This window comes from Notamacropus eugenii, chromosome 5 (assembly GCF_028372415.1).
Source record: "Notamacropus eugenii isolate mMacEug1 chromosome 5, mMacEug1.pri_v2, whole genome shotgun sequence".
In the NCBI taxonomy this organism is placed as follows: domain Eukaryota; kingdom Metazoa; phylum Chordata; class Mammalia; order Diprotodontia; family Macropodidae; genus Notamacropus; species Notamacropus eugenii.
Window position 1 is genome coordinate 433,797,893 of NC_092876.1, and position 118,011 is coordinate 433,915,903.

The 118,011-nt window shown below is 39.5% G+C and overlaps 3 protein-coding genes across 4 annotated transcripts; 2 read left to right on the top strand and 1 right to left on the bottom strand.

Moving 5' to 3' along the window:
- The first annotated feature begins 4,240 nt into the window (after nt 1–4,240).
- Nucleotides 4,241–65,637, top strand: MED14 (mediator complex subunit 14). Its single transcript, XM_072615150.1, has 31 exons — nt 4,241–4,458; nt 9,872–9,898; nt 13,482–13,587; nt 17,196–17,369; nt 18,149–18,278; nt 20,587–20,715; nt 22,121–22,228; nt 23,053–23,185; nt 24,063–24,213; nt 26,312–26,423; nt 27,850–27,975; nt 29,255–29,333; nt 31,478–31,637; nt 32,988–33,179; nt 33,539–33,673; nt 36,861–36,937; nt 44,428–44,588; nt 44,678–44,824; nt 44,915–45,006; nt 46,708–46,860; nt 47,189–47,458; nt 48,959–49,105; nt 53,574–53,685; nt 54,239–54,370; nt 55,765–55,947; nt 57,170–57,405; nt 58,243–58,422; nt 58,513–58,620; nt 61,618–61,743; nt 62,582–62,774; nt 65,132–65,637. The coding sequence occupies exons 1-31, from the start codon at nt 4,256–4,258 to the stop codon at nt 65,203–65,205; spliced, it is 4,356 nt and encodes a 1,451-aa protein (XP_072471251.1). The 5' UTR covers nt 4,241–4,255; the 3' UTR covers nt 65,206–65,637.
- A 6,241-nt stretch (nt 65,638–71,878) lies between these two features.
- On the top strand, nt 71,879–93,434 carry C5HXorf38 (chromosome 5 CXorf38 homolog). 2 transcript variants are annotated; one of them, XM_072615152.1, is made up of 7 exons: nt 71,879–72,149; nt 73,705–73,839; nt 81,627–81,746; nt 85,776–85,925; nt 86,228–86,407; nt 92,323–92,488; nt 92,996–93,434. In XM_072615152.1, the coding sequence occupies exons 1-6, from the start codon at nt 71,880–71,882 to the stop codon at nt 92,461–92,463; spliced, it is 996 nt and encodes a 331-aa protein (XP_072471253.1). In that variant the 5' UTR covers nt 71,879; the 3' UTR covers nt 92,464–92,488; nt 92,996–93,434. The 2 variants fall into 2 exon arrangements, with proteins under 2 accessions (XP_072471253.1, XP_072471252.1); XM_072615151.1 differs by lacking the exon at nt 71,879–72,149 and adding an exon at nt 72,338–72,414.
- A 6,925-nt stretch (nt 93,435–100,359) lies between these two features.
- Nucleotides 100,360–101,301, bottom strand: MPC1L (mitochondrial pyruvate carrier 1 like). The gene has a single exon (XM_072615153.1). It carries the CDS (start codon nt 101,037–101,039, stop codon nt 100,638–100,640), a length of 402 nt encoding a protein of 133 aa, XP_072471254.1. The 5' UTR covers nt 101,040–101,301; the 3' UTR covers nt 100,360–100,637.
- Nucleotides 101,302–118,011: the final 16,710 nt, after the last annotated feature.

Here is a 118,011-nt window from a genome sequence, read left to right on the forward strand (position 1 = left end):
TTAATTTATGTTTATTCCCCCGTAAATGAACAGGTAGTTTCCAATGAACTGCTACCAGCGTTTAGACCAAATGAGAGCCTTTTATGCCCTGTTTCCAATTCGAATTTCCTGCCTTGCTCTTCATTGGCTAGATGCAGTCTCCTGAACCTCCCACTTCATGTTCTCCTCCTTGATAGGTTCCCCTTCAAACAGCTCGTTGAGCCTATGTACAAGCTTCTGATCTTTTACCTGATCAGAAGCCTGGTTCTGCTAGGTCACAACTCTGATAAAAACTAGCCATCTCTGGCTGACATTCGGCTATCACTCAAAACTGGGAGGTGTTTTAATCCTGAGGAAACAGAATGCCTCCTTTTGTTTTCTTTAGAGAAACAAAGAGTTGTAAGAGTTAATTTTGTGGTATGCTTGAAACGTGGAGAGTTGAAACGTAAATGTGAAATAAGAAGAGCCCGGAGAACAATTTATACAATGACTCAACTTATAAAGAGAAACAACATAGGAAAACATAAGAACTCTGATAAATTCAATTATCAGCCATGGCTTTGTAGATTTGACATGAAATATGCTTCCCATGTCTCGACAGAGAGGGGATGGAATGGAAATGAAGGATGAGGCATACATTTTCAGAGCTGGCCAATATGTGGATTTGTTTTGCTCGACCTTAATTATTGATTTTCTCTCAGGGCTGTTGTGAGGATCAAAGAGATAGTAATTGCAAAGCACCTAGCATCGTGTTTTACACACAGTAAGTGTTATATGAATGTTTTTGTTATTATCATTATTGTTACAAGAGAAGATTTTTATTGGAGGGTGGGGAAGAATGAGGGAATGATAATATTGATGCAAAAATGTCAATAAAGCATTTTTTAAAGTGTACAGAATAGAACAGAAGGGAACAAAGGGAAACAGACAAGTAGGACATCTCTGGAACTAACATGCTGAATGTATTATATCCTTTTTTTTAAAGCCAAGTAGAAGCAATGGAAATTCACAGCTTAACGTACAATCTGCTCAGCCATTCTCCAATTAATGGCCCTCCTTTCAGTTCTGTGATACAACAAAAGCTGCAGCTGTAAATATTTTTGTACATATGGGTCCTTTCCCTCTTTTAATCTTTTGAGGTATAAGCCTAATAATGGTATAATTGGGTCAAAGGGTATAGGAAGTTTAATGATTTCTTGGGCCTAGTTCCAATTCCAAGTCCAGAGCAGCTGTACCAATTTATAGCCCTACCAACAATACATCTTGTACTTGTTCTACCACATCCCTTATGGCAGCTAGGTGGTGTAGTGGATAAAGCACCTGTGCAGGAGTCAGGAGGACCTGATTTCAAATCTCACCTCAGACACGACACTCCCTAGCTGTGTGACCTTAACCCCAAGTCACTTAATCCCAATCCTGAGCGATCTCCAGTCATCCTGATGAATATCTGGTCACTGGATTCACATGGCTCTGCAGGAGAAGTGAGGCTGGTGACCTGCACAGCCCTCCTTCCCTCAAAACAAAGTCAAGTGCAATTCATATCATTATTTCTTTGATGGCATGGTCTTCTTTGGCAACGAAGGATGAACACACACACCACATCCCTTCCAAAATTGTCATTGTCCTTTTTTTGTCATCTTTGCCAATTTGACGGGTATGAAGTGGAAACTCAGAGTTGTTTCTGCTTATTTTTAATGATTTGGAGCAGTTTTCCATATGGTTGTTGATAAATTGCTTTTCCTCTTTGGAGAATTGCCTGTTTAGATCCTTTACCTACTGGAAAAATTGTTATTTTTAAAAATATAATTAAATTAGTTCCCTAATATATCTTGGATATTAAATTTTGCCTGAGCAATCCCAATGAACTATTTCCCTTTTTATTTTTAACTACATTGATTTTGTTTATGCAAAGGCTTTTTAACGTTATGTAGTCAAAATTATTTTGCCTTCCACGATCCTCTCAATCTCTGATTTAGTCAAGAGTTTTTTCCTTATCCATATCAGTGAAAGGTATCTTCTTTCTTGCTCTTCCAATGTATTTGTGCCTTTTATGTCTGGACCACATATCCACTTGGGATTTATTATAGGACACGGTAGGAACTGTAGGTCTCAGACTAATTTCTGCCAAACAGCTTTCCAGCAATTTTCATTCAATAGTGAGTCTTTTTCCCAGTTTTTGCATCTATAGAACAGTTTGCGTCTACATCTTGTGTACCTAATCTGTCCAACTGATTTTCTATTGTTTTTAGGCACTACTAATCTCTTGTAACGATTACAATTTTGTAAGTATAAATTGGGATCAACCTCCACTTTCCTTACCGACCTTGTGTCCTTCCAGTTGAATTTTGGTCATTTTTTTTGATATTTCTATAAAGTAACTACTTGACAGTTTGATCTGCATGGCACTGAATAACTCCATTAACTTGGCGACTATCTATCTTCTTCCACTCTGATGCCAAACCCTCAGAATCTATCGTTCTAAGATCCTTCCTTTATACAAATTTCTTGGAGCATGAATAAATCTCACATAATGCCTTTGATGAATTCAAGGAAGTGTTAGCGACCCTATTCACACTGATTCTGCTTGATGAGTTCAACCAAGAAGTGTTCTTACCTAACAAAGGTAATTACTTAAAAGCAATACTTAACTTCCTTATTATAGTAATTACCCAGAAGTGGTACTTAAAAGAAGTGGGTAGAAGTGCCACCCTTTCTCTGAAATGCATTTGGCTGCATTTTTAACCTCCCCTTACAGACAGTAAGTCTCCCATCCACACAAAACCTTATCCACATGTGTTTGGCATTTTACCAGTTTCTATGTGTTCCTGAGGATATCTTTTGGATCTACAACCCGCTTCCCTCTGTATTGGCTGTATTGGTAATCCTCCTCATTTCCTTCAGATCCAGCTGAAACAGCCCCTTCTCCCTTTAGTGCCAGCACCTTGGGCAGGTACCTTGTTGGTGCCCAGCGGCTTCCATGCCATCTCCCCACCTGAGAGCTCCTTGGAGAAGGGGCTGCCCTTTTCCTTTGTACCCAGGGTCTAGGAGGGTGCCTGGCACTGGGCAGCAGACTGGCAAGCGCTGGTTCAGTGATTGTGACCGGGAGTGGACCCTTCTCCTTGCCCTCAGTGGTTATTAACCATTCGTGTCCAGGGAAGCCTAGAAATCCCTTCTCAGAAGAACGTTGTAAACACATTAAAATAAACACAGGATGGCAAAGGAAATCCATTACAAGGACATCACATCAAAAATTTAATTTTTCCCGATTCCAGGTAAAAACCAACTTTAACAGTTTTAAATGACAAGCTCCAGAATGCCCCCTCCCCCCCGAGAAGGCACGCAGTTTATCCAAATATTTTCCCCAAATTCAGGAACCCTCTGGGCGGACCGGGGAGGTCTGCAGGCTCCTGGGCATCGTGTAACAGGCCATCTCAGAAATCAGGGATCTGAAATAAAACTCTCAGTCATTTTGGGGACCAAGTCCGGGATCCCTCGGAAGGTGCGCACGGAGCCGGGTGAAGGACGCCCGCTCCGGGGCCAGCCTCCAGCCTCCAGGCCTTTATCCAGCCACAGTAAGGACGTTCCTGGAGACGGCGGATGGAGGAAAGGCAGGGATGCTGACGACCCAGCCCTGCGGGTGACAGCCCGAGCCGGGGCCCGGGAGCGGAGGAGAGGGGCCCCGCCGCGGCCTCCGGCAGCCCTCGGCCCCTTCCGCCTCGGCTGGTCGGGAAGACCAAGAGGGGGAGGGGAAGGGAGGGCGGCTCCAACCCCGCCCCCTCCGCCCGCCCGGCACCCCTCCCCCCCGCGCCCGGGCCCCGCCCCCCGCGCCCAGAGAATTCGGGCCGCGGCGAAAGCGAGCGCAGGTTGCTGTCGGAAGTCCCCCACGAGTTCCCCTTCCGCTCTACAAACCACTTCCGGTTGGGTCCGCCAACATGGAGGCCGAGGCCTCTCGGGCGAGTGGCTTCTGAGCGGCGGCGGTGCCACTTGTTTTCCCCCGATTTTTTTCTCCCCCACCCCGTCCCCCTTCCGGCTCCCGGGCTCTGAATGGGGTCGGGGCTGCCCGCCGTCCGCCCCGGTTCCCGCTCCGTGGCGGGGCAGCGTTAGGGAGCAGCGGGGTGGCGACAGGCCGAGCCGAGGCGGCGGCGGCTGCGCCAGCCCCGGGCTCCGAGCGGCGGCGGCGGCGGCGGCGGGCGGGGGAGGGAGGCGGGTCTGCCGGGCCGCGTTCTACGGCGCCGCTGCGCGCGAGCCTCCCCCGCGCCTGCCCGCGCGAGCCGCCATGGCCCCCGTGCAGCTGGAGAGCCACCAGCTGGTCCCGCCCGGCGGCGGCGGAGGCCCCGCGTCCGCGCCCGCGCCTCCCCCTCCGGGGGCCGCGGTGGCTGCGGCGGCGGCGGCGGCGGCCAGCCCGGGCTACCGGCTCAGCACCCTCATCGAGTTCCTGCTGCACCGGGCCTACGCCGAGCTGATGGTGCTGACGGACCTGTGAGTACCCCCGCCCCCGGGCCCTGACCGCAGTCCCCCGGGGCTCCGACCGCCGGGATGCTCAGGCTGGGGGCCCGGGCTTGTCCCCGCGCGCCGGACCCCATTGCCGCGGGGCTTGCTCCCGCTCCCCGGGCGGTCCGTCCTTCCAGGCTGAGCCTGTCACCTTCTGCCTGTACATCAGGGCAGCAGGGTGGAGGAGGACTCTTTCTGACCTCTTAAGTTCAGGACATCAGCGTGTCGGTCTGCTTGGTGCGGCCGTGTCTGGTTACTGAACTTGGTGGGCTTAGAGCTGGAAGGGACCGGGGGGCAGAGACGTTAAGTGACTGGCCCAGGGTCACTCGCCCGGTCAGCGCCTGAGCCTGGACTTGAACCGTCCAAGTCCGAATCTTTATCCTAGCGCTGTGTGCCCTCTCGCATAAGTGAGAGATCTGGGAACTACAATGGAAGAATTTGGGGGGAGGATTTTTTTCTTAAAGCTTTGGAAAAGAGTCTTGGAGTTTTCGTGGCTTTAGTGGAAGTGAAAAGTTTTTATTTCAGTGAAATTTTGTAAAGTAGAGAGCTTCATGCCGCCCAACTAGTTATAAAGTAATTTGTGCTGTAATTCTGGGGATTTTGGAATCCTAGCACATATTTTAGACTTTTTTCTCTGCAGTCATATTCATCCTCTTAGGTGGATTTTTAAAGCTCTCTTTGGAGAAGGTAGAGCCCTATTTTTACATCTCTGGTTTTCTGTCTAGAGATTTGTGCATTATTCTGTTGGGAATGAGTAGTTTTGGAATTTTGTGACGTGTAGGATTTCTTGAAAGAAGGTTTTGAAATTCCTAAGCAGCGTAGTTCTGGAGGAGGAGGCCAGAGGAGAATGACCAGGTCTCTGTTACAAATGTTCCTTCTCAGATGCCTTAGAGGATAAGGTGGTTACGTTCTTGCTTCTGTTTGATACATTAAAGCCCTAGGCAGAATTATGCATATTTCAGCCTTCCCTTTAGCCAGCCCTTATTCTCCTTTTGCCCTGTAATACTTATGTAAAAATTGACTGGTGGATGATACTTTATTTCAATCTTTCCTTCTGTTACCTTTACCACTGCTTACATTTTAAGTGTTCTTGTGTCAAGTTGCACAGCGCACAGAAGGTTCTGGGGTCAGGGAGGTCTGAGTTACCTTTGACTCTTAGTGACTCTGAGAAGATCATATTACTTCCCAAACCTCAGGAAACTCCTTCCAATCTGTAGAGGGCTGAACAATCGTTAGTTCTCTAAATAAAAGGAACTTCTGCAGCTGTGAAATTATGGGTCTGGACCAAAAAAAGTATCTCAAATTGTGGAATGAAAAGTTTTCCCTCACAGAAAGAACTTTGAGGTATCTCAGCCAAAGTTATCTATTCATAAGGCCATTCTGAATCCCAGACTAATGGAAAGCTTTGGGTTGGAAGGGATTGTTCATAGTCTCCACCTGAGGAAGCGGGCCGTGACTGAATTGATCTATCTACTGACAAAAAAATGGGGCACTTGGTTGCTTTCAGTCCTTTGTCCTGTGGTAAAAAGCGCATTGAATTTGGAGTCCAAAGATGTGTTTGAATTCCTGGTTTGTTTACTATTTGTATGATCTTTGGCAAGTCATTTAACTTCTTTGGGCTTCCATATTTTCTTCTATAAAATGACTTGAGATGATCTTGAGTCCCATTGGGCTGTTCATACATTTGAGTCCTGAAACTGCTTGAATCACAGATTTTTACCTTCTGACCTCCTTTCTCTCCACATCTTTTTGCCAAAGCCCTTCTGAACTCCCTACTATCTCCAAATATTCTTGTCAATTCCCTATTCATAATTGCATCTAAATGCTTCAACAGATCTCTAATATAAGTATATACTTTTTCTACTAACATAGATCAGATTTGCTCCTCACCACAGTAGATGGCTCTGTAAATTGTCATGACTGAAAGACATCCCCCAGTGGCCAATCTAATGATGATAAAGTTGTCCAAATTTAATTAGGTTAGTCCTTGAACAGAACTTCTCTCACTTGGCTTTCCTGGAAGACTTTTCAGCCTGATAGGACCAGACAGAACTCATGCTCTGCATAGTTTTTTAAGGACCTAGAGTTAGCACCATAGCACAGTGAAACTTATTGGAGTAGCCTTTGTTGGAAGAATAATCATAATGTATGTTTCTACAGTATTTGTGTGCTATCATGTAAGTGATCTCATTTGATTTTTAAAACATCCTGTGATTCAGACCTGTCAAATATTATCTGTTTTTAACAGATATGATAATTGAGCCTTAAAAAAGTTAAGTTAGTTATGTAAAATCATATGGATAGTCAATAGTAAGGTGAGAACTAGAATCCGGGTCTTTTAATTTAGATACAGAGAGTCTGAATTAGAAAGTTCCTTAGAGATCATCTAATCCAATTTTTGCCTAAACAAATCTCCACAATATTCCTGAGAAGTGGTCAAGCAGTTTGCACTTGATGACCTCCAGTGATAGGAAACCTACTACCTCCCAAGGTTCTAATTATTAGGACATTTTTAAAAAAATTCTGCTAAAATCTACTGTTGCAATATCTACCTATTACTGTGTAGTTCTTCTGGAGAAAGCAAAATGTCTAATCTTTTTCCAAATGATAATTCATGCACTTTGACAACTATCATGTCACTTACTCTTATCCTGATTAAGCCTCCCTGTTATTTTAAACTCTTGGTCCTCTTATGTGGTCTCCAATTCCCTCACTGTTCCACACTGTTAATATCCTTCCTAAAATGTAACACCTAGAACTGATTAAAGCACTCCATATGTGGTCTGACCAAGGCCGAATATAGGATGCACATCACCTCCTCAGTGAGAACAGTAAGCCTGTCTTAATGTAGCCTAAGGTTGTGTTAGTTCTTTGGGCTCCAATGACACCATGTTTACTCACGTTGAGATCTTTTTAATTTTAGGCCTTTTCCTTTCATAGTTTTTCCATATTTCTGTCCTCATCAAAATTTGATTTCCTTTAGAAGATACTGCATCTTTGACCACTCTTTCTAGTACCAGCTGCTGTTCCCTCACATGTTCCCTCACACACTGGTTCAGAAGTAGTTTAATTTGCTTATTCCTCATGACCACTTCCAAACCCCTCTCTCTGCCCCCATCTTTCAACAGCCTCTCCTTTTTGAGGTGTTCATTTCATCTTTCATCACCTGATCCAAATCTGTCTCAAAGTCTCTACTGGAGGTTTATTTTCCCTCCTTTCTCAAGTAGTTCAGTACTTGGATCCTTGTCTTCTTCATACTAACTCCTATCCTCACACTCAGAACTAAAATGTTGATGTTTTTTAGAATAAACCATGTGACATCATGCTCAACCAACCCACAGTTTAAGAAATGCTGAAGGGGAAAAAGTTTAAGAAGCCCTGCAGTTTAGATTTTTACCTTGGCTCCCATTTCACCAACTTCCTCAAGTACTATAGTCTACATTTTCACTATACCTCACCTTCCTGTCCTTTACCCACTCCATAAGTCTTCTTCCTCTATTAGCTTAAATTATTAAATTTACTTCTCTGATCATTCCATTTCACTCTTCTTAAAACCTAATTCTTGTTCTCAACATGACGTTTAGCCCCTCATCCCCTTTTTTCTTCCAGTCACTAACTCTGGCCTCACATTTTTCCCTTCACGGTTTAGTTAACCAGTTTAACTGTATACTTTGCCCTACCTTGAATTCCTTTCCCTTTTGCCCTGTCTCCACTCATGTATTGTCCAAACCCCAATCCTCTCTTGTGCTGTTGGATGCCAGAGTCATAAAACTGTCTATTACATTCCCACCTAAACCCTTGATAATAGTCTTTTTATTCTTTCATGACTATTCTGTAGTTGCTTTTCCAAATCTTCTCTCTTCTTAAGCCCCTCACATCATCCCTTTTTCTCTCTCAGAAAGGGACCTCATGTTCTACTTTACTGAGAAAATCAAGGCCATCTCTCTCACCCTTTCTGAAAAGTCATTTTTGAAAATGACTTTAGCTTTTACCTGCTTCCAGTTCTTGCTTGTGTTTCATGATACTTTTTTTTTTTAAAAAAGGATGACTTAAGAGTGTCTCAATCATAGCTGTCAATTCTTTCAGTACTGGGATGTAGTTCAGCCCAATCTAGTGATTCTTTGAAGATAGCTAGTTGGTCTCTTATTATCTCAATCCCAGTCTACTTGTCCCATACTGCCTCTCACTTCACCTTAAGACTCCATTTCCTGGAACCTAGAACTCATTTTTTTTCAGTGGGTGTACCTGTTGACTATATCACCATCCTCTAGGTCTTTTCCATCTCATTCTTGCAATATGATTAGCATTCAGTAATTATGGGACAGGCCATTCCACAGCCATGAAAGCATAGAAATTCTATTTCTCTTGGCCTTTGGGCACCTAGGATTCCTTGGAATGTGTGCATGGTGCAGAGGGGAGTAAGAAGAGTTAGTGGACAGTAAAATTGAGACACAGTATTCTGAATCTTTCAGATGAATGGCCAGGTATGTAAGGAAGTACCAGTCTTAGGCATGGACCCTTGCAGAGAGGGGAAAGTACAGAGTGAAAGGCACCTACTGTTGGAGCATCAAATACGGGATTTAGGGGATTGCCTATGTAGTTATCAGATAGGGTTAAGTTATGCCTGGTTGAGGGTGAGGAGTGGGGGTGGGGTGGGCAGTGACTCTTTTGCTGATTGTAGATACTAGAGAGCTACTAAGAAAAGAAAAGCTTAACAAGTTTGGTTTCATGTGTAAATAGTTCTCATTACAGTCATTTCTCATCTGCTTTCATGCCTCATCACTATGGAATACAATAAGTTTTGCAACTGCGTATTGATTAACTTGTCTGCATACAATTTTATTATAGGAATAAAGTATATTCATAAGCCTTTAGCCTTTTCTGCATTGAGTTTAGTATGTTTACAATATGAATCTGTTCAAAAGTTTAAGAATATTAGTGGCAACGTTACTAAAACCTTTTTCCAGTGAGTGTATTTATAGTTCCCTTGAAATTGGTTCTTGTTCCTGTGGGGGCCTATGGTTCCTGAACCTGTGACCCCTTCAGTGTTAAAAGAAATGTCATACTTTGCAGAACTCGTATCACAATGCCTGGCACATAATAGGTGTATTTAATAAATGCTTGTTGATTGATTACTAGCATAAAAAGTACTTTATGAAATACTTCAAGTAGAGAAAATTTTCATCTTGGTTCATACTTGTAAAAATACTTTTATTGCCATGCATTTTTATGTCTTTGAAAATAAAATCAGGTTATTAGCTAAATTGGATTTTGCCATGTATAATGACAGGTATTATACTAATGTTTTCTAAAACTTTCAATAATATGTAATGCTTCGTTTAAAATAGTGAAATGTTTTGATTCAAATGTGATATTTATGTAATTATTTTTGTTTCCTTAGGCTGCCAAGGAAGTCGGATGTGGAAAGGTGAGTTTTAAAGATATCCTTATTTCTATCTCAGCCTAAATATACCTAGGAATTTGTAAGAATATGTTATGCGAAGGCAAAACCTTAAGAAATGAAATTTTGCTAGCTCCTAGCATACTTGGTATTAGCTGGTTATCATAAATTGTTGTAGATATATTCTTTTGTTAATAGTGAGATTTTAATTGTTACAGATTATGTCTGTGTTCCTTTTACCTTGTGGTTGGTGCCCAGCAGGAAAAATAATTTCCTTGTTTCTGTTGGACATCTGAGCACTGGCTTTAATTACAAATGTTTACCTGGATTTGACTCCCCCAATGAACTAGACTTGGCATAGAGTCAGGAAAATCTAGAACATGTATGGGAGTTGTGAATCGTCCAGTTGTATTAGAGTATGTAAAGGGGATTGGCATGAGAGAATGGTAGAAAGGGAAGGTGGTGCTATATTATGAAAGGCCTTGAATGCCAAGCAAAGGAGTTTTAACTTAGGTCAGACAAAAGAGAGCCCTACCAAACGATTTTCAGTAGTCCTTTTATATAGTCTGTCAGTGGTATGAAGAATGGATGAAAATTGATTAAGGAAGCTATTGAAGTCGTTCACATGGGTAATGTATAATAAAAGTCCCCCATCTTCAGCAGGACTGAGGAAGTATAAGTAGAAATGAGAAGAGTAATAAAAATATTTTACAAGTACTATCAAGATTTAGTAACTAAAATATTTCTTTTACACTAAAGGAAAACTTTTAGACATTGGCTGGCACCTCCTGTAGAGACCTTTGTAAAAGTTTTATGAATTGATAGGAAATTCAAGATTAGTTAACTATATTGAGTGAATCTGGATTGATCAACTGTGTTAAATAAATTAATTCATTTCCAAATGCCTTGAAGAAACATTAGTGAACAAAGTCAGCAAGTAAATGTAGTTAAGGAAATAATGCGTGATACCTGGAAACCTCTTGAATGGTGTGATCATAAACGTAGTTCAGATTATTCATTCAGCTGTGCCCATTCCCATTTCACAAGAACAGGATATGCACTTAAATAAACAAACATTCTTTTTGTAGGGTTGGGTTTACTTTAGCCACTCATCTTCAGGACATCCCTAAATGACCTTTAGAAGAAAACTTTACATATTATTAAATATGACTTTTTTTTAAGACCCCTTCTTTTTGTAATCTGTTTATGTAGAACTTTACTTTTAAATGTTTATAAGCCCTATTGCAAAAACAGATAAATTATGGGGGTCAGGAACCAACCTTTTTTTTAATATACTTTCCTTCACCCTTGAATCCTCACCCCTTGACCTTATTAAAGGGGTCATGAGACAGAACTTGGTTTCTGTGCTTCTTCATTTATCTGCCTCCGGAATTTACAATACATAGTATAATACATAACTGTTTAATATATACAGTCTACTATGTCTGGCAAGTTGATATGTTGGATGTCATGATATAATCCGCTTATTGATCCAATCCGATAAATCTATGTTAAGCACTGACTACCAGTCAGGCACTGTGCTAAGCATTGGAAGTACAATTTATAAGAAGAAAGACAGTCCAAAAGAGTTTGATGACATCTAATTATGGGTAAAGAGTTGCATGGCAGTTTTAAGGTCTCTTTGGTTTATCCGTTGTTGGGTTATTTCCCTAGCAGTATCACCTTAAAGGGGGAACATGAGTACAGGATTACCTGGCTTCATGTTTTTGAAAGACTTTATAGAAAAGCTCAGGTTTTCATATATTGAAAAGATCCTTTTCATTCTCTTCTCCTGAAAAGGTGGCTAGTCTCTTCAAGGCCAACCACCTCTACAGGTATCCTCAATCCTATTCCTCTCATCTTGTCCAGTAGATTTTCCTCATATTCATTTCATAATCCTTTTCCTCCTGCCTCCAAACATACCCAAGATTTCTTCTTCCTTAAAAAACACTCAGTAGACCATCTTATCCTTTTAAATTGTCTTTTGTTCACTCTCAGCCAAACTCCTAGAAGATGCTGTACTTTACTTCCTCCTCTCACTCACTTCTCAGCCCTTTGCCATCTGACTGCTGACCTCATCACTCAAAACTGCTCTCTCCAAAGTTAACAGTTTACTTGTTAAATCTATTGGCTTCATCTCAGTCTTCATCCACGTTCTTAACCTCTCAGTACTGTACTACATTTTTGAGGACTAAGTTCTCCTTTCTGAATTGTTATGACAGTGTTTTCTCTTTGTTGGTCCTCTTTGTGGTCTGACTGCTCTTCTCTTTGGGAGCATGATCATTCATATCTTACTCTTTGCTATAGGGGTACTCCAAAGCTCTTGCCTGGGTGCTCCTCTCTCTATACTCAGTCTTATCACGTCCCATGAGTTCATTTATCATTTCTAGCCATATGACTCTCAAATCTATATATACTACCCTAGTTGCTTTCTTAAATTACCATATTCTTTCATTTCCACCTGCATATATCTGTAGCAAACTTCCCCTTCTCTGCTCACACAGCTGCCACCTTAGTTCAGACCTTTATCACCTCTTACCTGGACTGTTGCAATAATTTTCTAATTGCTCTTCCCAAGACCCTCCTCTGCTTCAAACTCTCTTCCACATAACTGCCAGTGATTGATTTTCTCAGTGCTTCACCCCCATCCCATGCACTGAACTCCAGTGGTTCCCTGTCAGCTCTAGAATCAGCTAGAAACTTGTGTTTGATGTTCTTAGCTCTTCACATTCTAACTCCAACTTGCCAGTCCTCTTATATGTTACTCCTCTTCATGCACTCTATGGTTATTTGTCATATGTGTCACCCTTGTTCGTGACTTTTGCATGGGCTTAAGGTCTCTTCAAGATTCAACTCCAATGTTACTTTCTACATGAGACCTCTCCTTAATCCCTCCATTGCTCATAATTCACCGTTTTTGTTGATTTGGGCCTGTCTGTACGTGCTTTGTGTATACATATGTGTACATATTTGTCTTTCTCTTTAAATTTCTTAAGGTTAGAGTATGTTTTTATCTTTATATATTTATGGCCTAGTACATATAGACATTTAATAAATGTTTGATTGGTTGAACCTTTCACTTTAAATTACTTTTTTGGAAAAGTTATTATATAATTATTCTGCATTTTTAGAGATGGACTCTTGTTTAGCTAAACTGAACTATATTAACAGCTGATTTCACATGTCATTCTATAGAAATTTTTAAAAATTTTCAGCAAAAACTATAACCTGTATAAAAACAAGTGTGAAATTATTCAATTCTTTTATGTTTTTCGATTTATTATTTTATCATTTGTAATTTTATTATTATTTAGATTTATAATTTTATTATTTTGATTTATTATCATTTATTTATTTTATTATATTAATATTTATTATTAGTAGTAGAAATTGATCTTATTGAGGTGATTGCGCTTATAGAAATATTGAAATAATAAATAATAGATTATAGATTTAGACTGAAATGATTATTTATAATCTTTTTGCAAAAGAAATTTTTTTGTCATGGTTTTAAATGAGGATGGTGAGATTTTCACATTTAGACCAAACAAACTGTAAAATATCCCTTCTGATACTTTTGATTTACTTTAGAATTATGCTTTTTTTATAGGAAAATAGAAATCGTGCAGTTTGCTAGCCGGACACGTCAACTCTTTGTTCGATTGTTAGCTTTAGTAAAATGGGCTAATAATGCTGGCAAGGTGGAAAAATGTGCGGTAAGTCTTTCAGAATTTGGTACAAAATTAATTTATAGTGTGTTTAAACTAGTTGTTTTCTAATTTAAGCTTACCTTTTCATCTTCTGATTAATTGCAAGAGGCTGCATAATTATTTGAATAATCTTTTCTGTATTATAGCATTTCATGCATTCCAGTGGAATTTTTACAGTTGTTTATGTGTATTGCCTCAGTAATAACCACGTCTCATTTCTACACCAGGAGTGAGCAGAATGCATATGTTGGCTTTTTGGACTGAAGTATGAGCCTATATTTAGAGACTATTAGGAGCAGTAATATCCAAGGGATGGGAAGTTCTAAAAAAAAGTGATTTCTGACCTTACAGTTGCTAACAATTCTGATAGAGAATTCTATCTAGAGATAGAAAGATGAAGTGTAAGGAGAAGAGAGATGGAAAAATAGATAAAAGGATAAAATATAAGAGGATGTTGGGAACCCCTGAGAAAAGGATTGAGGGCTTAATTCTAGAGTGAACTGAGGCTTAGGGGGAAATTGCTTTATAAAAAAAATCTGAGCAAAACAAGTTATGAAAACTAGAATAAAAAAGGAGAAATCCCTCTACTTGAGGGGGTAAAAGGTAGAGATATTCAGATCATTTGTTTATTTTCTGTTTTCAAGAGTAATAGTCTTCAAAGTGAAAAGATAGAATTCATATTATGAAAAGACAGTTAAAGGCCAGAGATGGTGAAGACATAATAAGACAGCATCTGGTTACTTTAAATGAATTGAAATTTCTTGTCCAGATAAAAATTCAAGACTACCAAAAGAGTGTCATTCTTTCCCCCTGGGAAATGTGGTCCTGGAGCCCTTTTCAGTAATTGAGAAATTATGGAGAATTAATGAGTTGCCAGAAGCCCAGTGCCAGATGGGTAAAATTCTAGAAGGGACTATTAAGCGTATTTATGAGTACTTACAAAAGAAGATAGTGCCAGTCAAGCAGCTCTCTTAAAAACAGGTAATGCTAAACTGTTTGGGGGAAATCAAGGGGATACCTCAGGCATAGCATATCTTGAGATAAGAAAAGTCTTTATCAAAAGTGTCTTAACTTATCCTTGTAAATAGGTTGGAGAAATACAGAATAGCTAGTACAGTTAGGCCTGTTTGCAGCTGGTTGAAAATAAAAAGTATCGAGTAATTAATGGTGTCTGTCTGGAGAGAATCCTGCATTGTAGTATCATAGAACCGAACAAGTCAACATTTTTATCATTTACTTAAAAGAAGCATAGAAAGTGTGCAGACTCTATTTGTGAAGGCCACAAAGCAGGGAAAGTAACTGATCTGATGGATGAACAAATCACGATTCAAAATGTAAATTGGAACTGGAATCAGAACTATGAAAATTAACAAGGATAAATGCAAATTTTTATATTTAGGCTTTTAAAACATCATTTACAGTAAATGCAGGGAATACCTGACTTAATCATTCTTATGAGGAGAAAGGAACCTGAGGAGGGTTTCCTTTGACATGTCACCACTCCCTCCCCCAATAAACTCCAGTAGCTCCCTGTGGCTTCTGGAAGCAAATAGAAAATATTGGCATTAGAAAATAAGGGCTTCAGAGCCCTTTATACCCTAGCTCCCTCCTACCTTTCCAGTCGTCCTACACTTTACTCCCCTCCAGGTACTCTGATCCAGTGACTCTGGCTGTCTCCTGTTTTGGAACTCTCTTTCGCTCTTCTCTAACTACTCACCTCCCTGGCTTACTTTAAGTCCCAACTAAAATCCCATCTTCTACAAGAAGCTTTCCCTAACCCCTCTTAATTCCAGTGCTTTCACTCCTTTAATTATACCCTGTTTATCCTGTGTATAGATTGGCTTTGTATATATTTGTATGCTTGTTGTCTTCCCCATTAAATTGGAAGCTTTGTGAGATCAGGGACTGTCTTTTGACCCTTTTTGTATCCCTAGCACTTAGCACCGCTTACCACATAATAGGTGCTTAATAAATAACCTTGCCCTGTAGTGTTTGTGCAGTGTTTTACTGAGCTAAAAGTAAAGGCAGGAGACATAGTAGTGGTCTGTCTGCTTGTCAGACAGTGATGGACTAGAAGTCTCACAGTAAAGGTTCTTGTTCTGACTTTGTCAGCTACTAGTTTTGTGGTCATGGGCAAATCACTTACCCTCTGTGAACATTAGTTTTTTTTCCAGACTTAAGGAGAGGGATAATAATACTTGCTTAATTTTAGATTTTTTTGTAAGGTTCAAATAAGGTTACATATGAAAATCTTTTTCAAATAGTAAAACACTAAGGGAATTGCAGTTATGGCAACTATAATTCCAGAAAGTATTTCAAGAAGGAACTTAAATGTACATCCACAAGTCAGGGAAGCTAGGTGAAGAGAATGGAACCACTGTCTTCAAGGAAAGTTTGAAGTAATTAGAGAAGAGAGACACTTTTCTTCACAGATCTGTAGTTTCATGCTGAAGGAGTGGGAAGATTCCAAAGGATCAATGGATAGAGATTGCCAATAAGGAAGATTTTGGCTCAGCATAAGACTGGTCTTAATAGTGAACATAAACTTTCTTATGAAGTCACAAGCTCCTCATCATTAAGCTTAAGTAGAGGCCGGATGACTTTTGTCAGGAAAGTTGAGGAATTTGTTGATTCATAGGCTCAAAGTTGGAAGTGACCTTACATGCCATTTGACTCAACCTCTCATCCCATGTAGTCATCCCCAAGATTTTGTTCTTAAACTCTCTTTATCCTTTCCTTGGTGATCTCATTCATTCCAGTGGCTACAGTCATCACTTCTGTGGCTGTTACTCTCTTAACTCATTCCTTGCCATTTCTCCTAACCTCAGTCTGATATCCCTTAAGTTCTCTTGTAACTCTGAAGTACATGAGTTTGGTCCAGATCTACATTTTTAATCAGTTGGGCACTCCCTGCATGGAAATTCCCACCACCAGTGCTGCAACTTAACTTCTTAGGGAGCTGCTGAGGCACTAAAATTTGTGTCAGAAATAAGACTGGAGTCCGTGTCATCTTAACTTTTATGCCCTGCCTTCTTTCCTCTAGCAATAGCAAGGCAGTAGGGAGCAGTGACCGAAAAGTGACATCTGAGTCAGTAAGACATGGGCTCAAGTCCCATCTCTTCTCCTGTACTGACTGAGATTGTGGGCAAGTCATTTAACTTCTCAGTGCCCTAGACCACTCTAAGACCATAGGCTGGAGAGAAGATAGCTCTCTCGATGGCCAGAGGAAGGTTCTTACTAGGAGCTTACGACACTAATATAATAATAATAAAAATCATAGGTGAAGTTAAAATAGTGTGTATTCGCACGTATTTTCACCACCTCAGTATGCGACAGTAAAAGGTACTTAGATTTTATTTAGCATTCTTAACATACTCATTTTTTATTATACTTGGAGTTAAGGAAGGGAAACCAAATGGGAAAGATTTTAAAAGAGTAAAGTAGTATTAAATGACATTTCTGTCAACTATTTTTCCTTTTTGTTTGTCTTTGTTTTGCTTTATTATAAATATTTTTAATGTTAAGTTTTCATTTATTTTACCTTTAACTTAAGAATGAGTAAATGAAGACCAAATAGCTTTTAAGAAGCATAACATTTATACTTTCCTTTAAAGATGATATCAAGTTTTTTAGATCAACAAGCCATCCTGTTTGTTGACACTGCTGATCGTCTGGCATCGTTGGCTAGAGATGCGTTGGTCCATGCACGTCTGCCCAGTTTTGCTATCCCTTATGCCATTGATGTATTGACCACTGGGTCTTATCCACGTCTACCAACATGCATTAGGGTAAGGGTTTTTTAGTATATTTTTCAAAATATTTTTTCTGTAGTACTTGTTTTGTGGTGTTATTGTATTTTGTCAGTACAAATACATTTTTATGTTAAATTAATTGGAACTAAAATATTATAAATACTTTAAAAATCAGTTATTTGGGGTTGGAGCCTTTTGGGGAGGAGGTGAGGAAATCAAGCATTGGATTGCAAAATAAATATTTAAAATGAAAATGCCATAAGCTAATTACATCCATGATTCTTTAATGGAATTATCACTTGAAGGTATCATGTTAAAGTATAACTAGAGCATTTACTTTGAAGTCGTTCCAAGAATAGAATAAGAAAATTTGTTCAGGTAAAATCATACATAGCTTTTCTTCATTTAGAGCACTTCGTTGAGGTTCTAAATGATAAGAAGGAGTGTCTCATGTTGTCTTACAGAGCCAGCCAAGAAAACCTGGGTTCAGGTCCCTCTTCTTGACTCATATTGGCTGTGTGACCCTGGGCAAATCCTTTAACCATTCCAGTACTATATAGGCAACTCCCTAAGAGTCTTAAATTATAGAGAAGGTACTGATCTACATTTTAATGAGTTTCCTCATCTGGAAGTTCCTGACCTTAATGAAAACACCAGTCTAGTTTCTATCTTTATCCCTAATGTTAACCCAGAATTGAATGTTGATTCTTGTAAAAAATCAAATTAAGAAAACAGTTGGGTTTTCTCAGGTGCATGTAAAAGATTACTCCCACTTTGCGTGTTTCTAAATAGGACTTTTGAATATATCTTCTTAGGATAAAATCATTCCGCCTGACCCTATTACCAAAAGTGAGAAACAGACCACTCTTCATCAGCTGAACCAGATTCTTAGACATCGACTAGTAACTACAGACCTCCCTCCTCAGCTGGCAAACCTTACAGTGGGTATGGATCTGGTTGTATCTCGTAAAGAGAAGTTTTGTTGAAATGATTTTTTTTCTCCCCAACTTGAGTTTGAAGTATTTAAAATACTAACATACATTTCATGTACTTATGTACAGTCTGTAAAATTAAAACCAGAGTAGTTATCTGTTCTAGCCTGGAGCAGCCACTTAAGACTTCTCACTTTGAAAGCAGAGAATTATGGAGGGGTGGGAGAAGAATAAGAGATTGAAGAGACACAGTACAGGAGAAAAGGGGGAAGGAGAACATGAGAGATTCAGATGGAAAAAAATAATATATTTTTTTCATCAGCAAGCAAATACATATTTAGTATGTCAAATTAGGATCTATGGAGAATCCCAAAGAAGTAGAACATTGCTAGGCCATCACATAACTCAAGCATTCAAGTGCCTCAGATGTTTCAGGCCTGTGCTAGATACTGGGGATATAATGGGAGAATTGTAGCAGCCCCTGGCCTTAAGTTGGAGGAGTTGACACACACACATGCAGCTAAACATAGAGAAAGCAAGTACACAGTGACCTAGGAGGGGAATGCACTCAGAGCTGGAGTTGAGTGGAGTTAGGGTACAGTGTAGGATTCACCAAGAAACTGTATCTTCAAGAAAACCAGTGGATCCAAGAGGTGGAGGTGAGTAGGAAGAACATTTCTGTCATGGAGGAGATTGTGTGGGATGGCTCAGGTCCATATATAAATCAGTTACTCAGAGGCCTCTGAAAGTGATGATAGAAAAGAGATTTATTCAATTCTCGAGAAGCAGGGCTAACCTGTAGGAGTAGGAAAGCCGAAGACAAAGAAAAGGGCAGTGATTTATATAGACCCTAACGCAAGTCCCTCCTCCCCCCACTGACCATTATCCTCATTAGCTGAGAATATGATCTTACATTCTAGACATGAAATCTAACCAATCCTTTTTGAAATGAAGACATCGAGGAATTATGTGAGTTTTGTCCAGTCATTGAGATCCTAATACACTACACAGTTTTATATCCTTATATGGAACTATTCTATTCTAAAAATATTGTAACCTTGAGCCTTTAGGCCTTACCTCACCCCTGGGAGAAGAATTACAATCTGAGAAGTCTTCACTAAACCTATCCCACTCAAGATACAGGTGCAAAAAGGAGAATATATGTGTGAGGAACACTCAGAAAGCCAGTATGACCCAACTGTAGAGTGCATGGAGGAGAGTAATGGGGAAAAGACTAGGAAAGGTAGGATAGGGGCCAGGGTGAAAAGAAATTTACATGCCAAATAGAGGAGTTTTATATTGGATCCCAGAGGAAATAGTCACTGGAATGTGTCAGGTAAGCTGTGATATGGTCAGATTCGTGCACTATGCAGTGCAACAGAAATGAGAGCAAGATAGAGTGCTTGCCCATTGACCTTTGCGGTCGATTTGGAAAGATGAGACAAAAAAACGTAGATCAATTAGCATATCCCTATTTATGTTTTGTTATCTCATATTCCCCTTGAGGGCAGAAACTGGTTTTGTGTTTTTGCCTTTGTGGCCTTAGCAGTTAGCACGTACCTGGCACATAGTAGGACCTTGTTAGTAGCTAGTTGCTTGCTTGTTTAATGAGGCTCTAATAAATGAATACTGCAAAATTGTAAGTTATGGACGCGATCAGGATGCCTGCCATTTTTCTCTTTTTTGCTTTAGCTTCCTGACCTTTGATAAACCCTTTAATCAGTTTTTGCATAGACAAAAGTGACGTTCCTTTGTACTGGTTTTGAGGTTTCAATTTTTGATCTTCTGATTGGTATTTGGAATTACTGTCAAGTCACAGAAATGAACGATATAAAAATGATTGAATGCACAAATTCTTACTAAAGCTAGGTTTAAATTTGGTGTGGAAACATAAATAGGTTAAGCGGGTGGAAAACATATAACTACTAGAATCAAAGTTCAGGCAGGAAATTTCCTACTTTGTTTCTTTGTCTTCTGTACTATCAGTAGAACAGATTCGTTGAGTAGAAGATGTGCACTCAACTTCAGAGTCACTGATTTCCTGGTTAGTATTGTTAATACTACTAGAACATCTAGTTTTATTTCTTCACTTTTACCTAAGAGCAGGAGCAGCACCTGACCACTCCTCACAAACACACATGTACTTGAATGAAAAACTAGCCCAAAGAGGTGGCATTAGGATGATGCTGGATTCTGTTCAAACTGTTCTCAACTGTATTTTAATTCTTCTCTTAAATAGAAAAAAAAGTCTAGTGAGCAGCAAGCTAAGGACAATTCTTTTTTCTTTTACTCTTTTTTAAACTGTGACAAAAACTATTCAGCAAATGGTCGAGTAAAGTTTCGAGTGGAAGGAGAGTTTGAAGCCACCTTGACAGTAATGGGAGATGATCCCGATGTCCCTTGGCGTCTTCTCAAATTGGAGATTCTGGTTGAGGATAAAGAGACTGGAGGTAAAATCAGAAAAGTTGTTGTTTTGTTAAAGTATTTTGTCATTTTTGTATCCATGGGAGAAATGTCTTTTCTCTCTGAGTTCATGTAGTAGGAAACTGCTTCACAGTATATTTGCCACAATATGGAAATTGTAGAGGTAAACACCTCTATAGGTTTTGTTCTTATGCTTGACCATAAATTTAGGCTTCAGAGAAAACTTGAATCATTAGGATTTTAGCCAGGCTTCATTTAAGCAAAAGTATTTCAGTGACAGAGAAATAAATCTTCAACATATTGCAATCTTGTCCATTCCTCCTAAGCTATAAGAGTTAAAAGGTAAATTCATAATAGCATATTTCTCCCAATATCATAAAATTTGAACAGATTTAGACAGTCATAATCCATACGTCCCGTAAGGAAACAAACTTTGTCAAATAAACTCTAAGCAAACTAAGTCAAATGTTCACAAATAGTGCTGATTGAGGGGGAAGATTTTTATGTCGACAAGGAGTTAGGGACCGTTGAGAGTCTTCCTCTGGTTCTTTATCTAAGGAATATTTAAGGCTTTAAGTAAATTTTTACATCCCATGGGTCATGTTTTGGTCAATTTAGTAACCTCTCAGATAAGAGAAATGGCACTGACCTTCCCTTAACGTTGTTCCCTGAGTCGGGCTTTGGTCAGATGAGGTTGATAAATCAAGAATCAGAAATTGTCATTACACCTGAAACATGTACTTACTTGTGTTTTTGGACTTATAATTCTCACATCTGCAGATCAGTAACAACAGTAGAGCTGATTGGGTCACTGAGATTGTGACTTACCCCTGAGCGCATCTCATTGCGTTACTTTTCATAGAAGTACGGTCTACGGATCGATAAAAATTCCTTAGTTATTTCCTGTTTAAACATTTTTGAAGAGTGTCACAAATGGCTCGTAATGATTGAAATCAAGTGAGATGTATTTCTCTTTCTGGTCTTTCTTGAATTAGTGTATATTTCCATTGATGGTTGTATTGCATTTCTATTCATTTTATTTGATTTCATATAGCATTTATTTCTATGTCTAGAGATTTTTATCACATAGGGTAGAGATGGGGACTATAGTTCTGTGACTTTATTGGTATAAGGAGCTCTTAGTTGATGAAACTCCCTCTATTAATTCATGTCATTTACTGCGCATAATTCAACTTAAGAGTTCCTTCGAGTCTTAGAGTTGCTGAGAGCAGTGAGGGTTTAAGTGCCTTGCCCAGTGTAGCTTGGCCTGTGCATCAAAGTCAAAGCTTGGACCCAGATCTTCCCAAATCATCTTCTAAGGCCAGCTTTCTAGCCTTTCTTTTTATCATGTACTTGTAAAAAAATGTTTTCATATTTCCATGATGTGTAAAATTGTGATTAATTTGTTTTTCTTGTTTCTTCCTAATATAGATGGTCGAGCTTTGGTCCATAGTATGCAGATCAGCTTTATTCATCAGTTGGTCCAGTCTAGGCTCTTTGCTGATGAGAAGCCTCTTCAGGACATGTACAATTGCTTACGTATCTTTTTCAAAATAGAGGCTGGTAGTTCTCCATTACAGCTTTCCCATTCCCTTCTCCTTTTTGTTCTTAATTTTTAATCATGGTAGACCATTTACTGTTTGGGGTTTTTTTTAAATGCTCAAACATACTGAAATCACACTATTAAACTAAGATTATACTGGCCTGGCAAATGTAAAAAACAAACAAACCTGTTAATGGAGAATAATGAAAAGTGATATTACTGGATCTGGCAATAATGCATAAATTTCTATACATTTTTATAGCATAAAAATGGAAAATTTAAAGTTTTTGTGGTGACTTATTGCTCTTTAAAATAAATTCTTATTTAAAGTTGTATTGAAATTAGTTTCTCAAATTTGTCAAACTGTTGGGAAGATGATGTCAATTTTTTCCTGACAAGATGGAGAATAAAGTTGCCAGTTTAGTAGGCCAGACAAGTGTGAAAGAGTGGCTCTTTCTCAGAGATCTAGCTCTCAAGGGAATGCATTTTCTGATAATGTGTTTTATAACTTTTATTGGTGAGAGTAATGAAGTTATTTTTCCTTTGTATACCTGATTTTTTTAGACTTGGTGGGGTGGACTATTACTAGGTATTTATTTATTTTTTAGTTACAGGGTCAAAAGTAGTCCCCAAGAGCTTCTCTAATTTTATAATCTAAGTCAATGAGATGACGTGGTTCAGGCAATATAAATTTGTTTTCTAGCCAACTTTTCTATCAGGTTTGTTTTAAAAATGAAGTTCACCTCTACTTGATTGAAACAAGTAGCGAATGATTTTTGAACAAGAGAATGTTGCTTATGTTCTTAACTTTGTTTATCAGATTCTTTCTGCTTATCCCTTCAACTAGAAGTATTACATTCACAAACTCTAATGCTAGTTCGAGAACGTTGGGGTGATCTTGTTCAAGTGGAGAAGTATCATGCTGGAAAGTGCCTCTCTCTCACAGTTTGGAAGTAAGCAAAACTGTTTCCAGTTTCCTTTTGCAGTTACTTAGATCATATTTTTCTGCTTCTCATTTCTATTAGATATTTATGCAAAGTATGGTTCTCACGATTAAGTGACATTTGGATCCCTCCCAGCTCAGGATCCCGTGACCAGGATCCCGTGACCAGGATCCCACTGCAGTAGAAATGTTTCTGCTTGGTCACGTTTGGCTTGTTCATGTTTCTCAAAAAGCTGAGAAACAAAACAATTCTCTTCTGATTCAAACTGGACTCTTAAAAGAAGGGGTCCATCCTATTTCAACTTGTTAATTATATGACAAGTTTTCTGTCAAATAATTTTGTTAATCTGCTGAACTTTCTTATCTTTAAATATGTGTCCCAAAAAACTTAGTGTAGTTTTAAGGTTTAATGGCTTAATAGCTTTTACTTCTTTTTAATTTGCTTAAAACTGTACTAAGAGTTTTGGGACACCCTGTATGCCTTTTACAAACGCACAATTAAGATGGGTTGTTGTACATGTACAGTTGAAATGTTGACATACTCTAAAACTGCTGTCTCTCACAGTAGGGTATATGCTGGCAGAGCTTTCCCTTTTTTAGGATTTTGAAAGAGGCATCCATTAGACTGCCACTAGCCTTGCATCGCTGGTTGTAACATATGACTGATATTACCCTTTTATTGCCAAGGAAGGGAAATTACAAAAGGATGAGATAACACAGTTTCTTTTTTATGTACTTTATATTATATCTTCATGCTATCCAGAAAAGTCAAGCAAATAGAAATGTAACACGAAATCTAGCTTCCATAAATGCATTGTAATATTGAAGCTTTGTTTCTCAAATCGAACATTAAATTAACATACTTAACACTTCAGTTTTCTGTTAAGCCAACAGGTTCTTGGGAGAAAAACAGGAATTGCCTCTGTCCACAAGGTCACAATCAAAATTGATGAGAATGATGTCTCCAAACCTTTACAGATTTTTCATGATCCTCCTCTGCCAGCTTCTGACTCCAAATTAGTAGAAAGAGCCATGAAGGTAAGTGTCTGTCTGTAACATATATTTGTCAGTCAGTATCATTTAACTTATTTTTAGCATGTTAGCCATTATCAGAAACACTTCAACATACCTTTCATAAAGCCATTTAGGAAACTTGCTTCCTACTTATTATGTGGGAGATTGGGAATCCAAAGATGAGAAGTGGCAGTTTTAGATCTCAGGGAATTTGCAGCCTTGAAGGGATGAAACATGTGTAATAGCGATGCCAGGTAGAAATTGTCATTTTATTTTTTTCTTGTTGAAAAATTAATCATTTCAAATTCATTAAAATATCATTTTAAGTTACAAAGATTTTCTTTTCTATTTAACAAGAAAGAAGGCCAAGGACGTGAGTGACTTACCCAGAGTTCCTCAGAGAGGAGGGAGGAACCTTAACCATACCCTAAGAAAAAGCAAAAATTAGGGATAAGGGCAGTGAGGAGGAGGAGGAGGGAGAGAGAAAGGGAAGGAGGAGGATAGAGCGAGTGGATGGTGTAATAGAAGACAGTTCTATTCAACAATAGAGCAGAGGCCTAGGGGTGGTTCACAGGCCTGAGCCCTGCTAGCAGAGGGTCATGCTGCTGGATATATGCACTACCTCCCCCTCAGGAATACTTGCAGGAGGGAAGCAGGTGGGCAGGCACTAGTCCCTGAACAGAGATGGGTTTCCCTGGAACAGATGGATTTCACAGTAAGTTCAAAATCATTCAGGATTGTAAGAATCTTTGACCTTGGCCAGAGCCAAAGCTGCTCCTTTGGGGGGCTGCGAGCTACAGCCATGATGCTCTTGGGGAACTCAAGCAGGCTGTCCACCAGGCCTGGACACTGACCACAAAGTTGCCAGCATGCTGGTGATTAAATTTACACCATCATCCCAGGACTCTTCTTCCATGGTGGCATCTGCAGCCTTCCAAGCTGGCAACATTGACAGCTAGGGGCAAGAGGAAGGCATGGTCAGGACACAGTGTTGTGAAGCTGGGGTGCTAGAAGTGGTGGGAAGGGCCAAGGGGGCAGGTTGGAGAGCAAAGGACTGGAGGTAAATTCCTGCTCTTACAGCTCCTGAGGACCTGAAATTGCCATTTTTAAAAAGGTTTTATGGTTTAAAAAGATATGAGTTGTCACAGTATAATGCATAGCTAGTCTTGGAATTAGAAAGATTTGGGTTCAAATCCCACCTGTGACACATACTTGACTGTGTGGTCGTGTACAAGTCACTGAATCTCAGACCGCTCTTGAATATAAGGTGCTGGACAGTCACTGCTCTACATTGGTAGGGGCAATTTCCTCATGGGGAGTTCCTTACAAAGATGAAATCACAGGTCTGGAGCAAACATGGTTTAAAAGGCACTCTACAGAAACGATTTTGTGGTATCAGGACAAGCGTCCAGGAGGTGTATAGGGTTCAAGTGTTCAATACTTGACGTATCTGGAATTTTGTCTTTGTGGCTACTTACTGATATAATTAAGATAAGACATGGAAAATAGTTGTAGCCAGTATCTGGGCCCCCCCAGTCTTGTGTTTTGGCTAAACTGGTTGTGACACTTTTCACAGGGAAGGGACTTACTTCCCTGTATTAACCTGCAAGAACTCACAGCTGTTTCAAGCCATAGTGAGGCAGAGGATGCAAATTCTAGTACAAGTTCAGTGTAAAGACTAGTGTCTCCATTTTATAAATGAGAAAACTAAGGTTTGAATAAGTTGTGACTTGTTACTGTTATACAGGAGAGTGGAGCTGGAATTGGAAAACCTCTTCATGGTGATATTTTGCAGGCTGTGCAAGTTTATCCGTTTTATTCTATAGGTGATCACGTTATAAAGTTTTATGTGTAATTCATAAACCAAACCTAATTTGCAAGTTCAGTTAGCTTTTCATATAAGGTACATTTACATTCTTAAAAATTTGACTGATTTGCTTCTTTAAAAAATTCTCAAGTAACTGTAGTATTATCTATCAAATGTGTTTCAAGATGGTTATGAGACTTTAAAAATAAAGATGTGAATTGTTAATCAACTTCAATATTTTAAAATTCTCTTAAGTTGGGCTGAAATCCTTTTGTTACAGAACTCTAGAAGGGTGTATTTTTTTTCTTTCTGCAGATTGATCACTTATCAATAGAAAAACTCTTAATTGATAGTGTACATGCAAGATCTCATCAGAAACTCCAGGAGCTGAAGTCCATTCTTAAAGGTTTCAATGCCAGTGAAAATTGTATGTCCTTTATATGAACATTTACTCATTCTTTTGAAATAAATCCTTACTTTATGAAAGCATTGCATTAAAATGTGACGTCACTTAACTGTTTGTATACAGTAGTTTATTTTCAAGGGTTTGGCTTTCTTCACGTTAGAAATTTTGTTTTGTGTATGTTGGTATCATTTTTATTTATTCAGATGTATTCATAGGCAAAGGGAGCTCCTGGATAAGGAAAGTCCCTGGAGCAGGGCAGGTTGGTACCTTCTTTGCAACATCTAATCTTAGAGAGTTGCTTAGAGCACTCAGAGGTTAAATGACTTAGCTGGGGTCACCCTGCCCAGCTAGACCAGTGCGGGGTACTAGGTCCTGAACTCTGCTTTAGTCTTTTACAACACAGACCTGTTTAAAGATCATTAAACTCTTTGAGTTTTGAGTATAGGGACCATGCCCTGATAATCATTGGGTGCCCCCTTAAGCACAGTGTCTGGCATACATTTACCCAATTGCCTGTCATCATATAGTTGATTAATTAGAACTTCATCTCTTGAGACTAGTACACTTTCCACTGTACCATAGTTCTAGAGGACTTCGATCACTAGAATTGTCATTTTATGATATTTTTTTGCCTATAGTGTCTTGGTCTGATGGGCACTTGATTTGCATCTACTTTCTGCTAATACCTCAGGATTTCTGCTATGTCTGATTGGGAGTTAAGGGAAAAGTTAACTGGGCCTTTTAGAAACACTTTAGATGAGGTCGGGTAAATCGTCAGCTCTGGGATACATGCGTAGCTATTGTGTACATTCCAGCCTCATCTGTGATTTTAAAATGAAGTGTACGTTTAAATTTGAGTGTTTTTAAAATGAAAGTGTTTGTTTTTAATTGTACACTTTGAATATGTATCTGTATTCAGTAACTTCTGATAATTTAGTTTTTAAATTATCTGAATATATAGGCACTGCTTAGTTGAGAATGGTATTATAAAACTTTAGTCCATAAATTTAGGTGTTTAAGATTTTCCTAAATATCTCTTCTCCAGTCATGCCTTTGTAATTGGAAGGTGGAGATTGGAATGGAGAGAAATGATCTTAAGGAGAGAAATCTTTTCAAAATTAATGATATAGTAACCATTGAGTGAAGTAGTAAGTAGGGCCCAGAAGGCTCACTATTGAGAGGTATTATGAGTATTCATTTCCTACAAAAGATGTTTTTTTCTCTTCAGTATTTTATTTTTTGCTGCAGATTTTGACACTAGTACATATAATTGCTTCTTGAAAACTGCATTCTTCCTATTTATAAAGTAGTAGTATCCCAGATTTAAGAAGTCTGCCTACTTTATCCTGGGTGTGCACCATAGACATCTAGTTGATTTATTTTATTATTTTTGAGTCGAATTTTAATTAAAAATATGAAGTTGTAAATTTTAACCTTTTCTGTTTAGCATTCATAGAGACTGCACTTCCAACTCTTGTCGTTCCCATCTTGGAGCCCTGTAGCCGCTCGGAATGTCTACATATTTTTGTAGACTTGCATTCTGGAATGTTCCAACTGATGCTTTATGGACTTGGTAGGTTAATAAAATATTACAGCCACTCACTAAGTAGTTGTTTAATTCCCTCACTCAAAACAAAGTCAAGTGTAAGTCATATCATTATTTCTCTGATGGCGTGGTCTTCTTCAGCAACGAAGGACAAGCACACATTAAACATGGAAAAGATATGTATGTTTTCCCAGATGTTTGGTATTGAGGGAAGTGCTATCCATGAAAGGATATGATATATGAGAGAAAGAACCACCCTATCTAAATTTTATAGGAGCTCTTGCTTCAGATAATACCAGCATGTTTGTAGTATTTCAGGTTTATTGAAATGTTTCAGAAGTTTGCATTTTGTTTTAATGTTTATGCTTCAAAGTAAGAAGCTAATTGTTTACCTAACAGGTCCTGCCTACAAGCTGCTGATGATTTTTAAAGAGGGAAATTGTGCCGAAATTATAGAAGCTTTATTATATAACTAAACCAAGCTCTGTGATGTTTTAATAAGAAAATATCTGTGATTAAAGCAGTTTAATATTTTTAGGAACTGAAATGTTGCAGCAACAAAAAAAAATTAACGAATTTGCTACTTGCTTTTTTTCCCCTTCTGTATAAAATAAGTTTTAGCACTATGGTCTTTAACCTTAAGGTCCTTTTAACATATAACAGATCAAATTATATCCTCCAAACGGAGCAAGTTTATTGAATTAAAAACTTGTTATAACAGTTCACCCGTAACGTACCTTGCCTTCTGACACTAGTGTTAAAAAAGTTACATTGCATGGATTTTCATAATTTATAGATGTTAATAATCTTGGAGCCCCAATTTGAATGATGCACATATGTTGTTACCAAAATTTTTGAAAATCTTGTTATATTGCTGACTTTCAAAATATCATATGTGACAGTTAATATATTTAATGCACTAGCATTTCCTTGAAAAGATTTCCCCTCAAACTAATTTTAACTTTGTGTATAGTTTTACTGAGAGTTAAGCCATCTCCACCATTGTTTACGTTCATTACTATGCCTGTTGCTGCTCCAGGAGAAGCCTGGGGACAGAGAACTTTGCTGACCCTTAATCAGCGTGGATAGAATTTTACTTTTGATATTGGCACAAATTAGGCAAACATTTTCTGTGATATGTAGTCATTTAAACTCTGTAGTTGTTCGTTGATATTTATTTATTTGCGATTCAAAAATAAGTCTTTTTAAAAACTATTTTACCTTTTTTTTACTCCATTCTTTTGAAAGGTTTATGTATAAGAATTTTGTTCATTTAAGCAATTAATGAAAAGCTTCATCCTTTTAGACCAGGCAACTCTGGATGACATAGAGAAATCTGTGAATGATGATATGAAAAGAATCATTCCTTGGATTCAGCAGCTCAAGTAAGTTTATTTTTTTAAGACAAATGTGAACTAGCTTTAACTTGGTGTGTTGCTTTTTCACATCTTTTCCCTTCATTCAGTTTAATGTAATTGCTTGAAAATATGCTTTTTAATATATGTTGATGTTGACTAGTATTTGAGCATTTTAATTGTATTCCAGAAAGGTTTTGTTTTTTTTTTTTTAAAATGAGGCTGTATGTGAATATATGCATATATATATATATTTTTAACATATTGTTGACCTGATTTAGTAATTGGTAACAAGGTTTTTACTTTGTAGGAGAAAAATTTAGCTGAAATCTCATAGTTTTCTCATTATTGAAAAAAATATTTTCTTGGAATTTTGATGAGTTCTGTTTTGACCAAAAAATCAAGTAGCAGAGCCTATTCTTCTACACATAACTGCTTGTGAATTCATACCGTCAGTGGGATATTGGAACATTTGGTGAATTTAGAAGACAGGCTATGATAATCCATCACATTGAGCAGTTGCTAGGCAGAAACCTGCTACATAAATGATCATTTGTGAGATGTTTATTCAGAACAAAACCTCACTTCATGGAAAAGTCATCTTTTTTGGTCAAAATGTCATTTAAGTTAATCTTGATACAAATATTCTGAAATCACACTATATCCCTCTTTACTTCAAAGTGGAATTTGAGTTAAGGCATCTTCATCTTGAAATCTTTTTTAAAAAGGAGTTCAGTTATAAGTTAAATATGAATAGAATTGTAATGAAAGGGAATTTTGTGGTATTGACCCTGAGAACTGTGGAAAGACCTCGTTGTACTTTTTTTTTTAACTTTCCACTTTTCCTCACGCCCCACAGTTTGACTTTGTAGATGTTGTAGTATTTGCTCTAACTCAAGAAAATTTTTATAAACAAAATTGTTATTTTTGTTGCCGTTGGGTAGAAGTCATTAATTATTTATGGGGGGAAGTTATTACTCTTATTTTTGTCCACTGGCTTCATATTAATCCCTACACGTTTTGATTAGCTACTTTTCTTTTTAAATAATGAATAAGTAAAATCGCAGCACATTTAAAACATTTCTGGAAAGCACCTACTTTGCGATTTCATTTGTATTAAACACAGCCAAGAGGCAGGAAGTTTTTAGATTTTTCTTGTTTTTAAGAGAAGGAGGGGTTAAAAACCTATGACCAGCCAGAGCAGATCTCCCAAAACCCATGAATCAACTCATGCTTTTTACTTACTGGAGAGGCCCTTACTGCTTATTATCTGATTTCTGCGACAGTAACAGATGATAGAGGCAAATTACAGAAGAATGTATCAGGGTGGCAAGGAGTGAAATCAGTGAGCCAAATTCAAAAAAGCATTATCAGTTTGAGGTAATTTTATTTATAAGGGGCAAACAACCATTTAGGACATTACTGTTTTAAAATGAATATAATAATTGGTGCTCATAATGAGCAAGTCACTATTTTCTTTTTTAAGGAGGTAGTTTATAATCTGTTTTTAAAGATTTCCTATTCAAAATAGTGAAAATCAGGAATGTTATCCTAAGGGATAAATTTCAGTTACTTGGAAAACCATTTATATCGAATCACTTCTTGACAATGTCAAGAATTATATATGGGTTCCTTTATATATACACGTACAAACATATCCTTTGTAATACATGATTGAATTAGAAAGATGCTATGGACCCCTTTGGCAGTCTGGTGAAGCCTGTGGAACACTCCTCAGAGTAATACTTTTAAGTGCATTAAATAAAATACATAGGATTACAAAGGAAACCAACTATGTTGAAATGTAGTTATCAATATTTTTAAAAGTTCACAAACCCCAGGTTAAGAATTCCTTTCTTAAGAGATTAGTCTGTTTTGGTGTTCTCAGCTGAAAAAAATTCTGTGAACTTCTCTTACTGATCATTTCTGTCTCATTACTCTGAAGTCCATTTCTCTTATTTAAAGCTAGTCTAGATCACAATTGAGTAGGGAAGTTTGAGAGTTTTTTCCTCTATTTATATATCCCTTTAGTGGTTCTGTGAAATTTACATTAATTTACTTGATTGGTTACTATTGTAATGGGACTGAATTTGTAGTCTTAATCAGTCATACCAGGTTAACCAGAATAGTCCGTCTTTCCAATAATAACTTGTTTTGGTTTTTTTTAAATTAAGATTTTGGCTTGGACAGCAACGTTGCAAGCAGTCTATAAAACATCTTCCTATAATGTGCAGTGAAACTTTGCAACTTTCTAATTATTCGACTCATCCTGTTGGAAACCTTTCAAAGAATAAACTGTTTATCAAACTCACTCGTCTCCCACAGTATTACATTGTAAGTAACTAAATGGAACTTCTCTGATAAATCTTTTTAGGGCTCATTAAGTCTGTCATTTCCCTGGCTTCATTATTACTTTGGTGTGAATATTACTTTCCTGCAAAGGAAGCACCATTGTCCCTTAAAAGGTTATTTTCTTTAGTTACCAAGACTGAGAAAATTCACTTGATGGCCATTCCTGTTTAATACAGCAGTTTAAGTATGGTATACCATGATTAATTGGAGGTTTACAATTCTCTTCTGTTCTTTTTTCCTGCTTTTTGGTTAATATACTTCTAAACCATTTTTTTAAAATTTCAGGTAGCATAATTTTTAAAAAATTTTTAAGGAGTATATTAGACTTCAAATAAGATGATTCTGATTTCAGCAGTATTCCTAAGGCTTTTGCATCTTGTTTATCCAGGCACATGCCAAATGGAATGAAAGGATGGTTTTCTTTTTCTTTTTGAGTATTGGACTTGGTTTGTGATGATATATTTATTTATAAACAACACAGTACTATATTACCAGAACACTAGTATTATTCTCCAGATTTATCCCCTAAATTAGACACATTTATTAGAAAGAATCATAAAATCATAGATTTAGAGCTATAAGGGATCATCTAGTCCTACCTCTCCCTTTACAGATAAGGAGACTGAGGCCCAGAGAACTTAGGTGGCTTATCCAGGGGCATACAACTAGTATCGAAAGCAGAATTTGAAAATAGTTCTTTGTGACTCAATATAAAGTGAAAAAAGAGTATGGAAACATGACTTAGAAAAATGAGACGGTAGGCAGGCTATTGTTTTTCCAATGTGTCAATACTCTGAATTCTTTTATTGAGCTAAAATTGGTCAGATACATAGGTATTCTGGCTATCACCAGAATAGTTTCTGCGATGCACAGAGCCTTCAGTGGAATTAATTTTGCAACCACTAAGGTGACCCTTTTTTAAATTTTTCTCACAGTAAGAATTTGAAGTTAGTGGTGCTGGTGTGATATAGTGTTTTATCTGACTATCAGTCAATGTGTCAGCATCTTGAAGAGTTTTGCATTTAGTATATACTAGTGTTTGCTTCTAACTTTAGTAAATTTTATGTCTATTTTTGCTTTTCTCACTCCATCTGCTGGGTGTCAATTCTGCCAGATTTAGTGGCATGCGTTTTTGTATATCAAAAAGAAATATTCATTTTGAAATGACTGAGTAGTCCTTATGTAGAATCCTGCATTTGATTTTTATTTTATAGCACCACTTGAAATTGCATTTGAAATTAGGAAAAATAAAGAAAATACCTCATTCCATAAATTGTTTTAATTGTTAATGTTTAATTTTCTGGGTCTGAGATTTTATTTATTAATGTTTAGGTGGTAGAGATGTTTGAAGTTCCTAGCAGCCCCACAGAGCTGGAGTACAAGTATCATTTTCTGTCTGTGAGCTCAACAGAAGATGAGAGTCCAGCCACAGCCTTGTTACTACAGCAATTCAAAACTAATATTGAAGAGCGGCTGCTGGACCCAAAAGCCGGGAAACAAGTAAAAGCAGGTGTCAAGCGCAAGGTAAGAGAATTCGGCCTTGTCAGCAACCTGTCATTTTAGATGTTTTGTGGCACTAACCAACCCTAACTTTTGAAAGAATTACCTGGAATTTATGAGGGATAGGCAGAAATTTGATTTATATTACAATGGAACATTTTCTTAAATACTTGGATTTTAGATTATTAGTATTAGATTATTATTACTCATTGAGAAACCAGAAGCCAGCTTGATAGAAAAAGTATTGTCATGTGTGTCATTCTAAATATTTTGTAACAAATGTCTTTTAAAACTCAACTGTGATATAGTAACTTAGAAAATTGCCTTAAAGCAGTTGTTTCAAAAGAACTTTTATTTGCTTGTATTCTTTACTTCAATTTTAGTTGTCTGACGACCCAAATCCTGCAGAGCCCAAGAAACCCAAACAATCAGGAGAAATGTGTGCCTTCAATAAAGTTCTGGCTCACTTTGTAGCTGTGTGTGACACAAATATGCCATTTATAGGACTTCGTATGGAGGTAAGGCTTCTAAGTTTGGTTTGTCATCTTTTCCCCTTCCCTGCTTTAGGGTAAGCCTTTTAAGGCTAAATGTTTTCCTCTAAGGAAACTGAAATGTTTGTAAATCCTTTTTTTGATTCCCTTTATTATGAAATTATAATAAGTTTTGGAGTTGTGTGTGATTTTTGTGACAAAATCAGAAGCAAACGTTTGGCCTCATGTCTTTTGTTTATCACCTTGACATGGCTTGTATGTGTGAACACACTCTTAATAGGAGAAGACTGGCATTCTTGATAGCTGAAGACCAATCTGAATTTTAGTGATCACAGATTTAATCATGCCCTCTTGAACAGGTTACTTCTTCTTGACTGTGGGAAGTGGCAGGACTCAGATTTTCTTGTCGCGATTGAAATCAGCATGGTGTGGAGGACAGAGAGGTGGGCTTGAAGCTAGGAAGACTTGGATTCTAATTCTGCCTTTTACTCCTAGTAGTTGTGTAACCTGGGCAAATCGTTTAACTGCTCTGTGCCTTAGTTTCCTTATCTGTAAAATGAAGGGGCTAGACTTGATAACCTCTAAGGCCCTTTTCAGCTCTAAATCTATGATCCTAGGATTACTTAGCCTTTTCAGGGCACTAGGAATGCTGGCCTTCTATCTGGGAGGAAAAGCCTAAACAAATGTCAGGTACACGTAAGATAAAATAATTTGACTAGAACTTTGTAAAAATATGAAACTCTTAAGTGATAGGCCAGAAACTGTAGCTTGTCCTATCCAAGGTGAGCCAGGAGACTGGAAGGGGAAGACATCAGCACAGAGTACATGGTCCTAATGCATGTTGAAGCCTGGAGAGTAAATTTCAGAAGTGGTGTGCAGTGACCCATTTTTTGCAGCCTCTTTTTCCTTCACCACCCCCACCCTGACTCCTACACTTTGTGAATTGGGAACCTCCCTCTGCAAACTAGAGGAAGGCAGGCCCTTTGTTGGAAGAAAACACTGAAAGCTTCAAGATGCAGAACAAGTCATTGATGCTGTTACAGATGGTGGGGGTGACCAGAGATCACTGGAGCTTTCGGAGCATTTGTAGGCTAAAAAGTGGAGAAGAGGATGAAGAGGTTGAAAGGGTGACTACGTGTAGTTGCCCCATTTCTTTTCTCCCTTCTGTCTCAACAGAAGCTGTGGCCTAGGACTTGGAACTATGTTCCATTCAAGCTGCTGGAAAGAATACAGCTACATCATTAGCTGACCTGGATGTGTGCTTCTACCTCTTTTCATGCAGTTAGTTGAGTTAGCAGTGCGAATTGATACATGTGATATAATTATTCTGTAATTGTATATATATGCCATAAGGTGTGTGTGTTGTGTGTGTATAGGTATAGATATATGATGGATGGATGGATGGATGGATGGATGGATGGATGGATGGATGGATGAATGATTTAAGGTAATTTTCCTTGACTTGCAAGGAATTCCCTATAGGGGACCTAACAAAGTAGGTGAAGTTTCTCAGTTAGGCTTTCCTCGTATCTTGGCACCTTCTTTCCCAGCACCCAGTTCCCTCATTTTGTCAAAGCTGCCTGCTTTTCTCTATTAAATTCCTATGCCTGTAGTGTAAAGTGTGTAACTGGGTGCTAAGGTAGAAGCAGCTAGAGTCTCACATTGGATAGACTGCCAGTCTTAGAGTCAGGGATATGTATCTTTCTTAGTTTGTCTGGCCTTAGACACTTAGTAGCTGTGTGACCCTGGGCAAGTCACTTTAACCCTGTTTGCCCCAGTTTTCTCATATGTAAAAGGAGCTGAAGAAAGAAATGGCAAACCACTCCAGTATCTTTGCCAGGAAAACTCCAGATTGGGTCATGAATAGTCAGACACCACTGAAATGACTAAAAACCAAGGTAGAAGTATTAGGGTTGTTTAATTGAAGTAACTCATCATGATGGCTTAACCATTGGGGTAGGAGGTATTTACATTTTAGAGGAGCTTATTAATGAAATTTGAGTTGATACTTTTATACTGCAAAAGATTTGGATTTCATTTTTCTCCTTTACCCCTCAGATAAATAATCTTTATATTTTGGAAAAATAGAAGCATTTTTGGATTTGGATAGAAACGTCTCTTGATCTCATATGCAGTACTCCAACCTACAGAAATGTCTGTGAGCAGCTTAATAATTGCCTCCACTGGATTACACTAGTACACCTGTTAGTTCCAGGGTCACTGCAGACAGTAATCCATAGTTTTAGGCATGAAACTATATATTTTAAATGCTCTAGATATATTTATCCTTTTTTGCAACTATATCTGTATTCAGTTGGTAAGATATCTGATTACATAAAGACAGTTGAGAATCTGTCTCATCTCTATTTAACCAGATCACACAGGAAATATGTTTCATTTAGTAGAAATTTGTGTATTATGAAGAAGCTACAAACTAGCTGTTTGGGGTTAGAAATGAGATGAGATTAAAGTAATAATAGAACCTTCTTGTAGAATTTTGTATGCCTCATCTCCCAAAAGTCTTAATGCTACTTTCAGATTTAATCATTAAGAATAGTTTTAATAACTTAAAACTGCCCTTGGACTTTTGGGATACTCTCTTTATACACACACACACTCGCACACACAAACACACCACACAGATGTACACACACATATGCACATGTGCACATGCTTAGTAGAGTTACTTTACAAACCTCACAGAGTCAGCAGTTTCACCTTAGATAGATTTTTTTTGCCAAACAAATTTTGTATTGCCAAAGACAGCTACTGAACATGATCTACAACTTTATTTGTCAGACTTGGCACTGAATGACTTTTAGCTTTTTTTTTTTTTTTAAGTAAATTTCTTCCTTAGAGAGATTAAAATTTGACTCTCATCTTTGAGAATATGCAAAAGAATGTGTTACATTCTCTGAAATAGCTTCATACTTTTTTGAGGAGTAGTTACATGATTGGAACAGATATACCCATAGAACTGCTTGGAGGAGGGGATGACATGAATGAATGAGAAAAAACAGAACTTAGACATCTGCTCACTTAGGTGTGTAAATTCTTCTATGTATGGTTATTTTATAGTTAATATCTCCTAATGTGCGTGCAATTTCTTATTTTAAAAGTGTTACTAAAAAGTAATATCACCATGGCAAAGAAATAAGACTTAGGGGAATTTGTAAAAGGTTTTGTGTAACTTGACTGAATTTTTCTCTTTTAGTTATGTAATATGGAGATTCCACATCAAGGAGTACAAGTAGAAGGAGATGGTTTCAGCCATGCTATTCGTTTATTAAAGTAAGAATGTTTTAATGAATTTCATTTTCTGTAACAAGTGCAGTTACACTTCCCTAAAGAGTTGCTTAAAAAAAACCCTAAGGAAATGGAGTTCTTTTTCTGTGTAAGAGGCATACTTATAAATAGCTTGTTTTAAATTTGTTTTATGTATTGATTTCATTATTTACTGTCTGTCAATTACTTCACAAAATCATTGAATTAGGAATTAGCTGGGTGGGTGAATGGGACCAGTGGTGGTGGTAAAGGGTTGATTCTTAACCTAAAGAATTTTGAGGTCTTGTTGCTACCTTAGAAAAAATTTTCCTCAATACTTTTGTGTCCTGGGAATTGCTGCTGTTACACTAAATGCGTTCATATAGCGCAGGATATTGTATAGTTACATTATCAGTCCCACTGCTGACCCTGGCAAATCCTTTAACCTCTCAAGGTTCTAGGCTACTTCTCTTAAATTGCAGAGAATGTGCTGACTTGCATTGATAGAGGAAGTCCCTCACAGGGGAGTTCTCTGCCAATTAAATTGCTGGTCCAGTCCCTGTCCCCTCCTGATATATTAGGAAATGAGGCTAATTATTCAGTATACAGTATTCATTGTATAGTACATTGTATAGTATTTTTCTAGTTGTTGCTTTACAGCATATATCACCACAGTGCTGAAACTATTGAATTTATTATAATTTGACACGATTCTCTGTGAGTTCTTATTCTTGTATATAATTATGAAGAACTTTTGTTCCCATTGTCTTGTGTTGCTGTAACTTTCAAGCCGGTTCTCTAGTTTGAAATGTGCAGGATCGAGTTTTTTCTACTGTGGCCAGCACAGATATGGACATTGTCTCAGATACTCTAGGTTCCCACTTCCCTAGGCTCCTTACGGGATCTTTACCTTAACTACATGTGAGATGGTCACACCCTTTATCTCGCTATTTCATGATTTTTTATCCAGCTATCAATGAAGAAGCATCCTCAGAAGCTGTCCATACTTTATTTGCTTCCTCTATTCTTACTTCTCAACCCATTGTAATCTGATTTATGACCTCATCAGTCATTTGAAAATTTTCTTTCTAAAGTTACTGGTGCTTTTTTAAAAGACCAGATTTGATGATCTCTTCCAGTCTGCATCATTCTTGAGCTCTCTCTGGCATGGGACACTTTGATCACCCTCTCCTATATACTTTTTCCTCTGTGGGTTTTGAGGCAGTGCTTTCTTTTGGTTCTCCCATCTCTGATGGCTCTTTCCCAGCTTTTATTGCTTGGTCACATGTACTAGCCCTTAACTACTGTGGGCATGTCCTGATATTCTGTCCTCTTCTCTTTTTAAATTCTTTCTCAGTGATATCATCACCCATGGATGGAGTTATCAGTTAGCATCTTTATGCTAATGACTCCCAGATCTATATATCCTTGCCCAGCCTTTCCTCTAAGCTCCAGTCCTCTGTTTACCTATTGGACATTTTTGAAATTCACTATATCTAAAACAGACATCATTACCTTACCCACTCTTTTTCCAAGCACCCCAGTATCCTTCCAGTTCCCCTGGTTCTCAAGCTTAAAGTCATTCTTGACTCTTCCCTCTTCCCCTGTTTGCAAAATGTTGTCTTTTATATTCCCACCACTACCAATCCCCATAGCATCTGTCCCCTTCACCCACTCTCAGAGCTACCACCCTAGTTCGTTTCCTCATAGCTACTTGCCTGGACTATTCTAATAGCTTCTTAGTTGTGACCCCTGCCTCAAATCTCTCCCTTCACAGGTCCTTTCTTGCACATTTGCCAAATTGATATACCTAAAGCTTAAGTCTAACCATGTTGTTTCCCTTGCTTAATTAATATTTTAGTGGCTCCTTGTTACCTTTTGGACCAGATGTAGTTGGATCTTTATTTGACAGACAATAAACAACCATTGAAGGACTTTTTTTTAAAGTTTTTTATTTTAATTTTTTAAAATCAGAAAGTCTGTTACAAAATTAATATGATCCACCTACTACCACCTATATTGACCAAGTAATTTTACAAAAGGAAAGAAAAAGAAAGTCCTAAGTACATGTATAGTTCAGCAAAACAAATTCACATATTAGCCATGTCCTCATATGTCTTGTCTTGGTATGTCTTGTTCTGTAATTTCAGGGGAGGGAAACCTGCGGCCTTGAGGCCACATGTGGCCTTCTAGGTCCTAGGGTACAGCCTTTTGACTGTGTCCAAGTTTTATAGAACAAATCCTTTTATTGAGAGGATTTGTTATGTGAAGTTTGGATTCACTCAAAGGGCTGCACTTGAGGACACATGGCCTTGAGGCCACAGGTTCTCCACCCCTAGTTTAAGTTCATCCTCCCTCTGTTAAGAGGCAAGTATTGTGTTTAATCTTCACTCTTTTAGACTCAGTTTAGCATTGCATTGATCAGAGTTCTTGAGTCTTTCAAGGTTGTTTTCCTCTATAATGTTACCAGTGTTTAAATTTTTCTATTCACTTTACTGCATCAGTGCATGACGATCGTCCCAGTTTCCTCTGGAGCTGTCCATTTCATTTTTTCTTAGGGCAGAAAAAGCATTCCGTTACACTCATACCACAATTTCTTTAGTCATTCCCCAATAGAAGGATACCTGATACTCCTTAGTTTCCAATTTTTGGTTACCTTGAAAAGAGCTCCTATGGATATATTGTACATATTGATGGTTTTACTCTTTCTTTTGGAATATTGGCCTGGTAGTGATATAACTAGATCAAAGGGTGTGCTCAGTTTGGTGACTTTTTAGACATAGTAGTTCCAAATGGCTTTCCAAAATGGCGGGATCCTATTCACGGTTCCACCAACAAGGTACTAGTAGAACTGTTTTCCTGCAGGTCTTCTGACTGTTATCATTTTCCATCATCTTTGCTAGTCTGATAGGAGAGGAGAAACCTCAGCTGTTTTCATTTTCATTACTATAGTTATTAATGATTTAGAGCATCTTTTATTCACAAAACTGTTGATAGCTTTGATTTATCCTTTTGAAAACTACCTCTTCACATCCTTTGATCATTTTTGTAGTTAGGTAATAAAGTGCATAGAGCACTGAACCCAGAGTCAAGAAGACCTGAGTTTAAATTGAGTCTCAGATGCTGATTAGCTATGTGAGCCCTGAGGCAAGCCCCAATTTTCTCATCTGTAAGATCAGAATATTTAATAGCACCTATACCTCAGGGCTATTGTGAAAATAAAACAAGATAGTATTTGTAAATCAAATATGTAAATGCTAGCTATTATTGTTACTTGTCAGATGGGGAATGGCTCTTAGTCTTTTAAGTTTGAATCAGTTTCTTATATATCTTCAATATGAAACCTTTATCAGAGAAACTTGCTCTATGGATTTTTTTTCTCCCACTTGTCTCTCTTCTGACTTTTACATTAAATTTGTTTGTGTGATCCTTTTCTATCACTTAGTTTCTATCACAAACTCTTCCCCTTCCATAGATCCAAAAATAATTACCTTACTCCTCTAATTTGTTTGTGGTGTTGCGTTTTAGGTTTAAGTCATATCTATCTGTAGTTTATATAGGATTATGGTTTTAGATGTTAGTCTGATTTCTGCAGACAACTGTGCATTTTTCCCCGCAGTTTTTGTCAGATATTCACTACTTCCTGTAATAACTCCAGTCTTGGGGTTTATCAAACGATGCTACTGTGTTTAATGATTTCTGCTTTGTAATATAGTACTGAAAGAATCCCTTCACGCTTTTTTTCATTATTCCTCTTGAGATTCCAGACCTTTTGTTTTTTCATATGAATTGTTATTTTTTCTAGGTCTCTAAAAATAGCCTTTTGGGAGTTTGAAACAGCAGTGAATAAATTAATTTCAGAGGGATTGTCATCTTTTATTAGACTGATTTATCTTACCCTTGAGTATTATTTCTCTAATTTTTACTTCTATGCTCATTTCTGCAAAGAATATTTTATAGTTAGATTCATACAGTCCCTGGGTGTGTCCCAGCAGATAGACTTCCATGGATTTTGTGCCTTCTGTTAGTTATTTTTAACGGAATTTCTCTTTTCATCTCTTCCTGCTGCGTTTTGATTATTATATATAGAAATCCTTACTTATTTTATATCTTGCAACTTTGCTGAAACTTATTTTATTTAATATTTTAGTTTTCTCTCCAGGATTCTTTAAGTACACCGTCATATAATCTTTAAAAAAGTAGTAATTTTACTTCCTCTTTGCTTATGCTTATTTCTTCCATTCTTTTTAGTAATGATATAATAACTAGCATTTCTGTAGTACTTTAAATTTTGCTAAAGACTTTACAGATATCTCATTTCATCCTCACCACAACCCTAGGAGGTAGGTGCAGTTATCCCCATTTTACAAATGAAGAAACTAAGGCAAAAAGCTTAAAAGATTTGCCCAAGGTCACACAGCTGGTAAGTGTCTGAGGCAGAATCTGGGCTTAGTTCTTTCAGAATCTAGCTCTAATGCTCTGTCCACTCTGCCACCTAAATGTCTTTTTTTTTAAGCTACCCTTTTCTTGTCGTATTGTTCTAGCTGGCATTTGTAGCACTATTAAATAACAGTGATGATAATGGGCATCTGAAGGTTTTTGACCAGAATGAAGATGCAGTGTTATTTTTGCATGCTGAATATTAATCTAATAGTGGTATGAGGGTTTGAGGAAGACAAAATTAGAAGCAGGAAGTCCTATTAGGAGCTATTGCATTGTGTAGTTTCTGTGAAGAGAAATAAGGACCTACACTAGGGTGGTGGCTGTAGAAACTGAAATGAAGAAAACACCATTGACAGGATCAGTGGAATCTGGTAACTGTTGATACTATGAAAGGAAAGGGAGAGGGGGGAAAAGCAAAAGTTCGTTCCAAAAGGCAAAATCTTAGCACCACCATAAGTAATGAAGTCAGGGAGGAGGAGGTCTAGAGGCAAAGATGCTGTAAGTTTCATTTTGTAGTCCTTTTCTTTGTAAAAATCACAGGATCACAAGATGTTAGAGTTGAAATGGACCTCAAAGGCCATCTAGTCCAAATTCTTGTGCCTGACCAAGAACTCTCTCTGTAGCATCTCTATGGGCCATCGGGCCTCTGCTTAATGGAGCAGAGTAAGAATCCTAGTTCCTCATAGTAACCCACATTTAGGAAGTATTTGTGTGGCACTCTTATTTTTCACAATTTTTATTTTCATTTAAAATTTTGTTCTAAAATATGGAAACATTAGAAACATCTGTTGTTCAGGTGCTACTTTCCCATAGAAAAGGAAGTATAAATAGAGAATGCCTGGAAACAATTGTTTTAATGTGATGTGTGCATAATTTTCAATTACATATTTAGTAGCTGTTAACAAACTGGTGTTAAGCCTTCAAAATTATTGCTACTGGCTTAGTTTCTGAAAGAAATGGCTGTTTACAGATTTTAGCTAATATATTGTTTAGGAGACTTGAAAAGACTTAGGAACCAGTGCAGTGAAGTGAGCAGAACCAGGAGAACCATTTATACAATAACAATACTGTAGAGACAAACAACTTCGAAAGAATTAAGAACTTTAATCAGCCCAGTGGTCAGCCATGATTCCAGAGGACCCGTGATGAAGTATGTTAGCCATCTCTGACGCAGAGGTGAAAGAAAGGGGTGCCTATTGAGATGTATTTTTTTTGACATGGCCAATTTGGCCATGTTTTTATTTGACTATGCATGTTACAAAGATGGGGGGGCATTGTGTTTTTTTCAGTGAGGAGAATGAAAGGGAAAGAGAATAGATTTGTTAACTAAAAAAATTGAAGGGGAAAAAAAGAAGAAAACCTTGGATGCAAGGGGAGGATGAATCTGGGAGTAGAGACTTAAGACGGAGCACAGTTGAGGCAAGAGGGGATGAGGATCTCCGCCATGGAAGAGTTGTGTGAATGGAGAAAAAAGATGGTACATTAAGAAAAATAAGTAGAAACAGAGTTATGTGGAGTGAGTGCACGTGAGGATGACACCCATGCCTGGGTAAGTGGGAGGATGCTGGTACCCTCGACAATTAGAGGAAAGTAGGGGAAAGACAGTGAATTCTGTTGGGGATATGTTGTGTTTGAAATGTCTTACAAGATGTTTTGACATGCCAAAAAGGAGGTTTGTGATATGAGACCAGCTTAGAAGATAGATTAGGATTAATATATAGATCTGGGAATCACATGGATAAAGATGATAATTCAACTCATGGGAGCTAATGAACCAAGCAAGATAGTCTAGAGGGAGAAGAGAAGAGGGCCCAAAGCAGACTCTCTAGGAACTTTTGTGGTTAATGGAGTTAATCTATATGAAGATATATCAAAAGAGACTGAGAAGGAGTACTCATCCAGTCTGGAAGAAAACCAGGAGAGAACACGGTCAGGAAAATCTCTAGAAAAGGGAGTATTCAGGAGTAGAGGGTTCAAGACACCAGGTTAATAGAATCCGTTTGTTTTATGTTGCAATAGAAGTCACTCGAGTGAGGCAGTGGAGAGAGCACTGGGCCTGGAGTCAGGAAGATGCACCTTTGTGGACTCAGATCTGGGCTCAGATAATTAGTAGCTGTGTGACCCTAGGCAGTCACTTTATTTACCCTGTTTGTCTCAGTTTCCTCATCAGTAAAATGAGCTGGAGAAGGAAATGGCAAGCCATTCCAGTATATTTGCCCAGAGAAGCCCAACAGGTTATGGAGAATCAGATATGACTTAACAACAGGAAACACTAACCCCCACGAGGGACCTTAGAAGTCAACTTGTTCAGGGGTTTTTAACTTTTTTGTGTCATGGACTCCTCAGAATAATGTTTTTAAATGCATAAAGTAATAACACATAGGATTACAAAGGGAACCAGTATTGAAATATAGTTATCAAAATAGAGAAAGAAGAAAAAGTTTACAAAACTCACATTAAGAACCCGTCATTTGATTGTTCTTCCACCCAGTCCTGCCCCTTACTTTTCACATGAGGACACTGAGACTCAGAGAGGTGAAAGGAGTTGTCCGTTAGCAGTAGATAACGAGCAGAGCCATGCTTTGAATCCAAATTCAGTGGGCTTTCCACTTGCCTGTTCTTCCCTGTGCTCTGATTTTTATAATGACAATGTATAATCACAGCTTATTTCCATAGCTAATTAAATGCATGCCTTTATAGTTTTGTTATCCTTAGCATTCATTACTCTGAGCATTTTTTTAGTTGAGCTTATTGGAAAGTATTTCTTGATGAGTTACTATTTCCATGGGAATGAGCCATATACCATATTAAATTACTGACTAGGACTAATGTCTCTTGTAAAATTTAGGGTCATAATCAAGGATTTCCTAATGCTGAAACCATTCAGCATTAAATGATGATTAAATCATTAAATGATGCTCCTGTGTATTGGCAACTTTTTTTTTTTTGGCAATAAGTAGCTTTTAATGCTCTTACAATTGAAGCTGCTTTTTAACCTACTAAAATGTATACATTTTGCTTTTGTGTGTATATGATGTACATGTACACTTCATATGTTATTTTTTCATCATCAGAATACCTCCATGTAAAGGCACAAATGAAGAAACCCAGAAGGCTCTAGATCGAGCTCTTCTCGATTGCACTTTCCGATTGCAAGGTAGAAACAACCGTACATGGGTGGCAGAATTAGTGTTTGCAAATTGTCCACTTAGTAGCACTTCTACCAGAGAACAAGGTGAGTTCCATATATTTTGTGTGAATTTTGATAAATTTGTAAACTTTGATTTGCCGATTATCAACCATTTTTTACTCTTAATATCTCAGGACCAACAAGGCATGTTTACTTGACATATGAAAATTTGTTGTCTGAACCTGTTGGTGGCCGAAAGGTTGTTGAGATGTTCCTTAATGACTGGAATAGTATTGCACGGTTATATGAATGTGTGTTAGAGTTTGCACGGTCTCTACCAGGTAAGTAAGATTTTTCTATTTTTTTTAGCTTATTTTTATTTTTGTGTATGTTGTAACCTTACTTCCTTTTCTCTCTTATCTGTCCACTAGACATACCCGCGCATCTAAATATTTTCTCAGAAGTCCGTGTCTATAATTATCGCAAGCTTATCTTATGCTATGGAACCACCAAGGGAAGCTCAGTGAGTGATCAAGTCCTTGTTATCATAGCTGTGGGTTTTTGCATGCATTCAGAAAGTAGAAAATCTAAAGTTTCTTTCTTATAGTAGGAGAATTACAAATATAAGAAAGACACCTGAGGCTTACCTACCTATGGGCAAGTGACTTAACCTCTTTGGAACTTAATTTCCTCTTCTGTAAGATGAGTGGGTTGGACTAGATGGCCCTTTGACACCTCATCTCTAGACCTATGATCCTATGACCTTTTTTGACTTAAAGAGTCATTTACTTATAAAGGATATACACTTTGATTTAACAAAATAAAATTTCGCAAAGTATAAAATTCTGTATTTCAAGTACTTTCTTTACCTAAATAGTGCCAAAAATAGGTTTCTCCTTAGCTTTCCAATTTAGAATACTTCATCAATAAAATAGGTGACTGAATACTCTTGAGGAAGATTTCATTATGTTTCCTTAAGTTTGTATGGATCCTCTCAGCAAATAATTGTAGTGGTAGTAGTAGTAGTAATAATAATAGCTAATGCCTAGATGATGCTTTAAGGTTTGCAGAACAATTAAAAAAAGGTCTTATTTGCCTATCCTGACTCTGGGAGTTAAGTACTGTCATTATCCCTATTTTTAAAGTAACTAAAGCCTAGAAACACTGAATGACTTTGCCAAGGTCACACAACTATTACATTTAGGAAGAGGATTTGAATCAAGGTCTATACAGACTCTAGGTCCAGCATTCTTTCTGTACTACATTGCTTTTCATTTCTGCTTTTCACTGGGAAAAATTAAATTCATTGAGCAGAGAAAATAGTTTTATGTTGTTAATTATGCACTCATATGCACGCATACATCCATTTCCAGTAGGTATCTATAATTTTTTTCTTCTTTTCTGTTTACCTTTTGACTTATTGCAGTTTTTAGTTTTATGAACATCAATTCAGAAGTGGGCAAGACAAATAGTTTTATAGTAACTATTATAGAGGAGGTTTGAGTATTTTATGGTTATAAATAGCCTATAAATGTCCCAAATAGTGGTATTTCTTTTGTTTTTAAAGTTCTGACACTAAGCAGATTTGATGAAATCTTGCAGAATTGGTGAAAATACTATTTTAACTAAGAGGGCACTTTTTTTTGTCACTTAAAATTTCTTTTTTTCCATACGTAAACTTAAGGCTATACATATTTTTGCATTAAAATTCAGTGTCCCCACTTCATGATAGTCTCTCTAAGCATGAGAGAATGGGTTTTGAGATATTCAAGGAAATCTAATATCAACCACATGGGCATGTCTTATGGCAGTAATCAATAAATTTCCTTGGTTTTAAGTGCTCTCTGGCCCTTTAGAATAAGGCTGAAAAGATTGTTTCAGTTCAGAAGGGAAACTGGTCAAGCTCAGATACTGTTTTAGACGTAACATTGGATAGAAAATTTGTCTTTGGTGCCTTCTGTCCTCAGTAATTTTTCCTCTGCAAAATTTGGCTGTCTCAGAAGTTGGTTTATTAATACTTCACCAGCTGTCCTGACTTACGAAGCCCTCTCATCTTAAGTGTCTTAGTATTTTACTGAGAACTTATTCAGCATGTGAAAGCTGTGACTCCTACATATAGATCTTAGGTTTTCTACCTTTCTCCTTGTCTTTGCTATGGCTTTTCTTTAGCCTAATCTAACTGAACAGCTCTTAGGTTCTGAAATTTGTGTTCTTTGTTATTTAGATTAGCATTCAGTGGAACTCTTCACATCAGAAATTTAATATTTCATTGGGAACCGTTGGTCCAAATTCAGGTTGCAGTAACTGTCACAATACTATCCTCCATCAGCTCCAGGAGATGTTCAACAAAACCCCAAATGTGGTCCAGTTATTACAGGTAACCAGTTTAACTTCCTGGGATTGAACAAAAGTCAGGGTTGTATGCAAAATTGTTCATAAATTCAGGAGGAATACATTTGACCGTTGGGGATTATTTGCGAACTTTTTTATTTTAAAACAGCACCAGGTGCTTGATTTGTTTGATGTCTCATCATGAGTTTTAGATACTGTCAAAGGGGAGTTTTGATGGATAGTATCAGAAGGGCCTTAGAAATACAACTTCCATCTTCTAGAATGAAATCTGAAGGTAGCAAATGCCATACACTGCATGCCAGTGTATGTGTTGATGATCATTTAGCTTTTCTCAATTTGCTTTTTTCTTATAGGTACTTTTTGATACTCAAGCTCCATTAAATGCCATCAATAAGCTCCCAACTGTGCCAATGTTAGGCCTGACACAACGGACTAATACTGCCTACCAGTGCTTCTCGATTCTGCCTCAGTCATCCACTCACATCAGGCTGGCTTTTAGAAATATGTATTGTATCGATATATACTGCCGGAGTAGGGGTGTTGTGGCCATACGTGATGGAGCCTACAGTCTTTTTGACAACAGTAAGATAGTTGAAGGTTTTTATCCAGCACCAGGACTAAAGGTAATAGTCTTAAGTATTTTACTATATTAAATATGTGAGAAAACATTTAAATGTGCTGAGACATCCTTTGCAGAAGAAAATAATTTATTAAATTTTTTTTCTAAAAAACCTATTGAAAAATTATTCCAGCTACTTAATTGATCTATTCTGTGACTTCATTCTAGGAACAAACTTGCCAAAGATAATGGGAGTTTTGTTAAAGTTACGTGTCTGCTTGCCTTTTGTGGCCGTCCTTTTCTTGTCTTTTAGAAATAACTTTTTTTCATTAAAATGAAGTGACAAAAAATGTCATGTCCTTAATTTCTCTTTTATCTGATTAGGGAATGTCATTGAAAAGAATGGTGCTTCCCATTAGAATACTTTAGAAAGCATTCACCCTACCTTCCTGGTAACTTACATCAGGAAGGAGGATTTTATTTAGGTGGGTTTAATTCGATTCACCAAACTTTTAACAAGTGTGTACTACGTGCCAGTTGTAGTAGTTCTGGTGCCAGCATTGCCTAGTGATTAGAGGGCTAAAGTTGGAGCCAGGAAAAAGACCTACATTCCAGTTGTACCTCTGTCACCTGCTAGCTGTGTGACTGGACAGGTCACTTAACTTTCAGTGCTTTTAGACAACTAAGACTGTATTCTAGAGAAGAAACCAAAGAGGGTTCCCTCATTCAGGAACTCCCTATGTCTTTGAAGTCATGGCTCCAGCACTGTGTCTATCCCTGTTTGTTGGGTATTGGGGCTACAAAGACAAAAGAAGAAATTGTTCTGCTTTCCAGGAAATTTGCATTCTACTGGAAAAGGTTTACTGACACTCACTTTTGTTCTGTTTGAATGCTAATGCCTCTCGGGGGCACCAGGAAGGATGTTAAACGAACTTTAGAAGTCATGCCCAATGTGACTTGCTGCCATGAAAACTTTTCTATCTCCTGGTTCTAGTCAAACTAACTATGATGGATAAAAAGGAGGAAAATATCACTTAACAATGTTGTTCCACTATCCCTCTATTGTGTACTCTCTCTTTAAAAAAGAAAGAATTTTTCAAGTTACTCATCAGTTCATATATTGTTAGGGCTAGTAGGATCTTTAAAGATCATCTAATCCAACCAACCATTTTACAGATCAGGCCTCTCAGACCTTGCCAAGGTAACCGCAGTCTAGGGTGTACTTAGATCTCAGTTATGTGACCTCCCCAAGGATTTTTCAGGTCTGAAAATACTAAATTGCTGCAACAATTTTATTTTAAATACATTTAAAAGCTACATACATTTAAAAGCTTCCTACTTCCTTCTCTTCAAGTGATAATGACAGTACGCCTTTTGGACATTTCTGCTACCAGTTCTGAGATTTAAGTGTTTCAGGTTGTGGATTTAATATAAGAAAGGCTTCCCCTTTGGGCCAAGGATATCCAGTCTAGTCTGTTGACTGATTTTTAGGTATTTTTAAAATAAAAAAAGTTTTTAAATAAATGCAAAACATTTTAAACAGTGCATTTCTGTGTATCTGCAGACATTCCTGAACATGTTCGTCGATAGCAATCAAGATGCACGAAGACGATCTGTAAATGAAGATGATAACCCCCCTTCTCCAATAGGGGGTGATATGATGGATTCCTTAATATCACAGCTACAGTCCCAGCCCCCACCCCAACAACAGGTAATGTGCTAACAGTTTAAAAATATACCCACGTCATCCAATTTTTTTCCCTGAAATCCAGTCTTATTTGAATAGGAGCTTAAATATATCTTATAACATTAAAGCTTAAAAAAAAGATCTGTTTTATTCTTTGGGGTTGGCTCACGATAAGATAGTAATTTACAAATTCTAAGCCTATGCATCAGTTCAAAATTTTTCCTCTCATCAGAAATTTGTTTCAGGTATACAGTTGGCCTCACAGTACAGTGTTTTTTAATTATAGACACCCACAGGCAGAGTACTATTTATGTCTGGTCAGACAAGCTTGACCTTGGTACAATAGCAGAAATCAAATGCCAGGCCATCTTTCCAGAAGGGAAGCCATCCTTTACTGATGCAATTCACAGAGGATCCCTCTGCTTCGAGGTGTTCCCCTTGAAGAAGCATCAGAGTATTGCTGTTTTAGGCTGTGTCCTACTGGTTGCCTGCATTGCTTTACCTCTATTTAAATAATGGGACTAGACAACATGACTACTTTCAATTTATGACCTTGGACCAGTCATATCTCTGTGTTTTAACAGTTTCCTCTTCTAAAGTGGTTGGACTAGATGGACCTCTGAAGTCCCTTTTAGCTCTAGACATTATGATCTCAGATTAAATAGCAGACCCCAGATAATAATAGCTAGCATTTATATAGCAGTTTGCAAAACACTTTACAAACTTTTGGTCCGCAAAACAACCCTGGGAGGTAGGTGTTATTTTTAATCCCCATTTCACAGCTGAAAAAACAAATAGGCAAAGGCTGGATTTCAACTCCGGTCTTCTTGACTCCTGGTCCCTTTGTCCTGTCTCTTGTACCACCAGTGGTCTCCTACAGGTTGTGCGGTTTATAAGCATGTTACAAAGGCGGAAGAAAATTATTTCTATCCATTGCAAGGAAATCCCAACATGCTTCAGTTAGCTATAATCATTTAAAACCAATAAACTTTCAGCTGGTTGTCCTTAACACTCAACCTTGATTAAAAATTGACGTATATTCTGCTGGCTACTCTGTAGCGGAATGAATTCTTCATATTCTGGATACTTAATTATGTTACCATTGTAGATCAACTTCTTTTTAAAATTTGCTAGTTTCTTTTTATCCTAATTGTACACACTTCCCTGAAGAGTCTTCAAAGTTTCTTTGTTGAATTTTTACATGAATATAATTTTCATTCCCAGCAGGAAGCAGGACATTACCCTTATTAGCATCAGTCAGTTAATAAGTTTTTATTAAGTGACTACTGTATGCCAGGCACTGTGCTAAGCACTAGAAATACAGAGAAAGATAAAAGACAGCCCCTCCTCCAAGGAGTTCATTGCCTGATGGGGAAAACAACATTCAAATAGCTAAACAAACAGGTATGTACAGGATAAGTTGGAAATAACCAACAGAGGAAGGCATTAGAATTAAGAGGAATCAGGAAAATCTTTAAGTAGAAAGTGGAATTTTATCTGGAACTTGAAGGAGGCTGGGAGATAGAGATGACGAAGGAGAATAAGCACAGACAGGAGGGATAGCCACTGAAAATGCCCAGAGGCAGAAAAAGGAGTTGTCTTGCTCAAGGAACAGCAAGTAGCCCAGTTGCATGGATTATAGAGTACTGGAGGAGGGGGAGATTGCAAGAGAACTGGAAGCAGGGAAATGGCTTATGATGGGCTTTAAACACTAAGCAGAGGGTTTTATAGTTGTTCCTAGAGGTAATAGGGAGCCAGCCACTACGGTCTGTTGAGGTGTGTGTGGCAAGGGGCTGAGGGGGGTGACATGATCCAGAGCTATGCTTTAGGACAGTCACTGACAGTTGAATGGAGGATGTTACTGGAGAAGAGAGAGACTTGTAGCATTCAAAGCAACTCTGGATGCAGTAGTCCAGTCTTGAACTTATAAGGGTTATGGTACTGTCAGAGCAGAAAAGGGGCATGTACAAGATGTTATTATGAGGGTAAACAGATTGGATTTGGAGAATGAGAGAAAGTGCAGAGTAGGGGATGACATGTGGGTTCCAAGTTTGTGGGATGGGGAAAATGGGGATCCCCTAAATAATCAAAAGATGATGGGTTCAGTTTTAGACCTGTTCAGTATAAGAAATCTACAATTTGAGATGCCTGAAAAACCAGTGAAGCTGTGAGTCTGAAGGTCAGCAAAAGGTTATGGCTAGATAAATAGATTTGAAATCATCAGCATAGATATCTTAAGTGAATCCATAGGAACTGATAGGATCACCAAGTAAAATAGCGTCTAGAGGGAGAAGAGGAACCAGAGTAGAGCCTTGTGAGGCTCCCATAGTGAGTGGGAGTGACCTGTCACAAAAACCTAGAGAGAAGAGGAGGGTGATTGACCATGTCAGAGGCTGCAGAGAAGCCAAGAAGAATAAGGATGGACAAAAGTCCATTAGAATCAGTGCTTCTAGTTTAATGAGGAGATCAGAGAGTTAAGAGAAGGAGGAAAAGAATTGGAGGTGCATAATGCAGACATCTTTCTCTGGGCATTTAGCTACAAAAGGAAAAGATAGGGCATAATTGCCATCAAGGATGGATGGATCAAGTAAAGGTTTTTTGAATGGGATAGACATGACATGTTCTTAATCAGGAGAGAAGCAGCCAGTAGACAAGATTGAAGATAAGTTGAGAGAGCAGGGATGATGGATGGAACAATCTGCCAGAGAAGGTGGGAAAGATTGAGATCAGTTGGGCACATGGTGAGAAGGGCCACTTCTTCATGGATGACAGAGATGAAAGTAAAGATATTGGCAGAAGGTGTCAGTGATGTGAGGTAAAGAGGAAGGGAGCGTGAGGGGAGTGGAAGCCAAGGGAGGTTTGAGGGGCAGTGAAAACATTTGGAAGAGCTGCTGTGGTGAGTGGGGATAGTAAGTTAATCAGGAAGGGTTAAAAGGATTGCTTAGTAGCAGTGCGGACTTGGTTGAGGTTATGTGGAATAAATTTGTAGTAGACCCAGTTGTGATTTTTTCCAGCTTCGTTCAACAGCAGGTGGTGGGAGGGATCCGAGGCTGAGACTTGAGAGGACAAGAACGATAATATCAGTAATCGTTCCTTAGAGGAAGGACAGACAACATGGAAAAAGGAGGAAAGCGTTAGCTAGTAGGATTCACAGGAGTGCAATTACTGGATAGCTGCCCCGAAATTTGATTCATTTTCCTCTGTGGAAAAGATCCACAGGAAACTAGAGGGAAGTTGGAGCCCAGAAAGGGAGGCTACTGAGTCCTCAGGCACATCGACTGTGTCCTACATAATCTAATTTGTAGATGTATCTAGGAGTTCCTATTTCGGTGAAACCACAGGTCTAAACCCTGGTGTTACTCTATGTAATAACAGTTCTATAATTTTTTTTAAAAAAGAAGGGAGAAGGGGAAAACGTTACTAATTTTAGGCTAGAGCATTAAAACCATGATTGAGGAGCAGAGGGTAAAAAAATTAAAATGCATTGGGAATATGCTAAATTGCCTTAATTTAAAGTAGTATTATTAGTTGCCAGAAAGATCGGTACATATTCTGTTTGCTGAGAACCGTATGTACATTTGTTTTTGAGCTAGTGAAAGTTATAGAACTAGATAAGAAGAACAGTGAGTTTGAAATGAACTTAGCAGCCATTTAATAAATCCATCCATAAACCTCAATGTCCAGTCTCTACTTGAATATCTTCATTGAGGGGGAAATATTCCTCCATCCTGTGAAAGCCCCTTCCACTGTCAAAGAGCTCCAACTGTTAGAAAATTTTTCTTGAAATCAAAACTAAATTTGTTTCTCTTCAACTTCCCCTTGCCTCTGTTTTTCCTGATGGAGCCACTGAACAATTTTAATCCCTTTTCCACATACTTCAAGTAGTTGAGGCAGCTATCGTATCACACCCCCAGCCCCAGTTCGGTCTTCCCTTCTCCAGGCTAAACATCCCCAAGTCTTTCAGTTGATCCTCCTATTGACATGATGGATCCTGTGGTACAGACTCAAAATTCCTTACCCTCTTGGTTGGCTTCCTTGTATGTTCTTCATCTTATCAGTGTCCTTGAAATGGGCCACCTAGAATGAAATAAAATTCTCCAGATAGTCCAAGGATGAGGTTGGAAAGGGGAAAAATAGAACTTAGTGAAGAGAAGGAGGGTGGGGAAAGAGAGAGAGAAGTCTCTGTTGTACTAGGGATGATAGGCATTCTAGCCATATCAGAGTCAAATTGGGAAAAAAATAGATTAGTTTCATAATGATGATGTGTAAGACTATCCTTTTCCCCTCCCATTTAAGAAGGGTTTTATTTTTTGGGGTTTTTTTTGTTTGAAAGGTTTTTACAAATCTGAAAAGAAATTTTTTTAAATAAGTGCTTGTTCATTTGAAGTTAATATTAATTAGTTGGACAGTTTCATATTTGTGTGGGCTTTTATTGATTAGGCCTGAGTTTTATGCCAACTTTTATTTTTCAATTTTATTTTTAAACTTTTAGCCATTTCCAAAGCAGCCAGGGTCATCAGGAGCTTATCCTCTTACTTCACCACCTACATCTTATCATAGTACTGTCAACCAGTCTCCTTCCATGATGCACACACAATCCCCGGGTAAGATATCACCCATATTATTATGTTTTGCCTTTGAGTAATTTTATTAAAAGCAGTCATTGGCGTTGGTAAGTGGTCGTTGCATTGGTAAGCAGTAAACTAGCTTTTAGTATTATTTGCCTTAGTCATGTTTTGTTATTTGTCACTCAGTGTCTCCTTCCTGCTGAGCGATCTGTTCTTCCTTTGCATCATTTATTTAAGCTCTATTGCTTATTTCTTTGTTATTTGAATATTTAAAATATATATAATGATCCTCCACTGAAGTAGTACTCATGTGTGACAGTTAATCTTCTGTACCAAGTTGCAAAGGCATCAAATTCTGGCCCAGCAGTGGACAAGTAGCCAGAGAACCAGTTTGAGATAAGGCTTATCAGCAGAAAGTTGGCTACCAGGAATGACTTTTTTATTATCATAGACATTCAGTAGTCTGTAGGAATCATAATCTAGATCTGTGGAGCAGGTAGCTACGCTAATAAAATGATACATCTCTTTAATTAGTGAAGTATATGTAGTATATTGAAAGCTCATCAGTGATTAATTTTCCCGTGATTAGGAAATTTGCATGCTGCCAGTTCACCTAGTGGTGCTTTGAGAGCTCCATCACCAGCATCATTTGTTCCAACTCCTCCCCCTTCCTCACATGGAATCTCTATAGGACCAGGGGCCAGCTTTGCCAGTCCACATGGTAAGTTCTCGTATAGAAACCAGTGATATAAGTAGAAGATTTTTCTGAAACTATGCATTTAGGAACAAATTCAGACTGATACACAAAGCCAGAAAAGAACTATACTTGGTATGTTTGTAGAAGACAATTTCTGATCCCATGTTTTAAAGTGTCTTCCTAAGAATGTTTACAAGAAGATGACATTTTCAGACCCAGCCAATTTATGCATTTGTTTTACTTGACTACTTACTTGTAAGAAATGAGGGCTCTTTTATTTTACGGTGAAGAGTTGTGGAAAGATGGGAGTGGAGGGTTAATGATAATGATACCCAAAAAAGAGAAAGTAAAGAGCATCAATAAAACATTTAGAAAGTACACAGAAGAGAGCCAAAGGAAGTTAGGGAGACAGACTTGTAGGACAGTATTGGTATGACCATGTTAAACTTAATTTGTACTTCTGAAAAATAAAAAGCTGTAATATATTACACATCCATGGTTTCATATAGAAGCTTCTTTTTCTGTTCTTTTTTCAAGGAAATGTTCATGTTTATTGTTGTTGGTCAAGTTCATAATAAAGAAATAATTAAGTTGATCCATATCATTCAGAAAGATGCTGCTGTTTGCCACATCATAATCTATCACATTAGCAAATCGAATGTTTGCCAAATGAAGAAAATCTTAGTCATTCTTTTTTCAGTTTTGTCGGTCTTTCCTTGGTGTAATAAAACATATCCAAGAAAACTGGAAGTTTAATTTCAGTTGATTAGTCAACAGTTATTTATTGAGCATCTGCTGTATACATAACATGCAGTAGTGGAAAAAGCACTGAACAGAGAATCCAAAGGCATGGGCTGTAGTCCCAAACTTCCCATTTCTTTGCTGTATAATCTTGAATATAGACTCCTCAGCTTCATAAGGTGGTTATGTGGATCAAAAGACCTATATATAAAAGCACCTTGTAAATCTAAAGTATCCTGTAACCATAAGTATTATATATGTGTGCTAGATGGTATAAAGGATAGAAAAGAATGTAAAATAAGGTCTCTAGTCCTCTGGAGCCTATTTTAATGTGCTCTTTAGGTCTAGTGAGTTAATTTTGTAAGGTGTTGATATTATTGCATAAAGCGTATACCCTTTCTGTATGATGGTGGTGAAGCCAGATGTTACTCCATCTGGTAAATTACATATAATAGATTCTGAAGCGGCTTGCTAGGATGTAGTGGTCTTCACTTGAAATGTAATGTTAAAGGAAAAAAAATTGAGTAGCCATTAATATCTTTGTTCTGAAAAGAAAACTTTAAGGATCATCATGGGTGTTGAGCCAGGGATAGATTTCAATTTTTTTTTTTTTTAGCCTTTTGTTTGAACACTTTCTCAGTATAATGGAAACAGGAATAATTTTGCAATTCGTACAGGTACCATTGATCCTAGTTCACCATATACTATGGTGTCACCAAGTGGAAGAGCAGGAAATTGGCCAGGATCTCCTCAAGTGTCTGGTCCTTCACCAGCAACACGAATGCCTGGAATGTCACCAGCCAACCCATCTCTACATTCTCCTGTTCCAGATGCTTCTCATTCCCCTCGGGCTGGAACAAGTAAATCTCATCACGTTATTTTGCATAGATTAATGTCTTTTGTTAATGTTATCTTTTTTGCTTTCATACTAATCAATTGAATACATTATGTCTTCACATTTAAAAGAATTCAAATATGATACCAAAAGCTTATTATTCCTAACTTATGTAACCACTTTTTATAAAGAGTTTCTAAATAAATCATTTTTAAGTCCTTTTATGTTCAACTGAAAATTTGAAGGTCAAAAGAGGTCAGTAATATCTGATGGTACAGTGCCATAAAATATGACCCATCCATGCTCTTTGTTGTCATTCAGTCACGTCTGGTGCTTCATGACACCTTATTGGGGTTTTCTTGGCAGAAATATTGGAACAGTTTGCCATTTCCTTCTCCAGATTATTTTACAGATGAGGAAACTGAGGCAAACAGGGTTAAGTGACTTGCCCAGAGTCCCACAGCTAGTAAGTGTATGAGGTTAGATCTGAACTCAGGAAGAAGAGTCTTTTTGACTCTAGGTTTGGCACTCTGTCCACTGTGCCACTTAGCTGCCCTATCCATGCTTTATAGGAAGCAGGTTTTCAGAAGTTTTTCCAAAAATATTTGTTACTTTGTGTCTAGGTTTCTCTTAACGAGCTGGGTCTTTGTGAACTTGGACAAGTCAATTCTCTCTGAGCCTCAGTTTGCTCATCTGTAAAATGAGGGAGTCAAACTAGACGACCCAAGATCCCTTCCATCCCTAAATGTTACGATCACATGAAGATTCGATGAGCCTTTGCACTTACTTATCATTAAGTTTATACTGATTTCAGTCAGTTTGAAACATTTTTAAGCTAATGTTGTGATACTCAAGGTCGTGAATTAAAAATCTTAGTATAGTGGGCCATCTTTTGAAAATGATAACTTAGTAGCAGCCCTTTAATCATATGATAAATAGATTAATGATAGTAGCTGTTCATCAGCAACACTTTGAGAACACTTTTTAATTCAATAGAGTCAGAATAAAGTCTCAGATTTTAAACTTCTTTTTATAATTCTAAAGTTTGAGTTGTGGTATTGTCCTAACTTTACAGATTTGCTGCCACATTGAACTCTGTAACCAATGCCATTAATAGTGTACAGAATGGGGTTACTCAACCAGAAACACTCAGTTTGTTTTTTAAATAGGAAGATTGTAAAGTTGAAAATAGAAATAAATTAATATAAAATTGTCATTGAGAATTGAAATTAATTTTTTTTCAAAAGGTTCTCAAACAATGCCAACCAACATGCCTCCACCTCGTAAACTACCTCAGCGCTCTTGGGCTGCATCCATACCTACCATCCTCACTCACAGTGCCTTGAATATTTTACTTTTGCCCTCTCCTACTCCGGGACTTGTACCTGGCCTAGCTGGGAGTTACCTTTGCTCCCCACTTGAGCGATTCCTTGGATCAGTTATCATGAGACGACATCTTCAAAGGATTATTCAACAAGAAACGGTATTTGGTACTTTACATAGAATTTCACAAGCAAAATTTATTTTGAAAATTCTAAGTTGTAGGATGTGATCTTTTCCTTCTTACAGCAGAACTAAAATGATTTCCCTAATGTTATTAAGCCAGTCAGATTTAAGTACCTTTCTCTTAATATTACCGTTGTGAATGAGTTTTATTTAAGTTGTGTGTTTTGAGAAAGTGTTTTACTTATTTATTATTTGTATGTTTTCTGATCTTTGGTGTCATCCTGCAGCTTTTTGTTGTTCCTAATCACAGATGTCATCTTCAGACTTGAAGGAGTGCTTAGGCAGACTTCCCTACAGATTCTGCCATTAAGCCTTACTAAAATATGGATGTTTGCTTTTTGAAGACTTTCAAGATTCTAACAGTCTATGTGTCTATAGAAATTCCATTATTTTAAGTCAAATAAGCAATGTCAACTAAGATTGATAGTTCTTTTTACAATTTTAAACATGCTTGGGTCATGGTTACCAGGCAGGCACCTTTGGGTGTAAAACTTTTAAATAGTACATGATTAAATTTACGTAAAATTCATGACCCAGTCGAAAGGAATAAACAGTGTATTTTAAAATAGTTGTCATTTAATTGCAGCCATTTCAGTCATAGCTATTCACATTTTCAAGATGTTTAATGAGAAATTGAGATGTTAAAGTAGACTTGGCTTTTTATAGACAGTAATAACTACTTATCAAGCTCCTTATTTTGAATACAGTTCTCAGTTTATTACATGGTCTTCTTTCTGGCCTCTAGTCTCAGTATTATTCAGTTCTCCTGTAGTCTCCTATGTTAATAATTATATGAATTGTTTTGATTTTGTAGCTACAGCTAATAAACTCCAATGAACCTGGAGTAATAATGTTTAAGACTGACGCCCTTAAGTGCAGAGTTGCTCTCAGCCCCAAGACCAACCAGACTCTTCAGCTAAAAGTAACACCTGAAAATGCAGGACAGTGGAAACCAGATGAACTTCAAGTTCTGGAGAAATTCTTTGAAACAAGGGCATGTATTTAGTTTTAATCTATCCTACATTTTAAAAAATGAAATGTGACATCATGTCAGAATGAAAAATAATTGCTTTTATTTCTTTAGGTTGCAGGACCACCATTTAAAGCTAACACACTAATAGCCTTTACCAAGCTATTAGGTGCTCCGACACATATCCTCAGGGACTGTGTGCACATCATGAAACTGGAGCTGGTGAGTTGTAAGGAAAGAAGCAAAAATTGTAGTGGTGATGCTGAGCATACCACATATATGCATGTGTGGGTATATATGTATCAGCAAAAGTATGACTTGAATAAAAGCAGTAGGTCTTTTTTCTATTTCTGTGATTATTCTTCATTTACCTTTCTGCCTTTTTTCTTTTTTACCTAGAACTATTTTAGATCTAAAAATAGGAATGGGGATTATTTTGCTAAATTGCCTTTTTTGTGAGCCTAGTTAGCTTATAACTTCACCAAGGGTTTGTGGGAAGGAGTAGAAAAGTGGTACTGGTCTATATGGTGAGGAAGGCTGTGGATGTTCCAGTGGGAAGAAGACAGGCTTGGGAGAATATGGGTCCAGATCCTCCCTCCAGTGCTTACTACCTTTCTGATCCAGGACAGCACTAACCTCCCTGAGTCTCAGTTTCCTTGTCTTTAAACTGGGGGTAGGGAGGTGAACCAGATGACCTCTGAAGTCCCTACTAGCTTTTCCACCTGTGATTCTAATTCAGTAAGGGATACCTTGAGGGGATGCCTTGTAGACTACTCATCACTTCATACTACATGTATGTACATACTACATCCTACAGTACATCATGAGTGCTTTCTGCAGGGAGAGTGGAAAGGCAATGGATGCAGTGTTGATTCAGCAAAATCATTTTAAAAATTGACTCTTATCTTAAGCGATAGGAAACAGCTGGTTACATGACAGGTGCGGCAGGCTGTATATGGTCAGGATTGACTGGTTAGAGCAGAGGTAATGTGAAGGAGAAGTAAAGATGAGAAGGCAGTTCATGCAGTTACAGCAGCTGCCTTCTGACCTGTTTGACTTGGCTGTTGACTTTGGGGAAAAAATGGGAAATGAACAAAAAGAAAGTGACTGATCACTTGGAGAAATGAACTGGTGCTGGTGATGGCATTACAGTCGTGGGGCTCAGGGAAGGAAGCCCTTTATCTCTTTGCCAAGCAGAGAATCCAGGGGCAGCCCACGCTTGTCATGGAAGCTTTTCTTGTAGAATGTTAGAAGGGAGACGGATAGAAGATGACAGTGTCACTGTAGAAAGCAATTTGGGAAGCTTGGTGAGAGAATTATTGAAGCAAGATCTTCAGAGAGCACTTCTGACTGAGACCTCAGGAAGATGGCAGCTCTGTTGGCAGGACTCCTTGACTCTGCTCATGGAATCACTGCCTTAAATTTTCAAACTCCCAGTAATGGATCAGCCTTTATGAGGAAGTGACAGTGACAGTGATGGTGCTTCATTGAGCTTTGAACTTGGAGTCAGGAAAGCTATGGTCAAGGTCCTTTTTTGCCACTCCCTAAGTCTAATTGTGGGCGTCTGCTTCCGAGGACCTCAGCTATCTGTTGACTAAATTTTGGCTCTAGTGCCAAGCACATGACAAGATATTCTGAACTACCTTTTGGTTCCAACAGTCTGTGACTAAATGTGTGACACAATTTTTAAAATGTTCTGGCATCTGCTGCTAGGATAGCTCTAAAAGGGGGTGGGTGAAGGAACGGAAAAGATCCGTTTTTTTAGAGTGATCAAGAAGACACAGCTGTGGATCCGTATATCTGCTTCAGTTCAATAAACATTTCTGAAGGGCTCACTGTGTACTTCCTCTTTTCTATAAAATCTAAGAGTCTGTACATGAGAAAGTAACAAGGCAGCCTCTTTCTTACCAGTGATTTTCTGTAGGAGTTCTACTGTATAATTTCTTTCTAAATTCAACGTAGTAAAACAAAATGAAGCCTTGAACACTCATCTCAAAACAAAAGTTTCTCCCTAATATCTGACTAAATGCAGAATCTCGTGTAACACGTGAAATGGCATGACTTAAACACGGCCATGAGAGCTGCTTTGAGGAATTACTCTGTGACAAGTACGTAGCTACAATGAATTTTGTCCAGTTTGCATGCGTATTGCCTAAGGACAGCAAAAAGCAGCAAATAATGTGCTCACTTAAGGTGATAACAGTGTCCCAGAAGATATCTTGCACAAAATTCATTTAAAAGGATCACTTAGTGTACCCAGTCGATTGGGGAATGGCCAGACATATTATTTTACATGAAGATTATAAAATGCTGTTGATCTGTAAGAAATTATGAAAGAGTTAGCTTCAGAAAGGAAACCTAGGAAGACTTAAGAGTTGATGAGTAAAGTGAGAACAGCTAGGGGAATAATTTATATTACAGCAACATTGTAAAAATGAATAGTTTTGAGATCAGAATTCTGATCAATGCAGTGATCAACCATATGTCCAGAGGGTGGCTGATGAAAAATGCTGCCACCTCCTGACAGCAAAGTGATGCACTAAATACACAAAACAGACACACATTTTAGGTCAGAGCTGGTATGGAAACTTGTTTTGCATGATGTGTACTTACTGCAAGTATATTTTATTATTTTCCCCCAGGGATGGGAGAAAAAAAATAAATGTTTGATAATTGGAAAAAATTTAATTACAATTTTTTAAAAAGGAATCTTTATCAAATGCAAGGTTCTCTGAACATTTTTACATCTGATATTGTGCTAATTGCAACTTTCTCTCTAGTGGAGCTTTGGAAGTCTTAGAGCAGCTAACCATGGTTAAACTTTTCATCAACACTTTTCCTTCTTTTGAGATAGTGATTCACACATGTTGTTGCCCTGACCAAGTTTTCAGGCTAGTTGGACGTCCTGATCAAGATGTACTGTTTAAAGATAAAAATCTCAAGATTTTACTTCTAGGCATGAATAGATAAGATAATTATATATAAATCCATAATTAAGTTCTCATATGGTCAGTTCATAAAAATATAGAAAATAACATAATTTTGTGATCTTATAATGAATGTTTGAAGTAGTCTGCAAGATTAGAACATCTAATGCCAAATTGAGATACCGTACTGAATACCATTATATGAATATATATATATATGTACACCAATATACTGAATACCATAGCCTTATCAGTTAACTTTCTTTTTATTTCTTTTTATTTCTAAATATAGTTCCCTGATCAAGCTACACAATTGAAGTGGAATGTGCAATTCTGTCTCACAATCCCTCCTAGTGCACCACCTATTGCACCCCCTGGGACACCTGCTGTAGTACTCAAATCCAAAATGCTTTTTTTTGTAAGTATTATCCATTATCTGAATTAAAAGTGATTTAGAGGTAAATGAGGTATTTTTGTGGTGACTAAGTTTTCTACACTTTGAAATCTTGAATTTTGTGTGTCAGGTCCAGATTATTCAATCAATAATCTTCTGTTTCCTTACCTTGACCTATTCAATTTTTGCAATCTGTCTTGTGTCTCCATGACTGTACTGAAATAGCTTTCTCAAGTCACGATCTCCTTATTTCCAAATCCCTCTCCTCTAATTACACTCTGTTCCTTGCACATTCCCACCCTTCCCTTGACTTCCTCATTTGCCATTTTTATGTCTCTCTCTCTCTCTCTCTCTCTCACACACACACACACACGCACACACGCTCACACACACACACACACACACGCGCGCACACACACACACACGGGGTTTTTTTTTTGGTAATTTCCTACTCATTCCTCAAAACTTCTAGTACTGTATTTCTAGGTGCCTCCTGGATAACTCCACCAGAATACCCTAGCAGTCCAAGTAGTTTTACTTGTTTTACAATTAGATTTTAAGCTGTTGGAGAGCAGATGTATCGTATGTATCTTTCTGTCCCCAGTGCCTCTCAGTGAATGTTAGAATGTTTGCACTTAATTATTTTGCGACCAGGTATGGGAAGGGGTCTTGCAGTAGTTAATTTAGACATTACCTCTCTAAAGCAAATTACCTTGGCAAGAAAGTAAAGAATTCAAGTTTACATCCAGTATCTCATTTCTATGTATACTAAATAGCAACTTTTAAAAATTAAGACAGTTACTCTCTTACCTCATTAAATGTGTTAATTCTTTGTTTTCTGTGTTTTCTGTATTGCCTACAGCTTCAGCTAACTCAGAAAACGTCAGTACCTCCCCAGGAACCTGTTAGCATTATTGTTCCGATTATTTATGACATGGCTTCAGGTACAACACAACAGGCAGACATTCCCCGACAGCAGAATTCTTCTGTTGCTGCACCCATGATGGTCAGCAACATTCTAAAGAGGTTTGCAGAGATGAATCCACCGCGACAAGGTACATGAGCAGTTAGATGGTGTTGTGTTACATGGGTCTTAAGATTCTGATGAGAAAGCGCCCTCCTCCTCACCTTCCTTTGTTGTGACCCCCTTAATGTCTGCTTTCACTTTATCTCCTTCCTCACTTGTTATTTTTGTTCATTTCTCTGCTGCCAAGATTTTACTTTTGTTCATAATTTAATAATGGGACTGTCCCCATTGCTGCTCCCAGAAAGTTTTATGTATAGCACGTGTTGCTAGAGAACTGTAGTTAGAACAACAAAATTCTCCATAGTCCTGCTTCCCCCAGCATTGATACTTGCTCTGTAACTCACAAAGTTGAAATGCATGTTTATCCTATTTCATGGCTGATGAATAACAAATTAATAGAATTATCTTTAAAAGTTCTGTATATTCAAATGTTTTGTGAAGAATAAAAGCTGATACAACCAGCGTCACTGCTGTATGGGCTTCTTATGTAAGTGTCAGGTTGGGTGCAAGTGAACATTTTCACCAAGTGCTCAGTGAAGCTCTCAGACCTAACCTTTTCACGGAAACCAGAATGTTATTAAATGTCAAACCCCTTTAATTTTTACTACATATGGTAGCATGCAATTTAAAATTTTTGACTTTTCTGGCAATGTTAAATTTTGTTTAAAAAATTTTTTTTAAATTCAGAAGGGGGAACTTTCCTCCATTTGGCTCATCCTAAAGAAGATTCTCTTTAATCTGAATAGGATAGCAATTTACAGTTTGAAATGAAGTAAAATTGTTCTCCAAAAAGATTATATTCAGTATATTTTTAGTTAAGGTTACTTATCAGAGAATTTCTAGGAGTAAGAATCATCGAAGAAATTTTACTTTATTATCGGTTTTTTTTTTCACGTGGTTTCCCATATTATGCATGCTCATGAGTAGGGGATTGAGAGGAGGTGTTTTTCATCCAGCAGTAGCACAGTAGCTTCTCCTTACTTCTTCAGTTTTAGCTGAATTAGAACTTGTCAGAAATCCAGTAGTGGCAGGGAGAGCTGTGCTTGTTTATGGCAATACTTCCTCAACTTTCACATTGCCCTCTTCATTTCTTCCTTTGGCTTCTCACCTCTTTGGGCGAAAACTAGAATGCTTCAGGAGTCAAGGTTGAACGTTATCAGAGTATTTGACCTAATAACAATTCTCATTTTTCACAGGCTGATGAGTGGCATTACTATATTTTGTAGAATTTAGAATTATGCTTCCTTAGGGAGGGGGCGGGGGGTAGGGGTAATAATTTCAACCTGTATTAACTGAGCAAGCTTTTCCACCTAGAGTGATGACTTTTCAGTGAACGACAAAAAATTATGCACTAGGATTCATGAAGATAAATGGAAGCTAGAACATTTTTGGTGTTTAGAAATTGCTTGCATTCTGGAGGGGAATTTTTAAAATTATAATTTAGTTAAGCTTTCACATTCCAATTTCTTTTATCTAGTTTTCCATTTCTATGGATTAAAAATTAAATTTAAAGTAACCAAAAATCATTGTCTCAGTAGTACAGCTTAACCATATCTAATGCTTGATTCCAATTTCTTTCAGGGTGTTATATGTGTGAAAGTAGATTATTCTGTATAAATAGCTGCATTCTTTGACTAATGTATTATTATATATATATAACTGACCAAATTAAGATCAGGGAGACTGACAGTTTCTGATTTGTTTGGCCAGAGCAAGTCAGGGAGGTGGGGGTACAGAAAAACATTAAACAATACGTCCCAACCTCAAAACATTTCTTGTATTTGCATTTTTGGTTAAAGTCCCTTCTCAGAGACTTTTAATGAATATACCACTTTTATTGAAGAAATCTCAGTTTTGATACAAAGACTTCACTTAGAGAATATTTGTGTATCTTTAAAACTACTGTAACTGAGAAGAATGGCTATTTACCTGAAATTTTATTGAAAATCCTGGTGGATTTCCTAGGCAATGCTAGTAGGCTTTTAAACAAGATCTGGCATCAAACACGTTGATGTTGTAGGAAAGGAATCAACACCTAAGATAAATAACCCTTTTCTTTGCTAGGTTCAAAGGATAGAAACAAGTACAGCTTTAAAACCTGTTAATGCCTAATTGAGGCAAAGGTTTGACTAGGCACAATTTTCAGTGTTGATAACATTACTCAGTACCTTTATAAATTAACTAGATGTGAATTGACTAGAAATTTCTTCCAAACCCCAGTTATCACCTTATAGCTAATACCTATAATCTGGGCAATTAAAAATTAAGTTTCTTTAATTTTCCAGTTTCTTATTTTACAAGTTAAACACTACCCCCACCACCAGTTGTGTTAAGATCCTCTTTCCTGTGTTGCGAATAGCTAATGAACATTTTTCTCTGTTACAGGTGAATGCACAATATTCCCAGCTGTTCGTGATTTAATGGCTAATCTTACACTGCCCCCTGGTGGGCGTCCATAGACACTATTGTTTTTAAACAAGGCTGAAAAATGAAACAACAAAAAAAAATCTGAACTAAACCTTCAGTTTAAAAAAGAAAAAGGACATTTTGACATGATTTTTTTTTAAGAGATAAATATACTAAACTGGCAAAAAAAAAACTTTCAGGGATGCACTTCTTTCATCAAAATGCGCATCAACCTTTTTGTACAGTGATCTTGTATAGTGTGTTTAAATGGGACACATTTCAAACTAGATTATATAGGTCAGTGTCAGCTTGCCAGTAATAGGTTTAATATTCTGTTTTATACTACAAAAATTATGAAAAATGCCAAATTTGTTTATTTAATTGTTTTCTTATGTTTTGGGTGTAACAGTCTTTTTTTTTTTTTAAAGGCAGGTCTGTCATTTTGAATACTGTAAAACTGTGATAAACTTTATATTGAAGCTGTATTTTAATATGACCGCTTTGAATCCTTACGTGAAAATGTTCTGGGACTTGTTATAAACATATCCCAAGGAAGCAATATTTAATAAAACTAGGTTAAAAAAAGAATAATAGTACTAATGTGTGTGTATAAACTCTATATAAGCTCAGTTCCTCCCATGACCTTTAACTTGGTGGGAGTATTCATTTGCAATAATATTTGACTGAAATGTGACTACAAGTACTTGATTTTGTACACTTCGGAGCTGAGCCACTTTCCTTCTCTTTGAACGTTCATGGCTTCTCATAGTTTATCTTCACCAAGTCAGGGCCCTTTTTTGTAGGGCTTGAGTGGGTAGAACACAAATTGTGAGTACTACATGTAACCATAGTTTATAAGTACTGCAGTAATATTTTTTATCCATTGAGAAAATGAAAAATTTCCCATTGGATAAAATTAGTTCACAAGATATTTTGCCATGGCATTAGTGGGAAATACTCTATTTCTGAAATCAAGAAATAGCATTAAGATGTTGCAGCCTTGGAAGAAATTTCCTTTATTTCACTCAGTCACCCCCCCTCCCCCCAACCTGAATCCTTTTGTGCTCTTGCCATGATATAGTAGGTGGTAGGTTACTTTACTTTTCTGACTAACTTGAGAATTTATCTGAAAGGAAGGAGAACTTCTGGTGATTTGACACAGGGAAAATTTAGAAATGGTATTATGCTGAATTAACTAATCAACATAAGAACTTCCTGTATAATTTTTAATAATTTGTCTAATTCTGTTTTTTAAATTACATAGGTTGATTGGGCTTCCATCGCTACTAAATACCCAAATTCCAGCATGCCACCTGTTGTGACTCACATTTCATGAGAAGCATAGTCCCATCTGCTTCTTCTCACTCTTTGATCTCCATTACGTTCTGAGTCAGATTCAAGACCTTTCCTTTGTCTTCCTTCTAAGGCTTTCTTTTACTTTCGCCTCCTGATAGTGCAGTGCTTCTTACCCAACTTGAGGCTATTATGGAACCTTCTCCTGGTGACTTATATTTTCCTTTATTTAATTATTCTTTTAACTTCATTTTTCTTCGGTTTTCTCTCATCTTTAAAATGGTGGTAACATCAGTTTGAGGATGCAGGATACCAACATTGGATTAATTGTTTTCTTTTGGGTTTAATCTTACACATACATTCCCACGGGCACAAAAAGGTTTGGTTTTTAATTTTTTTTAAATTTTGTGACTTCTAGCACAGTATTATTTTTACTGTTTTGAGTACTCATAAAAATGTTATTTTTCCTTTTAAATATGTGACTTTAAAAGGCCACAGATCATTCTTAAATGTGATGTTACCATATCTATATGCCATGGTTTTTTTTTTTTTACAGTGCAGCAGTCTGATTTTATAGTGTAAATCAAAGGACAATTTACTTCACAAAAGTTTCCTTTACAGTAAACTTTCCTGGAATCCATCTCTTCCAATGAGAGATACTTACAAAATAAAAGCTCATTAATTTAGACTTATAAATTCTGTGGCGAGAAAATGCAGGGTGTCCTGAGGTTTTTACTCCTGCTGAGTGACAAGAGTGGCAGCAGCCAGCATGGGCTTTCTTGGTGGTAGATAGACATTGGGGTTTTGAATGCCTTTGGCCTTACTTTAGATTCCCTTACAATACGATTTTAATGCTATCTAATACTGAACAAAAATGGTGCCACAAAATTTAGAGAATTAGCACTTCTCTTATGTATTTATTTTTGCTGAAGATGCTTTGGGCAGTGGCCTGGTTTATTTTAGGTGTGTAATGACTTAACTTCCTTGAAATGAAATTTAAATATCTCATAACTAAAATGTTACCGCATTTTTAAATATCTGCTAAAATTCTAGGATTGATTTTAATATTTTAGGAGACAGTTATGAGAGACCTTTACATAATAGAGGCTGAACTCTTCTCGTTTGACAGCTCCTGGACCAAAATAAAGGCATAAACGTAAATATTTGCTGAGCAGCCGGATTGTATAAATCTTTAGTATTCATTCCATTTAGCATTTAAATTAATTCAGTTAAAGCAGTGGCAAGAAGATTTTACCAACAGAAAATGCTTTGGTTCTGTAAGTGATGGGGAAAATGTTGCATGAATATAGTTTCATAATGGGACTGTGCCAAATTTTTATTTTCATATATATATATATATATATATACATATATATATATATATATATATCTCATAGATTTAGAATGAAAAATTACCTTAGGGGCCATCTAGTACAGCTCATTTTGCAACTGAGGCACAGAAAGATGGATTGACTTACCAAAGGTCAGATACAGGTAAGTGGCAGAGGTGAAATTTAACCAGGGGGCCTCTGATTCCAAATCCATTACTCTTTCAGCAGTATATACTGAAGCCCCCTTTATAAAGGCTGCATTAATAATTTACTTCATATGGATGCATCAAGCACACATTTATACTTTTATCAGTATAGTTATGCTATAAGGTGAAGGATGACTATTCTAATTTTGTGTGTGTGTGTGTAAATTATATTTATAAGCATAGTATTAGCTATATTAATGCTAATAAAAATAAATTGGATCAGCCTGAGGATATATATATATATATATATATCAATCAGCTATTCGGCGTCTGTACGAAATGCAGAATCTTACTAACAGTGAGTTTCCTTTCCACTGTTCAACTTTTACAAATGGAGACATTATTGGCATCCAGTGTTGTATATAATAGAAGGAAAACAAGTAAATTGTTAAGGGGTTTTATGGCTAGTTGGCCAATGAGCAGATTAATGCAACTGTTACGATAGTCAAGGCACAGTTGTGAGACTGTAAAAACTTAGTTTTTTCCTGGGCTGTGATCATTGTGACATTTTCTCAGAATTCCAGGGGCTGTCACCAGAAAAAGGAGGTAACACAGCTTTGCCATGTAGTTGGAGTCAAAAGAAGGAACAAAAACCTGCAAAATTTTGTTACATTTTTAAGCACCTGTGGTATTCTTGGTATGATCTATCCATATGAAAAGCATTTTAAAAAAAGTCTATGTACAAGATGAACATGGAACAGAATGAGAAAATGGATACCAAAAGTGAAAATTGTTCCCTATGAATTCCTGTCCCCCATGTGCCAAGATGCCCCACCCATTTTCATTTACTAGTGGAGAAGGCAGGGACTACATGCATGGATTTCATGAGAAGACACTCAGGATGGATTCATTGTGAGGGTGTGGTGAAGTTCAAATCTGGCCTCAGTTACTAGCTGTATGATCCTGGGGAAATCACTTAACCCTGTTTGCCTCAGTTTCCTCATCTGTAACATGAGCTGGTGAAGGAAGTGGCAAGCCATTATCTTTGCCAAGAAAACCCCACATGGGGTCACAAAGAGACACAACTGGAAAACAACTGAACAACAATGGGTTTGTGGGAGGTGATATTCCTGGAAGTTTTCTGTGAACTGCCTCTGCACCACCCACTTGGTTTAAAAAATTTGTAAAAATGTCTAGACTAGGAGGAAAACCACACACAAAAATGTTTAGCTCGATATAAGTGCCTGTTTAGAGATAGCCAGGTAATGACCAAAAAAAAGACAGTCTTAGAGACAGTCTCAGGTCCTTCAGAGCCGTCTTGTTATTTTAGACACAATTTTCATGAACTTGATTATTGACTTCAAGGCCCATAGCAATCGAAGCTTCACTGGATAGCCTGACAATAAGTAAAAAGGCAATAAATGTTTTTGTTTTTTAAAAAAAGAGCCTGGGAACCACTTAGTATTGTGACAGCAAGGCACGTTGTGCCACTTTCCTCAACATCCCAGGAAGGCAAGGGTAGAAATTGTTTATTGAGTTTCTCATGTACAAGACAGCAAGTTGGTTGCCCTCAGGGAGCTGAAATATCTACTGTGTGCCAGGCACTCTGTCCTCAAGGAGCTTGGATTCTGATTGATACATTAACAAGTAATACTGGGTGATGTGAGGGGGAGAAAGCACTAAAGGCTCCTCAGCAGGAGGTGACACCTGAGCTATGCCTTGAAGGAAGCTAAGCATTCTAAGAAATTACAAAGGAGAGGGTTCCAAACTCAATCTTCAGACTTTGAAGGCACCTCAAGTGGATGTATAATGTGGAGTTTGGGGAGCAAGTAGTGGCAATGGGTAGTATGAAAGTTTGTGAAAAGATAATATGGAATAAAGCTGGATCGGAGCCAGAGCTTTAAATGCCTCTCAGAGAATTTTATCCCAGAGGTAACAGGAGGCACTTGAGATTTTTGAGCAGGAAGTGGTACAGTCTGACCTGTGCCTTAGGACAGTTATTTTGGTGGTTATACACCAGATAGACTGAAGAAGAAAGAGACTGAAAGCAGGAAGACATGGCAGGGGTAGGTGGAGTGGGGGGACATTAAAATAGCATCAGTGAGGAGTACATTAGAGTGATGGCCACATCGTAGAGGTAAGTGCAACAAGAAAAAAGTGACGAGACTTGATAACTAACCAGATACGGAGGACGATAGAGTCAGAAATAATTGCAGGTGTCAACAGAAACAGGACAGTTAGGAGGGGCAGGTTTAGGAGAAAGAATAGGAGTTCCATTTAGAACGTTTGAGACGCCAATGCAACACCCAGACAGGGATGTCCAGAAAACCAACGGTATCGGGTAACTGGAGTTCTGAAAGGATGGAGCTGGACCTGTAAGTTCGGGAGTCTTCTGCAGTCCTAACTGAAACAGTAGGCATTGATGAAAGCGTCAAGAGAAAGAAAATTCCCAGGAATGTTTAAGTCGGGGATAGGAGATGGATGAGTATTTCGGGGCGCACTGAGGCTGTAGGATTAGGTGGAGAGGAATGGGCCCTGGGCATGGGCATAGGCATAGGCAACATAAAGAGGGGATAACGACTTCTAAGGAGAAAAAAGAACCAAGCAGTTGGCAGGAACGGGGGGGAGGATCTAGCGAATTGTCATGTTTTGTGCACTGCCTAGCCCCATACACAGAACAGATCGTAACTCCTCGGTGTGTGTTCGTGACAAACGTTCTGTGAGCTCGCAGCCTACTAAGGGTCGTGACCCCAAGGTGCTCCCCGTTGAGTCTTTGTATCTTTGTGGTTGTGCGTTTCTCCTCGCTATAATGTTGCTTTTTGTTGCTACTGTCCAGGGCTCCAGTGTCCTCTCCCTTTGCTTCTGATGTGATACACTTACCAAACAGGTAACCGTATTACAAGTGTGATAAATACAAGGAGCTCCGAGTGAGGGAGCTGCCCGTGAGTGCCAACACCTCACGGCAAGGCCTTGGTGACTCAGAGGCAGTGCCCATGCTGCCGCGTCCCCTTGGGCAGGTCACCAGCCAAGCCCGGTCAGACTGCGGAAGCCTGCGGGAGGAGTTTGAGAACATTCCGTCAGTCCCTCTCATCTCACGGAGAACATTTGCCTCCAGGTGCGAGACCAAGCCTGTGCCACCTCACAGGTGAGCACGAGGTGACGTAACGAGGGGGCCGCGGCGTCAGGTGGCGGAGCAGCTGCCCTGGGGGAGTCTGGAGAACCTGCCAGGCCCCTCACCTCAGGTCCCACGGACGAAGCACCGCCGCACCCAGGAGAGGAGAGACACGCAGACAGGAACCCCGGCGGGGATTCCAAGGCGCGGCGGGCAAGGCTGGCCAGGCTGGCACTGACGCGGCTGGTGCCGTTTGGGCTGCCTGGGAAGACGCGGGGAAAGTTCTCGCATCTATTTAATTGAGGGCCAGGCGCTGGATCCAAGGGGGCTGCGCGGACCTCGCCCCCCAGGCCTCACCGAGGCCGCCCCACGGCAGCGCGGTCACTTCGGACCCGGTGACCCCACCAGGGGTTCCTGGCAAACACGGAGGGAGCGGCCGTGCCCTTCCCCAGCACGTCTCTGAGGGAAGCCTGCGCAGGGCACAGCTACGGTGGGAGGCCCCGAGCTGCCCCAACCGTCTCGGAGACCATGCTGACGGGGGGCTCGGTAAGGCCGCCTCGCAGGCCTAGAGCAGCGCGGAGACGGGGCCGCTGGGCGGGACCGCTGCCCTTCCATCTCCTGCCTCCGAGCCTTTGTCCCTGGGGAAGGGCCGAGACGACGGATGTGTTCGTGAGCCGAGGTAAACTTAAAGCAAAAGACCGTTCTTTCTAAAGAAACCCTCCGAGCACCGCGATCGCCGGAGGGGCCCGGGCCGGGGCTGGGCGCGTCCGACCTCCGGGGGGAGGGGAAGGAGGGGCCGACTCGGCGGCGATGGCTCCTCCCCCCTCCTCCCCACCCGGACGCGCATGCGCACAGCCCCGCGGCGCCACGCCCACGACGCCGCCGGGGCTTCCGCGCGGATGGTGCTCTCGGAGCTGGCCTCGCGTCTCAACAGCGCGGAGTACAAGAACTGGGTGAAGGCGGGGCACTGCCTGCTGCTGCTGCGGGCATGCCTGCAGGGCTTCGTGCGCGCCGAGGTGGAAGCCTTCCACCAGCGCATCCTGGCCGGGGCCCCCAGCCTGGGCCCCCGACCCTCCTGCGGCGGAGGTGTGCGCTGCACCCCCCGCGCTCGGCAGGTGAGAAAGGCGCCGGCGCCCGGCCCGGCCCGGCCCCTCCAGGCCCCGCCCCGCCCTCCAGGCCCCGCCCCTCCCCGGCCCCTGCAGGCCCCGCCCCTGCAGGCCCCGCCCCTCCCCTCTCGGCCCGGCCCCGCCCCTCCAGGCCCCGCCCCTCCCCGGGTCCTCCAGGCCCCGCCCCCTCTCGTTGGCACCCTTTGTCCCTGGCACTTCCCCTGGGGCCTCTGGGCCTCCGAGCGGACGGAGGTGACAGAGCTGGCCAGAGCAGGTGAGGGGCTGCCACCAGCGAGCGAGCTGGAGAGGATCCCGAGCCCCTCCTTGTGGGTACCCCCCCACCCCCCTGGTTGCCTCTTCCCCGCTCCCACGGACTGTGATACCCCCTTCACCCCAGCCTCCCCTCTCCAGCTCGCCTCTTGCACATCTGTCCCGCAGACACCCTAAGACTCAACGTGTTGTGCGCTGCGCTCGCTCTGCACCCTCCTCCCCAGCCCCCCTTTCCTGTCACCGTGGAGGGCTCCACCACCCTCCCTAGGGGTCCCCCTTGGATCCCCTCGCCTCGGAGCGCATCGGTAAAGTGCAGCGTCTCCCTGCCCCCTCCTCTCTGACATTCAGAGCCCCCTCCTGCCTCCCCAGCCTTCCCACGTGCTCCGCCACACAGCGCGCTCTGCTATCCAGTGACACGGGACGCTCCATCTCCAGGCTTGGGGCATTTTCCCCTTCCTCCTCATCGCTGTTCCCCTTCATGCTAGTCCCATACCTGCCGTGTAGTGTAAGATGCTTGTCTACTGACATACCTTATAAAGAATCCCCAGTCCTGTGCTCGTTCATCTTCCTTCCTGCTTGTCAGCTGAGGTAGGTGGCCAGTGCGGGCGTGGGGAACCTGTGGTCTTGAGGCCACAAGTAGCCTTTTAGGTCCTGGGGTGCCGCCTTTGACTGACTCCAAGTTATAAACAAATCCTTTTATTAAGGGGATTCGTTCTGTGAAGTTTGGATTCAGTCAGAGGGCTGAACTAGAGGATCCAGAGGATTACATGTGGTCTGGAGGCTGCAGGTTCCCCACTCCTGGGTCAGTGATACTCCCCCCTGTCCCCATGGATGAGACGTTTGGGGATTAGTCCTGTGGACTACCTAGCCCACCATTATGTACATGAACTTTTTGTCAGGGACTGCTCACGTGGGACTTTTTTAATGAATTGAGTGTCAGGTGCTAGCAGCCAGTTTTCCCCCAGCAGACTGGTTTTTCAGCTGTTTACTACACTAATGCTTATGTGGTAAAAACAACACTGGATTTCCAGTCAGAGGACCTGGGTCCAAATCTGAGCTCTGGCCTTTCCTAGCTGTGTGAGCAAGTGACAACCTCTGGGCTTCCTTTTCTTAATCTCTAAAACAAGGAGGTTCAACCAAATGCCTTCTAAGGTCCCTTCCAGCTATAACTATGATCTTCCAGAACCACACTGAAAGTGAAAGCAAAGACTTGCCAAGTCTACAAGCATTTATTAGGTCCCCACCACACACTGGCCACTCTGCCATTTTCCTTCCTCTCTTTTATGCCTTTTAGTTTCAGCCTCAATGTCAGTTGTGTGCAGAATGGAAAAAGGAGATTTTGAAACATCACACCAACAGAAATGGAGACATCTACTGGGGAAATTGCAAGCCTGAGCGCTGGCCTTTTGATCCCTGGGAACTGGCAAAGGTAATTTCTTATCTAACACTTTTGTCATGGGGACCTGTGTTAAACTAGCATCAGAGAGCCCAAGGTGTGACCCAGATATGGCTGTGGGAGCCCAGAGCTGGAGTATAGGTAGGATTCCACTCAATTCAGTCAGTTAGTCAATAAGCATTTATTAAGCATCTACTGTGTGCCAGGAACTGTGTTCAACAAGCCTTTGTTAAGCCTCTTTATTTTGTACCAGGCACTGGGCTAGGAAGCTGGGAATATGAAGATAGAAACAAGACAGTCCCCAGCCTCAAGGAACTGATGTTTGGCTCTGGGGATAAAAAAAGTAACTAAGGTGATACATGAGAGTTGGATAGTAGATGGAGAAAGAGAGAGAGATGAGTGGGTAGATACATACATGATAAATACAAAGTAAAGGAAAGAGTGGCAGACAGGCATTAGCATCTGAGGTAGTAAGGGAAGGACCTTGAACTGAGCTGTGAAAGGAGTTTAGTGTTTCAAGAAGCACCAGTGAAGATCGGAGCACTCCAGGTGTGGGGGAGAAATCATGAAAAGGTACCTAAGGAGAGATGGGATGTTGTGTGCTGGGCTGATGGGCCACTCTAGCTGAAATGAAAAAATGTCATTATCCTGGAAGACAGGCCGGAACTAGATCATGAGGGGCTTTAAAATGCCAAAGGGGGTTGCATTTTGTCCTAGAAGGCATAGGGAACAGCTAGATTCTTCTGAGGAGGGATGTGATCTGGACTTTAGGAACATCAGTCTAGCATCCGTGCAGAGGATGCATTAGGGAGGACAGAGGTGAGCCAAGAAGAGGAGGAGGTTCCTGCAAGTAGTCTAGGTGACAAGTAATTAGGGCCTGAATTTTGGTGGTTATAGTGTGTTCAGAGGAAGGGGGATGGGTGAATGGATGCAAGAAATGTTGCAAAGGCTGCATTTTGGCAGCTGATTAGATTTAGTGAAAAGAGTGACTTAGATGACTCTGAGGTTGCAAACTTGGGTGGCCAGAAGAGCAGTGATGCCCTTTACAAACAAGTTAAGAGTTTAGGGGGACAGAGATTGGGTTTGGTTTGGGGTCTCTTATGTAGATCTGGTAGTCATATGCTGATTGAACTTATGATGCATAAAGAAAGAAGATCTAGAACCAAGCCTTGAGGATCAGCCACCCAGGAGATCGATGACGATTTTGCAAAGGTCACTGGGAAGAATCCATCAGAGAGGTAGAAGTGTTGTTGTTTGTCATTACAACTTAGAAAATGAATTGATAATGAACCACTTATTATGTGCTAGGCACTGTGCTGAACTCTGGGGATGCACATAAAAGCAAACAAGACAGTCTCTCTCCTCAAGGAACTTACGTTCTAGTAGAAGAAGATGTGGGACCAGGGAGAAGTGTTTAGAACAGGAGAAGCCCTAGAGAATGGTGACTGGAGTCCTAGGACAATTAGCTGACACTTCCTTTCCAGAGATGGTGGTGTTGATTTGATTTCTGTTCTTGGGGCTAGAATTGGAATGGAATGAAGGAGGAGATGGTAGAGAAGTGGTATTGATGGGTCTGGGTCTGGGCAAGAGAAAGTGAATGTTCACAAATCAGAAACCTGTGACTGAAGAGGTGGGAACCTATGTTCCAGTTTGAAAGATTGTGTTTGTCCTTCGTTGCCAGAGAAGACCATGCCATCAGAGAAATGATGACATGACTTGCACTTGACTTTGTTTTGAGTGAGGGAGGGCTGTGCAGGTCACCAGCCTCACTTCTCCAGAGCCATCTGAATCCAGTGAGCAGATATTCATCAGGATGACTGGAGATGACCCAGGATGCACTGGGAGACCTTGGACCCTTAAGGCCAAGGTCTTTGCAGGTATTCACTTAGGGTGAGGTAACACCAGTTCATTGAATAGATCTGTTTAAGAAGGAGCCAGGGCGTGGCCCCTTTAATGGAGGCCAAGAAAAAGAAAGGCATCAGGCTGGGAGGGAAACAGCAACAATTACTATTGATAATCACTCTAAAGCCAGGAGGGTCCAGAAGAGCCCTTAGGTGTCCCATCTTCAGAGTGCAGTAGGTTTAAAGTTTTGGTCAAGGAAAAGATGGAAAGGGAAGGGAAGGGAAGGGAAAGGAAGAGGGAAAGAGGAAAGGGGAAGGAACTTGCCAGTAAAACCCAATCAACTGGGCATCTTTTGGCCATCCACATTTACCTAATGCTCAAGTATCATGCCATGGAAAAAGCTGGGAAGATGGCCTAGGCAGGAGAAAATGACCAGAGGAATGGATGGTCACCAGCATCAGGGGCTGCAGAGAGGTCAAGAAGGTTGAGTGTTACCATGACATTACTGAGAATAGGTCTTTGAATTTAATAAGGTGTCTTTGGTGATCAGTTGAATGGCAGAACAGTAAACCAGATTGCAAGCGGCTGAAAACTGAGTGGAGGTAAAGGAGGGATGTACTATCTCTCATACAGCCCCCTGTCATCTCATACCTAGACTTTTGCAGCCACATGCTGGTTGGTGTCCTTGCCTCAAGGTTTTCCCTGCTCCAGTCAGTCCATCCCTCACCTGTCAAATTGATCTTCCTAAAGCTCAGATCTTACCATGTCTACCCCCATTCAATAAATTCCAGTGACTCCTTATCACCTCCAGGATCAAATATAAAATTCTAAAGAATTGTATTAAAAAAAATTCATTCAGGGGCAGCTAAGTGGCCCTGGACTCAGGAGGGGATATGAGTTCAAATCCAGCTTCATACACTTGACACTTACTAGTTGTGTGACCTTGGGCAAGTCACTTAACTTCAATTGCCTTGCCTCCCCCCCCCAAAAAAAAATTCATTCAAAACCTTTCACAACTTGACTTATTCCTACCTCAACAGACTTCTTACACCTTACTCCCTTCCTCCTCTCCTCCCTCCCCCCATGTACTCTGCAATCTAGGGATGTTATTATTTGCACAAGCCTCTCCCATCTCTAGAATCTGAGCATTTTCAGTAGCTGTTTGTTCTCCAGGCCTGAGATATTGTTCCTCCTCATCTCTAGCTCCAGATTTCCCTGGTTTCCTTTAAAATCCCATCTTCCACAAGAAGGCTTTCCCCTGCTTACTGGTGCCTGCTTTCCACTGGTTATCTCTAATTTATCCTACACATATATTGTTTTTTTACAGTTGTTTTCATGTTGTCTCCCCCTTTACATTTCAAACTCCTTGAGAGCAGGGACTGTCTTTTGGGTTTTTTTGAGTCCCCAGCATTTAGCATGGTTCCTGACACACAGTAGGTATTCAATAAATGCTTACTGATTGACTGAGTGAATAGCTTTGGTCACCAGAATATTCTGGAAGTCTGTGCATTAGAAATTAAAGTCAGTTTTCCTCCAGGGTTACATCAGGATCCCTCTCCTCTCCTGAAATCTGGAGACCCCTCAGGGCACTGACTGAGAATGGCACAGAGCTAGGAACAACCAATATGAACCTCAGAGTTTTGAGGCTGTGACAAATGGAAAGAACCCCAGGACTGAGAAGGTGATGTGGGTTCTCTCTTACATCTCCAGATGAGCAGGGACTTTAACAGCACCCTGAGTTATTCCACTGACCCAAGAAGGAACTTCTGATGTGTTTTATAGAGGCAGGTGGGGAAGAAATAAAGAACAGAAGGTAGGGTAAGGGGCCTCCAGAAAATGCTCCACAAATAAAACCTGTTTAGGTCAAGTCTGATTGGCCAGTGCTAATCATTTCTGGAGAGCAGGAACATGAAATTTACCCTGAGGATTGATTTGGCAGCCCTAAGGAGATGGAGACTAATTTAGACCTGACCAACTTTATACTCCATGTGGCCTTGTAAAGTAATGGTGTTTTTGTAATAGCAAAAAACTAGAAATGAAAAGAGGTGGTACCCATTGATTAGGGAATGGATAAATTGTGGTTTGGGAATGTGTTTCGGTTGGACCTATGTACAAGGGGCCAAGTACCTTCCAGCTCTAAAATGATGTGATTTTGTGAAGGTGATGGACTATTACTGCATCATAGTAATAACAGACACAAGGAATTCAGGGAAACGTGGGAAGGTTTGTATGAAGTGATTGAGACTGAAATAAACGGCACAAAGAGAGTTATTTGGTGGCCATATATTATAATATATATTATTATATCTTATATATATATTATAATCACAAAAAATGGAGAAAAACACAAAAAGACATCATTCTTCAGATCCGTGTGCTTGCATCGGTCTTGGTTGATGAGGACTGAAGCACGCCTGCAGTCTTTCAACTGAAAGGTGGTAGGCTCTAGGAACAGAAAGAGGCATTGCCATTAGACATGGCGAGCATTTCAGCTTGTTTTTCTTAACTATGCCTCTTCGTTATGAGGGAGGGGTTATTAAGTAACAATGTCAACTCATGTGGAAACCATCCCTTGCCTTTGATTTTCCAGGTCTCTTATGGTGGGACTCCAGTGTCAACCACCAGTGCAGATAACAACCCTCACCATTTATCCTGTGTCGGGGTGGTGCTAGATGACTCCTGAGGTCCTTTCTAGCTCTCTGCCATCCTCTGTTCCTCTTCTAAATTCTTCACAGGCCATTCAGCCTATAGATCTTTAGGGAGCGGGCAGACTGTCCAGCCTTCACTCTTATCATGTGAGCAGCGCAACTCCTTTCCTGGTCACATGTCTCTCTGGTCTTTATGCTGCTTATCATGTTCACTTCTTAATTGGTAATAGACTGCAGCCTTCTCAGACCCATCTGCCTGTCCAGTGACATTATTCTTTGGGTGACCACACCTTGAATTCAGAAACTTCAGAGTCTGTGGCTGTTCCCATGATTTGTATCCACATAGCATCCCTGGGAAAACACTGATGTTAAAAAGATAAGCCTTTGTTTCAAAGAGAAGTTTGGAATCATTAAAAGCACTGTAAGGTTTCCCCAATTTAAGCAAGCCTTCCTTTTTCCTCTTAATCAGTTGTGGGCACAGTTCACTGTCCATCTTTAGTTTTTATCTAGGATACGTTCTGATGTTTGTACAACTGTGTATCACCATCTGGACAACAGACGTTCTTCTCTGGTCTCGTGTGGATAGTGATTACATAGCTCTCTTGCATGGCTCTGTAATGTTCTGGGGCTTGATGCAACGAGCACAATGTCATCAGCTGCTAGGAGCATCAGAGAGATTTTACCATCTAGAGCAGGGGCTCTTTAACTTCTTTTATGTCATGGATCCCTTTGGTAGTCTGGGGAAACCTGGGTACTCCTCAGAAGAGTATTTTGAAATAATTGAAGTGCAAAATTTCCTTTAGAGGTCAGTGAAAATAAAGGTGTGTTGGGTTTTTTTCCCTTCTAACTTCATGGGCCTTCTGAAATCTGTCCATGGAGCCCAGGACAAGGAAGTTAGTTTAAGAACCCCAGTTTGGGAGGGCATGGACCTCTTCCATTTAGATTCAATTACGGACATCTTCCATGGCAATAGCAAATACCTTTGGTACACATACATCTTCTGTCACATGCTTTGCTTCATATTAATAGTCAGAGCACTTTAGAATAAGTAGTTTCTGTTGTAGTACAATGGGAAGAGGGCTAAATGTAGTCATATTTAAGTCCTCATTCTGCCTTTTCCTGTTTTTAACCTCATCTTCCTGAGGGCATTGGGCTAAATAACCTCCGGAGTCTTCCAGGTGTGACTACGATCCTATAATCTATGATTATATTTTAATATCCTAACAGCAATTTTGCATGATTGTGACCAATGCATGGGAGCCACCTTGTTGGAAAAGAGGCTTTGAGGCAGTGTTTTACTCTACCAATTCCAGTGGTTTTTATAGTTAATAAACAGGAAAGAGGATCTTATATGCTATATAGTACTTTTCCGTTATTTGTGTGTTAGTAGAGATGGAGAGTCTGCTGTTGAATGTTGCTTGTGAAAACCTGCCTGTTTGAGGACGGCCTGAGCACGTGAGGGCGTTATTCTATCACAAGACCTTGGTAGAGATGAGCTTGCTGTTGATGCGGTGGTCATCGCCATCTTCATAGTCTCATTTTTCAGTAACTGTGATTTTTCCCATTTGTTATCCTCTCCTCCCTCTCTCAGGTATCTTGAGAATTGATCCCTCAGGTTTTCACCTCTAGCACAGATCCCTCCTGGGTATACATAGTGTAGCCCAGCCACTCTGCCCGCGTTGTTTTATTAGCGCCTTTTCTACTTCCTCCCATGGGAGCCATAAGTTAAAAGTAGACATGATGTAGCTACGCTGCATTATGGAGAAAGATTTTTAGAGAAATAGTGTCTTTGTTCTTCTCTTTCCATTTTTATTGTTAACTGCTTTTCAGATAATCTGGCATGGTCGTGTTTCGTCCATAAACTTGTTTCTCCCTTCACTGTTTTATGAACTGATACTGCACATAATTTTCCACCATCTTCCTCTATAAGATTTTATAAGAGTTTACAGCCTATGCCAGTATTGCCTTTGGCTACCCTTTCTCTTCCCTTGGCAAAGAGATCAAGTATTTGCTGATAAAACAGTTTGCAGGTTCTTTTGGTGTCTTCCTTGTGGTAATTGATTTACATTAAGTTAAACTTCCTTAGGAAAAGCTGATAGTCTGTGAACTCAAATAAAAGGAGAGGATAAGACTTAAATACATAATAAAACATTATTGAATTGGCAAGAAGAAACAAGGGAAAAAATGTAGCAGTCAAGGCTTAGGACCAGTACTATCATGGGCTAGAGAATCTGTGAAATTCATAGATTTTTCCTTTTCCTGTTACATTCAATATGGTTTTAAGGGGGGAAAAAGCTGATTTATGGAGTGAAGGGGAAAGAAGCTAGGCCAGGTTAGAAAGAAAGAAACTATTTTATACTGGATAATAGTGCTTTAAAATTATACATTTTTTAAAAAATTAAATATATGAATACATTTTTTAAATTATATATTAAAGCTTAAACCTGCATAAAATTTTGGGGACACTGCCCTATGTGTATATGTGTATTCATTTAAAAATAAGCACTAAAAACATGCAGTAATCTAAAGGAGATTTTATATACACACATACCTGAACACATTTTGATGCAATGGTTTTTACCATTTTCTTGGTCTCATTTTTTCAGTAACTGTAAGGTGCATGATTTTTTTCCCTAAGGGTTTATTATCCTCTCCTCTTTCAGATAGCTTGGGTATTGACCCATCAGAGTGATGTTAGCTTTAGCATAGACTTCTTCTGTGTGTACCTGGTCTAGCCCAGCTACTCTTCTTGATTTTGTTTTTGTCAGTAGAATATATAGATGCATGTGTGTGTTTACGTATGTATGTATAATCTTTCTTACACTTTTATCTTCCTCTGTGTTACACTGAATCCTGAGCTGTGGTGGGTTGTGTTGTATAGATGTTTCTTTTACTCACCTCCCAGAGACTGTTTGTTTGGGGCACTAGCTGTGTTATAAAGCTTTGTATCTCAAAGAGAAAACTTCCCTACCATTAGTTTGTGAAATGCTAGCACAAGTTACCAGGGAAGTTTATGGAGGATGCTTAAAGACCTTTGAAAACAGGACAAATAATAAGTTTCGCAGGTTAGCCAGTTTTACTTGGGGTAAGAAAAACAGATTGGATAAACAACCTTTCCTTTGAAGTTTCTTTCAAAAAGTTCTATGATTATTTAGAACCCTGCTGCCCAACTTGTACTTAGGATTACCAGAAACCTGATTCAGGCAAATTTATGTTTGTTTTTTAAAGACTAAAAAAACCCTTGATTGTTATCCTTAGGGAAATATAGATGTGATGAATGATATGCAACTTCCTAAAACAAATGAGAATTTTGTGGGCTCTGTGATGTAGGCTTTTATGCCCAGGGGATTGGCAGACAAAAAAGGACCTGAGGAATGTGATACAGTCGCTCTGCTAAGTCTTATCAACTCCTGTGATCACTTCAGGATTGATCGAAAAAAAGTCATAGAGGTAAGAACTTCCAGGTACTTCTAAACACTTAAGTTGTCTAATTTTAAATTTTAAGCCAGCTATGAATGCCAGTGAACTTGTTAGTTTAGTAGTGGCCTTCACTGGAAAATATCAGTATAAATCAAGTGTGGGAAATCTTTTTCCTATTGAGAACCTCTGATTTATAAGGGAAAAAAATCAAGGACTACAAAAATAAAGCAACTTAATTCAGTTTTTGATGAGTTTGGGGGGAGTTCAAAGGTGTTTGTTTTACTTTTAAAGCGATACAAAAATGTGAAATGCTCCACTTTTAAAATCAAGAATAGGTAAAATAAAAGCTGTTCAATAAACAGAACAGATTTTTTAAATCACATCCCCCACACTCCAGCATACGCCCTGTTCCTGCATAGTGACCTATATGCTCTTCCCATAATTTAAAATTGTGTCACTGTTCAACTATAACTTAAAAAAAATTATTATTATTCCTTAACTATGTTGGAGCAAAGAGTATGAGAAAAGGGATAAAATTATTGTTTCAGGTGCATAGAACTGTTGCTGGAAATGGATAGGACGTCAGTAATGGAGAAAAACAGACTTGCTCAACTATATTTTATGTTTTCTGAGCCAGAGAGGATGTTCTTAAACAAGATAGAACACAACTAAAATGGCTAAAAAAGGAGTTGAAATCATTTGAGTTCAGGTCGTTAAATCTAGATGACCTTTGTCCCAGCATCCTTGAAAGGACAGCTGTGACTGCTGAGCTGTCGGTGATCTTCAATAGATCATAAAGAATGAACCAGAAAAGGGAAAATTTCCCAATTTTCTGAAAATTGTAGAGAACTGAGTCTGCAAACTATAGGCCTATGAGCTAGAATTCTATTCATGATTTTATATATATATATATATATATATATATATACACACACACACACACACATATATATACATATACATATGTATATATGTTTAGAATATATTATTTAAACAGTGATTAGTAAACATCTAAAAAAGGTGCTGATCACTATCACTATGGTTTCTTCAAAAAAAAAGGAGGGGACCATGCCCAACTACCCTCATTTACTGACACATTTTTACACTAAATTGGGAGTTTGTAGCTAGCGTTTTCCTAGATTCCAGCAACAACAACTGCCAGGCCTAGAGGCCTGAGGGCTACCCGAGTCTTCTTACCTTACCTCTCGCAGGTCTTCGGCTGGCCAAACCGGATAATCGTATGAGAGAAGAGACCTCCCAGAGTCAAACAAGGGTTAAGCTTTTATTCAGGGTCCTGGTTACAAGTGCAGGGGGAACTCTTCCTTAGGAGGGAGCGAGGAATCTCCCAAGGAGGCAAAGATCTTATAATAAGAGATTGGAAGCAGAAGTGTAAGTGGGGAGAGAGGGGGAGGGAAGAGAGGAGAGAGGGAAAGGGAGGAGAGGCCTTCTGTTGGTCAGGGCCCCTCCCGAGCTAAGAGCGCTTTCAGGCTTTCCTGATCCTAATTAAGCTCTCCAGCCGCATAGTTTGCACCTGAATACCGTGCCTGTTAGATAACAATAGGTGTGCCCAGATCCGGGACAATCTCGAGGGTGGGGAGAGCTCTCTCCCATCACGTTTCTCACGGGAAGAGGCGGAAATACACGAGATTGCTCGGTCTCACTCCTCGATTCCCTGGTGTTTATGGGGGGCCTCGTGAGAACTCTAAGATTTAGAAGTTCCCACCTTTACCCCCCCGAGACTGTCCACATGGAATTGAGCTTCCATCCCCAGCAAACAACAAAATGTCTTGCTCCCCAAATTAGAGTGTGAGCTCCCTGAAGGTAAAGACTCACTTTTTCCATTTGTATCCCCAATACTTGACATGTAGCAAGAACTTGATACATGCATTTTCATTAATTCATATTTGACAGCCTTTCCTGCTAGTTTTCTTTAAAAGATGGAAAAGGGTAAGCTGCCCAGTAATACATTCTGATGGATTTGAAACTGTTTTGAGTAACTGCACACAGAGGGTGTTCATTAATAGGGGATTAGCTTAGAACCAGTTTTTCAACAGGTATGTGTTAAGTGACTGCTATGTGCTAGGCATTGAAAATATAAGTACAAAGAATGAAGGCATCTCTACTCACAAGAAGTTTATATTCTAATATGGGAGAGAACAGGTACAAACAAAAACATACAGTATGAATATAAAGTAGATAAATAAATGCAAGTATATACCAAGCAGTTTATACAAAGTAGTTTGGGAGGCAGGCCCCTAGCATTTGGGGGAACTAGACAGGGTTTCATGCAGAAGACAGTGCTTGAGTTTTGTCTTACAGAGACTGATGTGGGGTTAAGATGGGAGTGCATTCTAGGCATGGAGACAGCAACTACAGAGTACTGGGTGTGAGGAACAGAGAGAAGGCTGCTTTGGTTAAGTCACAGAGGACAAGTCCGGAGTAATATCCAAAGAAGGGGGAAATAAACATGTACGTAGCACCTGCTGTGAGCCAGGCACTGAGCCAAGGCCTTTACAGATATAATCTCATTTGATCCTCACAACAACCTTTCTAGGAAGGTGCTGTCATTATCCTCACTTTACAGTTGAGGAAACGGAGGCAAAAAGAGGTTGTATGACTTGCTAGTAAGTACTGGAGGCCAGATTTGAACTTAGATCTGCCTGACTCCAGGCCCAGCGCTGTATTCACTGAGCAAGCTAGTTGGATTGGAACTAGGTTTAAGATAAACAGGGGAGTCTATATTTTATCATAGGGACAAAAGGGAGCTATTTATATTAAAATGAATAGGAGAGCATAGGCTGTGACAATCTAGTTCAGAGGTGATAAAGACCTGAATTAAAGTTAGTGAAGAAGCTAGATGTAGTGGAGGTAGACATAGCAAGATCGGGTAACTAATTGGATATGGGGACTGAGGGAGAATGAGGAGAGTAGGGAGGTGCCAAGGTTAAGAATCTGGGATACTGGAACAATGGTGGTAGCCTTCGAATGAAATGGGTTACCTTGTAAGAGGGGAAGGTTTGGGAGTCAAGAGGATGAGTTCAGCTTTGTACATGTTGCATTTCAAATGTCTTAGTAACTGACAATTTGAAATGTACAATAAGATAATTGGTAATGCAGAACTGATGCTCACGGGAAAGGTGCTAGATATACAGATCTCTGAGTAATCTGCATAGACATGGTAATTAAACCCATGAGAGCTGATGAGGTTGCCAAGAGAGTAAGAACATCTTATGTGATGATCCCAAGGATCTGTCTTTAGCCCTGTACTGCACTCCTTTTTATCAGTAACTTAGAAGGGAAAGATGGGAGGTCTGTCAGTTTTGCTGATGACAGAAAAGAAAAAGCTAACATACTGAATGACAACCATGGAAAACAGACTTTTTAAAGCTAATAGACCAAATCTAACAAAATTAAATTTAATACTAATAAAGTCCCACACCTAGGTTCAAAAAAATTAACTTTACAAATAGCAGATGGGAGAATCTTGGCTAGATAATAACAGTTAACATGAAAAAGACCTGGGGGCTTTGGTGAGCTGAGGCAGGAGTGCAACCAAAAAAACTATTGCAAACTTTAAACTACTTTAAGAGAAGCAAAGGATCCAGAGTAAGGGAGGTGATGGTCCTGCTCTGTTTTACCCTGCTCAGATCACATCAGGAGTATTTCAGGTCTGGATGTCACATTTTCAGAGGGTCATTGATAAGCTGGAAAGTATGCAGAAAGAAGATTGTGAGGGACCTCATGTTCATGCCTTATGAAAATCAATTGGAGGAACTGGGGAAGAGAAGGTCTCAGGTAACATGATAGAGAACTTAGGTGTAGAAATTGAGTTAGGCTTGTTCTGGGTGGTGTCATGAGCGGAGCTCAGAACAGGTGATGAAACTCAAAGGAGTGTAAGGAAGAACTTCCTGACAACTGGAACTACTAAGGAATGAAGAGTACTGATTTGAGAGGGAGTGCATCCCCCAGCATGTTGAGGATGTTGTAGAGGCATCTCCAGTGGACTGTGGTCTTTAAGGACATATACAAACTTGAAGATTCTGTGATTCTTATTTTTAGGTGATTAAGTGTCGTAATGAAATCATGCATTCTTCAGAAATGAAAGTCTCTTCTACATGGCTGCAAGATTTTCAGAAGAAGATTCAAAGTTTTTTGAATGAATTCAGGAATATCCCAGAGATTACAGCCACAAGTGCCAGGGTAGAACAGGTAAAACTTCTGGTGACTATTTGATACATGGGACAAAGAAGAAAATTTTGCAAACGTCTGGCATTTGGATCTTATAGAGTTTAACCCAATTTTATAATTTTGATACAAAAAAAGAGAGTGCTTCCAGATAGGTTCATATATGACCTGAAATCCTTCTGTACTTAGATGCTTTTTTTGCTACTGTCAAAATATCAACACATCCCCAATTAACAGCTTTTAATCATAATCCTTATGGAATGATTTTAAAAGGCTATGTTTTGAATATGAATGAATTAATATGTTTCTTTTATGCAACCAAATAGCTACTGACATCTGATTGGGCTGTCCATATCCCTGGGGATGATCAGTTGGATGGGCCTGAAAGTGAAACCAGGATTCACCTCAGTGAAAGTGAAATCAATGAAATAGAAATGGAATTATTGAGGGAAAAACTTCAAGAGAATTATCTTCAAGCAGAAGAGCAAGCAGTATCACCTGAAGAGGTAAAAAACACCTACCGTGTGTAAAAACTCTTTTAGAAAATACATTAGGAGAAATTAGTAGTCCAGAGCATGCTTATAATGAACACTTTCTATTCTGGTTTATGAACCAAGTAACTACTGGAAATGAATATTTCATAAATACAGATTAATATGTCTTATAAAAAGTATGAATTCTAAAGTGTAAGTCAGTCAGTCAGTAAACGTTTATTAAGTCCTGACACTGTGGCTGCGTGTTGGGTATACAAAAAAAGGTGAAAGACGATACCTGTCCTCAAGGAACTCAAGGGAGACAACAAGCAAATAAATATGTACAAAAACGCTATGATATTTCACCGTATAATCATTGCAGATTTTATGCCCTTTCTTTCTGCAAAAAAGTGGGTGCAACCATTATTTGAAGCTTTAAAAACATTGTGTGGCAATGTTATTTAAAAATCATTTATTACTAAACTGTCTTTGTTGTGAGATTAGGATGCCCAGAATACTCATGAATATACATTAAAATTGAATACTGACAATATGAGTGTGCTGAGAATTGTGGGCTCACGGCTCATGATGTACAACAAATGCATATGCATACGCCACCGGTGACACATTGCTGCTGTGTTTCTCATTTAAGTGGCATGACAGACAGAATTATACTACGCAATGATTACATGGTGTAAGGTTGTAAAGCAGTTTTTGGATTAGGGAAACACCCCCCCCCCCAAAAACAGGATGCAATGATTATGTGGTAAATACAACACACACACACACACACACATACACACACAGAATAAATGGGAAATAAATGAAAGAAGGCATTAGAATTAAGAGTGGTTGGGAAAGGCTTCCTGTAGAAGATGAGATTTTAGTTGGGACTTTAAGGAAGCTAATTAGCAAAGATAGAAGGAAGAGCAAACCAGGGGTGGGGTAATAGCCTGAGCTAAGTGATGGAGTGTCTTTGGGACAGCCAGGAGTTCGAGGTCATTAGATTGAAGACTACATGTCAGAGTGTAAGGTGTAAGAAGACTGGAAAGGTAGGAGGAGAGAAAGTAGAAGCACCTATGATGCACCTAGATGACCATTTCAAGAAGTTTAGCCACAAAAGGCAAAAGAGACATAGTACAATAGTGGGGATAGAGAGATAAAAGTGAAGGCTTTTTTGGGAAGACTTAGGCACGCTTATAGGCAGTAGGGAAAAAAACCTAGTAAATTTGGAAGGATTGAAAATAGGTGAAAGAGTGAGAATGTCAGAGGGGCCAGTTCGTTGGAGGATATGAAATGAGATGGGATCATTTGAGTAGACAGAGGGTTAGCCTTGGTAGAGCAAGGCTACCCCATCCTGTGAGACAGGAGTGATGGAGGCCTTAGTGGCATAAGGCACCTATATGATGAGGAAGATGGAGTTCACAACAAATATTCTCAGTTGTTTCTGTAAAATATGAGGCAAGGTTCTTGGCTGAGAAGTATAAAAAAATAGCAATAGAAACAACACAGACAGACATCAGAAGTATTATAGGCCTCATTAGACAAGAATCACCAGGAGACCCTGAGTATACTACTTCAATTCACCTGACTCCTTTTCTTCACTTATACTACTGGCAGTATGGGTAGCATTTGCTGCTGGCTTCTGAAAATACAGGGGAGATGATCATTTAGTTGGCAAGATGGTTTTTTCCTATAACTTTTCTATACCAGTAGTCACAGAATAAGAATGCACTAATTCTGTAGCAACTACAGAGCACAAGACAAGGCTGCATTGGGAAGTGTGATTGCCAAGAATGTACACTGTACATTCTGTACACTGCCATAAATAGTACATACATGGAATATTGTGTCCCATTTCTGAATATCACAGTTTAAGAAGAACATGGATAAGCTAAGGAGCATCCAGAGGACAGGAACAGGACAGTGAAGGATTCGTACTAAATGATCAATCACCTGTAAGAATCCAGGGATGGTTAGATTGGAGAAGACTGGTCTGAATTGGAGGGGGGAGGGTAGGATCCAGCAGCCTTCTTTCCATTATATTGGAAGGGCTCTCATATGGCAGAGGAATTAGACTTGTTCTGTTTGTTCCCAGAGGGCAGAACTAGAAGCAGTGCATAGACATTGACAAGAGACATGTTTAGGACTAATGTCAGAAAAGACTTCCTGAAATTCATGCTGTCCAAAAGAGGAGTGAGCTGCCACAAGAGGTGGTGGATTCCCTCTTTGGAAGGCTTCAGGCAGAAGATTGATGACAACTGTCCAGATCTATTCTAGTGGAGATTCCTTATGCATATGGGTTGGACTGGACACCACTGAGGTCCTTCTCAATCCCAAATCCTATGACTCTTTTAATAGGTGTTAAAACTTGATCAAGGGTTCTCATCCTGGGATCCATTTAATTTGGTTTTTAAAAATATTTTCATAATGGTACATCAAGATACTTGGTTTCCTTTGGAGCTTTCTGAATTTTATTTTATGCATTTTAAAGCATTATTATAAACGTTGGTCCCCAGGCTTTAAAAGACCACCAAAGAGTTCTATGACACAGAAATGGTGAAGAACTTCAGCTTTCTCCCCTACCTGTCCCACCATTGCTGGGGGGGGGGGGGGGGGGGGAGGTGTTGCAGGGGTAATTTTATGGATTTTCCAAATATCATGAAACAACAGCAAAAAACTACATTATCATTGAAAAATAAAACACAGCTTTTAAAAAGAAAGCTATTAGTATGGAGAGAGGTCAGCAATCAGAGTTCCCAAGGAAAGGAAAGGGGGTGAGTGTTAATACAGAGCCTGCTATGTGTCCAGCACTATGTCAGGCACTTTTACAGATATCATCTCATTTGATTCTCATAGCAGCCCTGCAGATTAGGTACAATTCAGCTGAGGAAACTGAGGCAGAAATTAAGTGACTTGCCCAGGTTTGTGTACACAGCTAGTTAGTGTCTGAGACCAGATTTGAACATATCACCCTGCTTCCAGGCCCAACACTATCCACTGCATAATCACCTGCCTCCAAGAAATGTGTAAGACAAACACTAGAATAGGTAAGTTAAAATGTGGTGGAGAATCTCCAGAGCAGCAGAGATTCTGAAAATAGAAGATTCATAACTCAAAAATAAAAGAAATACAATAAGCAGACAATTCAACAGAAGAGATACAAAAGACAACTTTGGATTAAACACAAGGAAGAGTTCTTAATACTAATTATGTGTTGTTATGCACTCAGTGACTATTTATCGACAGTAAATATTTAAAATCTTAAACAAAATTCCCTGTTCTTTGGGGTTGAATTGGAGGTCCCTTCCAATCTCAAATTCTGTGATTCTGTCAATGGATATTAGACTTTTAAAGCAGGATTCTTAACCTGGGGTATCTAAACTTGGTTTAAATTTTTTAATAATTATATCAGGATAATTTGTTTCTTTCATGACTGAATTTTATTTGGAAACATTTTATAATATGCTTTATCTTAAGAGTTTTAAAATATTATTTTGAGAAGTGGTCCACAGGCTTTACCAAAGTTCCAGAGGGTTCCATCTCACACACACACACACACACACACACACACACACACACACACACACACACACACACACAACCTCTTAGAATTTTATTATTTTTTAATCACAGATCAGTTTTATCTTTCATCAAGAAGAGGTGAAAGATGCTATTTATCAAATCATCTGTTTTTCGAGCACATCTTTAATTTTGCCTTGCTATTTTAAAGTGACACTTGAGTCAGCATTTATTATCCTTTCGAAGTCCCTTTGTTGCAAAGCCCTGATGACAGTGGTGAAAACTGGTACCTTTTCTCCTAGCAGCAGTGGAATGCTGGTCTGGTTACACCTAGAAAAGTCCATCCGGAGACACTCTCATCTCCACTGCCATTGCCACTATATTTTCTCATTTCTCTCCTGAGGCACCTACATTCAGTTTTCATGCTCATATGACTAGAAGAAAATACCAGTGCCAGAGTACGCAGGGCCCTGCTCCTGAAACACTAGGACAAAACTAGGAGTTTTCCCTTACTATAATTCCATATGTTTGCCATTCATTGTAGTATGGGGTCTAATAACCTTTTCCCCCTTGTATTTAACGATCCAAAGCTATATTATTTTCAATACATATAACAGGAGTGGAATGAGTCGGGCCTGACTTAAAACTGGTCCATTAGGAGATAAGAGTGACATTGGCACTTTAAAATAAATATATAGTGATGCGTGAAGAGAATGTGTGGAGCCTCCTCAAGGATAGCACAGGATACTGTGGTAGCCACAGCTTGCAATCTCCTTTTATTTTCTGTAGTTTGCCTGAGCCTTAACAATACATAAAATTATAAAAGGGGGACTATGTTAAAATATGCAGCATGTGTATTCAAATGATAGATATTTTCAGCAGGAGAGTCAAATGAGATCAGCAGCTGTTCAGGCTGTGTTTGGATCAAGGGACAGCTGCCCAAGGGATGCATTCATTAGAGTGCAGCTGCAGGCTGAGCAGAGCACCACGTTTGGTGAGGTTGGAGCCGTTTCACATGGTCCTTCAACATGTGAAGATGTTCACCCCTCTTTTTATTATTTGGACTTTTTAATAAACTCAGCTAAAATCCTTTTGTAGAAAAAAAAACCCTCAATGCCTTGGTGCTCCCTGCTCCAATTCAAAAGCAGGCAGTCTAAGGTTAAGGAAGTGAATGCTAAAGCTTATCTCCCACCTGGCAGAGAGGGGATGGACTAAAAGTGTAGGATGAGACACGTTCAGGCAGCCAGTGTGTCAGTGTCAACGTGCTTGCCTCTGCTTATTTGTTACAAGGGAGAGCATTTTGGGAGGTTGGGGTAGGAAGGAAATGGGAGGAGGGGGTATGGCGATGTGGTGCTGAGAAAGAAAAGAGCACCAATTAAAAACTTTTTAATGAACAGAAATTTCAGAGGGAAAACATAGCTCTAGAACTAATATGTTGAATTTATTATATGTTATATATAATAATGTATATTATATATTACATACTTTATATTCTAACAAAAAGTTGTATATCAGTAATAGATTGTTTCATATAGTTCTTGTTTTTTATTTTGGGTGGGAAATGACCATGTTTGTTATGTTTATCAGACTTAGAATAGCGAAAAATTAAAATTCAGAAAAAAATGGGGTTGACTCCCCACCAACAAAAAGTAAGGGGAAATGCCTCCTTAGCAGTTGTGTTTGAGGCTTTAAGTAGAAGCCACTACATCTGCATGGCTACAGTAAAGACCGAATGAGATCAAATTTGTAAAATGCTTTGGGAAGTATAAAGCTCTATAGTAATGCTACATATTAATCTACATGGGCAAGTATATTATGTGCAGCTGAGATGATACAATGTATGCCAGGCAGAATGTTCAGGGCAGCTGGGTGATGCAGATGGAGAGAGTGCTGATCCAGGAGGCAGGAAGACTTATCTTCCTGAATTCAAATCTGTCCTCAAACACTTACTGGACAGGTCCACTTGTGACCCTGGAGGCCTCAGTTTCCTCATCTGTAAAATGAGCTGGAAAAGGAAACGGCAAAAACACTCTGGCATCTCTGCTAAGAAAACCCCAGAAGGGGTGATGAAGAGTTGGACACGACTGAAATGACTGGACAATAATGTCATAATAACAGCAGAATATTCAGGGCAAAAGAGGTAATAATAATTCCATGGTACTCAGCACTGGTCTAAAGTTAAGGTATTACATTTGGAGTACTGAGTTCCATACTGACTGTGACATTTTAAGAGCTGTCAAAGGAGACTAGAAAAGAAAGGGGAATTGACACCTTGTTATAAGACATACAGTTGAGATAATTAGAGAGAGAGATGATTACCTGCCACCACAAGATAATTTCCCTCACCCCCACGGTTGGGCTTTAAAATGAAAAGTTTGTGATAATAATTTCCAATGTTAATATTTTGTTTAATTTCACTGTTGCAGATCATTAAAAATGTAGAGGCAATGAAGGTCTTCCTAAGAAACAACAAGGATCTTAGAATTAGTTTTGAAGAAGAAATACAGAAGTTGGAAGATCTTAATCTACAGTATCAAAAAAAGTGTACAAAGGAACCTGGGAAATAGATGATTGAACTGGTGGAGGTTGAAGGTGAGTTTTAATGCACACATTTTAACTAAGAGACAGTTGTCTCTTCTCTAATCTCTTCTTATGGGGGGAATATTTGGGCTTTTTAAGGATTCCAAATGATATTTGGATTTAGGGATTTCACATGATGTGTGCTTCTGCTGGAAGGCGACCTTGTAAGAAAGAACAGGCTATGTTCTTGATTTGCTTCAAGTAATGGTTTCTTAACTAGGAAGAGCAAGTTGATATATAACAAAACCACCATTTTTATGCAGAAACACTATATTATTGTTTTACTTTAAAGAAAATTGGCTGTATTATACACAGTAGATTTAATGGGGGTGGAGATTCTTCCCTAAAAGTGTCATTTAATAAAGATGCTTGTTTCTTAAGTAACTGTAGTAGGAACAACTGACCATTTTATGAAATATTTGTTATTACTCTGTGAAAACAACACATAAAAGTAACCTTTAGTTTTTGCCTGCCCTTTCTTTGAAAAATTAATTTTAAACTCTTGTTCTTTTATTTCAGGAATTTCTTCAGTCAAAATGAAACATGTTATCCAAAGATCATCTTGATTCCAGTCTCATTATTGAGGCAGTAAGGTGGAGCCAGGCCTGGGCTAGGAAGACCTGAGTTCAGATTTGGCCTCAGACACTGACTAGCTGTGTGACTCTGGGAAAGCCACTTACCTTCTGTTTGCTTCAGTTTCCTCAGCTGTAAAATGGGGATAACAGCAGCACCTCCCTTTCAGGACTGTTGTGAAGATCAGATGAGATATCTGTATAATGCTTAGCGCTTACAGTAAAGTGCCATAGAAATGCTTATGTTCCCTTTCCTCCTTCATTACTGGAGACTTTTATTCACGGAGGAAGAACATATGTAATAGCAGATCAAAGTATTCTTTATAGAAATGATGGATTTTTCTTCACTATTCTTTTTCTTCATGATTAAAAGTTTGGGTGCTCTATCTTCTTCACAGACTAAATTTTTTAGAAGTTTATATACTACAGCTTTCTCCTACCCAACAGTTACTATTTTATGAAAAAAAAAGTTAGGCTTTTCTCTGTTCTTAAGGCGAGCTTTATATATGTTAAGTCAGTGGTATGTCCACTGCCACAGCGTTGCTACTTCTCGCTGTCTTGGCCTCAAATTCCTAAAATTAGAATTAATGGTTAGATCTAAAAATGGGTTCATGATTAAAATTCAGTGATGCCATGTGGATGCTGCTCCCAGAACCTTTGCAATTATTACAAAAATCAAGTTAAATTGCTTAGTTGGCAGTAGTAAGCCCAGCTAGTGAAAACAGACATAGAGCTAGGGAGATCAAAGGGGAGGAAAGTGCTATATGACTACAAAAACAGAGCAAAGTACCAAACTAGGCAAAGGGAGGGTGCTCACGAGATCCACGTAAGAGGCAATACAATTTTGAGGAAGCTAAGAGTTAAATTCTCAAAATATCTAAAAAGCTGGAAGATACCAAATACTTGGGGAAAGTCTCAGACCTTATTGTAACCAGAAAAAGGCAACCAAGAAATTGCTCATGACCCATATGCCTACATTTTTCACTCTATAAAATTTTTAGAGTAACCTGCACACACACATTGAAGGAATCCTTGCTGAAGTCTTGAGAAGTGAACAAGCACTGGCAGAAAGTTCTACAGCAAACTAAATCTTTACAGGCTAAAATTGACTGAAAAGTTATAGAGAAAATAAGATCTCATTCTCCTAATTATTAAAAAGTATTTGACCCAGTACAGCAAAACACTGCCTTAAAGACTCTTCCAACATGGCGGGTCTATGCATATATCAAATCATGAGGTAGCTAAGTGGTTCCATGGATAGAGCGCTGGGCCTGCAGTCAGGAAGACCTGAGTTCAAATTCGACCTCACTAGCTGTGTGACCTTAGGCAAGACACCTAACCTGTGTTTGTCTATTTCCTCAATTATAAAATGGGGGTGAAAATAATAGCACCTGTTTCCCAGGGTAGTTGTGAGGATCAAATGAGATCACAGTGCCTGACATATAAATTTCTTGGAAAGGTATAACCACAAAGATACCGTGTAATGGTCCTCTTCCATTCAGTACTGTCAAACCCTGGAACCCTGAAATCCATGTCCATATTCATTCAAAAGTTCAGCCTAACTGTACACATTGGAAAACCCAAGAAGCTGAATAATGCCTATTTTCCAAACTATGATTTAGACAACCCATCAAGCCAGTCCATCAGTACAAATTTTGGAGGGAAAAATAAGCTGTTTATCATAGAAATTCAGTTTCAATATTCGATCCTTTTCCTAGTCTTTACAGAAATGTTCATTTTACTGTTTTATTTAATTCATAATACACCCACCCACACTTCTTGAACACATTGTAAATAGATAATCTGTTGGGCTCAGAAATGGAGGAGGAAAGCAGGCTGGTTTGCCCTGAGACAATTATGCAGGCTTTTAATAAACCCAAGTTTCTCCCTGAAACAAAAGCCTATCTTTTTAACATCATTATTCTTTTGGTGATGTCTTATGGCTGAGTTATGGAATGCCAGTCTGAAAATTAAAAGTTGGAGGTCACTCAAAGAGCAATGACAAGGAATGCTACAGATGTTAGCAGGCCACGTATTGCCAACAAGGAACTACATGTATGCAAAAGAGAAGCAGAATAAAAGATGTCATCAGAAAGACACATGACCTGCGCTGGAAAAAAAAGCAAGGTGGTATCTGTGGACAAACTTTGTGTTCCTTCGGTATCTACATAATGTCATGATATCTAGAGAACCCTCCAGCATGTTGGGTAGATCTGTAGGGAAGAGTCACACAAAATGAAAAGGGATGGATGGGTTGCGATAGATCTGCATTGTTGGAGTACCCATATCAGTTGAGATCACAGATCCACTGAAGTACCATATCAGCAGAGATTTTTTCCTTCCGAAATGAAATCTTTTTTTTGTTACTGTTTTATAATTTTCTTTTGATACACTGAAAACATCCTAACAAATACCTTGGCAAATCTACTTTAACAGAAAAGAGAGATGTGTCCTTTAACTTTGAAAGTATGCTATCAAATACAGGTGGCTATATTTCATCCTTTTGTTGCCTCCTTATACTGCAAAAGCCTTAACTAGAATGGGACAAATGAATCACAGGGTGCCGAAGTGGGGGTGGGGAGAGTGAAAGGGAAGGAGCCCAATTCCTCAATGAAGTCATGCTACAAAAGATTCTGGGAAATAGCCAAATTCTGGGAAGCAGTCTATATCTATCAGTGGCACCTGCTTAGGAATAACCCTAGCAACCTAGAGCAATTTTTAGGTTGTTAAAAGTTATGTAGACCCATGGGCCGTTCATAGCATCTTAAGCTCCTGAGAACAGAGGATTGATTTTTTAGACTTTGGGAAATTTGTAAGGTTAGCTTCCAAATAAATAATAAAAACTATCAAATCATTGAATATTAAAAGGCAATGTAGTGTAATGGATAAAGGGCCAGTCTAAAAGTCAGAAAGAGCTATGTTGAATCCTCTGATGTTTAATGCCTCTAATATACTTGCTGATCTGTGCCTGAAGCAGAGTGGTTAGGGGACTTGAAGTCAGATTAAGAACCAGATGGCAAATGGTGCCTCAGACAATCGCTGTGGGCAACTGACTTAATTTCTCTATATCTCAGTTTCCACACCTGTAAATGGAGGGGGCTGGATGAGAGAACCTCTAAGGTCCCTTCCAGCTCTAAACATGTGATCTTATTAAACCTCACCCTTGATCCATTAATCAGGTCTGGACCAAAAATAAATGAAGAAAGGAAGGAAGGAAGCTGGTGAGCATCAGCAGTATGCTGAACAACAAAGGGCTAGAGCCATCTGTCTGGCATGCTGCAAATTAGATGTAAGATGCAGTTAAACCTTACAGCTTGTTTTTATTATTTCCATTAAAAATTGTGCCCTGTAAATTTTTAAAAAATGAGCAGAAATGACTCCTCCCCATCTCCAGGCTAAGAGAAGTCCACCCATTTTGAAATTTTTAAGTAGGCAGTGACTTTTTAAATGAAACATAATTCAAACTGCTTTTTTATGAAGCATGCTGTGTTCTAAAAAATACATTTGATTTGAGCACTAAAGAAATATATTAATTTCCAGTAACATGACATTTAGTGGAATACGAGAATGTCCTTGTAGTTTTATATTAAAAATAATCTTGAAATAAATTATATTTCATAAAGGTTCTGGTCCTTTTAGTACTTTCAGAATGGATTTTCTGTTCACTGAATTTTAGCTCAAAGTACCTAAAATGCTAAGGGGACGCTGCTGTTTATCAGTTCATCACCCATACTCAGTGGCACCATATTCATCTGTTCTTTTAAGCACACAGTGAGTTCAGAGGCTCAAAAGAAATTTATGTACTTTTCTTTACACTAGTCTTTCTGCCCCCCAGGCTTCAAAATAAATAATAATCTGAAAAGATAGTGTGAAATAGCAGAAAGCTTTGAGTTTAGACTGGGTTTTAAACCCAGTTCTACTTGACCAGCTGGTGATCTTGGGCCTCCTCATAAGTAGAATGCAGGGATTGGACTCTTAATTTCCCTCCCAGGTCTCTTTATTATCCTATAACTTAGATTTATATTAGAACCCAAATATATTTAATGAGGAAATTTGTGGTCTCTTGACCCAAAGAGATGGGAGTTCATGCAAAAGCTACATTAAGACCACTTTGTAGTGGGCCTTAAAAATTTTAAACTTATCTGCAAAGCTATGCTAGAAAACAATAATTTCTCAGTTGTTAATGTAGATTATTTACAGAATATAGGACCTCTGCCCATCACTAGGGAGCCAATGGCTGCTAGATGGTGTGGAGGATAGAGTCAAATGGATATTATAATAAGGGCCTACTTCACAGGAATGTTGTGAGAATATTTGTAAACTGCTTAGCACATAATAAATACTTATTCCCCTCCCTCCACCCTCACCCCCAGTGTGGAAGTGGAAGATAGATACTGGCAAGTAAAACATGTGAGTGAATAACAAAATCAGATATTTTGAGCATCATCTGTTTTGTATTATCCTTACCCTTTCTTCTCTCCATTAATGTATACCATTTGGAATTAGTGTTATATCACTTTGTTAAATTTTTAAAACTCCCTAATATGGGAGTGGAAAAATGGAATGTGTGAATAGGGGAGTGAATTACAAAATCAAATACTGAGGCATTATCTGCTTATATTACCCTTAACCTTTCTTCTCTCTTCTCGTCCCCATTAATCTAGGCAATTTGGAATTGGTATTGTATCACTTAGCTAAATTTTAAAATATGTGGATAATAAACAGTACATCTTCTTGAAACTAATGTAAACTTGGAAACTATTCTATACTTCTTTTCATGGGAAGTGTATAAAAGTTTACTTATCATGCCTTTCCCTACATAAGATGTTAGGACACACAAACACTTTTGAGATTCTTGTTTTGTCTTTTTAAAGGTTAGGCAAGTTCCAGCATTTAATATCTGTTTTAACAGTTTAATTTCTCTACAACCAGTGCTCTTGGATTCCCTTTCAACTCACTTCCCATGAGACCAATCCTGGTAAAGCCATTGATGTTAACTAGAAATCTTTCCATTCTTGGGACAGAATGTGAAGAAGCCTCAATTGTGAATAAATAGTTCAACATTACAGTAACTGTTGGGAAGGGACAGGTTTTTCTGGAATTATTCAATCCAAAGGCATAGCTATTAGACCAGGGTTTTATCCCAGAGATTCTTAACCTTTTATGTGTCATGGACTCCTTTAGTTGTCTAGAGAAGCCTATGGACCCCTACTCTGAATAACATTTTTAAATAATTGAAGGAAATGATAAATTTCAGAAAAGTTAGTAAAAATAAATATGTAACCTTTTCCCATGCAAGTTCACAGACCTTAGGAACCCCTGTCCTTATCCACTGATTGCTTTGCAAGTAATCTTATCTATCTCATCAAAAGCCCAAGGGAGGAGTTCAAATCGATAGAAAAACTTGTTCAATATGAAAGGGAAAGTTTCTGGATTGGGATAGAGGCAAGCTGCACTGGTTTATCTTGTTTGTATCTAACACAACCAATAATTATTGAGGAAACTAAAATTCACCTATTAAGAATCCTGGTCCTGGGAAATGCACTGAGATTAACTCAGTCAAGAATAACAAGGTTTTATTAATTATTGTTTTATGACATTTCTGTGGGAAGAAAACATTTAGGTCTTATGGAACTACTGTTTTAATTAGAATTACTCCCTGTGATTACAGCTGCCAAAAAGAAGCTGTGTGAATTTGCCCAGTCTACAGAATATTAAAGAATCACTGTCAAGAACAAAGGGGAAATTTCACAGCCACAAATTCTGCTGTCTGCAAGATCTTCATACTGCTAATAGCTACCACATGAGGCTGATAACCTAGCCCTACCAACTCTTATTTAAAAACTATACCCATCCAAAGCTCCTATATTTTGGCAGAATGGATAAAATAGAAAAAGTCTGCTTTTAAACATACAATCTTTGTTTAGATGTACAATCTAATTTGTAGGAGTAGGAGGAGTAGAAAAAGTGTGGTGGTTTTATTTGTACATATTCTAATTGTAAATTAATGCCTTTTTCAGTTTTTCTGAAAACTGACTTTGGGCTCTAATGCACTAGAAACTGTCACAGGAAATCTCTGGCTCAACCTCACGAAGCCTTCCTCGACAGCCCAACCTCTGTTTATACTTCAGACTGCCGTAGGAAGATCGCAGATTTTAGTCCTTTTAAGGACTTTGCAGTCATCTTGTTCCAACCACTTATTTTACAGAAGTCCGTTCAAATCCAAGAACCCAGGGCCTCCAGTTCCAAGGCCAGCCAGGCCACCTTATGCTTTCTATTTACATCTACTCAGCCCGCAGGATTTTGGAGAGGAAAAGATTAAATCTTGGTCTTCTCTGTATCCTTGGCCATACTTCCTGTTCACCCAGGAGGCAATAAAAATTTTAAGAGGGAATTAATCTTAGCTAGAGCATCGTGCATGCACCATGAGGGCACTTGGCAATATTTAGACAGGGCAGGAAAGAACTGAGAAAGGCTTTGTTCTCGCTTCTCATGAGCCGGGTCTCTAAGGGCATCCCCAAGTCGCCCACAGGGTCACCCCCACAGCGTGGCCTCCGCTCTCCCCCCCCGTTTACTCCCCTGGGGGGCCTGCCCGACCTCTCTGTCCGGCCTTCCGTCCCAACAGGCTTCTCACGGTTTTCCAGCGTGTTCCAATCTTCGGTTTGAACAGAACACTGCCAGGACCACTGCTTAAAACCCTCTGCTTACGGCCCCTGTGATTATTAACAAATAACACCAAGGCTCATTTTTAAAGTGCTTGAGGCTTCCCCGCAATGGTTTGAGAAACACCGCATTCAAGCGTCTAACGTAAAACTTCCATGCATTCGTAAAATTTAACTTAAATGTTTTTAGCTTCTCCCTTCACGTCCCAGCCCCAGCTTCCGCGCAGGTGTCTGCCCAGGCCAAGGGCCCAGCACCGACCTGCGAGGCCCGAGCTGGTCCTTACGGGCCCCTCCGGTTCTGAAGCTGAACCTGCCAACAGCGATCGTTCTCCACCAACTTGAATTTTCTCAGAAGTGTTTACGCCCCAGTCCCCTTCCCTCTTCCACCGCCATAACCGAAGGTGCTTCTCAGTGTCAGAGAAGGAAAAGCAGGGAGTGCCCAGGCCCACCCAGAACCCCCTGCTCCACCCGGTTCGTTCTCACCATCCCGTTCGGAAGCTCTGACCCCAAACCTTTCCTCTGTTACCTGCGTCCACTCATCTTTGCCGGCCTCCCGGGCAGAGGGCGTCCTCTTTACAGGAAATCATGACGATAGCCACGCTGAAGATGACGGCAACGTCCTCGTACGTAAAGATAACCACGACCCCACTGAGCTTTTTCCTTTCTTTTTAATTAACTAATAATGTGTTACGGACCGAGGATGGAAAACCCAGGAGATTCTCAGGAACGATCTCTTTTTTGGAGAAGGGATGTTTTGAAAAGTCAGTCCCACACAAACTTCTAATCTTTCTTTTTTTCATTAAAAAAAAAAAAGCTTTTAAAAAAGGGGGAGGTGAGGATATAATGGGGCTAGCCGCCACGAGGTTCGAGGCACGCGGCCCCCAGCGTGGGGGGCGGGGCGGGGCGCCGGAGGGGGCGGGGCGCGGCCTACTGAGCAGGCCCAGGCCCAGGCGCAGGCGCAGGCGCGGCCGCCGGCGGGCAGACGCACTCCGTCTTGGGGTAGGTGCCCCGGCGGTACTGCAGGTAGCGCCGGGCCTGCAGGCTCTGCGCCAGCACGTTGGTGCCGTGGCACGAGAACAGCAGCCAGTTGCGGGGCTGCACGCGGTAGGCGAAGCGCATGAAGGCCAGCGAGTAGATGAGGAGCGCCAGCGTCATGCGGCCGCTGATGATTTCGGGCGACGCCTTCATGTCCTTGAAGGCGGCCAGCGGCAGGCCCCAGTTGGCCACGGGGCCCCAGAAGTGCGTGCTCCTCACGTAGTCCTGGAACTCCTTGGTGCGCACGTAGGCCTTGGCCTTCTGGAAGAGCACGCCCAGGAAGGCCTGCAGCATCTTGTTTTGTCCCGCCCGCCTCCCGCTCCTTCTCCCGACGAGGCCCCCCGGGCGAAATCTGCGGGAAGGGAGGGGTTCCCCCGAGGCCACCGGTGCCGCCTCCTCCGCCGGGCCCCACAAACGGCCGCTGCTCTCCGGCTCCGGGGCCTCGCGGCCTCGCGGCTTCCCAGCTTTCCCTCTTCCCGCCTCCACAGGATGCGCACGCAGCCTCAACGGCGCCCGCGGTGGGTGCAGGGAAAGGAAGAGCGTCAACAAGTCAACTCGATGGTCTCCGGGAAACCACAGCGCCCCCTAGAGAGGGCCCCAGGGAAAAAGGGCCGCGCAGGGCTGCGATTGGAGGACTGGCCCCACGCCCAGCCTGAGCCCGTCCTCCCTTAAAGTGATAGACTCCCACCATTTAAATAAAAATTAAGATAGAAAAATATGTTCATATATTGTGTGAATATATTTGATGTAACTCTTTCTGCAAATATACATCACTTTACATAAATATATTTAAAGATATATAAGCAGAGTGAGAAGAGAGGATTTTCAGAAGTCCCAGACAATTTTCCCTTGCAGAGAAGGACTTCTACAATGAAGAGTTTTAGATAACTTTATATGTATGTATTTAACAAAATACACAAATAAACATGAGTATGTTTTATATTTATATTTTACATATTTGTAACTTTTATGTAAATTTTATATAAATATATTATGCAAATGTTTTCTACTGTTATATAAGTGTGATTTTATATAAATATATTTTGTACAAATATATTTATTTTACTTTATATAATTATATTTCAATCAAGACAAGACTAGGATTCTTGTAGAACACCCACTTTGAATCTTCTCTTGTGAAGGGATGGATTGTCATAATTGAAATAATTTTTTAAAACTTTAAGATATAAAATATATAGTATGTCATTTGCATATAATATGTGTGAATCATATTTGTGTAAATCATATGTATGTAAATGTTTTGCCTCTATGAATAAATTATTTTAAATATAACTAGTAATAATATTTTAATTGAATTTCTAATTCATTTTAAATTTTTAAAAATTTATTTTAAGTTTTCAAAAGTAGCACCTTAAATTTAGGTATCTTAATGGCTAAGGGGGGAAGTGAGAGAGAAATTGTTTGTTTACTGAGAAAAAGTTGAGAATTTCACTGCCTCTTAGACATTTGAAAGTGAATACTGACTGAATGTCTAGTAATCATCTCAAACTCAAATGTCCAAAGCAATAATTCATTATCTTTACTCCCTTCAGAACTTCTGCATTGCTATAGAAGGCCTTACTTTTCTTTTTTAAAAATTTATTTATTTTTAGTTTTCAGCATTCATTTCCACAAGATTTTGAGTTCCAAATTTTCTCCCTATCTCTCCCCTCCTGTGCCCTGAAACTCCATGCATTGATTACCCTTTTCCCCAATCTGCTCTCTCTTGTATCACACCCCTCCCTTCCCTTATCCCCATCTTCTCTCTTTTCTTGTAGAACAAGATAGATTTCTATACCCCATTACCTGTGTTTCTTATTTCCCAGTTGCATGCAAAAGCAATTCTCAACAGTCATTCCTTAAACTTTGAGTTCCAACTTCTCTCCCTTCCTCCCTCCCCACCCATCCCCACTGAGAATGCAAGCAATTCAATATAGGCTATATATGTGTAGTTTTGCTAAAGACTTCCATAATAGTCATGTTGTGAAAGACTGTATTTTCCTTCATCCTATCCTGCCCCCTATTTATTCTGTTCTCTCTTTAGACCTTGTCCCTCCCCTAAAGTGATTACTTCTTATTACTCCCTCCTCCCATTTGCCCTCCCTTCTATCATCCCCCCACTCCACTTATCCTCTCCTCTCTCCTACTTTCCTCTAGTGTAAGATAGATTTTCATACCAAATTATGTGTGCATGTTATTTCCTCCTTAAGTCAAATGTGATATGAGTAAGCTTCACTTTTCCCTCTCACCTCCCCCCTTTTCCCCTCCATTGAAAAAGCTTTTTCTTTTTGTGCCATTCTATTTCTCCCTTTCTCTTCTCAATATATTCCTCTCTTGCACCTTAATTTTATATATATATGTATGTATGTATGTATGTATGTATGTATGTGTAATCCCTCCAACTACCCAAATACTGAGAAAAGTTTCAAGAGTTACAAATATTATGTTAGCATGTAGGAATGCAGACAGTTCAACTTTAGTAAGTCCCTCATGATTTTTCTTTCCTGTTTACCTTTTCATGCTTCTCTTGATTCTTGTGTTTGAAAGTCAAATTTTCTATTTAGCTCTGGTCTTTTTATCAAGAATGCTTGAAAGTCCTCTATTTCATTGAATGGCTGTTTTTTCCCCTGAAGTATTATACTCAGTCTTGCTGGGTAGGTGATTCTTGGTTTTAATCCTAGTTTCTTTGACTTCTGGATTATCATATTCCAAGCACTTCTGCTATGGTAACGGCATAACACACCAAGAGGAGCAAGTCTTTTGCCTGGCCAGCAGGCTGCTCGTCCTCCTGTGGAGCTCGCGAGTAAAAGAATGAGGTGGGAGAGTGGGTCATGAAGCAACTCTGATTTATTCAAGCAGGCACTCTGATTATATAGTCTCTGCCAGTCAGCCCAACAAACCATGGTAACACACATGAACAAACCCTAAACTATAGTAATGAACACAAACCAGGGGTGGGGCCGTCCCTTCCAGTGCCATCTTGTTCACCCTTCCCTGCTCCAGACTCAGTTTACCTGATGTCCGTCAGTGTGGCGTCCCAGATGGCGTGGCAGTCAGCACCCCTTACACACTTCGATCCCTTAATGTAGAAGCTGCTAGATCTTGTGTTATCCTGATTGTATTTCCACAGTACTCAAATTGTTTCTTTCTGACTGCTTGCAATATTTTCTCCTTGACCTGAGAACTCTGGAATCTGGCTAAAATATTCCTAGGAGTTTTTCCTTTCAGATCTCTTTCAGGAGGTGATTGGTGGATTCTTTCAATATTTATTTTACTCTCTGGTCCTAGAATATCAGGGCAGTTTTCCTTGATAATTTCATGAAAGATAATGTCTAGGCTCTTTTTTTGATCATGACTTTCAGGTAGTCCCATAATTTTTAAATTGTCTCTCCTGGATCTATTTTCCAGGTCTGTTGTTTTTCCAAAGAGATATTTCACATTGTCTTCTAATTTTTTTTATTCTTTTGGTTTTGTTTTATAATTTCTTGGTTTCTCATAAAGTCGTTAGCTTCCATCTGTTCCATTCTCATTTTTAAAGAACTATTTTCTTCAGTGAGCTTTTGAACCTCCTTTTCCATTTGGCTAATTCTGCTTTTTAAAGCATTCTTCTCATTGGCTTTTTGAGCCTCTTTTGCCATTTGAGTTAGTCTATTTTTAAAGGTGTTGTTTTCTTCAGCATTTTTTTGGGTCTCCTTTAGCAAACTGTTGACTCGCTTTTCATGATTTTCTTCCATCATTTTTATTTCTCTTCCCAATTTTTCCTCCACCTCCCTTACTTCATTTTCAAAATCCTTTTTGAGCTCTTCCATGGCCTGGGACCACTGCATATTTATTTTGGAGGTTTTGTATGCAGAAGCCTTGATTTTTATGTCTTCCTCTGATGGTAAGCATTGTTCTTCGTCATCCAAAAGGATGGAAGAAAATACCTGTTCACCAAAAAAGTAATCTTCTATAGTCTTACTTTTTTCCCCTTTTTTGGGCATTTTCCCAGCTAGTTACTTAACTTTTGAGTCCTTTGTCAAGAGCATGGTATACTCTGGGGACCTGTAAGTTCTCAGTTCCTCCAAGGTGGCACAATCAAGGGAGAAGAGTTTACTCCTCTCCTGGCCTGCACTCTGGCCTGGGAGTTACTGTAAGCTTTTCTGCTCAGGATCTGCCAGTAGAATTCCCTCTCCAGAGTCTCTACCAGCTCCACCACGCTAGCATTCCTTCTCACCCCAGGGCCACCACTCAGGGCTGGGACCCAGATCAGCAGCTCAATTCCCCCAGGGCCTTTAGGCCTGGGGCTCCAAAAGTGGATGCTGCTGCTGCTGCTGTTGCTGCCTGGAGCCTGTCCTAGGGGAGGACTCTGTTGCCTTCTCACCCAGGTGAAAAAGCTTTCTCACTGACCTCTGAAGCTATCTTTGGTGTTTGTGGGTTGAGGGATCTGGGAACTGCAGCTGCTGCCAGGGATTCTGCCCCTGGGGCCTGCTCCAGTCTTGTTCCTACCAGTGCTGCAAGTGGCCAAGGCTGGGCTGGGCTCCATGGGCTGTGCTCCACTCCCCACCCAGTGCAATAGACCTTTTCTATCAGCCTTCCAGGCTGCTTTGGGCTGAAAATCTCTTTCACTGTGTCAATTTTGTGACTTATGCTGCTCTAGAATTTGTTCAGAGTAATTTTTTACAGGTATTTTATGGACTGTGGGGGAAGAGCTAGAGTAGGTGTGTCTTTCTACTCCACCATCTTGGCTCTGCCGCCTGAAGACCCTACTTTTCTCCCAACCAGACTAGGTGGGAAACCTTGGTTTTATCCTAGATTATTCACTCTCACAATATATTGCCAGATCTTGTCATTTCTAGGTTCACAAAATCCCTTCTATGTCCCCTTTTCTCTGTGGTAGAGTTCTCTCTTATCTGAATTATGACAGTCAACTTTTTGTTTGATCTCCCTGTCTCAAGTCCCTTCCAGCCCACTCCAATCCATCCTCTACTCAAATGCCAAGATGATTTTCCTAAAACTAGGTCATCCTCCTGCTCAGTGGATTCCAGTAGTCTGTTTGGCATTTAAAGATCTTCATAACCTAACCTTTCCAAATTTCATTACCATATTAATCCTTTACATTGGTTATATGCCTAGAACATTCTGCTCCATCACCTTTGACTTTAATTTTCTATAACTTTTTCTAAAAATTGTTCAAATCTCACCTTTTGTAACAGCCCTTCTCATTCCCACCTTCTCCCAACCCTCAACTGCTAATAATGTTTTCCCCCTGAGGTTGCCTTCATCTACTCTCTCTCTGTCTTGTATTTATTGTTAGTCATCATTTCAGTTGTATCCAATTCTTCATGACCCCATTTGGGGTTTTCTTAGCAAAGATATTGGAGTGATTTGCCATTTTCTTCTTGCAGCTCATTTTACAGGTGAGGAAACTGAGGCAAACAGGATGAAGTGACTTGCCCAGGCTCACACAGCTAGTACTTGTGCCTGGGCCTAGTCCTCTATCCACTGTGCCTCCTATATATCTTATATGTACCTAGTTGCTTACACATTGTTACCCTCTATTCAAATGTAGAATCCTTGAGGGCAGAGATTGTTTTTTGCATTTTCCCCCTTTCTTTGTGTCTGCCTCTAGCTACTTAAGAAATGTTTTTTGACTACCTGATTGAGCTAGAACCATAATTAGAAATGCAGCCAGTCTGTTACAGATGTGCATAAGGGTTATGGTCTTTTGTGTTATTTCTGACATGCATAGATTTAGACCATCTCCATGCCTTCCCCAGCTTTGCAGTTGGTTTTAATTTCCCCCTTCCTGCAGCCAAACAATCATTTCTCTGTAATGCAGAGATCTAAGCAGAGATGATTGATTTTTCTGGTAAAACCACATTTTTACCTTGACTAGATTTGGTGATGAGATTCCTGGACCATATATAAAATCGCACTGGTCTTCCTTGCCTTTGGCAATATTTGCTATCATTTCAATGTGCATCATTAAAACCAGTGTCAGTAGTATGACAAAAGCATTGCACATGCTTAATGACAAAATTGTCACAAGCTTTCTTTCTCTCTGAATAACACTTAGTCTTAAAACGAGGTAGCAATTTTTATATGTGTTTGAATAAATTCTGAGAAATACCTTTTCTCTACATGGTGTCACACAGAGATTTTTAATTTTAATTTTTTCACCATCACTTTTTCTTCCTTTTCAAGAAGTCTTCATCACCCTGTCTCCTTCCCCCAATTTTGATTATTGATTTGAAAATAATGAATTCATTCCCTATTTAAACATAAAGATAGAGGCTAGACCTGCGATCTTATTGGCACAGTGAACTCAGGGGTGAGGAAACTCCCTGTACCAATACAGGTTGGAGCCTTCCCTGAAAATTATAATCCAAAAGAGTTATGAAGTCACTGAGATGTGACTCACTCCAGGTCACACAGCCAGTACAAGTCAGAGGCAATACTTGAATTCATGTCTTCATGGCTGACTTCCTATTATCACTTCATACTTTAAAAATAAATGCCCTATAAATTCTTCCCTCATGCCAAATATTATGATATTTTAATATTATATAATTATAATATTATTGTTATAATAATATATTTTAGCACAACGTGCATGGGTTATCCCCTGCTCAAGAGCAATGCTCAATTTTCTTTAAATTCCAAGATGTTTACCAAACTGAACCTTATTAGATGTAAGTAAAACTCAAAGCATTGACTCTACTTGGGAACATAGATACCTAGGAACAGGGATAGAAATTGGACCAGAAACTCCCTCAGGGCTCGAAGTGCTTTTTCCTTTCTTTGAATACCGAGTGATTTAATCCTCTGGCACATAGTAAGCATAGTAACTGCTTGTAGACTGTCTTGTGTGTATTTAAAAGTTAATTCAGAAGATTTAGATCAGCCAAGGGTACTTGTTTGTGAGTTTACCACAAACTCACATGTTGAGGGGCATGGGGTATGATTAAGTAACCCTGTCCATAAGGTGTTTAACCAGTCATGCTCAGCCTTGTGACATAGCTTATTCTGTGATATTCTTATTATTTGATTTTTTCCTGGTATTTACGTGTAATCTTCCATTCTAGAGAGTAATAACTCTGAGGAGAGGGATACTGTGCATATAGTGGGTGTTCAACAAATATTTGTTGATTGAAATATCTGAAGTGATGAGATAAACATGTAACAATAAAACTCTATATAGTTAATTATTCACAATAGAGAACTAGTGCAGAGGGACTCAAAGGGAGAGGGAACTTGAGCTGAAGTTATTGTTGTCCAATCATTTTTCAGTTGTGTCCTCTTTGGGAACATATTGGGAGTTTTCTTGGCAGAAATCCTGGAGTAGTTTGCCATTTCCTTTTCCAGATCAGCATACATATGAGGAAACTGAGGCAAACAGGGTTAAGTGACTTATCCAAGGTCACACAGCTAGTAAATGTGTGAGGCCATTCTAACTCAGATCTTCCTGACTCCAGACCTGGTGCTCTATCCAGTGTGCCAGCTAGTTGCTAGCGAAAGTTATATATTCATAGATTCATTCATTCAGCAAATATTCAGCAGGGAAGGTTTCCTGGTAAAATGATACATCTGCACCAAGAAGGCTGATTAGGATATGGAGTAAAGAAGAGAAATGGAGAGGTGGTGAATTCCACAGAGTATCTTGTGGGGGAGGGAGGTTGAGGTCGTGATATATTTGAAGCTATTAGAGAATATGACATGGCAAGGGGCTGTAGTCGTGTGGGGCTGCAAGGGAGGCAGAACAGACATCTCTACCTCTTCGTCATTAGTAGATGAAACTTCTCAAAATTCATAGGAATATGTGTTTCTCTTTCCTATTTTGGAAAAAATATTAATAAACATTTCTGAACAATACCCAATAAACACAAAAATGGAGGCTTTAAGTTTTTTTTAAGTATATTATTAAATATTAGTTTATTGGAAAAATAATTTCAAATTAAGTTCAAAAAGGTTCAATAAAGGAAAAATGATAAAAATCATACCTAAAAATGTTAAATGACTCCCTTTAAGAACTGCACAGCTCTTTAGGAATTGCTGGTGTTTTTGTTTCTGAAGGGACCAAAGACATCATAGGGAGATTTTTTTTTTTTTTAAAGCCAAAGAAAACAAAGTTTATTAAGGATTCGCCTAATTGGGTTGCCTCTTAATGAGCCTAAGTACTTGTAACGCTTGTATTCACAAACGAGCCAGATAGAATCTCAGCTAGACGGAGTCTGAGCTGGATTGAATCTGAGCGCCTTCATGGAGGCAAGGTGGGACTTAAATACAGAAAAGAGTATAGGAGGGGTCGGGGAGGGGGGGGGGGGGTGGTCTGGTAGTCCAGGGTGATGGGAGGAAGGGTTTAGGAAGGGTCTGGAGGAGAATCCACAAACATCAGACTCGGGGGCGCCTAGGTGGGAAGCAAGTGGGGCAATCAAGAGATAACAGACAATGGTCACAGATTTGAGTATGAAAGGCCAGATTCTGTGAGGAGATTCCAGGGGAGCTCAAGGAAGTTCCCAGAGTCTGAACCTCATCATTCCCCCCTCAAACAGATTGAACCCAAATTCTTTTGGGGTAAAGGGCGAAGGTCTCAGTTTCTGAAACTTCTTCCTGCTGGCAAGGGGGCATAGAGATGTCTCTGCCTCGATGGGTCCTGTTCAAGGGGTCAGACTTCAGAACCTGGGTGGTGCCAGGTCCAGTGGGCTGGAGACCTTGCATTCAGACGGAGGTTGGTATATAGCCTGGGCTGTCATCTGGAAGTTGACGGCACTCTAGAAAAGACAAACCTGGCAAGGAGGTTAGGCACACACACACCAAACAGGCACAAAAGGGGAATAAAGAAAAGACAATTTCCCTGGCATGAAAGATAATTTTTCTAGAGAGAATCAAAGATGACTATGGCAAGGCCAAAACATAGAAGGGCATGTTTGATAGGGGAGTTTTTTGCTGTCAGATATCCCCTTTCCTTCCAGATCGCTCCATGAGCATGTAGAACAAGGAAAGCATATTCTGAGTAAATAAAAACATCAACTGGCCTGGGGTCAGGTCCTAAGGAATGGGGTAAGACTCCCAGAGCCTGTCCTCTCCTTTCATCAACATATAGAATGAAAGGTTTTCCCAGATTGGCTAGGTCTTGTGATGGGGTGGTGATCAAATTAGTTTTCAGAGTCTCAAAAACTTTAGCCTGTTCTGAGTCAGTGCCCTGAGTAGGGCCATAAAGGAGTTTAACAATAAAACCAAAATTAGGAATCCAGAGTCTACAAAATCCAGTCATGCCTAAAAACACTTGAACTTCCTTCTTACTGTCTGGACCAGGGATAGACAGGATTGTCCTTTTTCTCTCAGAGGTTAAGTAGAGAGAGGTAGGTGTGAGTTCATGGCCCAAATACCTTATGGACTGGCATGCTATCTGGACTTTGTTCCAAGAGACCCTATAGCCTCGAATGTCGAAGAAATTAAGGGCTTCTGTGGCAGCAGCCAAAGAACCTGCCTGTGTGAGGCTACAAATAAGACTATCATGCACATACTGCATTAAGCTACTGCCTGCTAGTTTCAAGTGCCTTAAATCCCTTCCCAAAACCTGGCCAAATAAATGAGGGTTATCTTGAAAGCTTTGGGACAAGACTGTCCATGTTAGCTGATAAGGACTTGATTCCCTAGGAAAAGTACATTCAAAAGCAAAAACAAATTGTGAGTATTCTCCCTTAGGCTTTTTTGTGGGAAGGATTGCAGTGTTGCATGGACATAAACAAGGGACAAAGATTTTATACTTAAGGAATTTTTCAATGAAAGGTTGTAGTCCTTCCCAGGTCTCAAGTGTAATCAGATACTGGCTGAGATAGGGGAGCACTTTAGAGTCTGAGAGACTAACAATGGCTGGGGTGGCAGAAGTAGCTCTCTCTGGAATTCCAGGGTCCCAAATATTTGGCCTGACTGTCTCCCACACTCTCAAGCAAACCGGGGAAGACATAGTGAACAGCAGCAAAAGGGAGATGGGAGGTTTAACTAGAGAAAATTGACTTCCCAATTTCACCATCAGATCCCTTCCCAACAAGGGAGCAAGGTCAAAGGAGGGCATAAGGAAGGAGTGTTTAAACAATAGATCCTCAAACAGGCTGGGAAGGGGGTATGTTTGGAGACATTCCTTAGTTTCCCCTTCAGTGACCCCGAGGGGTCAAGGGACAGGTAGGGCCAGAGTGACTGGTTAAAGCAGAGAATTTAGCCATGTTAAAGTGGGTAACCTTACCTTCAGCCTTCATTTTTGCCCACAGCTTGGAGGCGAGAGAGGTGGAGAAAGTGGGAGCACTGCCAGCACCCAGGCTTTCCTGATGTTCCAAGTCTTGAGAAGACTGGAGGACAGGGTACTGGGGGGCGGCTCCACCACTTTTCCAACCTGAGGGACAATCTTTCCTCCAACGTCCCTCCTGGTCACATGGGCACAGTTCCACAGGTGTTGGTTCCTGGGGCTCCCTCTGGGGGGGGAGCCCTGGAGGCGCACTCCTTGGACCAGTGACCTTCCTTGTGCCAACGAAAGCAGGTTTCCCCACTGCCCAAGTAGCTAGCCTTCCTCCAAGCGGGTGCCCTGGAGGGGTGCTCCCTGGGTCTTTTCCTGGCCAAGGCAGCAGCCAAGAATTGAGCATGCTCCCTGGCCCTGGCCCTTCTCCTTCGTTCTCTTTCCTCTGCTGCAAGGAAGTCTCTGTTGTTAAAGACTCTGAAGGCCATCTCCAGTAACTGGGCCTGAGGTGTTTGGGGTCCCATTGCCAATTTCTGCAGTTTCCTAATATCTGGGGCAGACTGATTAATAAAATACATGCTAAGGATTACTGCCCCTTCTATGGAGTCAGGATCCAAATTTGTATGCTTTTTAATAGCTTCTACTAGCCGGTTTTGAAAAAGGGCTTTTCTCCCTGAGTAATTCCCCTAATTTTTTGAAAATTTACTTGTTTTTGAAATGCAGTTTTTAGGCCTTCTAACAGGCAAATTACCATCAAGTCTCTCTTTTCCCTGTCCTCACTCTTTTGATAGTCCCATCTGGGGTCACTCGTGGGAACAGCAGCTGTTCCTGGGGGGTATTTTATGGGATTATTGCTAGCCATATGATCCCCAAACTTTTGGGCATGTTCCCAAATTCTCCCCTTCTCCTTAATGGTACAACAGACAGAGAAAAGAATATGCAGATCCTTCCAAGAAAGTTCAAATTGTAGGGATATGTCCCTAAAACCCTCAGTAAACCTAGTGGGGTCTTCCAAGTATCTCCCCAGTTTCTCTTTAATCTGGGTGAGATCCGAAAGGGAGAACAGAACACGGATCCTGGTTGTCCCACTGGGTGGGGTAGGTACTTCTCTCAAGGGAAACAGCCCAGACAGCCCAGTGGGGACAGGGGCTTGTGGAGGGAGATAGAAGTCCCACTTCTTGTGAGGGAGGGGCTGGGGAATGCCTGCTGAACTGGATTAGGCGGCAGAGCCAGGGGATCTGGCTGGCAACGGGAAAGATCTGCTGGTGCCTGAGGAAGAGTAGGGATCAAAGGGGAAGAGGCCCCAGAGAGTGCCATGGGAGCAGGGCCTAAGGCCTGAGTGAATGTTGCCCCAGCAAGAGGGTCTGCAGAGGGAGGCACCCCAGCAAGGCCTGTAGTTGGGGCCTGAGGTAAAGTCCCAAAGGAGGGGTGGATTATGGGCAGTGTTACTGTAGAGACTGCCATGGGGGTGGGGCCTGAGACCTGAGTGAGTGTTGCCCCAGCAAGAGGGGCTGCAGAGGGGGGCACCCCAGCAAACCCAGTGGTTGGGAACTGATTGGGGATTACCGAGGAGGGGAGGGGCACAGGAAGAGATACAGGATAGGCAAATGAGGCAGGAATTGGGGGGTGTTGGGGTAAAAGAAAGGTTGGGGTAGAGGTGGCTGAAGGGGAGATGGAAGGACTCAAGGGGGGTGGGGGAGCAGTAGGAGGTTGGGGAGCTGGAGGAGGGCTCAGGAGGGATTGGGGAGGGGGAGGGGAGGGGGTTGGGATGGCAGTAATGGAGGTAGAGAAGGAGGTGAGGTTGAGACCCTAGAAGCCATAAACAGGGGGTCATACAAAACATCCAATTCACCCCCATTTCCCTCTTGTGGGATGACTCTAGCTACAAGCATCTTACAGTCTGTTCTGAGAATGGGGTCCTGAGAGAGTTCGACAAAGGCCCTTACGTAAGGTATTTCTATCCATTTTCCCTTTTGTAGGCAATATAATTGTAATTGTAAAAGGATGTTACTTTGTAAGGTCCCAAATGTGGGCCACACTTCGTTGTCCTCCAGGTGATACTGAGGCCAAAGTGTGTTGCAAAAGAATACCAACTTTTTCTTTTTAAGGTCTTTAGAGCAGTTAAATTTTTTCCAATTTTTTAAAAGACAGCCCAAAGGTGAATTCCTTGGAATTGATGAATTTTGACCCTTTTTTTTTTTTTGCGTGGGGCTGGAAGTCCCCCCCCCTCCTTAAAGGAGGATGTGGAAGTAAGCCTTGAGAAAAAAAGAAAAGAGGACAAAAATAACCAAATTTTCCCTGATTTCCTTGTGCCCAGGAAATCCAGAGAATTGGGCACCCACTTAACTAACGTTTCTCTAACCTTCTAGCGCCCAGAAAGTTCAGAGAATTGTGCTTTGGAGGGTATGCCCAGGTCCATGGCCTCAAACATAGCCACTGGACCGACAACCTGAGTCTCTAACTCTCTAGCGCCCAGAAAGTTCAGAGACTTTGCCTTATACTGGGACCTGAAGCCAGGTCCAAAAATCACTTCCAAGGTGCTTGGAGAGCAAGTAGGGGATAGAGAGGGGAAAGCTTACATACCTTCCAGTCTGAGCAGAAGAACTTGAGATTAGCAGCTTTTCCCGGTCAGGGAACCATAAATGAAGAGGTTGAGGGGTGTTGGGGACCCCAAAATAACGGTCCAGGTCATGCTTGAATGAATTTGACTCAAGCCTTCTTAAAGCCAAAGAAAACAAAGTTTATTAAGGATTCACCTAATTGGGTTGCCTCTTAAGGAGCCTAAGCATTTGTAACTCTTGTATTCACAAGCGGGCCAGACACAATCCCAGCTAGACAGAGTCTGAGCTGGATTGCATCTGAGCCGGGAGGTGTCTTGACTTGCATGTAAATTAGATTTTAGTGAGGCAACTTCCTTTAGCTTCCTGCATGGCCGTTGGAACAAATTATTCTCATCTGCCCGTTCCCCAGGGAGAAGTCTTCACATCCTTGGAGTACACATTTCCTAACTCACTGATAGGTTTGAAATCTATCAGTTAACCTCAACCTGGTTTAGCTGTCTCCGGCAGACTTACCCAAACACCTGTATCTGTATACATTTGGTCATATAGTTTCCAACATTGTTATTCCACTAGAATATGTTCTCTTAGAGTCTAGGAATCATGTTTACCTTTTTTTTTTTTAAATCGCTCCTAGCATGATATCTGGCACATTCATAAGCACTTTATAAATGCTTAATTTACAGTATAAATATTTGTAGACTTTTAAAATAGATTTTAACATTTTATATCTCGTTCTTTTCTCTTTTTAGGGTGTGACCCCACAGATTCTTTTTTTATTTTAAAATATTTTTATTAATATCTTTTATATATAAACTATCTAAAAATTCCCCCATTATCCATTCCTTCTGTATTCCCACAGAGCTATCTCATACAACAAAGAATTTTTTAAAAAGAAAGAAGAAAAAAATAAAGCCAATTAATGCACTGAGAAAAAAATGTGACAATATAAGCAATATTTTTTACCTATGAACATCCACACCTCCTGCAGGTAATTTTTAAACCAAGTGCATGTCTTTTTTTTTTAAGCTCAAAAACTTAAAAAAAACCCAAAACTATTTTTTTCTTCCATTCCAAATTCTCTCTCTCCTCTTACCCTACCCAATGAGAAGGCGAGAAAAGTAAAATCTATTTTAAATATGTATAGTGTCATGCAGAACAAATTTCTGAATTAGCCATGTCTCCCACTCTGCCCCCTCCCCCCCGAAAGGGGTAAGAAGTAGAAAAAGGAAAAAAAAACTTGAGTCTTTCCTCTGAGTCCATCAGCTCTCAATCTGGAGGTATGTTTTACCATGTAGATGAGAGATAGAGGCATCTTTCATTATCAGTCCTTTGGAATTGTGATTGATCATCATGTTGATCATGGTTACTAAATCTCTCAGAGTTGATTATCTTTACAGTAGTTACTCTGTAGATTGTTTTCCTGGTTCTGCTGACTTCATTTTGCATTAGTTCATGTAATATGTAACATCCCCTTTATTATCGTTTTATACACCACAATAGTTTTCTATCATATTCATACATTACAACTTGTTCCATCATTCCCCAATTGATGGGCATCTCTTCAGTTTCCAATTCTATCACAAAAAGAGCTTCTATAAATAAATATATATGTATAGATATCTATACATATTTTCCATATGGGTCCTTTCCTTCTTTCTTTGCTCTCTCTGGAGAATAGTCCTCATAGGGTATTGCTGAGTCACAGGGCATGCAAAGTTTACTAGACTTTTGGCTATAGTTCCAAATGACTTTCCAGAATGGCTGGACTGTTTCCTAGTATGCCCCCATGTGTCTGCTTTTGCCAAAACACTGCCAGCATTTCTCATGCTCCTTTTCTGTCATCTTAGCCAATCTGACAGAAATGAGGTGATACTCAGAGCCGTTTTAATGTGACCACAAGTGATCCTCCCTTCTCTGGAATGGTAACCAGACCTGGTTTAATGGGTGACAGAACTGTCAGAAAGCACCCTATTCCTGTTCCCAGTCTTGGTTCAGGTGCCCCCTAGGATTTCTTTCTTCCCCAGTTCTTCCAGCTCTGGTGATCAGTCAAAGCCTTATTACCATCCCTGGGCACTAAAATGTTCCCCACCACTGCCACTACCACCACCCTTGCAGGTACCAGACACAACTCCTGCATCCAAAGACCTCACTGTCTTTCTAAGCTATCCTGGGCTGGAAAAACAACTCATTGTGGCTTTTCCTTCGCTTTCCTAATCAGAGTTTGGTATAGTGCATGTGGTTGTGGAAGAGGTATGTTGGGAAAACTAGGCAAAAATGCTGACTTTCATTTCATCATCTTGACTCCATCCTTTTTTTTCCTTTTTTTTTCTTTTAGGTTATTTTTATCAGGTTAAGTCTGCAACACTATGTTAACTAATTTGTCTTGGGTCAAGTTGTTGATGGTGCAAAGTTAGGCCCAGTCAGAAATTCTTAAAATTTAAAGAGTATTATTTACTTTGTAAGCAATCCTTATGACCTGGGTCCATGGTTATAACTGTTAATGTTATTCCATAATCAGAATAGATGATAATTAGTAACTATAGTTCTTCATATCCTGGAAAAGATATTTCAACAAAAAGTTTCTAATGTCTATGACTAGCTGTTAAGACTTGATTGACTCATAATTAAGAAAATTTGATTTGATGAGAGACATTTATGAACAGATAACTTTATTTCATTTTGAGACAGTATGGTTTTACTTGGTTTTACCTGTAGTTGCATTCATATAACATCCAGAATCTTCCTTTTTAGAAATTAAGAGAAAAAAAACAAAAAAAACAAAAACCTATGCCAAATGTTTCCTGTAAGAATACAGTATAGACAAACACCATGTGGAATCTCAAACCTTCCATAAACAGACTATCCCACCAATTTAATATGAGTCTTCTCCCTCAATGTCAGTGCTTCTTTGGTGCAACCAACTTTCCTGCCTCTCACACAAATCCTGACATCATGATTTATGTTCTTGAACAAATTAGACTTAATTTAAGAGAAGATCATCAGCAACAGGTGTAATAATCTTGGCAGAACATCCATTTTAATTAATTGCCTTCTGACTAATATAGCTAGGAGGATGTTGGTGCCACATACCCTGTAAGGATCAGTGCTGTCGTGTAATTAATTTTTTTCTTACCCCTGAACTTAAAATCTCATCAGTTTTAAATTACAAAGGCTTTGGCTTACTTCATATTTCATCACAACAATCTACCTCCCATGGCAATGTTTGCATAAAGAACTTTAAAAAAGAAAAATTAATCTTAACCACATCTCAGTATTTTAGATCTCAACTACCTAACCAGTAGTATTGTATAGAAAATTAATAGCTGATTGACAAGAATCTAAAGTTACGGACCATCAAGGAAAGATGTGGGAGCTATACATATTAACAAAGAGAAAGCATATCTCACACCCAATTCACACCTACCATAGAACAGTTTTATGATGGTTTTCTCTCTTTCCTATGGGGTTGAAAATCAGGTTCGTGATTCCTTACAGTGAAGAGACAAAAGGAGAGTAAAAATTACCCATATTAAGGGATTTGAACAACCTCGCAAGACTGCAAGATGTATCTCCAGTCCTGACCTGTATTTCTAGCTCTCGATCAGCTTGCCTACCAAATACTTGGATAAAAGCAAAACAAAAAACCTGGATGTCCCTACTAGGACTTCTAACCCAGTTTATACAAAACAAAGTTTATTTTGCGCCTGACCCTTGCCTCTCCTGCTGACTTGACTGTCTAGCTGTGGCTCCATCATTCATCCTCTCTCACGCTTGAATATTTGGTATTTTTATTTCTTCCTTTTCCCTCACTTTTCATATTAAACCAGTTCTCAAGTCCTATCAATTCCACCTTCATAAACACCTTTAGCATGCTTCCCCTTCTCTTTTGTTACTGCCACCATCCTTGTTCAAGTTCTCATTATACCCTCCTGGACAATAGTAATAGTAAGTTTGCATCTACTCATTCTCTTATCTGATCTGTCTTTCTTACCAGTTGTAGATTTGAGGATTCTCTGGGACAACTCTTTAGAGATTTTTTCTGTCTTTAAGGCAGCAAGGTTTTATACCTGTTATGCCAAGCTGTTAAATTTTTTTCAATTCTTTCTTCTACAGCTATCATGTCTTTTAAGTTTTTTTCTCTAGGACTCTCATTTCATTGCTAAAAAAAAAACCAAACAAACCAAAAAACATTTTTGACCCTATTTGTAAAAAAACTCTTCCTCATTTCTTCCAGGAGTTTTAATTATTTGTTCCCAAGCTAAGTTTTTCCTTGAGGCTTCTGATAGGTTGGAGCCATTCTCTCCTGTTGAGTTTATGTCTTAAGTGTTGCTATGACCATACTAGTTTTTTAGGGTGGGATTTTTGTTTGTTTGTTTGTGCACAGTCTACTTCCTGACTTCAGACTTGATGTCAAGGCTGGTATCTGCACACTTTTTGGAGGGAAGGCCTAGGGCTGGCCCTCTTGCTGCTTCCTTGGGGTATTGCGAGT

Excerpts from the sequence above, each read along its gene's own strand:
- MPC1L (XM_072615153.1), bottom strand. The coding sequence starts at position 101,039 with ATGCTGCAGGCCTTCCTGGGCGTGCTCTTCCAGAAGGCCAAGGCCTAC.
- C5HXorf38 (XM_072615152.1), top strand. The coding sequence starts at position 71,880 with ATGCGCACAGCCCCGCGGCGCCACGCCCACGACGCCGCCGGGGCTTCC. Across the intron at positions 72,150-73,704 it reads GCACCCCCCGCGCTCGGCAG|TTTCAGCCTCAATGTCAGTT; the intron begins GTGAGAAAGGCG and ends TATGCCTTTTAG. Across the intron at positions 81,747-85,775 it reads ATCGAAAAAAAGTCATAGAG|GTGATTAAGTGTCGTAATGA; the intron begins GTAAGAACTTCC and ends TCTTATTTTTAG.
- MED14 (XM_072615150.1), top strand. The coding sequence starts at position 4,256 with ATGGCCCCCGTGCAGCTGGAGAGCCACCAGCTGGTCCCGCCCGGCGGC. Across the intron at positions 17,370-18,148 it reads GTCTACCAACATGCATTAGG|GATAAAATCATTCCGCCTGA; the intron begins GTAAGGGTTTTT and ends ATATCTTCTTAG. Across the intron at positions 36,938-44,427 it reads CATGCTATTCGTTTATTAAA|AATACCTCCATGTAAAGGCA; the intron begins GTAAGAATGTTT and ends TTTCATCATCAG.